At 36.3% G+C, this 144,179-nt stretch overlaps 2 protein-coding genes across 3 annotated transcripts; one reads left to right on the top strand and one right to left on the bottom strand.

Moving 5' to 3' along the window:
* Window positions 1-13,055: 13,055 nt before the first annotated feature.
* On the bottom strand, window positions 13,056-95,484 carry SLC16A7 (solute carrier family 16 member 7). 2 transcript variants are annotated; one of them, XM_064655819.1, is made up of 5 exons: window positions 95,228-95,484; window positions 50,124-50,367; window positions 26,617-26,760; window positions 24,170-24,982; window positions 13,056-21,597 (listed from the first exon to the last, which is right to left on the bottom strand). In XM_064655819.1, exons 2-5 carry the CDS (start codon window positions 50,335-50,337, stop codon window positions 21,326-21,328), a joined length of 1,443 nt encoding a protein of 480 aa, XP_064511889.1. In that variant the 5' UTR covers window positions 50,338-50,367; window positions 95,228-95,484; the 3' UTR covers window positions 13,056-21,325. The 2 variants fall into 2 exon arrangements, with proteins under 2 accessions (XP_064511889.1, XP_064511890.1); XM_064655820.1 differs by lacking the exon at window positions 95,228-95,484 and adding an exon at window positions 77,424-77,491.
* On the top strand, window positions 94,049-121,246 carry LOC135415245 (uncharacterized). Its single transcript, XM_064656905.1, has 6 exons — window positions 94,049-94,168; window positions 94,442-95,213; window positions 96,501-96,605; window positions 101,087-101,305; window positions 111,051-111,142; window positions 120,679-121,246. The coding sequence occupies exons 1-4, from the start codon at window positions 94,049-94,051 to the stop codon at window positions 101,116-101,118; spliced, it is 1,029 nt and encodes a 342-aa protein (XP_064512975.1). The 3' UTR covers window positions 101,119-101,305; window positions 111,051-111,142; window positions 120,679-121,246.
* Window positions 121,247-144,179: the final 22,933 nt, after the last annotated feature.

Genomic DNA, 144,179 nt, shown 5'->3' on the forward strand with positions numbered 1-144,179 from the left:
AATACTAATCATAAACAAAGATCAGCTCTAAAGGGGTTATTTAGAAATACTTGTTTGTTTTTAAATAAGCAGTATAGTACATTCACATGTTATTCTGTAATAATTCCAGATTTACTTCTTTCTTATTATTACAAAGGAAAAGCAAATTCTATTTTGTAAGCACATGTTCCCTTAAGAGATATAAGGAGTAATTTATTTTTTTTTTTTGTTTTGAACTGGATAAATTATGAGGAGTGAATCAAAGACTAGTGATGGGAAAGACATTTTCAACCGTTAACATAGAGATTTGAGTTCAGTACATGGATGGCAGTTATCCTTGCTTTATTTTCTCTAACCCCTCAATCCTTGCCTACTCTACAGTCATTTATATGTCAGTGACAAGTGAGAAAGAATTAGAAACAAGTTAAAATAAAAGCTTTTTTATTCCCTTTAAATCCATAAAACCGGCTTAAGTGAATTCTGTGATTTGTCTCATATGATGCTCCATTCAAAATGGGAAAGAAGCAAACAAAACAAGCAAAAAATAACCTCAGTACCTCTGCACCCTACATCGACTGCTGAGAAAATAATTTCAGTGGGATAGAATATGTAGAAAGAGCTTTGTAGTAGAAGATGTATAAGAATAAACTGAAAAGAAAATTAGTTACTAGCAAAAACCCCCAGAAAATTAAAGACCTTAGGTCTTATTATGATTTGAAGATGTGTATATGAGCTGATTTCTGTATTAGTTTAGATTTGATTATTGACTTATACTTGGTTCAGCAGAATCTTATCCTTATCAATGATCCGGAGGAAACAATAATTACTATTATTGTCCTTTCAACTCTCAGATATTAAAGTATAAAGCAGCACACATTTGTAGAGTTGTGAAGATGAAGTTGAAAAACAAAGAAAAAAAAAGTGACAGGAAAGCACAGCAACAAGACTGGGAGAGGAGGAAGAATATTTGCAAATTGGAAAAGATTGAAATAGTCATACAGATTTCAGTAATTTCTTTAGTGACAAAAAGACTAGATAGGGTGCCAAGACATTTTGGTTTTCTTTCTATTCCTTGTCAAGGCTGACCCAATCTCACCCTTAGTAATTACGCATCTTTTATCACAAAACAAAAGTACATTTTTGAAGTGAGAGCACATGAGCCAATTAGGTAGATTAGTTTCAAAACATACAGGATGCAGCAGTTCTCATTTATTGACCCTTGGATAGCTAATGGTTTTGTCTCTAGATTATCAATGTATTTGCTCAATTACAGCTACTTTAATTTTTAAAAATGTTAGGAACCTGATTAGCATCCCCAGCCTAGCTGGAATATGGGTGCTGACTGTCCAGCTCTATCATCTGTTGCTGAGTTTAAAAAAACATAAAGAGAACAAAACATAGTCAGTGAAGTGAAGTGTCAGCTCAAAGTCCAGGTCTAAATGTTCCTAACTGTGATTGCTTTAATTGGCTTTATCAACAGAAATTGTCTCTGTAAACAATGTATTGTTTATCTAAGATACAGCCAGCAACTCTCAGAAAATGTACATATTTTTCTCTTACTGCATAAGAGTGATGAATGAATTCTATCTTGATTTATTTTTTAGAGTGTTTTTTCTTTCTGCATTTTTGATTTCCATATTGTGTTATTTGTAATAAGGTAAGGACTCTACAGCCGTCCCTTTCTGATAAAGCTATGGGGAATAGTAAGCTTGCTAACAAACAGCAGACTTCAGTTTAATATTTCAACAGGAGTAAAATCATATCATATCATATATCGTATCGTATCTTCCTCTCAGCCTGCTGTATTAGTAATTCTAGTGTTGAATCTAGTTAAGAAGAAAAACGTAACAGTTGAAATATTATGTTCTTCAATAGATACAGTGCAAGGTTACTGCATCATTTCCATTGCTGCTAATGTTATAGGGAAAAATACTCCTAGACTAGACTACTGTTATCACATTGGTGAACATTAGACCGTTCCTGATGGGAGTAAAAATAGTTCACAAAGACTGTTTTTTGGAAAACACCATCAGGATCAGGGTTCTGTGAAAAATAAATTTATGAACCACAGCCTGATCTAGCCCTACTCTAGGGGTAAACTGGGTTTATAATACTAGATTTTACTGCTTTTCAAAAAAATTAGATCTTATGAACTTTTTACTTTGATAATGCTTTAGTTGATTTTTTTTTTTGTTGATGATCAATGAAAACAATTTTTTGTATTTTTTAGTGAAACCTGAACACTGTGAAGAAAAATTAAATTTTGGAGGGAGAAAATTAATCAGGGCAAAGAAGAGAGAGAGGGAGAGGGAGCAGGAGAGGGAGAGGTATTCCCCAACCACAGAGTGCAGGAAGAGATAGGCATCTCGAAAAACTAAGTAATCTTACCTTACTTAGAGCTTTGAGGGCAGAAGAAATCCCCCTCTAGAATTAATGACAACAAAGAGGCAAGTGACTTGATCTGTTAAATGGCTGAGGTATCAAATATAAGCAGTATACCAGTAGAGAGATATTTTCAAGTAGTATGAAACTAGTTCAATAGCACAATACATGCCTAAATATCCATTTATTGTTAATAGGGTTACAACATCAGATCTGTCATGTAGCCAATGCATTTCTAGTGAAAATGTTGGATTTAATAATAGAGCTCATGGAGACTAAGAGCTCCATTTATTTTCTTGGAATGCTTTCTGCTATGACTTATTCAAACTTCATAAAACCTGTGCTGTAACCTTTGCTCTTTTTCTTGCTACTGAATGTAATTATTCTGTAGGAAAAACCCCACTTTTTTAAAAGAAATACATTGTGCTTGTCCTGTGTAAAATTATAGTAATAGTGTTGGTTTATATCAGATAAAGACCTGAGTTCTTAAATACCATTACTTAATCAAGTATTATGAATATAGTTTTACTTGGACCTATTTTTACTTAACACATACGTTCATTTTTTCTATATATATTCAATCACTTCCACAGTTAAGACATGTGACACATCAAATCCTCTCATTTTTCCCCAAATTATTTATGACAAATTCACAGCTCTTAGTACCAGGTTTGGAGTGCTCTATATGATGTATGACTTAAACAGTGAGCTTCTCAAATGGCCAAGTATCAATTGATATAGCTTTTTTATATACCTGTTGAATGTCATTTAATTCTGCGAGGGTAATCCAGTAATAAAAAGTGGTTTTATAACTATATTAATAGTATAAGGCGGGGCAAGGAAAACCTCCATTCATGATTGGATGTGGAGGGGAACATAGTTACCAAAAAGGAGGAAGAGGCTGAGGTACTTAACAACTTTGTGTCTGTTTTCAACAATAAGACAGGTCATCCTCAGGACAACTGGCCTCCTGAGCTAGTAAACAGGAATGGGGAAGAGAATAGCACCCTTGTAATCCAGGAGGAAGCAGTTAGTGACCTGCTGAGCCACTTAGATCCTCACAGATCTATGGGGCCAGATGGAATCTGTCCTAGGGTGATGAGGGAGCTGGCAGAAGAGCTTGTCAAGCCCCTCTCCATCATTTACCAACAGTCCCGACTAACTGGAGAGGTCCCAGATGATTGGAAGTTAGCCAGTGTGATGCCCATCCATATGAAGGCCTGGAAGGAGGATCCGGGAAACTACAGGCCTGTCAGCCTCACCTCAGTGCCTGGTAAGGTTATGGAACAGATCATCTTGAGTAAGATCGTACGGCACCTACAGGACTGCCCAGGGATCAGACCCAAGCCAGCATGGATTTAGGAGGGGCAAGTCCTGCCTTACCAATCTGATCTCTTTTCATGATCAGGTGACCCACCTGGGTGGATGAGGGGAAAGCTGTGCATGTAGTCTACCTGGACTTCAGCAAAGCGTTTGATACTGTCTCCCATGGGAGACTCCCGGAAAAGCTGGCAGCCCAAGGCTTGGACAGGTGCACTCTCCACTGGGGTAAGAACTGGCTGGATGGCTGGGCCCAGAGAGTGGTGGTGAATGGTGTTGCATCCAGTTGGTGGCCAGTCACTAGAAGTGTCCTGCAGAGATCAGTGTTGGGCCCTGTTTAATATCTTTATCGATGATCTGAATGATCATCTGCAAAAATTGCAGATGACACCAAGTTGTGGGGGGACTGCCAATCTGCTGGAGGGTAGGAGGGCTCTGCAGAGGGACCTGGACAGGCTGGATAGATGGGCTGAATCCAATAATATGAGGTTCAACAAGGCCAAGTGCCGGGTCCTGCACTTTGGCCACCATAACCCCATGCAGCACTACAGGCTGGGGACAGAGTGGCTGGAGAGCAGCCAAGCAGAGAGGGACCTGGGGGTTCTGATTGACAGCTGTCTGAACATGAGCCAGTAGTGTGCACAGGTGGCCAACAGGGCCTCTGGCTCCTGTAGGAGCGGCTGGATGGACAACACCAGCCACCCAGATGATAAAAGAAGAAAAAGAAAATACTAAAGCAAAAATATTGTGGTCCTGACCAAGCCAGAGCTAAGATTAGTGCGTGTGTGAAAAGAATAATGAGGTCAAGCTGGAAAGCTGCTTGAAACATAGTTGTTCTCTGTGGCTGGAAGCCGTCACACGGGTATGCGTGGTATGTGGGGAGATAAAGAAACATCTGCCTGGCTGGAGAGCTCAGACCCAGGGTTGGTAGAGACTCTGTATATAGGTATGGAGTAATAAAGTTACAAGAGAGTTTTTCCTGGACAAAAGTCTGTCCCGCTTGAATTCATTCACCGAAAGTATCTTGTCTGTATCAGGAACAGTGTGGCCAGCAGGACCAGGGAAGTGATTCTTCCCCTGTACTCAGCGCTGGTGAGGCCACACCTGGAGTACTGTGTCCAGTTCTGGGCCCCTCAGTTCAGGAAGGATGTCAAGGTGGTGGAGCAGGTCCAGAGAAGAGCAACAAGGCTGGTGAAGGGTATGGAGCACAATTCCTATGAGGAGTGACTGAGGGAGCTGGGGTTGTTTAGCCTGGAGAAGAGGAGGCTCAGGGGAGACCTCATCACTCTACAATTACCTGAAAGGAGGTTGTAGCCAGGTAGGGGTGGTGAAGTTGTACCTGTTGGTGTTTAAGAAAAGACTGGACGTGGCACTTAGTGCCATGGTATGGTTGACACGGTGTTAGGTATTCGGTCCTACGTCAGAGGTTTTTTCCAACCTAGTTGATTCTGTGATTTTTAAACTATTTCTTGCATTCTGTCCACAATTTATTTTTCCCTCACAGTGCTGAATGCAAATATCTAGCAGAAATAATCCACTGGATTGCAAAGAAGTTATTGCTAGATAAGAGTCATGATGGTGACATTTTCCACAATGCTGTGGAAATAAAAGAAAGAGGACTGCTTCCTTTGCACTGGTATTTACTGCAATGTACTTGCCAGCACACCAGAACATCAAGTTAAGAGAAGGGGTCAGAAAGCTGTAGATGGACATAAAATTGAAAATTCTCAGATCATTGCATAAAGAGTTGCTTCACCAAATTAACCTGGCTTTTGATGAACTTTAATTTTTATAATGGGTAGAATTTGTTGTACCTGAGTACAACAAACTATTTTAAAAGACGTAGAGCCCCAACTGGATTTCTTAAAGGTAGACTTGCATCACTCTTTTAAGGGTTAAAACTAAATTTCTATTCTCCTCAGCTCAGTTCTAAGCTACAGGCTTGAAGTTTGAGAAGGCCAAAGATGCCTTTCATTACTTTTGTGGAAGTACAGATTTCATGAACAGAGCAGCAAGTATGCTTTTTGACTTTACATGACTTTGATTGCCAGAACATTTCAGGGCCAATCCTTTAATCTTCTGAGAAGATTCTCTTGATGACTCACATTATAAGGATAGATCTCATTTACTGATCCATGAAAGCAGATGAAGTTTTTGACACTTTCATATATGCTCTTTTTTTTAATAATCTTCCTAACAAAAGAACTTAAGTAGATGAAATATAAAATAGACAGTTAATTATGAATATAGAAAAACTGCCTGAATTAAATGAGGATTGTTCCCTATGAGCAGGAAAACTTTAAAAGTTGAAATATGAAACTTTTTTAATAATTAATATTTTAAAATTGAAATTAATCAAATGGAAATTCAGCTGAAAGTTACCTGGAGAGTTCCACAGAAATTGTATACTTAGTACAGCAGATTCCTATGGAACCTCATGCATACATGCTAGGCAAAATGAAAGTGAAGAGATAAAAGGTGTATTCAGAATGGACATTTCAATTATTTGATTGGGATGAGAATTTTTTCTGTTAGTGCTGAGTGAAAACTTGACTGACTCTTTTTATAACCCTATTTTCATTTAATGTAAAAGAGAGCAAGTAAATAGCTCTGAGAAGTATTTGCTTTCTGAAGCAAATTATTTTTTTCTTTTGTCTTTAGGGACATTTACAAGCTACTGAACATTAAATAAAATGTGTATATAAATGAGATAAAACAATTTTTAAAAATATGTGCATATTTTTTCTGTTTGTATTCATTATATATATATATCTCATATACATACATACTTACATATATATCTTCCTGGGAATTTATTTAAAATTGCAATTCACTGCAATCACAGTCAGTGTCCAGAACTGCAACCTGCATAACAGGTGATAGATTTCAATGGTAAGATTTACCCAATGAAATATATGCCTGGTAGTTTCAAAGCTGCTCCTGACATCTCCAGCTGAGAATCACCAACTCATTTAAATCAGGTTGTAATCAAACAAAAAACCAGTTGGATAAGTCTGAAATTTGTAGAGCTCCATGAAGACTCTGTGTTTTCATATGTATTCAGAAATTAGGTAAATCCAATGATTTAGATGAACATCAGAATAGGCATGGTCATTCTTGTGTTATATTAAAAGGTTAACTGTAGAAGCCCACAGACCTTCTTAAAGATCTGTTCATTTCAACTCTTCTATAATGTAATGGAAATAATATTTTAAATAGAAAGCGCCATTCAGAATTTCATCACAGCAGGCACAAACTATGCAGGCACCTGTAAGTCTCTGTCATGTATTGCAACTGAAGGCAGGAGGCTAAAAGTGATCTTCATTAGTACATAAAAAGTTTCAGAAACACTATTGTTAACTGAAGCAAAGAGAGCAAAGAGACTGCTACACTTTGAACTTCATAAACGAGACATTAACCAAGAAACAAACAGAGCTGATCATGTCCTTTGAGGATTGCACTCATTGTTTCCTTTCTCCCTTCTCCTTTTATTTGTGCTATAGAATCTAAAGCTTACTTCCCTATCCTGAGAGGGCACTGTCTGCCGCGGTCCGAAGGGGGGGATGGGGGGGCCGTGGCACAGCACGGGTCCAGGACACAAGGTAGGGTGCCGATAGAATCCTGTATTCCAACGTGCACACGGGTTTTTATCAGCTCAGGAGGAGAAAGGGCCAGAACATGGGACGGAGCATGAGACAGACAAGCGGGGGGACAAACCAGGATAGGGACGAGGGCAAAAGGGGGAGGAACCGGGGAAGGAAAGGGCGAATGGGGGCTGTCTCCTCTCTGCAGCTTCTCCGGCCAATCAGCAGAGAATCAGGGGAGCAGGGAAGTGAACAAGCTGGGACACGCCCGGGAGATACAAATTCTGGGGAAACATACAATGAGAGAGCATGCCCTATCTGGTGAAATGGACGAAAAGATGGAAAAGGTTTAGCAGCATATGGCCTTCTCTTCAACCATTAGTGACAAAAAGCAGTTGTCTGTGTTTCAGCACAGCAGCTAGGAATGCTCAAGGGAGTAGGAGGCTGCATGGACCTTTCCTTTCCTGCACACCCTCTGCAGGTCCACAAAACTGCATAATTTTAACCAACTGGTTCAATGTAGGGGTAACCAGATGGATTCACAGATACTTGTTTTCATAGTAGAGAAGGACATATGGTGACTGTGAGTCAGATGACAGATTAGATGATGTTCCTGAAACCAGTGCTTGATTTATATTTTTAGCTTCAGAGAGCATAATATGTTCCTTAGCATCTATTCCATTAGCACTGTTAGAAATGTCTGTATCTATTCTTTCCTATGGTAATAAAACTCACTTAGAAAAAAGCAGAGTAATAGAGAAATGCCTGTAAGTTTCTTTGAATTTGGCTGAACTATGAAGTTCTTTCTAGGCCAGAGGTGTTAGAAAGTGAGTAGTGGCGTGGTACTCTTTTCTGAGGGATGCTAACAACCTCGTGCTGAGAACTCATTGCCTGCAATTCTGTATCAGGGGAAGTGGTCCTTCGAGTGCTTGAAAGTGACAAGAAACAGAGTATGTGTTCTGAGAACATAAAAATATGAGTAATCAGTGATATTATCCCTTAAATTCATAGGTTTCACCTTTTTTTACAGAAGTGTCTAGGCACAAGTCCTCATATACTCAAAAATGTAGGAAAACAGAGAGAAATCAGTTCCAGAAAGTTGCTTGGAAATTTCCTAAAATAATCCATACTACAGTTGTGAAACAAAATCCAGTTATCTTGCATTTTCTTTTTGTTTATACTGTGACTCTATTTTAAAGGGACAACTTTCTAAATATTATAAGATTTCCTATAAAATCTATATCAAAAGAGAAAAGTTTTTTAGGAGTAGAATAGAGACATATATGTGTTCTTCTTGAATTTTCTCATATTTAAAGGGTTTTATGTGTTCCTTCAAACCGCCTTAAGGTACTTCCAGCATGTGATTTCTAAGAATTTTCACAGTCACATACTATGGTCAAAAAAATTTGGCCAAGAATGTATTTTTCAATAAAGTAACTGAAAATTTCTTGGCAGACAAACCCTCCTGAGGACAGGCACCCTCAAGTGCAAAAATCTATTCACAAAGCTTTTCGATTAATTCATGTGAGTATCTTCAGGTTTTTGGCGAAATCTATCAGAAAGATAATTCCACAAATTTAAAACCTTTTCCCCATGCATTATGTTCCTGCACACTGAAGCTTACAAATAGAAGAGAAAGAATCACACAAACTGCTCATCCTAAAACTTTTGTCATCAGAACAGATACTGCTTGATGCAACCCAGTGAGACAAGGCACTGACCTGAGCACCTTGCAACACTGACGCAAGGCATTGCTTAGTTGTTGTGTATTGTGGATGCTTAACTGTATTCTGGAGAATGTGCAAAAAGTGTGAAGCAAGCAATTTCCACTCCAGGCTTTACAGTCAGCCGTTTGGTCTGCACTTGGAGGAAGGTGAGAGAAAGGTTATTGAGAAGGCCTCTCAATGACTGTTGCTTTAATAAACAGAAAACACATTGCTGAGTCTGAGGACAGAGATGTGGGAACAAGTTATTAACTGATACACAAAATGGAGTTGTAAATGGTTCCAGGGTGTTTCATGCTTGTTGTTGATGCCCTCCACCAAGTGCAGAACTTAAAGCAGTCCTCTGGCTGCAAACTCCTGTTAATGTCAAATTCTGGGGGGCAATTAGGTATGTCACACTTTTGAGCACCTGGGACTATATACTTAACAGCCCACTTGCAACCCTTTGCCAGATGCACTGACTCTCCAGGTTGTTGCTGCTGGTGTTGCAAATGCAGAATTTAAGAATGAGTTTTTACTATCTTTTCACTTGATTAATTTTAAGAGAAAATCTTGCTTTAATAAACTTGAGTGGAACCTAGAATTAAGATCATTTAATGACACTGTTACTTGTGGGAATAACATTGCCAGAAAGATTAATTCTCTTGGAAAATAATTGCTACTTTGGGGCATTATTTCCCATTTTCAGTTACTTTTTGTATCCAGACCAAACTTTTACCCCTCTGGGTTTGAGGATGAGAAGAAAAATATCAAGTTCTATGAGGAAGTAATTTTCAATCAACTCAGACTGTACCTCAAACAAATACAACAAGTCCAGTGTCAATGTAAACACAGAACAGCTGAGTATGGATTTTATTAATACCCAAAAAACCCCTTTTTATTTGCACTGGACATTAGTAAAATGGACATGAGTAAAAAGAAATTGGAGATTATTAATGCTAATATACTTTTTTTCAGTCTTTCAAAAGCCATGAGTATTGTATCTTTTCAAACCAATGCATTTGTGGTGATATACCCCAAACACAATTCCATAGGATTTTTCTGGTGTGCAGGTATTAGAAATTTCTTTTATTGTTGTTCCTTCAATTTGCATCAAGTATTTGCTGTTCAAAGACATATAGTCCAGGTGGTAGAGTGTCAGCATGAGAACTGGAACAAAGGATTGCTAATCTCTGCAGCAATAAAAATCATCAGCAGGATAGCAACTCTGTCCTGAATCTCCAGCAGCTTTAGAAGAGGGAATCATGGGTTCATTCATGCCAGGTAGAAGAAAGAACAGAATCTGTCTCTATGTCTGATGAATCATGTGATCATTGCCAAATCCTGTTGTTTTATAAATCATATCCAATTCTCTCTTTATTTCCATTTAGAAGGTTCAAAATGAAATCGAAAAGCTTTCTTTTGTAATTAAAGCAAATAAGCACTTTTTCTGTGAAGAGAAAAACCCCCCTGCATTTCAACCTCAACCATTTTCCCCCAATTATTCAGTTCAGTGATTGAACTGAATAATTATAGTGCCTAACTGTTACTCATTTATCATTCAGGCCAAACTGGAATTGCAGTTATTAATCAAAATATATAATGATGGTTGGCAAAATGAATCACTGCTCTTCCAACATAAACTCTTTGTCAGTGAAAACTGATACATCTGTGATATTTCAGAAAATGTTGCCATTTTTTTGGTACCTAGATACAGCTTTAGGGTTCTAGAGGACCATTTCTGAAAATATTTATTTTGTGGAAAATACAAGCACAAACAAGTTAGGGATATCTGAATGAGATCATATAAAACAAATGTTTTCTTTTAGTGTTACTTTTAAACTTATTTTAAAAGAAACTTTTGAGAGTTTTAAGATGTTCAAATAACACATTTTTACTAAATATTTCACATTACTTTTGCGCCGTGAATTCAATGCCATATAAAAGTTTAGTTAAATGCTCATACTGTTTGTAGGTGTCCATGAGCTTTGATGAGGACAACAAAACCAAAACAGATTGTTCTGATGAACTTCTACATTTCTTAAATTAAAAAACAAGGAAAGTGGCATTAGCAAATTTTCCATTCAAAATCCATAGACATTAAAGTGTCGAAATAGATTGCACACATTTCTGGTTTATGAAAAATGATATGAAGGGAAGTAGGAAGAGGAACAGCCATAAGAATTGTTTGGGACTCTAGATAGTCGATGTCGAAAGCACCCAAACTATTCTGCTGTCACAATTTTATAGAGAAAATATATATTGCTTGATTAAATAAAGTTACACAATTTCCAGCTGAAAAAAATATAATTAAATTCGGGAAAAGAAAAGAGACATATCAAAACAAAGAAAATTCATAGTTTTTTGGCGTTTTTTTTTACAAAACAAAAGAAACCCTTGCATAGATACTACTGCTTAAAAGCACTCAAATTAAAATTGACAATTTCCAGATATTAACACCTATTTCTCTCTTTAATTGAAATAATATGTGCAAGATTTTAGGATGATATCTTTAAATGCTGAGCAGTATCTCCTGCAGGCAAGCATTTGGATTAATATTTTCTTTATGGAGACTTTGCCATTTCCAAAAAATTTCTCAGAGATGCTTTTTATCACATAAGGTCTGAGGGGTTTTCTTTTTCCAAATGGTTGGAAAATAATTCTTTTTTTACCTTTTCTGTTGTTGTTTAGGTGTATTTTTTTAGAAGAAGATCCAAGTCTAGTAGCTAAAATATATTATTATACTTGATATGTACTTTTTGTATGATCAGTATCAGTGAAAAAGTTAGGAGGAGAAGAACATATGAAAGAGGGGAAGTAATTACCTTCCAGCCCATTACTCCAAATTTTGACAAAATCCTAAAAAGAAAGTCATCTAGGATTAATATTAGTTTTGAAAAATTATTTTTCATTCTGATATACTAATTTGAAATATTGATTTGAGGTAATTTGCAAATAATATATGAAATCTGCAATTCTAAAATTTTAAACTGAATTTAAGACAGTACAGTTCCAGATGTTTTAAGATCCATCTGTGCTAAAGGACAAAAAGTGGGTAAAATGTCCTTAAAATATCAATCTGTCTCAGTGGTTTTGTATTTTGTCCAGGTGTATGATCTATTTTTATATTTTGTGAGAAAAAATAGTGGAACCGCAGATTAGGTCAAGAGTTCCTTTGTACAGAAAAGACAGCAAGATGGAGGTCTCATGCTAGTAAAGAAAGAACAGAATCATATTTTCACATATGAGTCTTGAGGTGGAACATCATTACATTATACAGTAGGATCCTGTAAGAAGTTTCTATGAGAAAAAAAGTTGTTCAACAGAGTGGATATATTTTAACCAAATATTTGTTATGTTATGGGATGGACTTACATCTTGGTGTCACCAGGCACTGGTAATTAGAAGTCATCCAATGAAAACTGAACTACTTTTTTGACCAGTGAATGACAATCACCAATTATGTGTCTCTTGTTAATGCACTATGTATAGCATTTAATTTTCTTTGATTTATGATTCAGACTTCTATATTTAAAAAAATAAACTTAGCATCTCTGATCTCTAGGGCAATGTCTTATCTCAATATAAGAAAATGAAGAAAAGCATAATATATTATGGCAAATGCAGTTATTTGCCAGCTTCCAGTCAACTGGGTCCTCTTAATATTCCCAAAATGGTTCGAAAATCATTGATAGAGGTTTCATGATGACTTCAGCCAGCTCTTTGAGTATTCTCAGATTACACCCATCAAGTCCCATAGACTTAGAGGGAACCAGTTGGAGCACAGATCCCACACAAGTTAAGGGTCGACTGCATGTTATGGATTAAGAACTTTATTGAATGGTAATGCTTTTAACTCCTGGTCAGAGAAATAAAACTGTTGAAGTTATTTATGTTGAGCTGCAGTGGCAAATGTAACCTCTTTACTGAACACGGGATAACCTGCAGAGCTAAAAGGGCTCATTAGTAGAATAAAATACCATATGTGGGAAAACAGTAACAGCTGATCTTAGAGACAAACTACAGACTGAAGTCTCCACCTGTCTTGCCACTACACTATCAAAATAAAAAACTTCAGGAAGAGGAATGATTTTTCTGAATTCAGTATTTATTTCCTAACAATGTATTTTAGTCATGCGATCAGATTCTGTGAGGCAACATATTCTTACGCATGAAAATGATATCGTCTATGTCTTTGAGCAGGGTTCAATATCATACCTTGTTTGTTGTGCCAAAAGGACAATTTTACCATTATGTATTTTTAACTTTTTCTTTTTGCCCCGGATAATTCCTGAAAATGTATTTTTATGAATATTAAAACACAGAGATATGCATATATTACAAGGGTAATTTAAACAAAATCTAAACATATTCTGGTAGCTGAATCAAAACTTTCATGTCAAGAGGATATAGACATAATTCTTTGAAAATAGATTTTACAGTTACTAGAAATATGAAAATAACAACCATTTGCTCTGATGAAGTTATTTCTTTCTTATTCAATAGCTCATCTGTTACACCTTTGTTTCCTAGTAATTTACTGTGCGTCTGTGTAAAAGGTGTTTAGACAGTATGCAAAGGCAGTATCTCTAATAATGTCTCAAACATCTCCTTCATATCTTAATTTTAAATATCCAATCACCTTCTGTAAATAAATACTTATCTAACTGAGGCAAGCAATTGTAAACTTAAGTCAATTGACAAAAACATAGGAACTTCTAACATTTAGACAGCTGCTACAAAATAGAGTTGTCTACATACAATGTTTCAAGCCATATGGTTAAACTCCTCTGTATCAAAACAAGTATTGGTGATTGGAGAATGATTTTTGCATGTACATGGAATATAGAAAAACATTCCAATTCAAGTAATGAGGAAAAAAATCCTTATTGTAAAGGTGCTTTTGAGTAATGTATGATATTAAATCTTAGTTATGGTGGAATCAGGAATAGCAAGTAGCTGGTAGCATGTTCTGCTACTGGTAGTATCTTTTCTACATAGGAAATCTTGAAGTTCTGCTTCTGTATGCAAGGATAAGGGATTTTTTGCTACATTTGAATAATGAATCAATCAATAAAAGGAATATTGGCACACTCTGAAGGTGTAAGACTATTAAGGAGTCTAAGAAAACACCATTCACATCCTTTCAGAAACTTTACATGGAAATTTTATTTTAATTTTTCTTTTCTCCCCCCCCCCCCCAATTGCTTATTATACACAATTTTTGTTGTAATTTTCCATAAATATATATGGACAAACTCGACATATTACACAGTAGTACAAGTCTGGAATAGAAATTAATGAGCAAAAATGTGTTTAAATACAATGAAATGCAATGCATAAGCATTTTACAGGGTTAATATACACTATGAACAATTAATTTTGTCAGGTCAAGAAAAGAATTTGGCATCTGGAAAGAGAATGCTGTCATTCACTCAGATCTCTTTGGAACATAAATAGCACCTCTAGCTAATAAATGATTGTCAAAAAAAAAAATCTAGCCAATATATTCAAGTAAAAACCATACAGTATTGCAAAATACAAAAAGGAAGAAACAATTTTATTAGACAACAACAATGGCTACTGCATGTTTAATTATTGCATAGCAATACCAAAGTCTGTTGATAAACTGCAGAGACAGTGATCTTTCCTAGTAGGCCATAAATGGAAAATGCAGCTATATCACTCTGCAGGAAGGGTATTTATGTAAGTGATTTATGTACCACTTTTAAAAAACCCATCAATAATTTTAAGGTAGCACTTTTTTAAAGAGTGAGAGCCACATGTAGACTTTTCATGGGCTTGCCCACTTGCAGACAAAATAAAAACACCAAAACCTCTAAAAGGTATGATAAATTATCAGTGTTTTTAGTGACTAGTGTTCTGGAGAGTTTCCCATAATAATTTAACAAGATCTTGTTTGTAGGCCCAAGAGTATTCTCATTTTCCATACTTGTTATAAGAATATCACGTCCATTGATACTTTGTACGAACTGGTCATACATACCACAATAAATGAAAACTCAGCCTATTGCAGTCTGTTCAAAGATCATTTAGTTAAGATTTCCATGGCAAAAACACCCAACAATTAAATTCACCAACAATGTAGGGTTTATCACCTACATCAATGAAAATTCTCAGTGATCTTAGGCTGCTTTGAACTGAATCATGGTTGGAAATCAGTGTTATGTAATACTGCAGCTTTTTGAACAATTTTCTACTATAAATAAATCTAGCAGAAAGTGAAAAATAACACATACTCTTACAGAAAAGCTTTAAATTTTTCTGTCATTTGTAGAAGTATTTTATTTGTTTACAAATATGTTGAATTTATCAGGCACAATATGCAACTTACTCTAAAATATTATATATATTTTATATATATATAATATATATAAATTAGAGTTTTATATATAGGGGAATACATATATACACACATACCACTTCTGCATATATATTCCCTTATATATATATGTCTATATATACATTCACAAAAGACATAAACCATTTTCTCCAGAAGAAAGAAAAAGAATGATTATACACTGCTCAAAGAAGGCTTGAAAGGAAATAGATAATTTCCTTTGGGATTAACAGATATTTATTTGGATATTTATTTAAATATGTCCTCTGTATTTTATAATCTACATTCAGAGTTTATGGTGGGATTCTTAAAATTTATTTATATACACAGACTATTAAAATAATACACATTGTGCGTTAATTTAGGGACTGATTAGTTAGGAATATGCAGGCATAGCAAATTTGCCAGTTATAACAAATTCCACATTTGCTGATACTCCTGAGATTTGGTATGGAGAAAATAAGGCTCAAGCCTCCACTGAAGCCACATCACCCCCAACATCTGATAAAGCTCTTTGATAGGTATTTTATGTCGGCTTCAGTGGACTTTGTACTAGGTCCTAGAAGGCAAGAATGGTTTGAAGAATATCTCTGAAGAAACAATCATCTCTGGTTTTATAAAGAGCGCATGAAGAACAATCATTATTCGTGGCCCCAACCCAGTATGTTGTGATCATCTCCCTCAACTGCCCCATGAAAGGAAAAACAAGCTAAAATTTGATATTATTTCTAAATTTAAAAAAAAAAAAAACACAACCATTTTTTTGAGGGATACAAAATGCAAAGTGTTCTGTAATACTTTTAAAAACTGGATGTATTAACTTTACCAATTTCATTAACTCAGAAATTATAAGAAAACAAACAAAAAAGAAAGGCAGGCCAACATCTCACAGAAAGGTCAGTAGACTCCGGATATCTAAATCACACTTTGAATTTTTATACCATGTCAGTGATGCAAAAACTTCATAAGTATGGGTTAAGTCTTTAGGCTTAATAAAGCTGTGTCAATTGATTCAAAGAATTTGGTCTTAGATATGCACTGCCTTAAAAATAGATCAGTAAGCAGCTTCAAATATTTGTGAGACTTTCTAATAGTCTGTACAGGTTTTACCATTGTGCATTTTGTCAACTCTATTCTTCCAGGATTGTGCAAGTCTCCAAACTTCAACTAAGAGGTAGATGATGAGAAAAATTTGAACTGCAAAATTACGACATGCAAACTATGTTGAAATCACATAGCAATGCTTATGCAAATTGTGATTAAAAAGGTGATAGTACATGCAAGAACTTTCAATGTATACATATGCACAAATATCAGAAGTGCACCCGCCAAAGAAAAATCCAGACAGCCTTGTTAAAACTGATATGCCATCTCTGAAAATAATTATTTTTAAATTCCCTTTATATTCCTCTCTGTGAGTAGAAAAATAGTCATCTATAGAGAAACTAACAAAAGTTGCCTGATTCAGTTTTTTTATAGGCAAAATTGTCAGTGTTGTCAGCATGTTCATCTATAAAAGTGGTCACTGGCTTTGTTTAGTGAAATCCTGATAGCTGCCCCAAATCTGGCTTTATGTGGTATCTGTAGCTTATTCTGTATCTCAGTAATACCTCTCCACTAATACCCACAACCTGACCTGAAAGTAGCAAGTGAAAAACATTGCATTTGGCAGCATGGCAAATGTGGCATTTCAGGAAAAACAACTACAAGAAAGCATTAAAGATAAGTCACTACATTCCTGGTCCAAATTCTCTGTGTTACATCAAAATGAAAAATGTGATGGGTAGTGGAAGTGGGAAACTTTCAAGAGGAACAAGAATTCTCAAAGAGGAAAAATCATGTATATATTGACAAATGTTTTTAAGCACACTAGATGTTGATATGCAAAGTGACCATTAACATTCACACGAATTTTGAATCACAATATCAGTGAAATTCCTGACATTCATTTCAGCAGTAAAAGTTGAAATTCCTCTCATAAGGACAGCATCACTAAAAAATCTGTTTTAAGGTGAAGCAGATTTTCCCTAGCTCTGTCAAAACAGTTCACAAATCACACTCCTGAAATAAAAGCACTGTAATCTGACTATTTATGCACAGGATTTCATACAAAAAGATGCTTTTTTGAACTCATGAATGGAAATACAGAACTGACAACAATTGCAACCACAGTTCAATGCAAAAAGGTGGGAGGGGTGAAATTTTTATATGTTCCTGAAACAGTAGAGAAAATGAATAGTGGGAAGTGGAAAGGGCAATAGAGAACCCTCCAGCTAGTAGAGAGTTCTGTATCAAAAAACCTAAAGAAAGAAAAGTATCTCTATGTGTTCACTAAAACGACTTGAAATTTGACCTTGATGTTAAATGGGAAAAAAATATTCTTGATGTTATCCACTTTCCTACTAATTTTAAAATTTGGCATTATTTTTTCTGGATTGATCAAATAAGAGCAAGAGGATAATTAGGCTTAGTCATATTGTGGCAGAGAAAAGAATGAGCTATACATGAGTATAAATGAGAATAAGACCAATTAAGGATTTGCTTGCACTGATTGAGAGAGACTACAGATTTTTATAGTGCGTAACAGATGCATGTGGTATATTTCTTCATCACTGGACAGGGGAATCTCTTAGTCCTGACCCTGCAGTGGTTCAGACTGAGGGTGAGGTAATTAAAAGAAACCAGGGGAATTTAGAGAGATGGTGTATATACTCAGATCTAATTATAAAAGCGGAAATGTAATGATGAAATGATTTACAGTACAAATTACAGTTCAGTGCAAGTAAGAGTGATATTCAGGGGTTTGAAGGCAAGTTATTCTCATTTTGCTACTTTGTTGCTCAGTATATCATTGATTCAAGACAGTTTATTATTATCATTACTTTTAGAAATATCACCTACCTCTACTATGAGGCAATTGCCCCCTTAGGACATGTTATTTGGAAGACAAAGGTTTTTAATTGAAGGCAGTTTTTGCATAGATATGGTTCCAATTTTCTCCATTAATCTCCGGATTTTAACTTCTTTAATATTCAGTAATATCAAGAGTATGCTGATGGTTTTTATTCTATTGCTAGTATTAAGATGAAAAGTAATGAAAGAGGTGTAAGGAAATGTCTTCCTACTTTATATGCAGTTGTCTGCTGCATCATTTAGCCTTACAGGATTAAAAACTGTACATTGGTCAGTGGTGGTAAAGTAGCTCTTTCATTCCTATTATTTTTTACCACACTTTACCAGAGATGAAAGAGCAGCATCTCCATAGAGGGTTTATAGAAATTTTTATTTCCTCTGAGATAGTAACATAATTTTTGTTACTAGTGGTCAGGTGTGTCTGTGGCTCAAGGAACCTTGTTTTTCCCTTATTTCCTATGCCATTTTGTATTGTATTCTGAGATCCTGCACAGAACAGGCAAATTCCCTGCATATTTCCTGAGAGACTTTTTTATCATCATTTTTACTCAGCAACAGCAACACTTAACAGCCTTCAGTCAAAAGCTGACACTTGCCTTCTACCCCGTATTCTTAATCATGCTGTTTTTTGCAAAGAGATAATAGGCACCTACAATTTTGCCTCAGACATTTTTGTTCAGTCTCTGTATTAATCTCTTTTCAAATAATCTCTGCCTTTTTACCAGTTGCTGTAAGAGCAGACTGATGTTCCTGATGACTACGCTTTAGCTAAAATTTCTGTTCTTCTTTTGCAATCCAGTATTTATAACCGATATTCCTCACTGTATGAAAGCTTAGTGTCTATGAGAGTCCTCTTCACCCTCTGGCTATGGGCACACAGGGTCTCCACAGGTCCTGGAATGCACTCAGTATGTTTGTATAGTCAAAAAAGAGAGCAATGCTTCCATCTCATGGGGTGCTAGCAGATGCAATGTATTTATTTCCTCTCTGAAGCTGGGGGCTGGGAGAAGAACTATACTTTTACTGGGACTAAATCATTCTCCTTTACACAGAACACTGCTCAAATCTGAACATCCAAAACATATTTTCTCCCAAAATTCTGAAATGCATATATTTTGCTGCTGATGCTTCTGTAAAACTACAGAACTCATTGGAGATGTCTGGTTTTCCTGAATATAATTAGGTAAAAAGTAGGTATTAACTTCCGTACCATGCTGAGAGTAGATTCATTATGCTTCTCCCCCAAAACAGTGCTGAGATAATTAAAAAGTTCAGCACTACTGTGGAACATCATAGTATATGAGAGGCTAACCCAGAAAAACTGAAATAAGCACAACCAAAATTTTTAGAAGAAAAATTAAAATAATCATATTGAACATAATAATATTAATAATATTAAGAAATAACTTCCTAAAAGCACTCTGCTAAATTTTACTAATAATTTTTTTCTTTTGCTATTGGCACTTTAAAGTGTGTTTACCACAGCTGTGCACTATATTTCCAACTTTTTGAGATTTAGAAGAGGGCTAAAAGGAATGATATTCTTTTCCTGGAATTCAATGTAAGTTTATCCTGCATAAACAGTGCATAAATGTTTTATCAATCAGATCCTTAATTTTCACAATTTCTGAGGCATTTATATGCATCTCTCCAAAACGAATAGCACTTTTCCTTACCAAGAAATACAACAGAAATATTTTCATTTATTACCTTCAGAAGCTTGCACTTTTATCTTTCAAATGCAATGCTAAATGATTTCTGTAAGGTAAAACTGTAGACTTATGCTTTCTTTTGTCTAAAGGAGGAGGACAATTGTGTACATTTTAATTTATATGAGTGTCTGCGTGAAATTGTACACACAAGACTAAATATTCTGCACAAAACTGATATGTCAAAGCTTCCAGACAAAGCTTCCTGCACAAAACTTCTAGACTGGCATTGTCAAGGTGCCTTGCAGCATTTTTGCTCAAAGTAGCATTACAAAAAAAAAGCAGCAGCTTTTCACTAAATTCATGCGAAAGGGAAGTGAGAACTGGTATGAAGATACCTATCTGCAAAGACCTGAAGTTAGACCTTAAATCTCCTCTCAGGAAATAACCATCAAATAACTAGTGACTTGCCAATAAAGCCAAGCATTTACTTTGAAGTCATTGCAACAAAACTGATTTGGGCCACAAAAGCCAAGGGTTAGTATCCTTTTAACTTCAGCAGATTCTGAATCTAGTCCCTTTAGGAAAAAGGCTTCACAGTCTGATCCAGATCATTCAGCCACATAGGAATGCATAATCAAACTAATTGCCACACTTGTTAGCAATGCAAATCTTGGGTTTAAATCTTTTATGTACAGGCAGATTTTAGCTTAGTTTGAATTAGTGAGATCTGAATGTACTTTGTGTTCAAATGCGTATGTTGAAGTACAATGTAGTCAGCTATCACAGGAGGAAACTACTTCTGGAATATATTATAAATCAGCTGTTTATTGTATTTTAGAGATGGTGCCCACTAGTTGTTCATCTTCTACCCCTAACTTTTACATCCACATTATAATTGTTTATACAGAAATGTATTTTTTATCTAGTGGGAATACAAAATACGAAAAGAGTTTCTGTGTGCTTTCAGTCAGGTACTCTGCCTCTTTTGAAACAAATCTTTGAACTTATATTCTCTTTAGTACTAGTGGTAAGTAGAGTTTGGGCAGATTATTTCAACTGACTTTAACCATACTTTCAGGATGAATGCAAGTACCTTCCCAAATAAGAGTAGAAGATACTTTTGTAGTAGATATACATTTGAAACAAAAATGTTTTTCATTGGAAGGCTTTATAGTCTAGTTTACCTGACTCTTGATTGTCCAGAGTCTAAGTCTGATGGATTCCTTTGCATGGAATCACTACCTCTGTAATCTTAATTTTGTATTGCTGAAATAAATAAACTGTAGATAGAAATTTAACTTAGAGTTTTGCCATAGGGCAAAAATCTGTTCCCATCCAATATTGTGACTGATCATTATTACCACAAAACTTGGCCTGTGTCTTGATTCCTAATGGAAGTCATAAATATTGCCTTCTGAGCTATAATGCAGATTAAATATTGGTTTCTCTTTCTGAGGGATCATCAAGAGCTTTGTCGGCTCTGCTGGAAGCATCTTCATTCTCGTTATTTGTTAATGGTTCCACTTCCTTTGAGTCAGCATTCTTCTGAGCTTTTTGCTTCTCATCTTCTAGTTTCTTTTCTTTTGCCAAAAGCCTGTAGTTGATGGCATTGCCAATGAACAACCAGATACTGGCCACAGTCACAATCACTCCGCAGACAAAATACATGTACTGATATTCACCAGTAACATCTACTAACCAACCTGAAATACAAAGACAAGAAAGAGTATTTAGACTAGGATGCCAAATACAATCCACATCCTTCTCTTGGAGAAATATCTATATATTCCTTGGTTTTGAAGTAGGAGCAGAAAAGTATTTTCAACATGTTAAAATTTTCTAACATAGACAGTGGAACTATAACAAAACCTGTATTAGTGAAGCTAGCAATTGTCATTGGAGTCACTAACAATTATAGAATATTGAAGAACAATGTAAGTAAAGCTTAATGAATAATGACAGACAGTTTTTTAGCTCTTTTATTTTCAGTCTTTCATTTTATTCATGTTCTAATTGTTCTATTGTTTTGGAATGCCTAGTACTCACTGAGGCTGTATACACACAATAGGATGAAGAGGTATGGGCCTTCTTAGGCTGCTGTCTGTGCATCAAATGCCTGCTTTTCAAGTTTACTTTCCTGTGACTGCTGAAAGAGAAAGACTTCTCCCTTCAGCCATCATGCTTAACTGATGAGTTTTAAACTATGAGGCCTGTACATAAAAATTACGCTCACACCTCTGTGATTAACTTGGTCATGGCAAGGAAAATAAATTATAACAGTTCTTTCCATTTGTCAGCCATTCCTTCTAAATTTTCACAATTCCCAAATCAACATTTGTACATATCCAAGTATTTAGCTCTGAACTCTGCTACACTATAACTGAAATTCTCAGGATAACCTTCACACTTCAATTTAGTATGTATTTAGAGGCTTTTACTGTGTTGAAGACATAATGCTAGTCTATTCACCGGATACAAATTTAGAAGTCATTAAATTATTCTAGACTTTTTTTTTTTCCACAAACCTAGTATTAGGAAAAACTCAAAATAGCACTGCAAGTGTACAATTCACTTATTAGTGTAAATAGTGCAATTTGCTGATTTTTATTGATGAGCAGTCTCATAAAACTGACGTTTAAAAATTAAATTATGAATTGGCATTACTTCTGCATAATATTTTAAAGGCTATGAACTAGTCAAAACTGGAACTTAGCCTTTCCATGTGTTCATTCCTTTTGTTGTCTCTATTTAACAAGTTAAATCAATTATTCATAAAACTATAGCACAATCAAATGTTTTTCAAAACTCCTGAAAAGCTAATATACTGAAAAAAATAGTTGTGTAAGCTATTACTCCATAAATATTAGATTTAATATCTTTAGAGTTAACACTGATTTCAGAACCTGACTGAAAAGGCTGCACTCCAGAGGTCACAGGCTCAGACCCCCCACTAGGTGGCATAGGAAGAGTCTGTGTGAGAAAAATGTATTTTGTTCAACTTTTATGAATTTGTATGCTAAATGATGATAAAAATATGGAATGCCTTGAGAAGTATTAAAAATTTACTTGTACAAATATTATTTTACTGAAATGAGTGGAATTGTTTTGGCATATTTACAATTGCACACAACAATGCTATTTTCACAGAAATACTGACAGTAATCTAAAACACTTCGATATGCAGAAATTGTTTTAGGCACACATAATCTTGCTGACTTCTGAGGCAGTGTTTATGTGGGTATAGTATATGTTCACAAAGTTGGCAATCTCACTATCTTTGTATTCTCATATTGTTAGGTTTACACTGCAACACACACACCAAGATACACACCAATGCTTCTCAACAAGATTCAAGCGTCTATTTTTTAGTTTCTTATATCATCAGAGACCTTAAAATTATAAAGCTTACTAGCAGCATTACTAAATACTGACTAAAAAGCTAGCAAATAGAAAATATTTTACATAAGATTTCATCATTTTTGCTGCAAGAAGCCAAGAAGTTATGAATGTAGTCTAAGCTATACACCTAGGCTCTCTCCAAGCTCCCCTTACACTTGAAAGAGAGAAGTTGGTAACATTGCCATCTTTCAGTCAGTTCACATTCTGAATTGCCTTATGCATTGGCTACAGAAACATGTGAAAGAACTGAATGTGAGCAGAGTTGTGGTGTGTAATCATGCTAGGGCGCAACGCTCCATGGCACCATGATGGAATCCCACCATGCATGCACCCTGCCTAGGCTACTGGGGATGCCCCTGTTCTTCTGACACCCCCCTGCTAGTTTCTTCTCTCTGGATTGTCAATCCTCTCTGTGTAGACAAACTAAAATTGTTTAAGCGAGTGTAAGAGATTGCTCCTTGAGCTGTCACTAGGTTGGAGAATTTATAAGCCACTCTGTGAGATCTTCACAAAAACAGAATCAATTCAAGAGAGTAAGAACTTCATTGTCAAAGAGCAAATTTGAGATGAATATATGTAACTCAAGGTTGCAAAACTAGCTCTGTGTGCTACCAGGAAAACATATATTTACCACATGGATTTATGGGCCAGTAGAGATACGGTCTTAATCTATTTTTTGCAAATGCACACAATAAATGCCTTTAGATTCTCATGTGAACCTGCAGCTGCAAAGCCCAAAGATACTGCTGCTACAGTACACTTCTAGTCATAGCAAAAACATTAAACAACGTTAAGAACAATGTTTATATTTATTCAATGTTAAATTGCAAGATTATGCTGTAATGTCTGAAAAAATGGAAAGAAATAGATTCTTACCTCCTAGAGGAGGGCCTATAAGCACAGGACAACATTCCACAATGGTGACAAGTCCAACCGCACTGGAAAATCTGGCAGCCCCAACGAGGTCCATCAATGTCTCAAAAAGAACGCTGCTAACCATTCCAAATGCAAACCCAAAAAATACAGCATATATCACCAAGCCAGTGTAATTTTTTGCCAGAGGGCACAAGATATGACAGACCCCATTGTACAAGACAGCAAAACTAAAAAAATACTGAATCTTTGGCCGGATAAACCTGGAGTTTGCCACGAGTCCCATTGAAGGCCTAGCAAACATGTCTACAAAGGCTAAGATAGATAGCAAAAAAGCAGCAGAATATTCATCAATTCCCTTGTGCTTGGCATAAGGAGCCAAAAACACTATTGGAGCAAAGAAACCAATAAACATAATGACATTTCCTGACAAATAGATCAGAAACCCTCTGTGTTTGAAGAGGGACAGATCTAGATACTTATTCATAGTTTGCCAACAAGACTTCTTGTTGTTTTTGTGCAAGGCAGAATCTCCTGTGCCTTTTTCAACATCTTTTTTCACAGTCGGGACTTTTTTCGGTCCAACAGGTCTCATAAGCGACCCAGCCACGCAGCAGTTCAAAAGAAGTCCTCCCAGAATAAGAAAGCTTCCTTTCCAGCCAAAAGCATTAAAGAGGAATTGATTGAGAGGTGCCAATGTGCTCAGAAACACTGGACTTCCAGCCATGGCCAATCCATTAGCAATGGGACGCTTCTTATAGAAATACTTGCCAATCATGGTTAAGGCAGGCTGTAAGTTGAATGCTAAACCCAGACCTAAATGACACATAAAAGACAATATTATTGCAGGTCATGCATTGAAAAACATATTGCACCTCTTTCAAGTTATTTTTAAAATGACCACTATCTAATCCAGTGATTCTCAATAAAGATAAAAACCAACTAGCATCAGAGGATGAAATACAGTTTCATTGCCGTCTACGTGTGTTAATGTCAAGACTGTGTCATGGTGAAATTTTGTCCATTTTGTCCATTCCCCCCTGTAGCTCTGCATTAAAAGCCAAAATTGATGTGTTTCAGCAATGATAGAGTCAGGGCAATCACACTGAGAGGAATTATGGTTACCAATGCCTTGACTCATCACATTTATATTTGCTAAGCTATAATGCAATACTCTCTTGGCTCATTTTATCAAAGTTATTAAATGTCGCCTCAGCTATAATGAATGCAGGGTGTATTTAAATGCATAAATCTCCTATTTTTTTATTTCCAACCCTAATTAAGATCCAAGTTGTCTACTAAACTGGAGCTTAAAATAGCAAATTATTGTAGAGCATATTCAGCTCCCGTTCCCCATGTCATCACTAATAGTGGAAGAGTTACAGAGGACACACATCGGATCAGATCACCCATCCACATCAGCTGAATGTATAAGCTGAACCCTAAGCTGAACCTCTAGGTCTTCTCTCTCTATAAAGACATCTGGGCAATAAGATATAAGTAGCTTTGCATCTGCTTGATGGCACTGAAGTTTTCTTCTCTGATGGCCCATTCCTGGACTCTGACTTTATTCTTTCAGTGGCCCTGAGTTTAGGATATCAAAAATAAGAAATTTAAGAATTAATCACTAAGTAAAGAAGGACTCTTTTAGTCCTAACATAAAGAAAGATGAGCTTGAATATACAATTCATAACAATACATATTCTTATGTAATATACATTCATTTATTACCTGTCTTTTTTTTGCCTCACCTTCCTTATTCTGTGAAGGGAATTTAAAAAAAACCCACAACTTCTGAAAAGGAGGTTATTTAATTCACTGGCATTGCGATAACTTTAGTTCATTGCTTTAGGCAATATCTAGGCCTCAGATAGATGACTATGAATAATTTCATTATTACACTGGGCAGCTTTTAAACAGAAAAGTATTGCACTGAAAGTTTATACTTTTCTGAAAGACTATATGTATGTACAAACCTAAAGAAAAGTGGTACAAGCTTTCACAATTTTACTAAAATTCTACTAGCATCTCTCAACCTGCTTGCAGTGCAACATGATAGAAAGCTAGAAGAAGGAATGTGAAATTGTACACAAATGACTGTAATAAGTGTTGTCACAAGCTAATCAATTTTTATACCATTATTATAGTGCAGTGTGGAACAGTCCATACATACATCATTGACTGAATAAATTCATGAGTTGCTTCTGAATTATCAAAAGAAATAATTTAACAGCCTACCAGCTAATTTAAAGGATTAGATAGTTCAGGTAGCTGAAATTAACAGATCTTGCTACCTTCTTGGGTTGCCTCTGTACACAGAGGATTCTTGATCAGTAAGGCTCATTGGTAGAAAATTATTAGAAATAATTTTATATAGTAATATATGTAATGTAATATAACAACATATAATATAACAACATATAATATAACCTTTTAAACAGGAGTCTTACCTCCAACCACACCAATACATATATATAGTTCAAGGACACTATTGCAGAAAGAGCTTGCAATCATTCCAAATGAACACAGGATACCACCTGCTATCATCACAGGCCGGCTACCATACTTATTCACCAAAATGCTGCTTATGGGACCTGTTGGTAGAAAGAAAATGCAATGACAGGTAAGAGGTAACTCTGTCATACATGTCTTTGTATTTACAATATGTTGAAATGCTTTCCTCTTCGATCTGGGAAAGCGTTAAGCTGTTTCTATACCAGTCTGTCTTACAAACATACTCTGTGAATTTGCAGATGCATGACCCTGGATGCGGATATATTGTCTCCATGACAATATAAATATTGATTAATTATGGAGACGGACAAAAAGATTAAAGATATCAAACAACCAAGAAGGATTGTTACAGTTAATGAGTAATCAATACTGAGATTGGTCAGTGGAAGTTTTGAAAGTGCAAGGATGGAAGAATTTCAAGTATGAGACAGGTATCAAAACAATTCACAGAGCAGGAGGAATGAATCTCCAGGCACAGCAAACTAAAACCTGCCCTTAATACTGCAGCATGTCCCTACTTAGAACCATACATAAGCTTAAAACTTAAAGCTTGTCAAATCAGAATGTAAATCCCAGGACCCTGCGGCCCATTTTCCCTTACCTCATCAAGAGGGGAGTGTTAACAGGCAGTAAGATGACTATAAGTTGTTTGGGAAAATCTAAAATGTGGTTTAGTATAAAGACCTATAAACTTTGAAAATATTGCTACAGGTCTATTTTTCAGTTTTAATTGCAATTCAGTTTATGGTGTAATTGCATCCATACTAAACAAACATCTACTGTGCAATTTAGCATGACATGCATTATATGTTTTTTAAATGACCATGACTAGAATAGATGGTGTGCTACATATCAAGATTAAGAGGTTGTCAAGGCTCTTAAGGTAAATTTCCATAGCATCTGACAGCACTATATTTGACATAAACCATTACAAATAGTCTTACTTTTGCAATAACTAAACTTACCCAATTCAAAAAAAGGAAAAAAAAATCCAAACCAACCCAATATAAAACCAATGCGTTTCAAACTTAAGATAAAGTAGGCACATGGTATAAAGTGGAATGCCATGCTCTGCAGCTGATTTCACTGCAAATCATGCACTAGCAACAGTACTGCTAACAGTACTATTTTTAAAAAAATATCTAAAGGAATAAATGCCAGAAACTCCATGTTTTGAAAAAGCCAAATCCAGCCAAGTTTAAAAGTGTGCTTTCACAGGCATCATGTTATTATAGACTCCACTCTTTGAATTACCTTAAATGTATTAGAGTATTACCATGGACAGACAGCAAATGTTAAGTACTACCTGAATATCAACAACAGAAGCTTTAAGGATGTGCCAAATGATCAAGTTTTAGCTTACTTCCTTATGCAAAAAAGCTTCTACAATAGAGTTGCCCTGGGCCTGCCAGTGTTTTCTAATAGCTCTGTGAATACAGAGGTCAACTTGAAATTAACTGGATTAGAAAGCAAAGATTTGAGTGATGTTTAGATCTTAGTTTGTGCATTCACTAAATAGCTTGGGTGCCAAGGAGTCGAGGGAAGGTCCTATAGGCTTCCTGTCCAAGCAGCACAGTCACTGGCCAGTACACTCAGCTTGTCACCAGTAAACGCAATCTATTTTCCTGCCCAGTTCAAGGTAAGTGGGGCATAGAGGATAAACAGGGTGTCTATTTTACTGAGAAGGTAAAGTATTCTCAGACTTAAGGCATTAGGACTCATCTCACAGACAGAAGCATAGGAGATGGTCTCAGCTGCTCACTGAACTGCAGCTGAAGCATAACCATATATTGAAATCAACAGACTTAAACATCCTCAGCATGGAATGGACCACCAAATAGACAATACTCCAGGGATTTATTAAAAGACTTTAAAACACGAAGCACTAAAACATGTAACCAACAGCTTATATGATGACATATCTAACATTTCTTTACTTCCATTTGGGGGGAACCACTGAGCACAATGGTGACAAGGTAGGCTTTTCCCTTTGAGGTCATATGGAGAAAGCAGTGAAATATGAAGGACAGAGAAGTTACACTGTAAGCACATCCCAAATGTATCACGTTTACTTCTTCTGTCGTAATAAAATTGTGCTCTCATAACTATGCTAAAGCATAACTTCAGTTACAATTTTTTTTTTTTTATAGAGCTATGTTTGGAAAATCAGTGGTTTGGCTCATGTTTGAATTAGAAAGAAAGCCTGTTTGAAATACATAAACCACATAAATATTTTCCATGAGTCAAAGAAAGACCCTTTTAAGTGGAACTCTTTGCAAAAAGTTTCAACCTAATATCAAACAATATTTATAATTTTGAAAATAAACCTAAGGCAATTAAAAAAAATATTTAATTGTTGTTATTGCTAAACACAATAACAGTATTTCACTTAAAAGATATCAAAATAATGATTTAAAAAATTATTTTAAAAATTATTTCCAAGCTCTTCTTCCTGTGATGATATGGAAATATTTACAAAATTGAAAATGAAACATTTGTTTAATGTTTGTTAACATTCCAACCTTCTCTCGAATTACCGTTGCAATAAATGTTGCCTTGCTGTAGTCTTACTTAAAATGTTCCTTTGATAAGACAGAAAAATGTAGGAAAGTGCGGTGGCAGGAGTTCAGAAACAACGCACAGACAATCAATATGATCAAACGATGTTCAGTTTATTATTTAAATGAGTTAGCTTTTATACAGTCAGCTCCTTCCGAGTACGTGATTACAACAAAGCGATTGGATAGCTCAGTCCGTGCACGCGCTTCATGCCTTTAGTTCATTGGTCCCGATGCCCTGTCCACGCCTCCTGACGTCATTTGCGCCGCCCAAAGTCCCTCCTTCCAATCCGCCTTAGGGACTTTCCAGGGGACTTTCCACCTTTCTCTTTATTGGTCACATACACACAGTTTTCCCATAACTTGCAACTATAAACACACAGTTTCACACAACTTGCAACTATAAACTATTCTTTTAATAACCTCCAAAGTTATGTCAAGTGAGGCCTACTGCTCCTCAGAGCTGGTCATATGGATTGTTCACGAAGTGTCCATTGTCCTGTAAATACTCCACAGGAAAGAGGTATCATAGCAGGGAAATAATTGACCATACTATTTCTAAATTCATTCACTACAGACAGGATTTGGAATTGTACCCGTACACAAATACTTCAGGTATGATGTAGATAGACTTGTTAGCAGTCTGTTTGTTTTCCCATTAAACAAAGACAGCATGAAAAGCCAGAAAGAAAGCTGTGAGAGCAAATGAAAAAGATGATGTAAAACCACACACAGATATCAAGTGTTGAAAAGAGAAGAATGACATTAGAAAAGATTGTTGAGCACTATTGCTATATTTTTAGCATTTTAAATAAAATTATGAATCAAAAAGACAGCATGTACTGACAAAAGTTTTCCAACCATAATCAAAGTTCTTCTCTAATATTCTCTCCAAGGGAGCACTGACTATAACATTAATATATTTTAATACAGTTCCATCAACCCTTCCTTTTTTCTCCTGACTTGCAGGAAAATGAGGCAGTCTTGTTTGTTTAGGGGTTTAGGGAAGAAATTTGTTTTTAGTGTTTGGTTGGTTGCATTTTCTGAGGGTTGTCTAGAAATGTTAAGTTCCCCTCTCCTTTAAGGGAAATAATTGTGCAGACAGTTCCTTATCAGGAACAAGAAAACTGCATCTCTGCCTATCTTCACTGTGGCAGTTAGGCCAGGACCACCAGGCCAGTTACAGATCTTCAGATCAAAGTAGGCAATGTTAGCTTCACCTACAAGACCTGATAGCTGAGTTCAAATATGGATTTATTAATTTAGGTAGGCAGTTGATGAAGCCACAAGAGGAAAGGCAAAGCAGTCTGACTCTGTACTACCAAATGACCTAAATCTGGACTGTATGATGAATTGAAAATTCCTTTAAACATAATACTCTCTTTGAGATGTTTTCCTTAAGTTAGTTATGTGTATTTACCACCACAGCTCCACTTAATTTGAAGTTTTCTTTATGTGTATTCCAGTTTTTTTATTTAAAATTTGTGCATATGGGGAATATTAATTGTTCCATAAGCCATAAAGTTAGTTTAAGGTCCCTAAATTATCTAGGGACCCTTTCAATCTGATAAGTAGGTTGAAAATTTTCTTCTGACATCTGTGCATACACTTGGTTTTGGAATCTTATAAAACACTGCATATTCATACCTTTACATAGACAAATCTACATACATTCCAGCTGTTTGCTTGCCATCATATATTTTATAGCCATGTACAAATTTCATTTCACATGTAATATCTTCTACAATTATTTAAGCAATACTCGCATGCCAACATGGGTCTATATTTCTCTCATATTTTTTCTTCTTAGCTAAAGGAAGATTAAGCTGTTTATATACTCTAACACTGCCAAAATCTTGCTATACATTAATGCATATTAATGTACTGAAGCACTGCTGGATCTTGGAATCTACTTTCCCGAAGCCTGAAGTAACAGATGTTAAGTCAGCAGACCCACAAGAATATTTATTCTGATCTCTCCCTTAACACCTACAAACCATCAGCCACAAAAGATTATACACTCCGTAAACCAAATTTAAGACCATTATCATAATATGTTAACACTCTCCCAGCTGTATTTTTGTTTTATATCTTTCCGTTTCAGGCAAATGACCAGGCTGTGAGAAGGAATAAGACAGCAACTATAATAGAATCTAGGACACTTGAATTCTTGCTGCCTTTTCTTTTTCATCAATGTTTTTCTTACCAAAATGAAAAAAAAAAATACTTTAGACAGTTCTCCCATAAATAGTCAATACTTTCTCTGAGGGATGAAAAAATGTATAATAACTAGTCAGAATGGTTATAATAGCAGCAATTGGATACAAGCAGTATCAAACTGTCATCATTGTCTTTTACATCCATAATGAGGTCATCTTTGGATCTAATTTATACGTATATTCATTGTAGGAATTAAAGTTTCTTTAGAAGCATATAATCTACGTTTTAGTGTTTAATTTACTTCGCAGAATCATAGAATTTCCTAGGTTGGAAGGGATCTCAAGATGATTAGAAGGATGGAGCACCTCTGCTATGAGGAAAGGCTAAAAGAATTGAGATTGTTTGGCCTAGAAAAGAGAAGGCTTTGGGATGACCTAATTATGGCCTTACAGTACCTGGAAGGAGCCTACAAGAAAGATGGGGAAAAAGTTTTTGCAAGGGCCTGTAGCGATAGGACAAGGGGGAATGGCTTCAAACTGAGAGACAGAAGGTTTAGATTAGATACCAGGAAGAAAATCGTCCTTGTGAGGGTGGTGAGGCACTGGAAAGAGTTGCCCAGAGAAGCTGTGTATGCCCCATCCTGCGAGTGTTCAAGGCCAGGCTGGATGGGGCTTTGAGCAACCTGGTCTAGTGGGAGGTGTCCCTGTCTATGGCAGTGGGGTTGGAACTAGATCAAACAATCATAGAGTCATAGAATGGCACGGGTTGGAAGGGACCTTAAACATCACCTAGCCCATCATGACTCTGAGCCATTGACCACTACCCTCTGGATGTGACTGTCCAACCACTTTCTTATCCATCTAACAGTCCAGTCATCAAGTCCATCTCTCTCCAATTTAGAGAGAAGGATGTTGGAGGGTACCAAGTCAAAGGCTTTACAGAAGTCCAGATAAACTACATCTGTAACCCTTCCCTTGTCCACTGATATGGTCACTCCATAATAGAAGGCCAACAGATTAGTCAGGCAGGCCTTGCCCTTGGCAAAGCCATGATGGCTGTCTCAAATAACCTCCCTGTCCTTCATGTACCTTAGCACAGCTTCCAAGAGGATCTGTTCCATTTGTCCTAGTATGATTTCTCATTGCTGTAATGCAGTGATATAATTAAAGATCATTCTGTAATTTGTTTCGCATATTGCAAGTGCATTTATGGGTTTTATTTTTACACCTGCATTAATTTTAGTATAGAACTAGAGATGAACTTTCATGATAAAACGCTAATTTTTTAAATATATATTGACAATGTCATTACAGTGTTCACAGCGTCATCGAGCCAAAGCAACATGACTCAGTCTGAACAATACGACATTTATTTAAATGGAGTAGCTGAAAGAAGTTGAAAATAAATGCAATATACTATTTCAAATCGCACTAATGCTACATTGTAGATTCCATCCTGTCAAGTCAAGTGATTTAAACACATTTTCAGACATCTGCTTTGCAAAGTCAATGCAGATATCTTTCCATCCCAGTTCTATTTTTTATTTCTGTTTCCTACAAGCCTGGAAAAACCCAAGGTGCTCCAAGAATTAATATTAGTATCAGCTATTTACTAAGATCAGTTCAACTTTCTCTTTCTTTTTCTCTTTCCCTTTTTTTTCTTTTTTTCTTATTTTTTATTTACAAAATATGAAGTCCACTTGCAAAAACTCATTCAACTGCAACGGCTTTAAGTAAATACTTAGTACTGCTATTGGACTGCTATCTTTGGCATTCAGAGGAAAGGCAACTCAAAATTGATTCTGAACATGTTTAAAACCTGTTCATTAAGCTGGAAAAAACCTTCAAAACATGCTGTTTTTCTCAAGCAGGACTAAGTCAAATTACTAAGCATTCCATGACAGTCTTATCTCTAGTTCAAAAACCTTTGGCTAAATTCTTTCAGTACTCTTGGGCAGGCTTTAGAGAAGGCAGACAGAAAAAAATTATAAAAATAATATCAATAAATTTGAAAATTTTAAAATGTCATGCACCTATTTTTATGTTAGATTATTTATCATGTTTCTGGGAATGGTAACTTGCATTTCTGACATATCCTATGTGTTTGTGTAACATCAATGAAAGTAACATAGTTCAACAATTGTTGGAAAGCTTTCTCTGTAGTTCCTCTGTGCATTTGGCAGAATTTTTTTTTTCCATTTCATATAACATTTACAACTAGCTGCTCTGATTCCATAAACCTGGATAATATAATAACCTTGACAGAAAGCAAAGAGAAAGAAAATGCTCTTGCAATAAATACCACCAAACAGAAATGGGTTCCTACACTATGAGTTAGGATAGCTCAGCAGCTGAAAGTACAACCTGCCAGGGAGGACGCAGTTACATCCATCACATTTTGCTCACCACTTCTTAACTACATTTCCTCAGTGTCATTACCCTGAATGCTCACATTCTCACTTGTGTCCTGAAGGAGCCTTGAAGTCTTTCAAGTTTTTATGCTTGATCTCTAATGAAGATTAATTTGACCTTCAGCTAGTCCTTAGGACGTTTATATGAAACATAGTAATTCTTCATGGTTCCTCCTCCCAAAAAAGTTACCTTTGATAATTTTGAACTGATGTGTTTAAGTCAGAAAAACATATGTCTGACTGCAGATATAAGCTGTCTTTTTCCTGAAATGTTCAGAAGAAACAAAATGAGCAATCAGTGGTGTTGGAACTTGCTCTAAATGTATTGCTTTTATGGAGGAACTACAGATCTCTGATCTGCCTTGGTATTTTATGTTTGTTTTCCAGTGATACCTCAGAGACATGAACCAAGGGTAGTACGTATTTTGATTAAAGCTGTTGTTTAGCTTACAGGTTTTTTTCCTTGTTTGCTAGGGTGCGAATGTGTATGGAATTATGGGCCATGTAATTTAGAAAACATCTTCAAGTTAGCAAATTACTCTATATCTATGAATTTTAAAAAGTTGGAAAAATGCCCAGTTTTTAATCAAGGAGTAGCCAAGCTGATTATTATTTTCATGGATACGTATCAATGCTTTGTATTAATTATGTTTTGCATGCTCTGCTGCAGAATTTTTTTCATGAAAGGCTAAAACACTTGATCACAACACAGAAGACTTTAAGGAAATTACGACCTTTCTTTTGAAATGAGCAATATCAAACTTCATCATATTTAATAGGAAATTTGTCTAGTTCTATGAGCTGCTGAAAACTCAGCAGATTTCAGAAGCATATATGATCACCGACTAAAAAAGCTGTGAATGGGAATTAGATGCAGCAAAATATTTCAGCATTTTTTAACTCTCCTTTTATTCATTTTCCTGTTACCTTCAGTATTACCGAGTAAAGTGATGCCTGTGCATAGATATTTGCAAAAAGTAGTCTTTCAATCTAGAAAAAGGTGACAAACAAGAAAGAAGAAAGGAGGGAACAAGCTAGTGATGAGATGGAACTAAAGCACTTATAAGAGAGTTGTATATAAATAGATATATTGTAACACCAGGCACATATTTTTCAAAAAAAGATCTGCAAGCCTCTGTAATTGGGATAGATGAAAATAGCATCAGCACATGATATTTCATTGCAAATTATCTTCTCACAAAAATGTTCTTTTCTTCACAGAAAACCAAAGCAATCAGCTTGTAACTTGAGCATGTAGTATATCAATATAAACATTAGAAAATTCAGTAGCAAATATGAAGTGCTGGGAAGAATGAATGAAATTTTTCTTCAGAATAAAAACCAATTAATTTTAAAGCTTAGTATTTAACAGCAATTAACTCCTCAGGACTTCACAGGCTTGCAGGAATCAAAAACCTCAAAAAATGTGCTTGGGATTTCACTTAAGTAATATTACTGTGGAATTCACAACCTGCGCCATTAAAAGTTACTTCTTCAAATGGAAGACCAAACAAGGACTTCCTGACTTTTCTCCCTTAGAAATACAGTAAAGATAATAATACTGATATATAAATATTAATAAATGTAATTACCTATAGCAGTATAGAATATACAAGGTATTAATAATAAATTAAATTTGCATCCCTTTCAGGGATTCAGCAGGAATTTAATGACGCATAACTCAAATTGCTCATGAAAATGTGTAGTGATTTTCTTTCACAGGTCTCATCTCTGAAGTGTTATCCATTCATCAGTGGCTGCTCCTTCTTTCTCTGTGAATGGTTGCAAGGGAAAGGTTTAGCTCCATTTGGTAATATCTGTGTTTTAGCACATGTATTGAAAGAAGCATCACATTTCTGAAAATATTAAAATAAATCCTAGTATGTCTACTTTCAGGGAACAATGAGAAATTAGTACTAATCAGAAACCTGAGGTTCACTCATAGCTATCCAATATTTCTATCTAATAGTTTTTCTGTCTCAAAAATAATCTTACTAAAAAACTGCTTTACCCAGACATGGAGGCTACATATTCACACAAACACATCCATAAAAATAAAAAAAACCCCAACACTTTTCCTCGTTTGGTTGTTGGGCTCCTAATGACAAAAATGAGAGGGTTTTTTTTCTGGGATAATAGAAGGTACTTATCCCATTTGTAAGTATTTTTCACCTGAAACCTTCTGAACTAACTCTTTCAGTTCCGAGGAACTTGAAAAATTGTAACTGAACACTTCGTGTTTAGTACTTTGTGCCTTGCCATAGCAGATTACAATTTTTAGCTATCAAATTTGTCTTTACATTGCTAAATATGTATGAACTAGACTGCTAAACACGTTCTGTATATTCCGCTCTTACAAAGGGGACACAATTTTCTGCAGATCATAAAACTGAAAAGAAAGAGAGATTACAGTATCTACTGTCACAATTACCATTATAGTAACTTGAAAATAAGGGATATGTTGTTAATCTCAGAGATAATTGTTGGGAACTAAAAAAAAACAAAACAAAAAAAACCCCAACCAAACAAAAAAAGGGCAAAACAACCCCCTCCCAAAAACCCTACAAAAAAAACCCAAACAGTTTTTTTTAATTCTTCATAGACATTTTCCTTGACTATGTTATTAGATAGTTACAAAGGTTTTCCTTCTTAATTTCTTTCTCTTTGAGGAATGATTGTCTTTTCTGAAAATCCGTGTATACATATGTGAACACAATATTCATAAATGTTCGTTACTCACCACTTCCTATTTATTATTCCCTATTCTCATTCACTATTTGTATACCCCTACTTAAAATTATCTCTAGATACTTTTCCTGGAAGCAGAATAATACTTTGTCATTTGGAAGCCTAGCAGAATTGTAGAGAGCAAAAAAGTCACAGAAAATACTTCGGAAGACCTTGCTCAGGCTATTTAGCAGTTCTTATGAATGTTGGGTATATTCTCTGCAACTCAAATCAGTACATTTTTTAGATAATGCATTCGCTGTGAAAAATTCAGCCAATTTCAGTTAAGATTAGTACTGTCATTTGGATTTCTCTGTCTTCTACAAATTGCCCATCACATTAATGTTCATACAATATCCCATTTTCATCCTGCACATCATCCTACAGTGTATTTGTTTTCTTCCAGAATAATATTATAACTAACTCAGCTTAGAAATTATTCCTTATATATTGTTACAGCCAATAATATGTAATTTCAGAGAAAGTACAAGATACTTGCTTCTTCCCAGTTGCTCCTTTATCATGTTCTTTTCTGGTCTCAATTTTGCACTGTATAATTAAACTTCAAGTTGAAAATACTCAGTCTACTACCCACGATGTTTTCACGGACCACTTACTGTGAATTATGGATCGTGAGTGGATCATTAAATCTCATCTACATATTTAGAATATATGTGATGAGAAGTATAAATCTAGATGAATTTATAACTTGGAAGCGTCCTGAGAAGTCATCATATTTAGGTCATTGTCAATAACAAGATTATTTCTGAATGCATTTAACACATTAGTATCATTAAGCTTAAATTCTATTTTATAGAAAAAATGCTAAAACATAATTTTATAATTTTAATTATAATTTTATATTTGTACTATCCAATCAAATACATATGGTGGTTTTCACATATGGCTAAATCTTTCTAAGATTTAGAAGCTTAAGTGTAGGAATTTCCCAAATTCCCTTACAACCCCAAAATTAGATCATTTATAAAGAACTGTGTAAGGTAAATATTTAATAATATTAATATTTAATCATCATGTCTAGGCTTCGCGAATGAAGATTTGAGAAGGGCTCTACCCACATTTGCTACAAGCACGCTGTTGGCTACAAAGGCCAATGTGAGACAGACAAGTCCAGTTGCAAAAAGCACAGTGGAAAGACTCCTTAGGTGGTATCAACAAGACACGGTTCTTTTTAACAATATAATAAATGCTGAGGGAATGGGAAGAAAGAGGGAAAGGGGAAGAGGAAGGAGCAAGAAGAAGAAAAAGGGTAAAGGAACCAGAAGGGTGAAGGGAATTTATTTATGTTTCAAAGAATATCATATAAAATGGGAACTAAGCATTCTCATTAGTTTTTGGCACCTATTTAGAGTATAAATGCAGACAATGGTAGCATATTAATGGGATAATACCAGACACAGAATTTGCCTTTTCCCAGTATTTTCCAAACTACATTTAGTTTTCAACTAAAACTGAGAATCTTTGTGGAAGTTCATTTGTGGGCTTTTTTCCTGTTTTCAGATAAGTTAAAAAATAGTATGTATTTATATTGAGAAAAATCTGTTAAATTATAGAATGATATGTAAAGTAACATTGTCTTCCAGGTCAAAAAGACTAAAAGCAATATAAACTGTTAAATGGCTAGAAACATGAAGAAAAAGTCAAAACTAGAATAGTGAACAGCCCAAAGTTATCAAAATATTATACTCTTGATCAAAAATAGTAACAAGACTTACGTTACGCTTTCCATTTTTCACTGCATTTTTTATTGTAACTGTGCCTAAAGCAGTAGCCTTTGTTACACCCTTAAAGAAGCGGAAACTTTGGGGACAACTTAGTGAAAATGTACAAATTCTGAAAGTGTCTCACAAGTTCACAGTATAACATCAGGGCCATGAAGACGATTAGAGGGATGGAACTTTTTCTGTATCAGGAAAGGCTGAGAGAGTTGGCATTTTTCAGCCTGGAGAAGAGAAGGCTCCAGGGTGACCTTTCAGTACCTGAAGGGAGCCTACATGAAAGATGGAAACAGACTTTTTACAAGGGCATGTAGTTGTACGACATGGGCTAATGGTTTCACACTGAAAGAGAGTAGGTTTAGATTAGATATTAGGAAGAAAATCTTCCCTGTGAGGATGGTGAGACACTGGCACAGGTTGCCCAGAGAAATAGATGCCCCATCCCCAGAAGTGTTCAAGGCCAGGTTAGACGGGGCTTTGAGCAACCTGGTATAGTGGAAGGTGTCCCTTCCTGTCTCGGGGGGGTTGGAACTAAATGACCTTTAAGGTCCCTTCTAACCCAAACCGCTCTATGACTCTGAGTCTATGACTTTCCAGTTTACTTAAACTTAAGACAACCCACATTTAACTGCCTTTTAAAAACAATAATATTCAGGAAAATATTTACTGATTAATCAATAATTTAATAGCGAGTTCTAATTTCTTCTCTCCTCATTATATTTTCCTTGTTTCTCTCTAGCCTTATACAGCAAAATTCATGTCTCCGAATAACTCTATCCAATCAATCTGAAAGAGAAATCAGGTACCTATTTTTAATCTATATATCAGAGTAGATGCCAGTTTATCTTTGCCTGTTCCCATATCCAACTCACATACTTTTTTGTCATCAGAGTTGAATTTGCCATTGAACTGTCATTTTTAGATTTCCATCTACAATAGAAAGAGCTGTACTCGACAAGTCTTTCACATTTTCAGATATTCTCTATGTAGAGTCACATGGCATTTATTCTGTGGACTCAACAAAAATTATCATAAATTATGACCCAGTGAGGAGTGAAAGAGTCATGAAAAATTAGTATAAGAAGCCTGGGACTTAAGCAGTGGAAAAGAAATATATTATGAAGGATTTGGGAAAAGGTCTTTATGGCCTTTGTGTTTCGCCTGGACTAGAGAGGAAACAACGTTTATCCTGTTCTCTACACAGTCCTCTCCCTTGTACCAGTAGAGGATACACCTCCATAGACAAGATCTTCTGAAAATGTGGGGGCGTAGGATGTCTAGATCAGGTCTGCTTGCATGAACAAGGAATATCTGAGCTCTCCTGCAAAAAGCAACATGAAGTGGCTTGGTAACCTAGTCCCATCTTTTTGCTTGAAGATAGTATTTGTGTGGCTTTTGAACAAGGTGGGGGTTTTTACCTGTTGTGTTAAAAAGCAGGTTTATCTGCGTGCTGTTTCTGCCACTGGTAAAAACCTTAATCTCCCCCTAGTAATGTCAAGCAGGTTCCTTCTAATGATTGTGATGCATCATAAATTCACAACAATAAATTAGTGCCCATTAAAATATAGGCTTCTCATTATTTGTATTACAGATTGTGCCTAAATATCATGCATTCCTAAAGCCACCTTTCATCTGAAGAGTTACGTTGACATTCTTCAGCAAGAACATATTAAAATAATCCAGTGAAACATACCTGCTTCTGCAAGGATTTAAAATCTGTGCCTGTGAGGAGAATATTACTTAGGTTTACTGAGGAAAGGATTACTTTCTTCCTACAGGAAGACCTATGTTTCTTTAGTAAGTGATAATACATCTTACTGGAAAGCAATTGGTTAGAACTTTGACTGATCTAGGCAATATGTATATCTGAATACCTTGTCAGGTAAATTTTTTGTAATATCAAGTGAAATAGTCTAGAAGAAATTCCATGATACAAATTTGTTCTTGTCTTAATTCCATTTGCCACATCAGCTCTGCTTCTCTGAGCATAGGGTCAAGTGCTTTGCACTCAGGCTACTGTTTACATTTGAGTAAGTAAATATAAAGTGCTTCTAAATCACAATGGCAAACGTTACCTTGCACACTTTTTGCACAGGTATAAACTATGGTGCTGTGTGAAAGACAAGAGAACTACTCCCATATGTATTATGTGACATGCTATTTGATTTTTAAGGAACAATACAGAAAATTAGAACTAGCACTGCATGAACCAATTTTGTGGGTTTTATTCCCAAGTTGAAATAAAATTTTCAAGTCTCAGAATTTTCAGTTAAATTAAAACTCTTCAAAAAAGTCACTCTGGAATATCTCAAACATCTTCTGCCATACAAATAAACAAATTAGAAATATAACTATGTGGCATTACCATAAACTAATTCTTCCTCTTAGCTTTTCAAAATATTTACAAACATTTTGTTTAAGGCTATTAGGTACCATATTGCATTTCGTAACCAAAGCATCTTGGAAAAACACGTTAGTCACCTAACACACATTGAACCTTATTCTGAGATGAATTGCCACATCACATTCTAGGAGGTGTAGTCCTTCTGCAAGTCTAGTCCACAGAAGACAGTGGTTTCTGGTTTGGTTTTGTTGTGTCTTTTTTGAGATTTGCTATACCTTTCTATGACAATAAAAACGTGTTAAACCAATGTGATTATTCATGTAAGGGGCCACAAGCCTCTTACAACCACCTCTAATATTGATTATATTCTCTTCTCATGTGAGAATCATACAATTTCAGGTCACACCTGAAAGTGTTTCATTACAGAGTCTGTTGCTTCAATGAAAAATCAGAACAATCCTTACAGTCACAGTGCCTGATTCTCCACTCCTCAGTGCACTTTGGGGCACTGAGACTCTATGGAATCCAATAAATTAAAATTGAAGTTAGGGGACTCATATTTAAGGTCAAATTGTACTGTGTCCTTAGATTTTATTTTCTGTTTATGAAGCAGAGATAAGCTTACTAACAAAGAAGTCAAAAGTTTAATCAAATGAGTACTTCAATAAATTGAATACCATTAGTTTTGCTTAACTGTTGTAAATCTTCAAAGCTCGTATCCGATTTTTTGGGGGGGAAAAATACATGAATCATTAATGGATCATGTCTTTTTAAGGTGAATATAAATAAAAACGAGATTTTAATGAGTGCCTCTGGGAGCACTTAAGTCATTGAAGGTACACTGTCAAGAGATCTTGACGTTACAAACACCTAAGGATAAACATATTTGCATAAATACATAAATGTTTATATGTTGACTTTAGGTAAGGGAAAAAATTTAATTTAATTTTGAACCTTATAAGATCACTAAGGTATTCAAAATTAAGCATTTATTGCAGGATTAGCACCAGTGCTCATACTTGGAATGCAGTCCCAGGCAGTTATTTTACAAGTCTCTGATAAGAGCATAACATCATCAGTGAAAATGTTCATTCTCTGCTGTTTTAAAACCTTAAGTTCCTTAATTAAATGTTTCATGGTAACAGTTATGGAGTTTTGGTTTCTTATGGACTGAATAGTTTCTGAAAAGACAGTCCAGAAGTAAAACCACTTGCACTTTATTTACTTGCTGTTCTGGAAATTACAACTATTCTGATGAGGCAAGTAACAGGAGATTCAGCAATTTAATTAAACACACTTAAAGCTTAGAAATGCCACAATAAGGGGGGATTAATTCTGCCATTTGAGTATATGACAATAATTCAATTTAGAACAGAACTCCTCTAGAAGCTTTTCTGAGTGAAATTTTTCTTCCAAGGACCTAAGATTACTCCTCCTTCTAAGGAAGGCCAAATAGGACAGCTGCTGCCTTCTCTTGTGCCAGTCCTATCCAGAAAGCCGTTGCAGAAGTCCTGTAAATCTGGAAGCAGCATGTGTAGGACAGAAAAGCTCATCCTTTCAAAAGAACTAAAAATTTCAGACAAGTAAGCTCTGTTCCAGGAAAAGGAAAGGATTCCTCCATAGGAGAGCAGTGAGTAAGGTTTGTATCATGACAAAATTGGTGCTGCAAGCTTGTACTGATAGAGAAGTATTTGGAGATCTTGTTATAAAAGAGATGGAACTATATTCAACTTTCAAATCATTGACAGAATAGAAGAAAATACAACAGATCCATAGATTTCTATCAGCTTAAAATCAGCTACAAATGAATGTAAACCTGGCCAACTATTAGACAAACTAGTTATTCTCCCAGTTGTGTTTTTTTTCTTAGCTGGTGAAGGAAGAAAAGGAATTGTGAGTATGAGGAAAGTCATTTCAAGATGAGAGAAGATTTACTAGCTAAAAAGTAATCTTAAAATAACCAAATATTTTTAATAGTATTAAAAGTAGCACAACTGAGTCAGTGTCACTGAAACAGGGGAGAATTATAACCCACGCAACATACAAAAAGTTTAAAGACATAACAAGCTGAAAATCACTAACCATGGGTGCATGTCTCTAACAAGAACATTCTTATATTTTAAGGTCTCTAGGTAGCAAAATATAATGTATTAGTATAGGGCAACAATCATGTAAGGTGTCATCATCTCAGATGTGTGCAAAATGGACATTAGAACTTTTCCTCTGGATTCCTTTAGCACTCGAAAGACAAGAGAAGTCTTTCAAACATGATTCATTTGATCTGTTTTGGACATTTAACTTAGGAAGGGATGAATTAGAAATTCCCATTTTTACTGACTGACAACAGAAGATGTCTAGACAACTGAATCAGATGTAGGTGCTTATGCTGAGGAAGACTATAACACATAAATCCTCTTCATATAATCTCCAGCTACTATTGCTAAAAAGCTGTAGTAATACCACTAATTCCTTCAAAGTTTTCTAAAAGTTAAAGCACTTAATGGCAACTGTTTCAAAGCATTACACATAGAAAAGCAAACAGGGCACAAGTTCCTGTCATCAGTGGGAAAGTGTTACAAGAAGTGTTTGAACTGTATGAGGAAATCAATGTCTTATTTCACAGTACAATCTCCTGTTTTAATCACATTCTTTCATTTGGATGTCTAGTCATAGTAGATATTCACCCAAACAAAAACCAGGTAGAACTGCAGTGAAAATACTTAACTGTTTCTTGACAATGAAAAAAAACACATATCAAAATTTGTGGAAAAGAAAGTTAAGTTTTTCTTTTGCTTGTATGCACCAACAAAACATATATTAGCTAGTAAAGCCGCATTTGTTTGTGCTCTTTGACAATGCAGAATCTTAATAGAATTACACTCTTAGATGAAAAGGTTCTGACTCTTCAAAAACTCTTCATATGGTATATACATTGAAATACGTGCCATTTGATCTCTGCAAAAATCTTCAAAATCAGTTAATCAGTTAAAAGAATGTTTAACATAATCATAAAAGACATTCTAAAACTACCTAATTCTTTGATTTCTGTTGTTCCTCTGCCATCAGCATAAACCTGTCACTAAGTTCCTGGCCCACTTACCTCTGTTAATGACTACAGAACTACATATCTTTATGAATCACAGTAAGTCTCAGCTGTTGCCATTTGATACTGGCTTAGAATACCTTCTAAACATATCAGTACAGTTTTGTTTCCCTTGAATATACCCTTCAAAATAAACAAGGGAATAGTTCTTAGACATTCCAAAACAATGGACCACTGAAATTCTATAATAAGTTCTTTGTAAAGTGCTGGGTTTATTATTTCATTTGAAGTGCTGGGTGACTACAATGGTATACACAGACTTTTCCTTCCCCGCAGTTCTTCTCTGGTATCTGCTTAAATATCTCATGATTCCCAGTTGCACTACACTATTGTTTCATTACCTTTGAATTGCCCGACACACATTATGAACACAATCATTGTATGATCCAGTGGAAAACTATATGGGAACTCATCCAATATTAGTAGTACACACAAAATAAGCATTCTTTCGTCTAAGTTTTACAAGCCCAATGAACATATCAAAGGCGTAAGTTTGTCCCTTGATACCTTTCTTAAACAAACTGAAAGTTTTAGCCCCTTAGATGCACATTATTTATTATTGTTAGACTTTGACCTATTACTTGAAACTCAGAGGGAGTTAAAAAAGAATAATTTTTGCAAATAAAAAAATCTGTCAAAATTGGTTACTTACAGAAATCCCTGGCTATAAAACCAAATTAAGATCAAGACAAATACAAAGCCTTACAAAGGAAAAGTGTGAGTAATTATTGTTTATTATGTAATCCACATTGCCTACTTGTTGTAAATGAGACCTGTTTTAGTAAAGAGCTCAAGTTAATTAAATATTTCTATAGAATCATAGAATCATAGAATCGTTAAGGTTGGAAAAGACCTCTAAGATCATTGAATACAACCACTAACTAAGCACCACTGTGTTCACCACTAAACCACGTCCCCCAAGTCATTATATGCATCAAACCATTACTAATAACCTATGGTTAGAATACCAAAAGATGTTGGTAGAAGCACTGTGGGAACTCTATGTCATATAATGTCTTTCTGACAATTACTCAAAATTAACATAAGCATACAATAAAAGACAAAAACCCCCTTATTTCTCTCAGTGTAAGCATGTCTTTAACTTTGAGACTGGCTTCCTGAGTATGTCTCAGTAGATTCCAGCAAAACCTGTGTTTCATGAAAACTTGACAAAATAGGATCCCCAAAAGGCACTGGGTATTTAGCAATTAGACCTTAACTGTTCAGCCAAATGTAACAAGTTGTAGACTGAAAAACCAGTTTGTTCCAGTACGTAGGATAACAAATCTGTTTGAAAAAAAATGTTTAAAACCATCTACAACAGATCTGTTTGGTTTTTTTTTCATTTTTCTTACCCTGATCATTTTTGACAGTGTTTTCTAAACATCCAGGAAGGCGTCTGTTTAAAACAGCCATTGCTACTGCAGAACACTGCCCTACAAGGTCCAGTTTTACTGAAACTCAAAGCCTTTCAAGAAATATGAGACCTATCTGTATTACCCTTCAGAGGCTTTAGCATTCAGATCTTATTTTTTAAAAACTGAACTAATATAAATTTATAATATTTTTGTTAGTCTTGGTACCTCTTTTTTGTACTCATCTCCATTTGCTAGTAAGTTTCAAAATGCTCTATTCTTGTGAAACCTCATTATGACTCCTTTTTCTTTATCTGTGAGTCTGAAATTAACTTGACATCAATGTTTTACATATATTTTAGGCTAAATGTGAAGTATTCCCTTATACCCATGAGGCATTCAGAAAGTTGGTAAGTTCTCCTTTCAAGGACACTCTAAAGGAGGTTATTAAAATTCAACACTTTGCATATTCTGATGGGAAAAACATTTGTCTGACAACAAAGGAGATAAGTTGATTCAAGAAAGCTTCTCAACCTCCTTATCCATGGACACTGAATTCCTCTTGCCAGTATTTGTAAAACCAAAATTAGAAAACGTTACCAGGGAGGAAGAAAAGTGTAGGAAACCAGGTCCTGTCCAAAAGTAAAAATCCATAACCATCTGTTGTTTGTGTTACATGGATTTCACAACTGTCATCTCCACTGTGCGCACCATTTCATCTTCGCAGCAATATCACCAAAACACCCACTGAGATAAAATCACAAATATTTTGAACATACCATATGATATGTTATTTTCCAAATTAACATTTGACAAAGTCAAAATGAGGACTTGTCTATAGGTTGCTTTTGTGCTGCCACATGAAAAAATCCTTTAAGGGTTTGCTACTGCTTGGAAATACTTGACTTCAAACTTGAGTAACTTAAGCAATACAGAAGAAAGAAAAAGAGAATAAATGATTCAATTTTTAATTATGTGTTTTGAAAAATTGTAATGCCTACTACATACACTTAGCATCTTTCTTCAAAAGGGGTCTAAAGATGCTTTTTAAATTATTTACTTAGAAATATCATCCAGAATTTAAATGAATCTTTTTTGTTTTCTGAACTTTAGACCAGCAAAACTGTCCCACATTTCACAGCTGAGTATGGCTTGAAGAATTTATCAGCTCTCAAGCTGATCTTAACCCAGTGTCATACCCAAAAAGTTCTTTTTGGGGAAAAAACCACAACCAAACAAAAGAAACAAAACCCCCAAACTTGGGAGTTGTCCTTGGAAATTGTCCTTGAAAAAATGACAGAAAAAGAGTTAAAGCCTAGTGAGTAAACAAACTGCTTTTTCCCTGAGGAAATCTAAAACTCAAGGTCAGCTCTGTCTGAAATCACCAGACTTGTCACATGGCTTTCATAGCTGCCACTATGGCTCCCATCAAATCTACACTGAAAACAATGAAAACATTTTTACTGGAAACAGATAGAGCTCTGATAAGAGGCTCCCTAATCACCTTTGGTTGTTAATGCTGCACAAAGCGAGAGGTAAAGTTTTGAAAAAGAGAAGAATGAACTAAGAAAATTTGAGGTCAAATGTATTTATCTTTTTCTTTAGTTCCTTGCTGTTTGCATGTGTTAGAGCAGAAATATGGCTCTATAAGTATATGGATACATATATAGTTCATATATATGTGAATACATACATGGACATGCATTTTATAAACGTATGTGCTTGCACACGTACAGAAATACAGCCTGTCCTGTCAGTATAACTCAGCTAATTCCATTTTATCCCAGCTTCTGTCCTCCAGTAACAAAAGTCTGGTGGTCTCAATCTCAGTCCCTTGGGTGTAGGAATCCATCACAAAACATCACCCTTAATTTAATGCAATTGACAGTCTCTGCTCAAGAGAGGCAGAAGGAGGAGTTACCATGGAGACTGAACTACTGCTCTTCTCCAGAGGATGCTTTTATCAAGCACGGGCTGAACAGTAGAGGATTGTAACCTTGATCATATCACATCTTGCTTTTTGGGATGGCTTTTTAGTAAACTCTAAAAAAGATTCAGGAGATGGGTTTGAGGGGTGGGGGAAGGAGGAAGAGAGAGCTTTAAGAAAACAAACAAACCAACCCCTCAAAACACAACAAAAAACAGGATGTAGGTGCATATTGTGCCAGACTGAGAGGGAAAAGGAGTTTCATATCGTTTTGATTTATCAGAATTGTCACCTCTGCCTAGTGCTTTCCTAACAGGGTGAATGCTGTGCTTGACCTATTTGCTGGAATTAACCAGAACTGCAGGAGACCATATGGATTGCCAGATGGTCTGCTATAATTTAATGCCATTTATTCTAAGCATGAAGTAAGTGATAAACATAATTAACATTCTTTTAGCTCCTTACTGGATGCCTTTTATTGGTTTCTTTTTTTTTTTTTTTTCTCAGGCATCGAAAGGTAAGTTAATATTTTGTTGCTGAAACACAGATGCCAGCTAATTACTGTAAGAGGCTGCAGCCTCTAAAGCAAAAAGTGTCTGCACAGACTCTAACTTATTCACTGACCCCAATGGGGTGATTAATAGGTTGAATGCTAAGCTCTAATGAGGATGGCAGATCTTAGATGTTTTCAGGTTACCTTAATTAGTAGTATGATAAACAGTGTTCATTGCAGATGTACATATCACACTTCACAGTAAACAATATACCTTGTACTCATGGCCTGAACAAGTATTTCACATTGCAGAACATCAAATATGAAGGAAGAATCAAACCACTTTCAGACAATAAAAACAATGAAGTGACTTCCTTCAGAAATGTTTTTCCTGATAGCTATTTCATATTCTGCCAGTGATTGTCTAAATGGCCTATTTTTTAGGAAGTAGTCCTAGAGAAGGTATGGCTTCAAAGAGTGTTTATATCAGGCAGGGTCGTCATTCTCAGCATTTTAAAATCACGAGTCCGTAACTAGATGTCCAAACAACTTTGCCTACTGTTCCTGTGCTGATAATCTTCATAGTGACTTGGGTAGGTGTTATCAGAATGAATAGCAAATAATTTTGTAATTTTTAATTTCGATGTAGAGATGAAGTTAGTAAACTGGTACTCAGAACAGTAAAAGAAGTATTAAAAAAAAAGGCAGGAGTACTAAATCCTTTGTATTTTATATAAAAAGTTGTGCACATTGAAACTCACAGATAAAAATGACCACAGCTAAATGTCCTGAGATTTGCCTCTGTACTGTTAAAAAAACCTGGGTGAACTTTGACCCGACAGAAACAGCATAAATTAAATGCTATTCAAAGAACATAACAAAACAGCACCTGCGCTGTGAAGCAAACCTGCTTCACATGATTAAAAGAGCCCAGGTCAGCAAGTCACAGCATAGCAAAAGAAGAAAAAAACTCCAGCCTTTCAACACTTGTTTTTCCCATGTTCCAGATGGGTTCAGCACTTGTTCAGGGGCCTCCACAGTTACAAGTTACCGTCTAAGGTGCACGTGCTGATGCACCCTTAAGAAACAGATACATTAAAGGGGACCTGAATGTGATAAGACATACCTGGTCTTTTACTTCAGTCTTATTTGTACCGAGTTACTTCTTCACCTGGTGAATCACTTGCCTATTGTTGCCAGTCCTATAAAATCCTTTATATTTCTCTACTAGTATATGAATAACTTATGATTCTCTACTAGTATATGAATAAAAATAGATCAAAATATCTGAACAGGAAGCTTTTGTTGATATTGATTCTTCTTGTCAAGATGTGTCTCTGTGACTTCCAGCATTTGAGAAAAGATCCATTTTTCCATCTCATCAACTGAAAAATACTTACCTGAGGTGCTTAAGCTAATGCTATGCTGGCTTCAGCTTCACTATTATAGTTAGAGGGGAAAAAGAGGTACTTAGAGAGAGCAACTCAGGTAGCCTGAATTCCTCTCTGTAGGAACATTCCTCCCTTCCCTGACTGCTAAATGAGTTGGGGCCATTCCTGTGTCAAAACTTAGGTAGGCTGAAATCAGTGATAAAAATTACCATGCTATGAGGCTTTATTCACCCTTCAACAGATCATTTGTAGGACCTGATAATACTTTGCTGCTACACAGATATCAGTTCTGAAAAATACTGGAGTATGCTCTTTAGTGATTAAAGCGTTTCAATCTCAATATGCTATTGGGACAATGTTTTCAGTTTCTATGTATATAGATTTATACATATACACACATTTATAAATCTATGCATTTAATTGCTCCATCATTGCAAATAGTCTGAGATGTTTCAGGTGGTTACCTTATAACATCAAAAGAAAGGGAAATGCCAGATCTATTGCTCGAATTAATCTCTTATTCAGACCTCTGGACTGCCCGAATAAGTGTTTTGCCTAAGCAGCAGCTAGCTCTCAACAATACTTAAAAAAAGAAAGCAATTCTGAAAAAATGAAGAAACCAAGCAGAATTTAACAAGTTAGTCTTTGGGGCTGATAGACACAAAACCTGTCAAAGCAGGTTTGACAGTTCTTAAACATAGCTTTATACTTTAAAATTCTTTTTCATCTGTCTTGTTCTTTATTTGCTTATTCACAATAAAAAAGATATCAGCGAATTTATGTTCACTGTTCAGTCCCAAAAATAAGATTGTCTGCATCTTAGCTGTCATAGAGATGGTTTGTTTAAAACATCACTCTTGGCCTAAGTGGAAAGTAGGATTTTAGGACAAATAAGGACAAGATGTAAAATCCCTGACTACACAGGAATACCTGTGCCTGAATAACGAACCCTATAAAAATAAATTTCTATGATTAAGCTCCATCATCAGATATACTGAGAGATCTCACCAAGGCAGTGAAAACTGATTAAATGTACCCCCAGACCCAGATGAAGTTACTTGGGCATTGATTTGTTGGAAAAATGATTTTCTCAGAAATTGTGAATTTAGGAAAAAATTGCAAAATAGAGTTAGGTAGAAGATCAAAGAAAAGGCCCTAAGGGGAAAAAACACTTTAAGAGCATACGAAAAAACCCCAAACAAACAATGGTATTTACAAATTTCACAAATCTCTTACCTCCTGCATACATGACAGCCAACATTATCGATGATATCCAAGCTATCTCACTATAAGATGTGTGGAAGATTTCTTGTATTTCTTTGAAGAACACCGTGATGGCTTTGGGGAATGCATAGGAAAATCCAATGGAAATAAAAGCCCCAAAGACCACAACCCATCCCCAGCCTCCATCAGGAGGCGGGTAATCTGGCGCTCCTGTTGCTGGTGGCATTTTTTGGTCTCTATCTCTTCACCAACTAGGCTGGAAAAGAAGAAAAGAAACAGGGGTTTAGTTTTCTCTCTTTTCCATATCAAACTATAGTATTCAATCATCATCTGCAGGGATTATAATCAGTCCTTAGAGCAAAGACCAATTTCCAGCTTTCATGGAATCACAGAACGCAAGTACCTGTTTTTAGAAGCAAAACCTGTTCTGCAAAAAGGCTTTTGCCAAGAATATTTCCAATAGCCTATTCAACATGTGGCAACTGTTACAAATCACTGATTTCAGTCACTAAAGTTGCATTTGCAATTATTCACTTATTGGAAAATGATAAATTTGTGTGGGTTAATTTACATAGTTCTACCATCTACAGTATGGATGAGAAACAATGGAAAAAAGTTACATTAAATTATAACTAAATGCCATTGTGTTAGCAAGATTTATTGGTACCACAGCAAAATCATCAGCAACAGCAGAAAGGAACGAATTGCAAACAACTGAACAGCAAGTTCTAAGCAGAGATTTAAAATTCCCTGTGTACCCATAAGTAAATACAAAATATTAAAATTCCACTTTGTACTTCTGTTTTTCAAGATTTTCATCTTCATATTAGTTATGTTGATATTATTTGCAGGATCAAAGTGGAGTTTGATGGAGTTAATTTTGTTGTTTCCACATGTCAGAAGACATCAGGAAACCTTTCCCTAATAAACCTCACAAGCTTTCCACAGCTATTCTCTAACTTAGAATTGACCATAGAGATGCCAACAGAGCCATATCTTATAGAGGTTCTGAGATGTGTAGTCGATGCATTCACGCAGCTCAAGAAATCATAGGTAATCCACATAAAACTCATAAGGCCTGAAATAAATGTCACCCTATTAATGTCATCTTCATATCTAAAACCTTAAGTTTTCTACATTCTGCATTTCCTTTAGCAAACATGTTTAGAAAACATGTAGCAGTGATAATCCATTTTTTAATTCTGAGATTTTTCCACTATCAAATCTCTTTATTATTAAACACAGTCCTGGAGTACACTGTGTTTTCTTCTGTGTAATCCAGCCTACACAGACAGTATGAACTGCAAATTCCTCCTTCCTCTCTGTTTCTTTCTCAGGCATTTAGACAATTTATTATTCTTCACTCTCTCCTGCTGTACCAGTATCGAAAGCTGTGGATGATAACAGTGTTTAAGTTGCTGTTATGCTTATGATTACCAGTAAGTCTCTACGTGATTTCTTCTGTGCCACTTACAGCATATTCCAATTTCTCGCAGTAAACTGCATTAGCAGTGGGAGTGATATGATTACCTTAACAAAAACTGAAAAACTAACTGCGTCAGCTTATATTAATCTCTTGGGATAGTGCCGGGAGTATTTCAGGCTAAATGCCATGTAGTATATGCCACAAAACAAGCAAAGTGTTGCTTTTAAGATTACCTATCACTAGGTGATAGAAACCCAGTGTACTTCTGATTCTCCTCTTTACTTAAGCGACTGTAGATATCAGCTACAATCTGATGTAGCTGGCAGACCTTTTGGGGAAAGCTAAATCAAGGACTAAAACATCTGGCTTTTATGAAAGATAAAAAAAGCCCAGGTAGTTTGACTTCTGTACCATATAACTGAGATTTGCTGCTGGCAGCAATAGGTATCTATTTCTCTGTACACAGAACATATAAATCTTTTTATGTGCTTGTCCAGAAAGAACCTCTGTTTCTGCTTATCCTAGTTACAGCTTAATATTAGTTCACCAACATACATCAGAGAGGAAAACCCGGGCCTGCCACCAGGAAAAGTTGGACAAGTAGAAACAATTCTGGTTGCTAAGACTTAACTTCGGCAAAGCAGTTAAACACTAGTTTGTTTTTGCTAATCAGGACACAAGAAGGAAGAGTATCTCAGAAAGTCTACTGTAATTTAGAGCACACATAATAATGATTGATTGCATTCAAAAGCACAAACCTCAAACTGGCATGAAAAGCAAAACTGTTTTTAAGTGACAGTAAACAACAAGACTGCTATCTATCTCAGAAAGCAGTTGTTCTGCTCATCTAAGAAAACTTTTGGTTATTTCATGAAAAAAAGTTCAACTATTGTTTTCTACACTTCAAGGGCTTGAGCATATTTGTTTTCATATTTACTATTCAGATGTCAACACTTCTATTGCTATTACAAATTTTTGTAATGGCACACAACATCAACACATTGCTCTTCACAAAAATGGAAAGGATTTATCAATTTATTAAGGAAGCACTCCTTCTCCTAAAAATAATATACAACCACTTTGAAAAATCACAGCCACCATATTAGTCAGAAAAATGTTGGAGGTTCCTGAATGTCACTAATGAATCAATGCTTTAGTTGGTTCACTATGCCCCTTAGGGCATAAGAACAGGCTCTGACAGTTCAGTGCTTTCCTCCCTTCAGATGCTTCACAGTAAATTAAGAAGGCATTAAGGAGCCAAGCAAAGGGGCATTGGCTGCTCCTGTTCCTCAGCCTAGAGGCTAACTGCTTCAAAGCCCACTGAAATGGCCCTGCCTGCCAACCTGCACTGGGCATTACGCTGTCACGAAGAAGAGCCTGGATCATTGTATCTCACACCTCCTGTTTATTCCACAAAGTAGAGTTAATAATAGCTTCCCTGATATTCCTTTATGATCGTCCTGGCCAATTTTAGCTCCAGTTAATAAAAGGTGAACAGGAAAAAAATTATGTTTGCAGCCAGAGGGAAAAAAGTATTCATTTTGTCAGAAACATCAAATCCAGCATCTCAAACATTCCATATCTGCTCAGGAGCTAAAGCTATATTCTGTTGTAAAATCTGCACTTAAAATCCCTGAAACTGAATCCTTCCTGAAGAAGTCTAGTCCATTAATATACCTAGCTCTAACCTAAGCCTAACTAGTAAGATTTGAGTAGTATAGGTAGTATTCAGAAAAGTGCAAAATCCATCACCAACCAAATCAAAACAGGATTTTACACGAGTGGATACAAAAGTTAATAAAGGAAGAGGCACAAAATGAAGGAATGAAGCAGTGACAAGCAAAATGCCTTTTCAGAACTCTTAGTTTATTATGAGCTGGGGAGAATAAAAAGATATGGTAGAAATCATAAAACCAGCATGTGTGATGATGTTAATGTGAAGGACATAGTGCCAGCGCAAAAGAAAAAAAGTTAAAAGCAGCACTTGAGTAAATGAGGGTCACCACCACTGTTTTTAGTCAGTCATATGAATTCCATCATGTGCTTAAAGCTAGCAAGCGAGCACTGCTCATACCTATGCCTTTATAGGCAAGCAGTGGGTGAGGAATGCTCCCTGCCCTCTGCCCAGAAAAGCAGCGGGGGAATAGTGACTGAAGTGTGTCCTGAGCGAGGCCATCAATCTCCCTTCTCTCTGTCAGATACACAGATTGCTCAGCCCTTACATACTGAGTCAGACTGTGCAGAAGGATTTTCTCCTAAGCTCTTTCTAGTTCCCCTGTATAAATCCCATTTACGTAAGCAGTGAACAAGAACATAGCTTACTGTAGTAAGACCTGTGTGCTTCTACTAAGAAACAATAGGAGAGAGACAAGAGGGCACTTTTAAAACATCTGATATTCAATATTTTCATTGTGTAGTTTTCAGCACATTTGAACTTAATTAGGCATATGAAAACTAGTGAATGAAAGAGAGAATGAGAATGGGAGGGAAGGGGAAAGGGAGGGAAGGAGGGAGGAAGGAAGGAAGAGAAAGGAAAAGAAGGAAAATGAGGAGGAAAAGAAAAAAAAGGAAAAAAGCACCAAGCAAACAACAAGGTCAAAACAAACTAAGAGCAAATGCTACAGACAAATAATGTACCTTGATATCATGCACTGTGTACTTCAGTTAGTTACAATCAACCTTTTCAAACTGCTCTTGTACCCATGCTTCATTAATATTCTGCAGTTGCCAGCTGCCAGAATCAGATATCAATAAAACAGCTTGTCAGAGACCCTTCTAAGAAGGGGTTATGTTGCTCTCTTGTTTACAGAGACTCTGATTTTACTGGGAGATTTAGTTTTGTTTTTCTGCAATATTAGAGTAACTGTTTGCTTTCCAGCTTGGATTTTGTCTGCCTTGTCCTGAATGTGCCCCATCACCACTTGACTCAGCAGCCATTTGTCCTAAAGTAAAAGAGCTGGTATGTGAAAAATCTGTCCCCAATTGCTGTAGGATAGTGGGAATACTTGGCTTGAGTGCACTGCACACAGTGCACAGTTCCACACAGTAAGTCAAGAACCACAAACAATTGCAATTTTGACCAATATCAGTCATGTAACATCCCTGTGGGCTGACTAAGTATTATCATCCACTTTTAGACATGGGACACAAATGTAATAACAGGCTAAGTAACATAAGTCCTGTCCCAGATCAGTGGCAGAGCTGGGATATGGAGTAATGCCCAAATAAGCTGTGAGTTATGACTAAAATTTTTAAGTATATGTGTGTTTTAGAATCTCATTAATTCAGATTAATTGTACTGCTTATACTAGAGTTAGGAGCACAGGTAGGGTACAACATTTGCTTTACACGTTTGAATAGTTTGCTGCTCCAACTTACCTTTAACAACTGTTAATTACACTGCTGTATTTGAAATAAGTTAATTTGCTTTAGCATTAGTAAAATAATGAGTTATATATGAATGATACTCCTATAAAAGATCCTTGCTTAAAAGCTGCAAAATTTCCAATTTTCTTATTTTTATTAACAACTCTAATGAATTTCAAGATGGCAGAATAGCAGGTATCATCTCATCCAATGGTATTGCCTCAACAAGTCCTACAAGTTATTGTCATTATCTTGGAAACAATATTCAGTTTTTGAAGAAAAACATACCTTGTTAGTTTTGTGAGATGGTTTTGTTCTTACTCGTTTGGGTTTTTTTCCTGGAGAGAGGGAGGATGTGAAAACACACTGACTACAAGGTATCAAGAGAGCCTGTTCTCTGCTTTTAGCTCTAACTATTCAGATCTGAAGGCAAAGTAGCTCCTAATGAGCTCTGGTACCTAGCCTTAAAGAATGGGCTAATTTTCCTGAATGAGGAAAATAGTCTCCATTTTGTCTGTATTTAGAGATTAAGGGGTATGTGATGAATGAAACCCAGGCAGACGATACACGCAGAGTTTGACTTCACTGCCTTTTTTCCACTAGGGTCTAGCCTGCAGGACAAATATACCAAAACTGCTAAAAGTGTGCCTAGGCTACCTAGCATTTTAGAAAGATCCTGGGGTTTATAAAGTTTCTCCAGCAGGCTTCAATCAAAGGATTATGTCTATGAATGCTTTCCAGACTTCTATGTGACAATAACATAAATTATATATATTATATTATATTAAAATATATTTATGAGGATTATGTTAGGATTTTATATTTTTGCTAAAAGTTTTGCTAAACCCCAAAACAACAAAATCACCTGCTTTATTTAATTTTAAAGTCTTTTTCACTTCAGTCTTTAATAGCACAATATCCACTAATATTAAAAATATTACTACAAGTATTTTAAGTCTAAAGCTACATCTTATTGAGAAAAAAAAAATAAACTTTTCTTTTCCTGAGGAGGAGATGAAGGAATACGGAGTTATTTACAGTTAAGAATAGGAATCAGTATTGCGATATACTTTGTAACCCACTGAACCAGTAACAACACAACTTCTTGAAGACAGTGTGGGAAAGTAAGAGCCCCTCATACATCCAAAGCAAACATTTATATCACTTTTCCAACTGTCTAGGAGGTTAGCAGAGGTAGGCTCTGTGGAGGGAAGCAGAAGGGAGGGAAAGGCATATGCTGTAAGACAAAAATAAATAACCAATCCAAATAACTTTCTTTCTTCTTAGGGTCTGGCATTTTAGTAGGCTGATTCTTAGTAACACCATCAACTGGGCAGATAATTAGATGTAAAAGCAAAAACTGTTTGCTAAACAAGGATGATTACAGATGTGAGCTCCTGATGGCTGTGGGAATACGGGAACGTCTAATTCACTTTTATCAACAAGACTGGAATAAAGGCACATCATGTAATTCCTTCTTCCTGTTTGAGGACTCAAAATAGGACTACTGACACAGAAGTGATCCCTGTTAAGATATTGCCCTATAAATAGCAAAAACATATAAATTATGCTGTTATTGTAATTAAAATTGCATTTGCACTAAGGCACTACTTCATCATGGTTTAAACAGAAGCTGAAGCCAAAACCTATTACTGTCAGTCAGTGAGGCTTTTACAATACTAGAACCCCCATCTGAAAAAATTATATTGAAAATATATTGGAATTGTTACAACATTTAAATCAGATTTTGAGCACTGCTGAGTCAGTAGTGAGATGACAAATGTAATATGTCAAAACTAATATTAGTGTAGCATTTATAATTAATTTGATTTTTGTTGGGGTTTTGTTCGTTTGGGTTTTGATTTTGGTTTTTTTGTTTGTTTTTTTTTTTTTTAACTTCATATGTTGTGCTGCCACACATTCTCCTAGGGAACCATTACCTGTATTCACAGTCACAGTCATGACTTGGACTTCCATTTATCATGTCTTCTGTTATTACCTTTTTTCACCCATTTTAAGGGAAACCTAAATGATTGGCTTACTCTGGATGACAAAATACCTACATGACTACAGTTAAGTGAAATGAATTCTGACCAAAGTGACTGCAATTCTGTTTTAATTACTTAAAAAAAACCAGTCAATACAATATCTAGCCCAAAGAGGTTGGCACTCTGCCCAAATTGAAGTGCACTGAAATTAAATGTTGATGGCTAAATTGAGAATGTCACTGATTCAGTCTGAAGAATTAATCAGTTTTAACAATAAGTTGATTGAAGTTGATGAAAAATTCTGCAGAACTGAAAAAAAAATAAACAACCAAACTAATCAGTCTTTCAAAAAAAGCCAAACCAAAACTTTGTTCTGCTATTAAAGGAATAGTTTTAATAAGCTCAGCTAAACACATCCTCTGCAAGTCAAAGTCTTAGCTCTCTGTACTGCAAGAACATTGATCCACTTACTAATTAATTTCTAACCACTTGTATCATCTTTTAAATTCTAGCACTACTCCCTCATATTTAACTATGGTAGTTACCAGCTTTACAACTTGTAGATGCTTCATATTTTAACTCTTTATAGACCAATTTTTAACCATTTTTGATAATATTTGCCTTTCCACTACTTCCACATCTCTAAAATTCACATTGAATAAATGTTATAAAAAAAAGAATTCTGTAAACTTTATCAAAGTTACTATAGGCTCTTGAGATTAGAATCCAGCCCCTGGCTATCTTCTCTGCTCCAGTGTTATGGCCCAGTGCACTTTTTGTATATGTCCTACCACTTGTCTAAATCCTGGCTTGGAAGCACCATCTCACACATACTGGGAAAATATTTTTCTTCTGTTCTTGTGCAAACACATGATTCTCATGGGTGGAAATAGTTACTAATGCTTAAGTCTCAGTGACAACTTAGATTATGTAATAGGAAGTAAACTGATCTGGATTCTGTTCCTAAAAGCATATGACAGGGAATATATGGCAGGCCAAGGCTGGAAAATAACTCCAGACGGCAAAAGTTTACACAGGGTTCACATTTCATTTATTCCTGCCAGTTTGGAAACTGTTACTAGTTTAAGAATTTTTTCTATATTATTAATAAAATGGAAAAACTTAGGGATGCTTCTGATGACATAGTCTTTCAGAATTGTGAACTGGGAAAGTAATGAACTATAAATCATCTGTTAGCAAAGCTACAGTTAGCTTAGGTACTATATAGAAAATTATATAAAAAAGGCAAAAAGGAAAAGGGCAGAGCTACCAAAAATTACAATGAGGTAAATAGCTTTTAAAAGAAATTACTTGGTGATTATGACATCTCGGAAAAAACAGTTTCTGCAATTGTGGGTATCCAGTCTAAAAACTCCCCAGGATCTAGGTCATAAGTAAGACACCATTCAACCAATGTAGATTTTAAAAACTGTGTGACAGTAGAGAAGTAAGCCATCTATTTGTATGAAATAAAATTAAAAACATACAGATAATTTGAACTGAAAAATCCATCTGATTCAGCTGTGCCTTTAAAGGTTTGATGTGCGAGCTCTTTCTGTCAGTAAAAGTTAAAATGTGAGCCATTGATTCCAAGCACAATATAGCCAAAAAAATAAATTAATCCAGAAATCCTTCTAGAATTACTAAAACATACTAGGTTAGGAGCAAGAAAGAAAGAAAGAAAGAAAGAAAGAAAGAAAGAAAGAAAGAAAGAAAGAAAACTTCATCCAACTTAACAGAATTTAGCAGACATAAATTTTTTATACATTTATAAAAGCATTTTTAGAACTGAATCAATGTTAGCTTTATAAAACAAAGTGGAATAATTTTAAAAATGGCAACACTTTTATCACAGACATATCTGAGAATTTTCTCAAGTTAGAGACATTAATTTTCATTTGATTAATCTCATGACCACTGATATCCATGGCTCTGAAAAAGCAAAAATGACAGCAAGGTTTGCTCCTCTCTCCAACTGTCTCCAGTTCCAGGCAGATAGATATGGTAACACAGTGCTCATGTTTGAGTCCAACCAGGGGCCATCCTTGAACATGCACTTGCCATTTCTTAAGTGCAGAAATCAGATGTTAACGGTTCCTTGAGAGCTGTGCAAAGGAATGTAACATTTCTAACCACCTATCATTAAAGTTGACAGCTATGTCTACAACACTCAACTTGCAGTCTTTCTCATGTTGACATTTATGCTGGTAAAAGATTATAAAAGAAGGTCTATTCCTATTTGACAATCCATAACTTTGAGCAGACACTAAACAAATGGGGAGGCATACATTTACAGAGGACAGTGTAGTACTACAGAGGTACACTAGTCATCTCTTGATGACTAAACATGGCTAAAAGGAACAGATTAGCTATGTTAGCCCAGTATCTCTTTGAGGAGACTTATCTCTAATTGAGTATCATGGCACTGTGCTACGTAAAATAAGTACACATATGTTTATTTACCCAATCTGGAACACGATGATAAAAAATTCATTTGAAGTATGTACCAAAACTAATAAAATTTAGGCAATGGCAATGTTCTAGCACAAACAAATAGAGGGAAGGAAGAAGTTATGATTGCATTTGATTTCCATAGGAAGGAAGAGGATGTTTAATTACAAACTTACTATGTACTTTGTCCAAGTGTTAATGAGATGACCTGCTGATATATATACAAAACAACTTTAAAGATCAAGATGGTTTAATCAAATTCTGACATGTATTCCTCCACCCATTGTAAGAAATTGAACATGGGGAGATCAAAAACCCTCTCTTGACTATTACAGAGGACACTTTTTCCTAACACAGTAAGTACACAACACCCAAAGAGTACAACACACTGCTGTACCTCTCAGAATGGAGTTCTACAATGCTACAGCAAAAAATAACCTTCAACTTATTTCCAACAAGCTTTAGAATTTATCAAGAGTTCAATATAAATAATATTGTTTGTACATGTATCATTTGCAATTTTTTACTCTGCCATTTACTAAACCCTCATAGAACACCCAAATATATACACAGAGCTTGTGGTTCTGCTCTGGTGCAGTGGCACTGAAAAGTTGTTTAGTGCTTGTCAATACACTCAGAAGAGATGACCAACCACTGCAGGATGCACAAGAAGTGCTAGATAATTCTCAAATCCCTCCTTTCTCATGCTGACCTCAACAATTTCTGAAGAATCTAGAAACCAATTTTTTTTAACATTTTTGGTCATATTTTTCATATTTGAATCTCCCATTACAAATTTTCCACTTACTGCCAGCATTATGCATTTAACTTAATAATATCCGTTTCTTCCCTTTGCAGTGGGAAACATAAGCCTTCTGGAACATAGGCCTTTTGACATTAACTTACCAGCTATCTCAGCCTGGTGTGAAAGCGCTCCTTTCAAACATTAAGACAAGAGGAACTCCTTTTCTTACTACGGACAAACCAAATGCACCACTGTCTGTGTTGCAGACCCAAAAAGCAGACCTGAAAACTGAAGCCCTGAAGTGCAACAGTCTGCTAATTACAGGATATAAAATTGCTATTGCATTAGTTTTGTTTTAGCTGGCAAATTTGTAATTTTGCTTGACAAAGAATACAGGGTAGCATTGTTTCATTTTTCAAAAGCAACCTGATAAATCCAATACAAAAATTTGTTTTTGTTGATTTATGTTGGACTCTAATTGTAAAACTTCTCCCATGTACCAAAGTGCTTTGCTCTAAATAACCCTTCTTTGCCAAAGCCATGCCAATGTAAACAGATTCACAAGCATCAGCTTTTACATTTCTGTATCACACACATAGAATCACACAAAATATGCTGTTGAAAGGGATCCACAAGGATCATCAAGTCCAGCTCTTAGTCCTGCACAGAACCACCCCCAAAAATCACACCACGTGCCTGAGAGTATTGTTCAAATGCTTCTTGATAACATAATACTCATTATTCTCATTAGATCAAAAGAATTCAAATCCTCAAAATTTCACTATAATAGCTACATAGAAACAGCAATACAGTTTACAAAAGTATATAGTAAATGAAACAAGTAATACAAATATCTCTGTGGCATTTGCAAGCTTCCAATTAGCAAAAGGGCACAGTAAAAATATTCACAGAAGAGACTAGCTAAATCATATTTATCTAGAAGCTTAATAAATCAACAGTAAGGCATATCGAATGTAGGGCAATGAGTACATCAATCTAAGAAAAGAGTCTGTTGTCCCTTTCAGGACAAAAGTTTAATCAGTTTAAAAACTCAAAACAGAGTTGTGGTTTTCCTAGTAGAAAGCAGGTATATGCACACATTTCATTGTTCATATGATTTCTATTAAAGGCCAAACTTTCTATATATAAATTTGTTCATAATGTGTAAAAACATGTACAGTACACTCCACATACCTATTCATTTTGTCTAGGAAGTGGCAGCGGAGTTTTGTAAATCTCAAGGTTTTTCCTTGAGAATGCAATAAAATGCTGGGATTCACAGTCTAAGCATTATACTCCACTGAAGATTACTCTTTCAATCTTCAAGACAGTAATCTTCTTTGAGTACAGAACACTGAACTCTGGAGTTTATATGCTTTTCTAAAACCTTTGAAGACCCCTCTTTTACTCATTTCCATTGAAGTCTCAAACTATTATCCTACCTATGCATAGGTATGCGTAGACTATGCATAGACTTTCTATACATAGACTTTTACGTACAGCCCAACTGACTTCAAAGCACAGTAGAGGGACTTAAATTCCAAATCCAGGTTTCTAATTGTTGTTTATCTAGATCCTTTCTCAGTCTGCAGAGGAAACAACAACCACCTTCTGGAATGACTGGGCTTAAGTATGTTTCTTTTTCTTTGCAGATTCTTCTCCAAACACACTTTTCAATATTTCTCTTACTTCTCAGAATATTACTAGACACCCTGTGAGCTGTTACCAAGAGGAAGTTGTACTTGTTGTAGTCTGATTCAAGCATAAAATCTGTTCAACCTTAGCATTATTATTCCCTTTTCATGACATTTTGCAATTTGAATATTAAACATGGAATTTCGGGTTTGCTCTTTTTTTTTTCTTCCCAGTAAGTTATGCATGATGAGATTCATTAGTCAACAAAATGTTTTTACTAAAACAGAACAGTTGGGTAAAATGAACACTGCCCTGATGAGCTCCAAATAAATCTGTATGGCTTTTATGTGTAGAAAAAGCATGGATTGTTTCTTTCTCTTCTGCCTAGTTATAGTTTACTCATTCAAAAACTATGTCTGTAAAATGCCACTTATATACTTATTTCATTGTTTACATGATAAAAGAAGCATATGATGGAAAAACATACCTAACTTGTGGTTTTGTGCCTGTGCATCTCGGAACATATACTTATGAAATGAAATTTGAATGCACGGAATTTTTCATTTGCCCTTTGTGGGAAAAAGTGTGATTGGCCCCTGCAGAATAGAGGTGACTGTTAAAAGATGCAGCACAGATAAGTCTTAAATTTTTAGGAAGTAAGAAAGGACAGTGATAGAATGTACCTGCTCAGATTTCCTGAGTAAGTATCCGAGAGTAGGATAAAGCAAATAGTGTTGTTTTCATCTTCAAAATGTGAGTAAAGCTGTAACTAATTTTCTTTGCAAAACAAAGACCTTTCCTTTAGAAAAGGGTTTTGGGGTGGAGTACCTGAGATATCATCCAGATCTGACTATTTATGATTTTTTCAATCTGCTCTAGCTTCTATCTGTTACACATTTGACCTAAACCTGCTATGAAGGGTTAGCTGCATTCTTGCACACATTTGTGGTACATATACATTACAAAATAGATATTATTATTACCTATGATGCTGTGCATATTTTAAATGGTAAATTAGCACTGAGCACTGTTTAATTTTTCATTAATCAAGAGAAAATATTTTTCTAGCATCATCCCTAAATAAGACTATTTTAGGATTTTTTCATATGTCGGTTCATAGATTTTTTTTACAACTATTTAAAAGAAAACAACATAGACATGCAACGATGATGCACAAATTCTGTACATAAATGAATAAAAAAATATTTTTTAATATACACTTCTTCAGTCATATTTCTGGAAGAGACAGAGCGGTGATTCCATACACCAATTCAATAAAAGAGCAGGAAAACAATGGCATATAATGCAAAAGTCTGCTTTTGCATGATAACAAACTTTTACATATTTTTGTCACTTCTCACGTCACATTTGAACATGCAGGTGGTGGTTTCTAACAAATGCATGTTTACGTATCTATGTCCTGCAAAATAAAATGAATGCTCACTGAAATTAAAAGAAAAAGCTCCCCTGAACTTCATTTGGATTTGACAATTACCTCTGAGATGGAAAGCTGTCCCAAAAAAATAAAAGATTAAACCTTTTTTAAATAGAACAGATACTGTAATAATTGAATTGCTCTTAGATATAAAATGAACAGATTGAAGCTCTGCATTTAGAATACTTGTTCTGTTATACTTAATTTGTATTATTAAAGAAGTCAAACACAGAGCTACAATATAGTTCTAAATAAGAGAATTTGACCAAAATTGTGTCCAGAAGCACTATAAAAAAGAAAACATAAATAAATAAACCAACCAACCATCACTGCTGTCATGTAAAGCTGCATCACTTCTGTGATCCAGAAAAAACACATAAAACAAAGCGCTCATCTCCTTTGAGGCACATAGGATAAAATTACATGTAAAACAGATACTAAAGCAATGCTTTGTTAGATTCAAGGATAAGACTGAGTAATTACTCATTATTTAATGCATAGTAGATGTATTTCAGACCAGTGGCTGGATCACCTGATATAAATTGTGCTGTTATAAATGCTTCTGTTTATCCAGATATCAAAAATATCAAGAACCCCTTCCCCACATATTACAACTATCTGCATATTTCATTGCTATGGGTTGCTCTTATGTTGCTCATATGTTAATGCAAATACTATGGAATTATTTAGTTGATTTGGTTTCTTTTAGTTACAATAAAAACATTTAAAAGTTAACATTTTGAAAGAAAATCTTTACAAACAGTATATTTCTCTAAAAACATAAGAAAGTGAAATAGGACAATAACCTCTGTCAATAATGATTATATAATGTCAAAAATTATTCAAAATTGTGAAAATTACATAGACATAGTAATGATGTTAACATAAGCTAGACAAAAAAATTGTACTTGGGCCTCTGTCCTATTCACATAAGGAAAAAATAACTTACATACTTCAGATACATTATATCTCTACATGTCTTTTTGATGAAGCTATGTATAGTTTCACCTTCCTTGAAGAAAATTATTTTTTTGTCAGTTAACAAAGTAAAATGATGATTTATTTAATATATCCTACATACCTGCTCCGATGTGAAATAATGTAATATTACTCTGCCATTTGCTGTCAAGTAACTACAAAATCATTGGTAATTGCCAATAAAGCATTTGAAATAAAGTGCTTATTTAAGAAATGCAAAGATGGCTCTACTGCATATTTTCACCATGGGACTGACATAAAATGTCTTCTTTACAATTTGAAATGGAGTCTTTATCCTTATTGATTACAAATAAAGATATATTTTATTAACAAACCACTATCCAAAACAGTATTATTATCTGCATTCCAGGATATTATGCTTCACAGAAGAATTTAACATACAGATAAATTTAAATATAATTGGCTGCAGATTTTTTTTCTTCTGGATATGAATGCTGAGTAGCTGAATGTGAAAAATGATGTTTATTTTTTAAATAGGTTGATGCACTCAGCACAAGAAACATGGAACAAAGAGATATTTAAAGTCTTCCAAGCTGAAAGAGCTAATGTACACCTTGAAACATAATTCCATCCCAGTATGAGTTGATTGGTTTGTATCAAGTTGATTGACACATTTAATTCCTCCTTTTTTGAAGCTTCTTGCTTTTCCATAGATTCCATTGTATTTATTCTTTCATCTTAATGATGAATTTTTCATCATCTGTATTTGTCTATGAGTGTACAAATAATATAAAGTATATACCTGACTATTTTAACTATATGCCTGACACAGAAGCACTGTCTTCTAATCAAAGGCAATGACTTAGGTTTCATGTGACCTGGACCCATTCTCTCATTCTGCATCAAACTTTTCTTCTAATTTTAGGCAAGCCTTTCATGTCTCAGTTCAACAAAGAGCTTAATAATGTGCACACATCCATTTGTATTTCAAACAAAACATTTAGGCTCAAGACCTTCACAAGGTGGTTGTTGGTTACAGGTGTCTAATGTCTGTAGTGGAAAGACAATCACTTCAGGAAAATCTGAAGTGTACATAGCCATCTCCAAAGCAGCAATTTCTCCTGCTTAGGCTAGGAGTTAGTACTTGCATTTTGTTAGTACTTGCATTTTCAACAGCCAAGGAATATGTGAGTATTTTCTCCAAAATAGAGCAATTTTATCAAGATGAACTGACAACGGCGTCCTGAATAGTCTCACAACTGAAGTACTCTCCTGAAATGGAAAAGATGTTGGCTAGAATCTTCTTCCATAGAAAGCAAACTTGAACCTTAGGAAATGTTCTGATCGTTGTGCAAGTGTCCAAAAAGGAAGTACCAATGTCACTTAACACAACCAACAGTGTGACTACCTATTGATCAGGTAACCTTTTGAAATGTAGAACAGACCAGACCTACCAAATGACCTCATGTTATTTACTTAATAGATCCCAATGGAAGTAAGACATCCATCATAATAAAGGCTGGGGCATTTCTGAATGTGCTAGATATGCAGAACTTTATCCCTCTGAATCAATTAGAAAAAAGAAATTTAAGGGCCTTCACTATCATGCAGCAGTTCTTTGAGGTTTTGATTAGTGAAGTTTATATGTATGCTTATTTTTATTATCATGTATGTATGAAACTTAAATACCAAGCTTACATATGAAGCCTATACTCCTTTTTGTATCAGATTTTATTGTAGTAAATTAAGGGATGATGAGAACTGGCCCAATACATGTCTCTAATGCAAACAGAAACCAAGACAATTATTCTCCAGTCATGAAAAGCTCTCCATTTATATATATATATATATATAGTCGGTGTTGTCATCTCTGTTTTGGACATTATGGGAATACAGTGATGAGTGGGACTGTTATAAGGGATATTGCCTATCAGCTGCTTCTTTCCTCACTCAAGTCTTTAGTGTGAGACCACATGTATTCTATTCAAAGCAAGGTCTTCAACACTGTATTATTTTTGCCCTTTAAAGCTGCCTTTTGCACAGATCAATGTCAAATCTTATTTAATCTATCTGCATTTTTAAAGCATTTATCACTGTTGCACTGCCACTAGAGTAGTGTACATAGATTAAAACCCAACAGGTAAGCTGTCTGCAGGTAGGCAGTAGAATATATGTGTTCAGAGTACTGTGATACCATGAAGTTTCTCTTGAACAATCAAGGGAAACATAAAAAAAATTAGGCTCTGCGTAAAACTTTCCAAAATGAGAATGGTAGTGGGGAATCCCAAATTTCACATTTTTTAATATATTTATTTGCCCATATTCATGGAAAACCACCAATGGTTTATTTATACAAATAACCTTAATCAATGGGAAAAAGGTTATTTCAGAAACATTCTTTCTCACTCTCTCTTCCAAAGTAAATAAAATAAAATAAAATAAACCAAACCAAAATAAAATAAAACAACAGCAACAAAAAGCATGCAAAAATTCATAAAATGCCCAGACTTTTGAATGTAACTTTCTTATTTGGTCTAGCACACTCATTTAAGATTTATAGATATATTTTGCAGGGTGAACAAGTTTTAGCTGAAAAAGAGATAAAATGCATTAAAGTCAGTATTTCGAATGAGGGGAATTTTTAGTGATATGTGAAACCATTAAAGATTAAAGGCAATTTTTCAGTCTTTGCAAAAATATTTCCCTTTGTCTTTAGTACAAACTTGCCAATCACATTTTTAATTGTCAGTGAATGAAGCCTAGTAGCAGTGTAAATTTGTTGATTACATTCTAGTAACAGTCTCTTGGCAGTTCATCCCACGTTTTTCTTTCTCCTAGGCAAAGAAATACATATTTTTGATTATCCTGAATACAATGGATTCCATCTTCATTGGGCCAAGTGGAAATCCAACATCCGAGTTCTTCTACTGGAAACATATGACATCTTGATTTTGAAAATCTGAAATCATAAAGTAGCAATAACTTCTTCCTTTTACTTATTGCAAATGAAAGAAGCAACCCATAACAGACTTGTCATTCATCCCAAAATATAAGGGTTTACTGGGAAAATTGAAATCAATGCTGGCTTTGGTGTTATACATCACTGAGCTGAAACCATACATGCAAAATCTACGCATTCAGCCTAGTCAAGTTATTGCCTGTTTGCATTTTGCAGCAAGAACAGGTCCTTGTTTAAAAGACACACACAGAGGAGCAGATTAGCATGTTTTCTGTGCCAAAGTAGAATTAACTCATAAAAAAGACAAAGTTGCCATAAACAAAACAGGAAAGCATTCTGGGGGATTAGCATTGCATGCATAACATTTTTTGAAGGCTTGATTTCATTTTGCCTTCTGTATAATCACATTTATCTTTTATTTCTCCAATATTATAGTATCTGTGCTCATATTCAAGGATCTCTCAGAAGGCATCAGCTGATATTTGACATCACAGCAGAATAAGGTCACCTTTTAGCTCCATGACTCGAGCTTTTGGATCACCCTCACAGACCTTGCCTCTACACCATATTCTGAGTTACACCATGTAAGGAGATGGGAAGGATTATGCAAGAAAATGTGGGCAGGCTCAGTAATGTGTATAACCTTATACACTTCTTAGAAAAGAAGCATTTGACTCTCCGCTCTCAGTAAGGTTTGTATCTCTCTGTGGTCTTCATTTATCTCTTTCTTTCTGGGCTCTTTTAGTCAAGCCAGAGAAAAAGTCTGTCTTTCACACAAGAACAAAGGTACACTATGGCACAATCATAGGTATTTTAGAAAACTATTTGTGGCTTCCTAACACCCTGCAGCACTTTTTCCAACAGCTATTCTCACCTCAGCTGACCAGCACAGAATGCCATGGTATTTCTGGAGAAGAACTGCCACATCAAGCAGCTTTCAACTGTGAAGTCATTCAACAGATTTAGGAAACAATATAACCAACTGGGCCAAACTGCTGGGTTTTATTTGAAAGAATTTAACAACATAGAATTTCAGGGATAGTTAACTGTTGATGCTTTCTTCATCAAGTGGTCTGATTAAACATTAATTTTACGAGCAAATATAAAATAATTTCTATTCTCTGTAACTGCTTTCTTAATCTTCAGCTTGTTTCCTGGCATCCAGCATACACGCAATTCTTTCTTTGCAATGATCAGATTCATAATCTCCTGCAAGAAATGCAGATGCATGGGCTTGATCCTGATTTCCAAAATACTGCTGGCCAACAGAGCAGTACAAGCACAGCCAAAGATCAGCTACAATGAAGAAAATACAGCAGTAAAGATGTTTTTTACCTTGAACAATCAGATCCTGAACCAAATTGGAGAGGAACAACAGTGGAGTTAATAACTAGGGTCAGAGGATAGGAATATCTAGCATAAACCATTTTTTTCCTTCCTTAATTTCAGAGGTCTTACACACAAGGGAAGGGGGGCAAAGAGGGTAAAAACAACCAGCTTTTGTTATTGGAGCAAAATTATGTAAAACTTTTCAAAGATTCCTTTAATAGCAGTTTCCAAAAATTAAACCTATATGGAACTGGGGCTTTGGGGTTGTTTTTTACCCAACACATCTGAGACAAAAGTAATATGAAATGTTAATGTTGATGCCAAAGTAGTTGAAGAAAAAATATTGATTGAAATAGGTAAACAAACGAAATCAATACGATTTTAAACCCCTTTGAATTAATTCTCCAGATTCATTCTGTTTGAAGCATGCCTGTCTTACCAGTGCATGGAAATTTAAAAAGAAGCTTCTCTAGAAAAAAAGCAAACGCTTTCAACAGTTTAGCTTTCAATGAGACACAGAAATTATTATTTTTTAAAATGATCATTTTTTAATGAATCTCAATTTCTGAGTATTCAACTCACAACAAAGAAAAGATTTATTTTCAGAAACTGTAGAGTTCATTTTCATACACACTGTAAAGTAACATGGTATAGTTAGGGTGTAAGGCTAGAGAAACCTCATTCCATATATGCAAGGCACTGACCAAATGTATTTAGAAATTACCTATTAAATCAAAATTCATTAAGTAGCAATGCTGTTCGTTTCACTTTCCAAATGCAAAACTAAAATTTTCTTTCTAAGGAAATATATGAAACTTCAAGTTGATAATGTAAATGAAGAATAGGATCAGAATATTTCATATCCAAGACACTGACTTATATGTAGCAAAACCAATTTAAGCTGTCACACATGATATGTAGTATTTTATGAAACACAAGCAACAAGACAACTAAAGTACAGTGAGAAACACTTGAAATTATGTCAAAAGGTATAAGACCAAACCAAAACCAGCCTTACTTTAGTTCTTTTCCACATAAGGTCAGCAGTAACCCTACATTCTACTAAACTTGTTGCAAGACTTAAACTATAAAATCCTTTGCTGCTACTTGACAAGGGTAATTAATGATCCATCAAAAATGACAAGGAAGTAAATTTTATATTAACAGAAAACGTGCTGAACCACCGTCAGCTGACCAAACCCAGACAAATGAACCAAGTCATGCCGTACCACAGCACAGCTTAAGTACAATTTTCCTAGTTGCATGGTATGCCTGTGACAAATACAGCCTGAGGTTTCCAACAACAGACATGCTGTTATTATGGCAACTGCACAGGGTAATAAAAGAAAATTTGTGAAAACCTCATGCAATAAAACTTGAAAGTCACCGTAAATAATTGCTTCCCTGAAGCTGGGCCTACTGCTATTCTCTTAATTATTAACATGACTGTTATTCTGTAGATTACAATAATTCTGCAATAAAATGATTTTTACTAGCATTACAGGTATGTGCATCATATTAAACAATGAAATGAGAAATTTGTAAAGCAAGCTTTAGGCTAGAAGAATGTATTGACATTTAATTATGATATCATGATACCATCAATTCATTATCTTTAATGGACTTCATCCTCATTTACAGGGCATAGAAAAGAAATAGAACCTTGGTTCTCTATTCATAAAGATGTTAAGATGATCAGAAACTGAAAAAGTTGAATGTGCCTTTCAGATTTCCATGAAACATTTTATCCTAATACCTGTTTAAATAGGTAAGGCATTTCTGGCTATTAATATATATGTGTGCAAATGATGAAAAAGAAATCAAGGTGAAAATAAATAAAGAACAGATTAAAAGATTAAAATAAGCACAAAAAATTTTGAGGAAATGTGCTGATATAACAACAGGTAGCTTTGAGGCAAAACATGCAAGAAAGAAAAAGAGAGAGAAAGAAAGATGGATAAAGAGATACCTGAGAGAGAAAAAGAATTAACTGGTTTTCATAACCCCGCAATTAGCTCAGTTGGTTGGAGCATGGTGCTGATAACATCGAGCCACAGATTCAATCCCTGCACAGGCCATTCACTTAGGAGTTGGACTCCATGGTCCTTGTGGGTCCCTTCCATCTCAGAATATGGCAGAAAAGGAGAAACATTTTCAACTTCTTCAACATAATGGTTAGCAGGGAAAGAAAGATGAGGAATTTATATTTAGCTAAAAAACTACATTTCCCCTAGTGTTTTAAGAAACTTAAATGCATACCTACATTTCTATCAACTTAAGCTTAAATTGCCTTTCAGACGCCTTTCTGTTAGAAATTAAACGCTCTTCAAGAATAGATATAAACTGTTACCCCAGTTTTTAGAAGCAATTTGGTGACTCAGCTGATAGAACAGTTGCAATAACTAATGAAGCTGCATTTGTGTCATTCTATTTTATTGTGACATGTATAATGCTTCTATTTGTGAAGGACTTGCTGCTGCAATTTCACTTCAAGTCTTCTGTTTCAACTCTACAACAACCACCAAATCATCAGCCTTACAGTATGATTTGATTGCACACAGGGCTAGCACTGTTTTCCTGAGTTTACATCTAATGGTTGAATTTTAATAACTTTTATTTTGGAACTAATTATATTTTCCCATATTAACACTGTCTCTGCTGTGTCAGTCTGTTTAATAAGCATTGCACAAGAATACTGGACCCTTGAGCATAAAATTATGTATATTTGCATGCCATTTTCTTCTCTTACTGTTATCACATGACTAATTCAGATGTGGCCAGATGTTAGTACATACTGTCGATCTATATCATTCTTGCCAAGTCAAAAATTAATAACACGGCATCACTTTCAACCAAGAAAATACTTACTGAGGGACAGAAAAAAAATGTATCTTATGAGAAAGATGCAATGCATCTCACAATGGTTTTTTATAGACTGTAGTTAATGCTTTAATATTTTCATACATTTCCTCTCTCTTTTCCATTTTTCTTTATTTCTCTATCCAGTGTGTATCCACTATCTTTAAGTGCCAGTTTTGTGGGGATGAAGGTGCATAAAACAGAAAGTTGCTTCCTCCTCACACTATGCCTAGTCTTCTGATTTGCAGAAGGTGTAATCTTGCTCTCATCCAAATAAATCTTTTCAAGTGTTGACTTCCACTCTTAAGATTGTAATAAAACTATAGGGAGAGAAGGGGGATGGCTTTTCCTCTTGCAGCTTTAAGATTTCCGCATTTGAGTAGATAAGCCCCAAAACTTATATAAACTGTGCCCCAAAACAGCTGATTTTCTTTCTTGTAGCCCCATTCCATTGTCCTAATCCAGCAAACACCAAAAGAAAAGGGGGTTTTGGCTGCTTCTCATGGAGCCTTCTTCATGATATATATCACACACGCTCTCTTCATCCCAGATACCTCCTCAGTCCTTTCGCCTTTCTACTGCATGTTTCAAGATTTCACCTCACTTCACATCTGCCATCATTCCCTTTATGCAAAATGACAAATATTAAGGGGCTCAAAAAGACTTTCTTTCCCACAGGTCACCTGTTCTAGTTTTGCTTTTCAACCTCCTTCTCTGGACCTAATGCATCCCCAGAGTCATTCCCTGCATTGCACACCACCATCAGGCTGTCAGCTGAAGTTATAATGACCTCAGGCTGAAGTTATATGAACCTGCCATAATATAGATTCAGTTTCTCTTCTCCTGGCACCCAAATTCAGATGTCTTCAGGCAAGGCTTAGCCAGCAGCTTAGGCACGTGCGCAAGTTACCTCCTAACTCCTCGGAGCGCTGGCTTCAGTGTGCACCCTGCCTTCCCTCCCACCACAAATCTGGGCAGCCAGGCTGAACCAGCCTGTCTCCATCTCTGCATTCCCAAGGAAGTGCACGCTACAAGCAAACACACCAGCCAAAACATGGTTATCTAATGAGGGGGTTTTGCCATATCCATTTCTATCATACTCTTCTTTCACAAATACCTGAGGTTTACTATCAACCAGGGAAAGTGCTTCAGCCTTAATGAATCTGACAGCAGTGAGGGAGAATGGAAAAATGAATTAATACTTCATAAAGCCACCACAGATAGCCACCCAGAATAAAGTGAAATACATCAGAAGGCTCTTTACAATCAATTCAAAGATGATGTAATTACATCAATCACATATTCTTACTGCTCTGTGTCTGTGACACAGTGAAATCACATGACATAGAGAAGGATAGTAGCTAACAACTATGTGCTATTTCTCATAATAACGAGCTACTCAAATAAATGATAAAGCAGATTCTTTAATGTTGCATGTTTTTAAGGCAAATCCACAAAGAGTGAATTGTATTTCATTCTACTTCCCTAAATAAACTTTGCACCTTGCCTGAAACCTAAGGAGAAAAAAACCAATCAAAACCTCACTACGCTTCCCTTAGAAATCCTACTCCTCAAATATTCCTAAAAGCCACATACTCATCCCTTTCTCTCTGAACAAACATTAAAGTGGTGTTTTCTTGGTATTTTATCCTTCTGCCTCAGGTCAAGATTTCAGAAAACACTGTGTAAATTGCCATATTTGCAGCCACTGTTAGAGTTATTTCCTCAACATGTTGCAAAGTTAACCATTTCGAAAAATGGAAAAGCAATTCTTATTTGTAAATGTGGAAATCCTAAACTGTCTATCAACTCCTTAAGCAATTCAGTCATTTATAGTCCGGATCTGTTGTTTGTGCTGAGAATTAATTAGTTCCTTAAATTCTTTTTTTTGTTTCTTTGAGATAAGGTGAAAGGTTTTATGAACAGAAACTGATATACCTGATGACAGTTTGAGATTTTTTGTCCTTGAAGAAGAAAATTATTTTATTTTCTAATGACATGATAGATGCAAAAAGGTCATCATCAGTTTCCAGTCACCACAAGGATGATAGCTTTCAGTCATTCTGCTTTATGGCAACATTGGCTTTGACTATCAATTGACTTCTAAAACAGTTAAGCTGCATTAAAATTAGACTGTTGCTATTGAAATTTGCAATGAACTGGATTTATCTTTTATTCATTCTCTTAACTTTGTACAGACACCAAGAGTTTAATTTTGTTCTTTTGATATTTCAAATTAAATATTGCTTGAAAGCGAAAAAGTAAAGCTCATTTGAAAACTTAAAGAAACAGAAATGAAGATACCAGTTCATTTTGACCTTCTGAGTGGAAAGAAATGAATAAATGAAACATTCATGACACTTCTTATTATCAAGGTGTCTGGATATAACTGTAGGGAGCTCATTCCACTATGCAAACTCACCCTGACCCAACTAGTCATTGTGTGTCAATATAAAGAATTATCATCTCATCTCCTTAAAATAGAGATACTGTCTGCTATGATAAAGTTAACTATACCATGTAAGACAGTATTCATTTGTAGTGCTGATTCATACCAGGGTTTAAATTACAAGGCACTAATATAAATTAATGAAAAAGCAGGTTAAAGGGGATTACAAAATAGGATTTGGCTGAGAAATATTTCTTTTTTGTACTGTGTACAAAAAGTGTTATAACTTCACAGGGTACAACAAGAGACCTTAAGTTCATACTTGGCAGATAATTAGAATTTCTATGCAAAAGACGCCTTTATGATTCTATTCAGATACAGAAGTGTTCAATGGGATAATTTTTTTCTGTGTTTTTTCTCTTTTCAAAAGGCTTTCAAGTAAAAAAGATGGTATATTAACCGTGATGTATAAACACAACTCTGCAGTAAAGCCTTTTTAAGCACACAAATTACAAATTTAGAAAAAGGGATATGGTCTAATAGTCATTAAATGCCATTTTTTTATTATGTATTTCCTTTCTTTTTAAACTGAAGGATTTATTTATAGAAATACGTATACAGTCTGAATTTCTGAAATAGCTCCTGACTTCAAAGAAATCTGTTTTCTCTTTTTCTGCAACCTCAGAACCCCAACCTTTTCCATTTTCATAGTCTTTCTGTTCTTAAATTTGAGGCCTACAGCGCATCATCACCTTATAAACTGTCAAATATTTTTTAACTTATTATTAAAAGAGAATTATTTTAAGCTATTATTTTCTCTAGTTTCTTCATACATCACATATTATTGATACTCTTTTACACACTTCTGTAATATTCATGTAAATGACAAATCATGTATCAAAGTTCAAAATCTAATCTAAATGGACAAATATAACTATAAATGTATATAATTTTCATAATTCATATAATTGGGTATATATGGTATAAAGCTCTTGTATCAGCAGATATCATATACACTGACAGTTTTGTGATTACTGAAATGCATTAGTTATGATCTACTGCTGCTAAACATATGATATTAATTTGCTGCAGTACAATGAAAGAATAGAATTTTAAATGGAAATCTGACGATGGAGATAGTCAAATATTTTGTCAGTTTTAAGGATCTTCAGAACCTAACATCACATATGGCAATTTATTTGAGGCTGATGACCAGTTCTATTTGTAAACTACAAGAAATTGATTCCTTGAGTTTTGTATTGTTTTGAATCACCAGATGGTACTTCTCCCTGTTCTAAAGACTTACCATCTGAGCATGTAGGAGTAAGATCTGGGAGAAACATTTCCATCTGAACTGAGATGCTGTATGGATGTTGAGACCCTTACCACTAATGAAGCACTTATCTTTTTTCAATCCCTCTCCTTAGCTGAAAATATTCTTTCTCAAATTAGTTGCTGTAGACAAGCTACGTCTACAGAAGTGAAAAAAAAAAAGTATTAGAAATCCCCTCACTTTTGTCAACACATATGCACTGCCCAGAGACATTTTTTAAAGGCATTCTTTCACATTCTCCACAAGACTATACTTAAAGCTGCACTTCTAACTTGAATAAAATAATATTGACAAAACAAAATAAAACCGCATTGAAAAGTTTGCCCATTTCTAAGCAGTATTATAATTTTACGGCTTTTATTCTGGTTATATTCTTCAAATAATTTCTCTCCCCTGTTTCCCTGTGCAATCCACAGGTAGAAAAAAAACCCAGAAGTGTAAGCAGTGAGGTACTACCATGATTCATTTTCATCACATACTAATGGAACATCTCAGTGGAAACACCATAAAGCAGTGTTTAAACATCATGTAGTGATTGTTTTATAATGTCTGTAAACAACCTTGCATACACATCTTTCACTCTCCTGCTTTCCTCTGTTACGTGGATCAAACATGGTGCTTCCTTTTCTCTGTGACTTTGGGGAGAAGAGACAGGCTGATTTGTTGGGGGTTTTTTTCCTGCCTCAATTTCTTTCTTTCTTGTAGCTGCTTAAGGGAATAGGGAGTTGTACTGATTAATCAATTTTGTGTGACAGTTGAAAAAAACAGGTTTTTCAGGAGGTAAGTTCAAACATAAGGAATTTTCCTCATATTGAAACCTCACTAAGGTTGCATGCAGCACTATGAAAAATCATTTGTTCAAGCATGACTCCTTACCTAAGTACCCCGGGACCTCTCTACCATTACTTTGTAGGAATACCTTTCTGTTATCACCTGTTTTTACTAGCAGGCAAGTGAATATTTTTAGTGTTGAAGAGTTCCAATATATCAGTTCTACACAAGAGTGGGACTTCATGCATATACATCAAGGTCTCAGTCACTGGTGAGAAAAAAAAATATTACCTATTTTTTGACCTCCCCAATATTTTATTTTTAAAAACAATTTATGAATAATGTTTCATGTAGATTTATTGAGAATCATAAAATGAGCAAATACAAATAAAAATATATAAAAGAAAGGTATAAAATATCCATTGAAAATAAGTGTGAAAACTGTCACCATTGAGGTGTTTTGTCTTTTGGGTTTTTTTACAGTATGACCCACTTAAGTCCACAATCTTTTTGTCTGATAAGCCTCTACAGTGCTTCTGACACCAGAAGAGTCATGAAGACGACAGCCAAAACTCTGGCCTCTAAGCAATCAGCCTACCCCAGTAAAATCAAAGACAGCTTAGCACTCAGTTTTGAGCTCAGTAAACAAAGAATTAGACCTTGAGGCTTCAAACTTTGATAACAGGGATAACAAAAACAGCACCAAAAATCACCAGGTTATCTCCATGAAATAAACTCAGCAAACTTCTCTCCAAAATTATGTATAATGGTTCATTGTAAAACTCCTAGTGGACTAACAATTGGCAAAACCTGTTTAGGTTGGCTGGAGATTTTAGAGGGGCTGTTATATATGAAAAAACAGAATTGGAAATTACTTTTGCACTTGATTCTCAGGAATCTAATAATTTTTAAGTGTCTACAGCTGAAAAGAGGAATAGGACACTGAGTCAGGAAATTGCAAAAGACCGAAACAGAGTTACTTGTGTCAGTAAAATACACCCCCATGTTGTCATGTTGTTTGCTTTAAAGCAACCTTTCATCCTTTACTATAAAAATCTCTGGTGTTGCAGAAGAACTGTCTGTGTAAGTCCTCAGCAAGGCTGAATAGCATTCATTCCATCCCTTGGTTTCATGTAAGGGGATTATGTTATTGATGCCCTCCTAAATTCTTATGAAAATAAGATGTTTATCATGAAGTCTTGTGAGTAAAATTGATGCCGCATTTATAAATGATGTTACTTCAAAACACGTGGGATTAACTCTCCCTGTCTGATCTGAGATATACTGAAGCTTCCCTTTCTTTTAAGTTTGTCTTTAGAAGACTCTTCTTTGAAGTCTTTATTTTCTCAGAAATGTTGGCAACATATATGAACAAAAAATGTCCATCAAATCTATAAAGCCTGGCAAGACCGGGAATTGTCACCATTCAGTCCTTAATCCTTGTTAGAACTTTTTAGGAGTAGACAGAGTATAAGAATATTTCTTCTTTAAAGTGCTTCAGACTCTTTCATCAATACATGTTAGATAAGCATTAAAACCCAACAGCAAATATTGTGTAACGCGCTGGTGCATTGAACTTGTCTTGCATTTAATTAGTCAATCAGTTTTGCATGAATTACCACAGTAATCTAAAACTACCTATTGCTACTAAATAAAGCTAAAAGGGAATAGAAAAACAGCACATTACCTGGCAGAGAGCTGCTGTCCAAGACAATAATCTGAATTTGACAGATACAGAGCCGTTGTTCACTTTGAACATTTAAAGACTCTTTGGAGACCTGATTGGCTGATTACCACACATGATGTTTGGATGGTTTATTTTGTGTGACCAATTGCCAAACCAACAAGCATCTCAAATTACTGAGGCACAAGAGGTTATGGTGAAGCTCACCATTCAGAACACAATTGCACAGAAGGGTATCCTTGTTCTATAAATGCTACATTGTCTGTTTAGGGTTTTTTTCACAGTTTCTTTGGCTGACATGAAGGATTTTTCCTTATCATCCTCAGTGCAGATTCAAAATTTTTTTTAGATGCTATAGCCTTTAAAATGAGTGCTAATATCTGGGGACCTTGAACATAGTTTGTGTCTAATGCTACGGGAACTCAGCATGTATGGTGATGCTGGTTGTGAACCTGCCTTTTAAAACCTACAGTAATTTAAGATCAGCATTAATACTATTTTGTTCAACAAATTAAAAATGTAATAAAAATGCTCTAAAGACCATGAGAAAAAGTTTAAAAGTAAAATTAGAGGCCTTCACCGCAACTAACATGTTGCAAAAGTCCAATTTTTTTCCCATTTAAACAAAATTGTCCAGCAAATAACAGTAAACAAGCAATTAACTTAAACTTTTTTAGGTTGCTCCTTTAACAGTCATAGTACAACATACTGCACTAGGCTTTATAGAGTAATTAGAAACTTTGTATTAATAAGCAATGCTAATCAGGACAGTATTAAAAAAGCTGTATTTTGCTGGAGATAATGCAGAATTTGCTGCAGAGCTCCAAAAATTATTTTCCATTATTTCTTCAATTTTACAAAGACTCATTATTTTTGTATAGAAGAGAAAATGGAATAATCTGCAAAACTGATAAAATAAATGCATATTTAGAAGGCAGGTTGTACCTTATACCAGATCATACATTCATTCAATAATTATGAGCAAAATGCTTTTTAAAGTTCACATCAAAAGCCTTTCCTTTTTAATTACAAAAGTGACCTTAACTATTTTGTTAACAAGGTATATATGTCCTGACAACTGTTATTTTTCATCAGTCTCACACACCATACTGGCTTTGTCCCAAGAAATGCTGGAAAGGATGAAACTGCCTGGCCAAAGGAAACAGAAAAACATTTTGATGACTTAGGTTGGAAAAAATTAAACTTTTTCTTGTCCTAGATATTCACTGAACAACTGATATTAAAGCCTCAAAGCTCTTAGACATGCTTTGTTGGAGAATTTTGGCAGTGTCTGGGAGAGATTTTATGTAACAGAAAACTGCTGTTACTTTCACTGCCCACCACTTTGAATGTTCACAGAGAAAAAAAAAGCAATTCTCACAATATATTTCTTAGTTTATCTGAAAATAATGATGCTAATGATGATCTGCATTTCTAAGGGCTGTGGCAGTCTCACATTAAAAGTGAGATGAGGTCTTGAATTCCTGGAAGCTCACCCAAAAGAAAGTTGCTTAAAGAGAGACCAGCCTTATCATGAGAAAGCATTATCATTTAATTGATCTCTGTACTGTCTAAAACTTTAATTTGAATCTGAAACGGTTCCTTCAGAAAGGATGAAATATACTGGAGATAATGCATGGGAGTGATAGGTGAGCCTCTAATGCCAAACTATGGGGAGGACTACTTGCAAGGGGTGTTCATCTCAGCACTGAGGACAACCGCAGGAAGGGAACGTGTTTGCTGACACAAGTACATAAGAAGAGAACTACAAAGAAAGTAAACATGGGTTGCTGAATTCTGACAGAGACCCTGTGGTGACAACAATACCATGTTTCCTATTATTGGAGAGAAGTAGGAAGGGAGGCATTGTTATTGCTGGACACCTTCCGTTAGATTTTGACAACTTGTGTTTAGTCCCAGGTACAGCTTCTCACTCGTGTCAGCAAAGCTGCTCTCCCCTGCTGTGCCCTTCAGTAGTAGGCCCTTCCTTCCACAGGATCCCCATCCCACCCCAGGAAGGGGAACAGAAAATCATCTCTGGCCTCAGGATTTATGAATCTGTGAGAAAGAACCACAGAAAGAGGGATAACTAACTGATACCATGGCAGCATCCCTGGACAAGTGAGCCTGCAGATGTCTTCTAGGGATGCTGACCACATGGTCCACATGAACAAGCACAGCACAGCACCAGCTTGGCATCATGGTGAGGGACTATAGCTGTCTTTTGTCCATCCACTTCGGAAAGCAATGAGAAGGGCTAAAATCTGTGCCTACACCAAAGCTGAGCTTCTAAATTCAGGGAACTGAGCATGAGGTAGAAGGTCAGAACTAATGCTAAAGTCTGCTTCTGAGTGACAGTGCTAATTGGCACAGGGCATGCCAGTGGCAGGCAGCTGGCTTGCAGTTCACTGTCAGTTTGAACTTGACAAAAACAAAAGTTAATACTGTCTTGGACCATTGTCTATAAAAATGTATCAATACCAAGAGGGCTATTACTTAACTCACCATATCATATGAGACTAAAATTGCAGTGTATTTGTGAATAATAATGGCAGTGGAGTTTTACATATAATACAAATCCAGCTACTCAAGAGCTCCTCTGAGAAAGGTGCCTAGAGGTAGCTGGTTTACTGAAGCATAGGCACATATTAAAGGTACCTATTCCTTCCTGGAAGGAGACTGAGATTTTCTTCCAGGATCATGAGATTTAAGTGGTACAATTGAAGTAAGCTCATCATAACCATTTAGTCTGGATGCTGATCTGAACTTCAGCTCAGGTTTTCTCCTGACTAATATCTGTTTAAGTACAATGTCTGTTTACTAATAGACACTTTAAAATAAATAATGTTTTTTGCATAAAGTCAAGTGATACTGTTAATATTGCAGTACAATTTTTATTTCAGCTACAATCCAAGGATGTTGGTCTTCTTGAAAGAATGCTTTACGTTCACAGTGGCAACAGTACCTAAAGCTATACAGAGTTTTGTTCTAATAATGGAGGTTTGATTGCAAACTGTTTTCTGTTGGTGTGAATTTCTAAATGTTTTTTTGGTCTAATCTCCTGCGAGACCTCAATTATTGGGTGATAATCTCCATTTCTCCTGTTTCTCCTACCAGTATATATATACTCTAGCTTTACACAATTTAGGGAAGATTTTAGCTTGTAATACAGCTCTGCAAGATATTCTTTGGTTTACACACAATTTGTTACTTTGTCTGATTTAAGGGTGGGATTCATCACAGCCATATTTTGACACTGACAGTGCTGACATCTGCATGTGATCTGGATACCTAGATTCCACTTATAGTCAATGGACAGAAGTGAAGTTCTGGGACACCTCTCACTAACCTGTTAAAGACATCTAATCTATAATGAAATGATATGTGGCCTCCAAGTGCCTATATCTCTCCATTATATAAAGTATACCTAGATAAATTGCTCAAGTATAGATACACATGATACTGAACTCTGTATTCAGATGAACCCAGCCCTATATGTTCATAGTACAGTTTCTCAGTATTGCAGTGGACTGAAAATAGTGACCCAGTTCCTTCTTTCATTTCAATGCTTTTAAATCTTAAGTGTTTTGGGCAGGACAAGGGTCACTCTGTTTGTTTATTTAGCTCTTACGAAACAAGACAGTGAAAAAAAATGTATGTTCTGGATTCTAAAAATGTTCTTTTCATTTTCTTTCGAACAGATCCACAGCTTAACAGCATACTGTTGAAATCTGAAACTTTGCAATCTTTTCTGTATTGCTGAGAAAAATACATTCAGTTTAGCTGAGTAATGAGTCTCTGAAAAGCATGTGCTGCAATATCTGTATTTTGTCTCTGTGTTTGCAAAATGTGCAACTCAGGAATGTTACATCACAAGCATTTTTGTAGCTATCATGGCTGCACAGAAGAAAATTTATGGAAGGTGCAGATAAACTGCTTTATTTACATACCATAGACAGCTAATACTACCTTTTTTGAAAGTAAATATTCAAGTCAAATCTTATGTAAAAAAGCATAAGAAAGCAAATCTATGTCTTGTAAGACAAAAAGTGACAAATTTCATATGTGCAATTTTAATTCACAATTTAGTCAACTACTTCACTGCATAAACCATCCAATTAAAACTTGAAATAACATTCAATGCCTTACAGAACAACATAGAGGGCAGCTTATCTTATGTAAAGGCTGGACAGTTGCCCAGAGCTTTAGAAGTGGAGAGGCAGCATTTTTAGAGCCAATTTGTGGCAGTACTGTGATTAAATTGTTAAAAAGACATTAATTTTCATAATGATAAAATGATAAATACTACTAATGTCTCATATTTTTATGGAATTTTGTGAAACTGTATTTTATAGTATCTGAATATGTGGCATTCCAAAGTTCTATAAAAGTACCTGGTATGAAATACAATTTATTTTTGACAGACGTGGAAAAGAGGCAGCAGAATATATTTTATTCAGGCAACAAAATAGCTAGGGCTGTCTCTGATGATGTAGATACCAAATATGCATCAGAGACAGCTCAAAACTTACCAAAAAAACCAGTAACTGCTTGCCCAAGATACTGCCACATCTTTTTGAATAAGCTCAAGTATTCCATAGAAGATCCATTTGCAGAAGAAAGGGGGGGGGGGGAGCAATATTAATTTAAAACCTATTCTCTGTGAATTATTTGAAAAGTATTATCATGCAGGTCTGAAGTTTTGTTGACTTAGATAACTGCAGATACGTAAGAGCTTGAGTAATAAGATATGCCGTAGGGTGTGATAGTGTGTGTTAAGTATGAAGGAAATTCAAATCAGAAAAGTATGTTGCATGTCACATTGCCCAACATGCCAGCTTTTGGGCTGTTTCTTATCTGTTTCTGTGTAAGCATTCTTTTTCAGTGGGTAGACTCGAGATAGTAAATGTGAATGGAGAAAACCATAAGGAACCATGAATGTAGAACAGCAGACCAGACTTGCTGTACCTGGGCAATGTGAAATACAGATTTTCTCATCAGTACCCAAAATGGCAATAACTCCCCTATTGTATACCACCCTTCAGAATTATCCAAATACACTGATGGGTTAACAAGTTGCAAATATAGAGGTTAAAGAGCAATATCAGTAGTTTCCTTCTCACCATCTATACATTAGCTCTCATTGCAATGGTACTGTAATGAAAATGCATGCTTCCCCACCAGTTCCTTAGTCTGCCAGCCCTCCCCAATGGCAGACACTGCTTCAGCCTGCTCCACGGAACACCCACGGCCCTTCCTCCCCCCCTTCTCCCTAATCCCCCAACCTAAAAGGCTGGTGGTCTCAACCCTCCTTGCTCTGACAGCTGTAGTAACTCAAAAACACACCAGCATACAAAGTCCAAGGCAAGGAAAAACTAATCCATAAATGACTTATGGCTTATTCATCACAAAACTGGTATTTCAGGTTTCCCCTGGTTCCTTGATTTCCCTTCAGCTGTCCTCACTATCTTGTATTTAAATGTACATATATGAATACATAGATAATCGTACATAAAATAAAAGAATGCAATACCTTAAAAGTAACTTTTAAGGCTACTCTACCAGGGCAGAGTATAGCTGTGCTTATTTGAATATCACCTAAAGCTTTAAATAAAGAAGTATAAACTTGGCCACTAACATTCTCAGTTCTTTAAAACACTGAAATAGTTCATGAAGACCAAATATGTCCAAGTCACTAATATATGACTGTAAGTTTTCTGTTTTCCTCAGATCACTTCAGATGCTTGTACCAAATCCATTCCCTTGTCTTTTACAAGTTATCTGTGGGAAAGCATTCTGTGAGAATACTCATAGTATTTTTTTTTTTGAGTAGAAAAATATCTTTTTCTAGTCAGATCAAATAATGTATGTGAGCCTAGTTCAGTGAAACTGAGTGCACTCTTGAGACTTACTGAGTATTAGAAACTAAACTGTGTTCTTCAGAGGGGAGAGGATGCTATGAGGACATTGCAAAATACAAGTGAAAAGGATAATGAACCTGAATGCAGTGGTACTACTGCCTTTGTTGGCATATTGATTTTTAATGGTAAAAATTGTGGAAGCCTGTAACTCTTACCTTCAACTTAGCACTCTTTGTTGTTGCACAGTTACTATGTTAACCAAAACTACTTGTTTCCCACCTGCAAGAAAATGTTCTCTAACTTGAAAGTTTATGATTTATGTACAGATATGTAAGTTGCTAATTATGTGGTATATTTGTTGGAGGTACACTCAGCTTTTAATCTAGATTTGGATCATGATTAAGAGAGGCATTTAAAAAAAGTAAGCAATAAGTGTAGGTCTGTGTTATAGTGGGAAAATGACTAGGGTATATGTTACTTAAACATATAAACATAGTGATAAAAATACTGAGCAATTGATGAAATAATTTTGTTTAACGACAAGAAGGAGATATAAACCCTAGTGGTTAAAGAGTGTAGTATAATGTCTTTCTAGTTGGCCTAGAGAGGCAGCTGTTTTGGCAGAAGCTTTCACCCCTGAGGGATCAATCCTTTACTGTAGTATCTACAAGGGTAAAGCAGGCTTCTTTTTATGGGCAGAAATCCACACAAATCCTGCCAACTGAGGCTCCTCAGGAGACAGATACAGGCCTCAATACTGCAACAGCAGCACCTTTCCCTTACAGCTCACTTTTTTTTTTTTCTCTCTGGACTAATCAGCTTCTTTCAAGCCACTCTAAGTATGCCTATTTGAGACAAATACAACACTTTAAGCTGCCACAGCTAAAAGAAGCAGACCAACATACAGTTTCACTGTAGCTCTACAGCAGCTATTTTGTGCATGAGGTTATTTTAAAGATAGTGACCCTAGCACTAACACAAACCGTCTCTCAAAAGTCAGCCCAACGTCCACAACAGAACTGTTCAATCTATTCTAATTATCCTGTTGAATTTTAGGATTGAAATTAAATGCAGTCCTTTGACAGCCTCCATGTTGAGGCACAGAGGGTTTTTTAGGTAGCTTATGCTGCTATGGCTCTCCTAAAAAGCAGGGCAGAAAATGAGTCAGTATATTGCTGGACTATCTTGAGGATTAAAGCCCAGCAGTCTGAAACCTTATATCACCTTTCTTCTTCCTCTACCTTCAAGACCTTGTGTCTTCTCACTGCTGTCACCAGCCTTCCCTACTGCTGCTTAAAAAAATCACTGCTACATGCTCTAAGACAGGAAATTACCAGTTCTCTGAAGGGAAAGAAAAATAATCAAAAAAACACCTTGTATATGCCCTTCTTTAGGACGAGCGACAGGCTCTCATGGTTCTCATGCAGCAGCAAGTAGGCAGCCCATTTCTGTACTCAGAAGGGCCCAGATAAACAGTTCTATCAAACAAAGAAACAAACAGGGATTCCCTCTGACAAGGTCACAGGAGCAGATGTAAATGAGCCTGGGAGCACGAGTTCAACCAAATACAAAAGGTTCTGTGCTCAGTGGGGTTTGGTTAAATAATTCAGGTCCGATCTCTTACGAAGACAAACAAAACCGATTCCCTTCTCAGTGGGGTAACAGAAGCAAACACACTTAAGTTAATGAACACAGCAGGGATTGACCAAACAGTTCAAACTCCCCTTTTGGAGCAGCATGAATTCCTATGAAGCAAATAACCTTAGCCACTTGACACATGAAAACAGAACCTGCTCTGCTTTGGTTGGATGAATGAAAACTTCCTTGATTACAGAAGTCCTTCAATATTTAGGGGGGCTAAATTTACTATTAAATGCTGATTAAAGAATCATTCTTTTGTTTCTGACGATTCACATGCTAAGTCAAAGTAATGGCACTGAAACGTCCTCTTCAAGCATTCAATCCCACTGTTTCTTGTACTGCCATCACCCATCTGTATCCACTATTCTTTCTAGGCAGCTGGTCATAGAACTGTTCCTAAGAGGTCAAAAGGATCATATGGAAAATACATACACATGTATATATGGTACCCCTGGCAGATCACTATAGGATGTAAATACCATACTGCAATACTAGAACCTCCCAAAACATCAAAGCAATATACAGGCACTATCTCTTCCAGTGCTTTCCTCATTTCCCCACTTCACCTCCCAGTATGCACCATGTTGCACATAGTTCTTCCTATTTTCATATCACCTTGTGTACTTGTATATAGGTATACACAATTATTACTATTAGAAAACTACTCACTTTTGTATATTCAGATGCCATAATGAGAAGGAAGTAGATGTTTTCTTGAGACAACAGCAGAATGTAAGATTCTCTGCTAATAAAACAACTCTAACTGCTGTTCAAAGTACTTACAAAATAGGCTGTTCAGCATACAGTTATAACTTCTGGTTTCATCCAGTACATGTTGGTTAGTAGAGAGGATTGATTTAAAAGTAGGATTTAAGCTTCAGTTATTAAGAGATAACAACCTACTTACCCAGGATACAGTAACACAGAAATTAGAGATCCTAATTTAGGTGGCTAATTTAGGTATCACAAGACTGTAGTCCTGCCTGTAAAAATTACTGTAGCTATACATTAGGGATAAAACTCCTAAATGGGGGGGAAACAAAAAATAGTAAGGAAAAAAATTGTAACTACCTTATTTAAGTTAAAAACTTAATATATCCTAGATCCTTAATAAAACATATCATTCAGTGCAATTAAACTATCAATATAAGTATAATAATTTCAAAGTAAGTTTGGATATGTCAACCTACAGTAGCTTTGCTAATTTTTCAGAAAACAGATACAAGAAAATAAAATCATAGTCTTAAAGCTAAAATACATTCGCATTGAGAACAATATTACTTAAGTCACCATTTTACATATACGATATTTCAGCAATGCCAAAGTGTATCCAGAAATGCAAGCTTATTATCTAGTAAAGCAACATCTTGTTTCATTAACCCCTTTCTATGCTATTCCATTTAGAAGAAGAATCTACTTTAATTGTGGAAATAACAGGCTTTTGTATCCTATTACAACACAACTATTCATCAGCAACAAAAACCTTGCTATGGCCTACAATTAGCATACAGAAGTCATAACAGCAAAGGCCAGCATTCTCTCTGTTCCTTTCTCAAAAACAAACAAACAAAAAAATTAAAAAATCTGAAGACAACTAAAACCCACTCTGAAAATATAACACATCATTTCACTTCTGCTGGCTTGAAGATATATGCCTCTGTGAAATTCTTCAAAATAATATTTCCTTAGGTTAATGTCTCTCCCTTCTACTCTGTTTTCACCTTCTACATTTGTCATTATTCTAAGGCTACATTTTTTTTATAGCTTAATAATGACAACTGAGAGGCAGAATTAAAAACCAGAAGGATAAAGAATGCAAACATTTATAACTCAAAATATAAAAATAGCATGGTAAAATATAAATATTGGTTACTATGGATGAGCATCAGTTGTGCCATATAAAAGCTGTCCTACAATTGAACATGTCTCAGAGTTTCCAGTTCTAGTGTGGAAAAGCCAGCAGAATAGTAACTTGCTACTTTACCTTGAGTTTTTTTATTCTAATAAATGGGGAGGACAAATCTCTCACAGAAATAAAGACAGGAAGGGCAGAGAAGATGGACACATTAAAGCATTTATTTCAAACAGAGAAATCATTTTGATAATCATTATGAAAAATAATTCCCATTTAACCTAATCAGGCAAGTCAAAGCAAGTGACCCAAAAGACTAACTAACTAAGTCTTGAGAAGCAGTCAAAAGAATCTCTTCAGCCATTACTGAGTGTAAACCATGAGTTACCCCTTTCAACCCAGTGGAACTGCACCAGAGGAAGCATGCTCAAGCATGGACCTGGAGTCACAGAAACAGAGGAAATGCCAATCAAGCAACACTGACATATTAAGTGACTGAGAGAAAACACCACAGTGCTTTTAGATGTCAGTTATAAATGCCCTTCCTGGATTTCTCTACCTTATGTGAGCTTGGCCCTTATATTCATTAGCTTTGCTTATCAACCCCTTTCATTATACTACTATAGCTAAAACTGAAACAGACCACAGTCTATGCATGGGACTAATAATGCTCTAGTGTTGTTATGTATGAATGAGGAAATAAGTTAAGTTGAAATAATGCACCCCCATATCCAGCATAACTACATTAAAACATCTCATTTTGAATAACTACATCAGAAAAACATAAAAACAAAAAACTACCTTATGACCTTAGCCAGCATAATTATATCTGCATAAGAACAAGAAAACAGAATCTCTTTTTTCCTTATTCTTCACAAATAAAAAGCATACTCGTGTTTTGTAAATACAGGGTATTACGGCATATTCTTTTCTACCTATTTTCCTTAAATATATAACCCAGAGGTAAAAAAAAATACACAAGCTTTTTTCATTCCTTGCTAAAATATGATGTTGTGGTTTCTAATAATTGAGTCCCCTGATTCACCTTCTGTAGTGTTGGTGAGAAGGGAAAGAGGCTGTCTAATGGAAGATGGGGAGTTAGTGTGATACAATGAGTAGAGATCTTAAAAAGTCCTCAGGGTAGAAAGGAATCCTTTAGTTTAATATTATGTACAAATTATTATAAAGATGTACATTCTAAAAATGGGTTGGTGATAGAATGATAGGCCCATTGTCTTCTTCAGCATCCAGCACCAATTTCCCTCCATAGTCTATTTTCTTCTCTCCACCTGCTCCCAACTGCAACCCCCTTGCTCATCCAGCTTGAGTCTCTGCCCTATGTACACTTTTTTCTGCCTCTGAAACAAGTCTTCAGTTTCAGGTTGCAGTTTATCTCACCAATTTTCACTTCTAAGATCAGCAGGAAGGACTGCTGAGAACACAGGGTCCAGTACCCAGATTCAGACCCAAATCCATCCATGGCAGAGCATGCAAAAGCAGTTAAATTCTAGAAAAGATTTGTTCAGTGGACAGTATAATCAGCAAAGGCAGAATTGTCAAGGAATTTAGCAATTCCAATTGCTAAGAAATCAGACACCTACATTACTTGGGGAGCTTATTTGCATCATTAAGTGGTTCTTTTTTTTCTTTGTTTCATGAACTTGCCCTGAGGGCCGTATTAAGAAGGCAAACTATAGGAGCTCAATTTAGTTATCACAACTCCTATGGCATTTTAATTCAACAGCATGGCAAACTGTTGAAACATCCTACATAAAATGTTTCAAATTTCCATCTCTCAATAAAGTCAGCAAAGAAAAGCAGCTATGTCTCTCAGAAGCCAGGTTCTTACAGCTGGTAGTTTGAACATAGCCTTGTGTCACTACAAAAATTCTAATCCTCACTGCCAAATACTTACATTGTTATGCCAGAGATTTTAAAGGAATGTCACAAAGCATCTAATTTCTAATGTTTAAAAAAACACTCGTTAGAGCATGCTGAAAGTAGGCACATTTCTCTATCTGCAACACTAATCAAATACGTTGCAGTAGAAATGATTAAGCTTTTAAAAAAATCAAATATGCATTTTGCTTGTATGCTTTTGCCATTTTTGTCAGCACAGAAATGGTGAGGGGTTTTTGAATTTTTCCTTTGTGTTTTTAATACTTTAAAATAAATATTTGCCCTTGGTATTTCTTGATTTCAGAAAACAAGCAGTGAGAAGTACAATTCTGAAGCTGACACTATGAGTTTGAAACTAACACAAGCGACAAATTCAGATTTTGTCTTTTTTTGTCTCCTTTTTGCTTGTACCGTAAACTGCAAGAATGTCTAACTGCTGAGTGGCAAGCATGAATGCTAAAATCTTCATTAATCTATTTGTCTGAAAAAAATATCTATTTTTTGGGATATTGTACTGCTGTTCTGTGACTGATTTTACTAATTTCTATTAGTAAAACTGCAGAACACATGCAGAAGGCAATGTATATCATTGCACTGTCAATACCACCACTGCAGTGACAGCAAACCATAGAATCATAGAATCAGCCATGTTGGAAAAGACCTCTGAGATCATCAAGTCCAACCCTTGATCCAACACCAGCGCAGTTACTAGACCATGGCACAAAGTGCCACATCCAGTCTCATCCTAGAAACCTCCGGGACGGAGAATTCACCACCTCCCTGGGCAGCCCATTCCAATGTCTGGTTACTCTCTCCATAAAAGTTTCTTCCTAACATCCAACCTAAACCTCTCCTCCCACAGCTTAAGATCATGCCCTCTTGTCTTACTGATAGTTGCTGGGAGAAGAGACAGACTCCCACCCCGCTACAACCTCCTTTCACGGAGTTTGTCTCCCTTGAGCCTCCTCTTCTCCAGGCTAAACAACTCCAGCTCCCTCAGCCTCTCCTCAGAGGACTTGTGCTCGAGTCCATTCACCAGCCTTGTTGCTCTTCTCTGGACCTGTTCCACCACCTCGACATCCTTCCTGAACTGAGGGGCCCAGAACTGGACACAGTACTCCAGGTGTGGCCTCATCAGGGCTGAGTACAGGGGAAGAATCACTTCCCTGGACCTGTTGGCCACACTGTTCCTGATCCAGGCCAGGATGCCACTGGCCTTCTTGGCCACCTGGGCACACTGCTGGCTCATGTTCAGCTTCCTGTCAGTCCAAACTCCCAGGTCCTTTTCTTCCTGGCTACTCTCCAACCACTCTGAGCCTGTAGCTCTGCATGGGGTTGACCAAAGTGCAGGACCTGGCACCTGGCCTTGCTGAACCTCATCCCGTTGGAATCAGACCACCTCTCCTGCTTGTTCAGGTCCCTGTGAAGAGCCCTCCTGCCTTCCAGCAGGATCAACCCTCCCCATCAGCAGGGTGTCATCTGCAAATTTTCTAATGGTATACTCAATCCCCTCATCCAGATCATCAGTAAAGATATTAAACAGAACTGGGCCCAACACTGATCCCTGGGGGACACCACTAGTGACCGGCCACCAACTGGATGCAGCACCACTCACCACCACTCTCTGGGCCCAGCCCTCCAGCCAGTTCTTAGCCCAGCACAGAGTGCCCCTGTCCAAGCCGTGGGCTGCCAGCTTTTTCAGGAGTCTGCTATGGGAGACGGTGTCAAAGGCTTTGCTGAAGTCCAGATAGACCACATCCACAGCCTTCCCCTCATCCACCAGGCAGGTCACCTGATCATAAAAAGAGATCAGGATGGTTAGACAGGACCGGCCCCTTCTCAACTCGTGCTGTCTGGGTCTGCTCCATAGTTCTAAAGTTCTTTGTAGCTAAAGTTCTTTGACTCCAAGCACATTTTGAATCCCATTACAACTCTTTGTTATATGTGCTATCTATCCCTAGGTGCCAAACTTGGGAGTACAGCCAACAGTTTGCTAATACTGAGGCCACATAACTGAAGGACACTACGCAATGGTCATGCTTGAAGCAGGAGTCTGCCAGAAGGTGTAGGAAGATGAGCTATTTACTCTAAAGGACCAAAATTTAAAAAAATATATCAAAATAAGAAAAGCCATGAAATACAGTTATTTTGTGCAACATACATTCTTAATGTTCCCACAACACTTCGTTCATCACCTACAGCTGAGTCTTCCACTGGAAAACCTTAAAGAGGGACAAAAGTGAAATAACTACCAAGCTTGCTGTTAAAACAACTGGAAGTCTTTTGGGGGCTACAAATTTTCATGCTGAAAGAAAACAAACACTGTTAAAACAATCTTGCATGTTTGGACAACTCCAGTTGCAGAGTTTCATGCTTTGACCATTTTATGTGGTTTGATGCTGTCTTTATCTTTCATAGTAACCATATGAAAAGAAAGTCAAATCCACCTATTCTGAAATATTTGAACTTCTACAATGTTTAGGTATTCTGCAGTTTGTTGATAGCTGACTTAAAGTACAAGTTTCCTTACAGTCTAAAGTTATTAGGCAATTTATATGATTTACACTATTATTCAGAGCACTGCTTTCTTGTTGGGTGGAACTGAAATATATTTAATAATTTACATTCAATATTCATGACGCCAAGCTGAAAGAAAATGTAACAGCACCAAATGAAAAAAAAAATAATCTGACTTAAGTTTGTTCTCTAGTGCTTCCTGATTTTATGAATTAACATTAATTCCATTTCTTAAGATCTTAAGTCTTACAACCACAAAGGAAAAGAGTATATTATGATAAGGCTCCATTCTTTTCCTCCTTCATTTCTGGAAATTTTTGAAAGTGCTCTACCTACATTAATATACTTTTGGAAATGCTTATTCATTTTTTATCAGCAAATGCTCTTCATTCACCCCTCTGATGACACATTATTGTAAGCGTCATGAAACAGGAAAGCACCATGTCCTGAAAATAAAAAAATATTAGCACAGAACTGGAAGCTTGACCTTGAAGAGATACGAATAAAGAAACTACCTAAATACAGTGCATAAACTAAAACTAAAGATAAAATCTTCAAAAAAAGGAGCTGAACATGATCAATCTCCACTCCCTCTTCCTGACACAAATATTACGAATTAAAAATCTTAAGATTGCAAAGATAAAACCAAAATGTGACTCCTTCTAGTTTGCCAGCCACTGTGACCTCCTTAGGTAGCCCTTTGCTCTTCAATAGGAGTTTAACACTATTTTGATTGTTTGATCATTAGACTAACAGCTACAAAAAACATTAGATAGATTGTAAAGCCAAATAGAGCTCCACAGTCATTTTGTCCAACATCCTCTACTCCTTAAGTCATGGAATATTATCTCTTTACTCCTATAACCCAATTACTTTTGTTTGAATACTGCAAACTTTTCTTCAAATGTCCCAAGATTCAAAATAAAATTACAAAAGTTGGCCTAACAGCTCACAAATACATTCAAGTCAAGGAATGTAGGTTTGGACTGAGATGCACATATGGAACTCAGCCAGTTTCTCATTTTCATTTGACACATAAAACAGGTGGTCAGTGACCTCCTATTTTCCTATCTAACCTCCTCCTTGGTTCTGGGCAAATATTATGCCACATATATTACACAAACAAACACAGAAACTGGTAACATTCTCTATCAATGATTTATAGCTATGACCTAACCCTTTTTTAATAAAAAACAAAATATAATTACATTTTTCTAATTATTTCAACTTTGGAACAAAATTCATTTAGCAGCACAGATTATTAGCATGGCCCAAGAACATTATTCTTGATCCTCACAGAAGAAAACTGACAGCTTTAATTCTGGTAAATGGTGTTAAGGAATATAATTAATAGAGAATTCTATTCAGACACCATCCTTGCTAAAGCAAAATCCTCCTCAAGAAAAATGAATCTCTACAAAAGCATCATGTGATGTTGCAACAGGAGATAAAATCAGGTGACTGCAGTCCCTTTCCTTGAACTGAAATGGGTCCAATAATAGCCAGAGTAACTGAAAACAAAACAACCTGCCCATTGTAAAAAGAGGACAAGATAATTTAATTAAGAAACAAAGGTTACTAAAGAGGACTTTTTCTAAAATGAAGAAAAACAATGAGTGTCAGAAAAATATACTAGAAAAGAAGCATGGTGTAGTGAACCAAATCCAACACAGAAAAGTGATGAAAGAAAAACAATTTTAAAAAACACCAGCTCGTGATTCAACAATTGCTCTTTTCTCTCCTTTAACTTGCCTGTCCATAAATTTAGGCTGCCCAAAGGATCTCCTGCCTCCATAAAATCTGGATTCTAAATGAGGATTTTGCCATAGTAAGAGCTGAGTGAGCTTAAGTCCTATATATACTACAGAGAAGTGACAGATGGAATTAAGTTAAGGAGCTGGAAGGAGACTTTTTTAATATACTATTAATGATGCATTCATTTACAGTGGAAATTGCTGAAACGGAATTCCTTCACTTTTTACTGCAGCTGCACAGTCTCAATATTTAACTACATTGCGGGGTTGTTTGTTTTTTTTTTTTTAAATTTCCCTTTGTAATATTTCAAAGTCTCCTCCTTTACATGTAAAATACCTGTTCAGATTAGTGTATCACTACACAATCTGAAGAGTTTGCCTACCTGTGCTAATTTGGTTTTCCACCATCCATGAAGACCTTCCATGAAGGCCACAGTTAGTATTTAAGCTATTCCACATCTCCATCATATAAATAATATAAGGCAGTCTTCATTAACCTAAATTATTTAGAACTGCCATAAAAGAAAATCCATTAATACCCAGCCTCCCTCTGCCTATTCAAAATGATCGGCTGTTTTGCACTGTAGACACATTGTAAACACTGTGTTGCAAACTAAGCTAGCTGGGCCCTTACAGATACATGGAGTTACAGCTCTGTAATAAATTGCACAAATAATAGAAACATCTGGAGTATAATCTCTTCTCTGATATTTTTCCACCATGTAGAAGGAGTAGATATTCAGCACTCATGCTCAAGTACAATATTCAGAGTTAGCAGACAATAATGGAAGGAGAAAGGAGAGAGCTGATTTAAAAATAAGAAGAGAATCACTTGTGCATTATTCCTATATTTAATACTGGTACATAAAAGAATATGCAGAATATCCTCCAATGGAATCTGCAAGCACCTATTTCATTACTATTCGATTAGTAATTTGAGAGTCACAGATGGAATTCACTATGGAAACAGGAGTGATTATTATGGAGACCAACCAAAGAACAAGGGACATCTTCATGAGGCATCAGCTTCCTTCAGTTTCTCTCTTTTTCCCAAAACACCTTTCAATAACACTTTCAGTAAAACTCTTTTACTGAAAGAGTAGGATGGCACCTGAAAGTCCAGCTATTTGCAAATGTTACTCTGTTTTGTTTTGTTATCCTATTCATCTCACTGGAAAAGCAGTGAAGAACCTGTGCCAGTTCTGTGACCCTGCAGGACTGCAGGTAACGTGTCATTCTAGGCACACCTGGGGACACTCTGGTCTCTGGAATATGAACAGGGCAACTTCTCACTCTTTTCTAAAACTCATTGCCTTTTAGAGGTCACTTCAGCAAGCACGAACCTGGGACAATTGCTCCTCACCAAGGAGACTCTTCAGACCATTCCCTTCAAGGACTGTGTGCTAGCAGAGATCGAGTAAAGAGAATGATGGAGGAGTATTTTCCTGGCTCTGGTACCAGTTACACCAGGAGCTCTGTACAAACCATTAACTAAAGCCAGCAGTGTTTCGAGATAATAATGCTAGAGTTGTGGGGCTCAGAGCAGCCCAGAGTAGGGAAACCAGCTCTGCAGTTGCATGGAGCAACAGTAGCTCCATCCAGATCCACCTCCTCCAAGGTCACCTCGACCACAGAGCTTCTTGCAGGCCCGTCTCTGATGACGGCAAACGCGGCAGCACGTTTTTTGCTGCTCCCCGCCCATATTTCCCAGCGGAGCTCCCCGGGGCGGAGGGACCCCGGACCACGGCTCCGCTCGGGGTGGGCGCTGCCGAAGGGCGCGGGGATGCGGCGAAAGGCGGCCCCGGCACTGTGCTCTCCGCCCCGCGGGGATGCGCGCAGCGGCGCGGGGGAGGGATCGCGCCTTGCTCCCCCCAGAGCTGCGGCCCCGGCCCGGCCCCGCCGCCCGCCTCCCTCCCTGCCCCGCTGTCAGAGCCGGCCGCCCGCGGGGCAGCGGGGCACGGCGGGTGTGCGGCGTCTCCCTGCGGTGGCTGCTTTGGTACCGAGGGCGGCGGCTGCGCCCCATGCGGGGTCCGTCCGTCTGTCCATCCATCCATCCATCCATCCGTCCATCCCTGCGTGGGCGGCGGCTCGTGTGTGTGTGTGACTGACAGTGCGGCGCGCACAGCGCGGGGCAGCCGCCCCTCGCAGCCTGCCGGGGCCACGGCGGCGCGCCGCGGCTGCGGCAGCCCCTTCTCCGTCCCCCGGAGCCCTCCCCAGTGGGGGCGACCTCAGCGGCCTCGCTGCTCGTCCTCCTCCTCCCTCCTGGCGGGTAGGTTACGTTACCTGGTCTCTAGCTCGGGCTGGATCTAATCTCGCGGCCGCCGCCGGCTCCTCTCCCTGCCGCGTGTGCGAGTGGGGGAATTAATTTATTTATTTTCCATGAGGTGCCCTCGGCAGCGGGAGAGCCCGGGCCGGGCGGCAGGGAGGGAGGCCTGGGTGCTGCTGTGGGGCCGACGGGGCGCCCCTGTCCCGGGAGTGCTGCCGGGGAGCGGCCGAGACGCTTCAGCACCGGCGCGGGGGGGCGGGGGCTGCGGAGGAGACGCCTCTCGGGCTGCCCAACCCGGCTCCGCGGGGCCGGCGGGGGCGCGGCGCCCGGCCCGTGGAGAAGGGGATGGAGCCAGCGCCAGCGGGAGGTGGGGTGGGACGAGACGGGACGGGATGTACCGCGCTGTAGCGCGCTGGTGCGGCCGGGCGGGCAGGGCCGGGCCCCCGCGCCACCTGGAGCCAGGCGTGAGCCCTCCCCGCCCACCTGCCCGCCCCGCGGCACCCAGAGCCGCTACATTCTCCAGAAATTCTGTCCTTAAGGCTAAAATCCTGTAGTGAAAGAGATCAACATAATCATATAATTGCACTATTAAAACCTTTACCATCATGTCTATTCTTATGCATAAAGGTTGCACATTATGTACAATATTTAAAGTAGTGTAAGGAGGCTGGAATAATTGTGGTCATTGATATTGTGTTGCAAAATGTACAAAAGGAAATGTGATTATCATAGTATATATTTAAAAAAAAACTTTATTGCATGCACTGTGTTAGTGAGAGCTTAATGAATAGGATCTTTACAGGCATGTAAAGGAACTGAGGCTGCCTGTGTATGGATAAGAGGAGAGAGAACTTGGGTATGTTCTAGTTTGCTGAGCTGCTAGTGAAGGAAGGAAAGACTTGAACTTGTGCAGTTTATTTTTGTCTGTTTATTTTCCATTAATAACATTTGAATCCCTTAGCTAGCACCAGCCACAAAATCTTTAGAAAAATAATCTGGAAAGGAGCATGTCACCCTTCAAAAAAGTGGCAGCATGAATGGCAATGGTAATGGTACACATTCAAGAATCCATCCACAGAGGACTGCCATCCGAAGCATGAGTTAACAGAAATCAGGTTTCTTTGGCTCCTTTTCTTATGAATCTGTTTCCTTTTATGTGAGAAGTGTTATTAATTATTCTCTGTTTTAAACTATAATCATTAAACCTGTAGATACCAGTAATGCAACATTTTATCATTCCTTCATTCTTTAGAATGTTATTGTTATAATTTATGTATTGTCTCTTTCCAGGGCAAGTTTTTCAGATTCAGGAGAGAATACTTTGTCACGTGTTTGTAAAGCAGCCAGGTCTCTACAGTCTCTGGGCAGATTCTGGCACTGTAGTCATAAGGAGCAGTAAGTAGTTCACTGGTAGAGACAGCAAACACTGTTCTTCCTGAAACAAACTGAACAGTTTGGAATAATTTTTGTGACATTGCATAAACTAAGTAATACTTGAGTTACATATCTGAGTCCAGGGACATTTTTAGAAACAAACATGGTGACTGACAGGGCAGCTTGTCTAAGTCACAGTTACATTAATTTGGGTAGCAGTATCAGTCATCTCTTACGCAAGTGTGTGAAAGGAGCCTGTGCCCAGCATCCTCACAGTGGATGTGAGGAGCCTGTGCCCAGCATCTGTCCGGGCAGCAGGTTGCACTACAGGCTTTGGGGTCCACTGAGGGGCCCACTAAGACCCACAAGGGGCCCACTAAACCAGTTGGAGGAAAGAACAAATGCTAAGACGTGACTCTTGGGCATGCAAGCAAAGAAAACTTGGGTACCAATGCCCGTGGCCAAACTCTTCTAGGCAGGCCCACAATTACAGGATTAAAAGTGTGTAAATTATGATGAAATCTGATGAAAAGTCTTTCATAGAAAAGCTACTAGTGCTGAAATCCCCCCCAAGATGGGGGGAAGTGTTGGTCTGCTAGAAGGCAGGAGGGCTCTTCACAGGGACCTGAACAAGCTGGAGAAATGGTCTGATTCCAAAGGGATGAGGTTCAATAAGGCCAAGCACTCTAGCCACAACAACCCCTGCCTGCTACAGGCAGGAGAGCAGCCAGGTAGAAAGGGACCTGGGAGTTTGGATTGACAGGAAGCTGAACATGAGCCAGCAGTGTGCCCAGGTGGCCAGGAAGGCCTATGGCATCCTGGCCTGGATCAGGAACAGTGTGGCCAACAGGTCCAGGGAAGTGATTCTTCCCCTGTACTCAGCCCAGATGAGGCCACACCTGGAGTACTGTGTCCAGTTCTGGGCCCCTCAGTTCAGGAAGGATGTCGAGGTGGTGGAGCAGGTCCAGAGAAGAGCAACGAGGCTGATGAATGGACTCGAGCACAAGTCCTCTGAGGAGAGGCTGAGAGAACTGGGGTTGTTTAGCCTGAAGAAGAGGAGGCTCAGGGGAGATCTCATCACTCTACAACTACCTGAAAGGAGATTGTAGCGGGGTGGGAGTCTGTCTCTTCTCCCAGGCAACCAGCAGTAGGACAAGACGGCACGATCTTAAGCTTTGGGAGGAGAGGTTTAGGTTGGATATTAGGAAGAAATTTTTTATAGAGAGAGTAACCAGACATTGGAATGGGCTGCCCAGGGAGGTGGTGAATCCTCCATCCCTGGAGGATTTTAAGATGAGACTGGATGTGGCACTTTGTGCCATGGTCTAGTAACTGCGCTGGTGTTGGATCAAGGGTTGGACTTGATGATCTCAGAGGTCTTTTCTAACGGGGCTGATTCTATGATTTCCTCCACTGGTATGCCTTAACTATTATAAATATATACTTATATAGATATAAATGTATAGTTTTTTAAATTTATAAATTTGTACTATGTATGTTATAGACAATAAATTTTACACAGTGACATCTCTGAGAAGGTAAATCACGTACACAGTATTTGCTGTACTACATAGTACATGCTGCATGCTATGTAAAACAGTGCTACATACAATACAAATTAATGTATGCTGTACTTACAAATAAATTTTGATTTATTATACTGCATATATTAACATCTATATAGATTATATTAGTGTATGTTAATGATTACTTTGACATATACATTTTCTGTATATACATATGTGCCTCGTAGCTTCTTTCAATACCTCTTTTCAGAACACCCTCTTTAGGAAAGGTGTATTGTGGTGGTTTGAAAAACCTTTTCTCTGAGGTAGTAATGGTTTGCCCCACTGATAATACTGGACCAATCAAAAATCCACATGCACCCTACGGAAATTACATACCCACAGAAACGGAAGAGAAGGTGGTGAAGATAGTTTAGAAGGTGGGTAGCCATGATCTGAGCCAGGAGGAAGCAGGGGGCCAGTGAGCCCCTCTGGGGGCCAAGGGCCCCCAGCCCCCAGCTGAGGCTACAGGAGACCCGGTATAGTGTCAAAGCTGGACAGGGTCTCGTAATCAAGAGCTGGAAGAGTTTCCTTACTGTCAGCAGCAGCAGAAGACATTGAAAGCGGCAGTGGAGCAGTCCTGAACAGAGACAACAGTGGCTAAAAGCCAAAAAGATAGCCAGTAGCAGTAAGATAACGTGAAGCTGGCTGAAAGATGCAGAGATGTTCCTGCAGGAGGGAGAGCTGGCAACAAAACAGAGGAAAACTCAACAGGGCTGTTTTGGGGTAAGACTGGATCACTTTCCCAAAACCCAGAGACATCCTGAAGAGGAGGGGTGGACTTCCAAACCCTTGGGGAGTCCCAAAATGCAGCAGCAGCTAGAGAGAGGGAGAAAGGAGCTGAAAAACTCGGAGTTATCCTGAGAGATGAACCAGAACGGAATGCAGAGGAGGTGGCCTTGCCCTCCGCTGCTGCTGCTGCTGCTGCTGCTACCATGCTGGCAAGCTGAGACAGAGCAGAGGAGCTCTGGTAAGACTGAACTGAGAGCTGCCTTAAATGCTCTAATCTAAGAGAAGTGAAGGTCTCCAAGGAAAATCCCCCGAAGGCTCGGGGTTGGAATTTCCACAAAGTAAGAACAAAAATCCTGACTGCCATACTTAAATCTGCTGCCTTAGAAAAATAAAAGACACTAATCAGTGCCACAAAAAACTGAAATGAAAGAACTGTGGCCTGAGGAGTGACAGAAAGAGTTTTCTCTTTTCTTCTTAGACTTTTATTGAAGGAAAAGAGGAATTTAATTTAATGTAAATATATATATATATGTATGTAAATAAACATTTGTAAATATTTTCCCCTTACTCCAATAGTGAATAGTTGTGTTTTGTCTGAAAACTCTCCACATGAGGTGAGGAAGATATCAAGTCCATGCTATCACTAAACCCTCTCAACAGGGGCAAATTGTGGGAAGGGGCTTGAACTTAGAAATTGGATTCTTGAGAGTTTCAAACCACCACATGTATGCATCTTAATTTCCTTACTGTTGCAGTTTTGTGTTTTCTAGTCCAGGGCAGAGTCTGAACATAAGCTGGATGCATTTATAACTATGTTATTCTAGCCTACAGTCTACATTAAGTTCAGATACAGCTTAGTGCCTGCAACTGCTTAAGGTCATAAAAATTACCATGAGCCCTCAGACTACAAGTTAGTGTATGAATTTATTTTTTATTCTGACTTTGATTGCAGTGACATCAGGTTTTTAAAGTGAATACAGTCCTCGGTGAGTGCCTGTAGAATGAGGGCTCTGAAGTAATTTGATTCCCTGTTGCAGACTGAAAAAAAACCTGTTGTCATTCTGCATCTTTCCAGTGTTGGTGCACCTTTGCTGTAGGAAACCCATTATTCAAAGTAAAAATGTTCATGGCTACCCTCTTAGGGTAAGAATTAAAAATGTTTGAGTGATAGCAATTAATAATTTCTGAGTGAATTTCTGGAAGCTACCAAAAGTTCAGAGCTGGTACCTGTGTATATGTGTCTCTGTATGGGAGCGTAGCATTATGTATTTTTCAGTGAAATAATTGTAAAGAAGAAATTAAACCACTTATCATATACATGTGTGTCTATGAAAAGAGTCATACATCTAGTTATTCATTTTGTCCATTCAATAGTGTGATAGATTTCTGTGAGGCTGCATGTTAAACACTCTCTTGTTTTGGTTGATAACAGCTTGAGGTCTTTTTAGTGATATTAACATAAAAGATTTGTGTTAGTTTTCACTAGAGAAAAAAAAAATGCTGCAAGCATTGAATATGTGATGGTATTTTCTGTAAGTCTATCCACTTATTGTTTGGGTAAGTCCTCTACTAGAATAGTCCATTTTCCCCACATGCCACTCATTTTAGTTGAAGCAAGAATTTTACAGGTCATCCACTGAGCTTAGATTCCTCTGCTACATCTCAGGTTATGTCTTTCTTGTTACAGAGTTTGAATCTAAAGGATGCATGTTTATGGTTGTGTGTTGTTCTGGCCTGCAGAGGATTACATTCTGATTATGTTCTGGTTTTTTCTGGATTGGTTTTGGTTCCATATATACCCAACTCAAACTTCTCTCATGTCCATAAGCAGGTTGGTGTGGTGCGCATTCTTTTCATTTCTATCTGATACACAGGACAGTATCATGAATATTATATTGGTGAATCATATAGGCCACCTTCTGTGAGCTTTATATTAACAACTAAGAGTCATCAACCTGTGTCTCGCTCCACCCCCATTCATACACACAAATAGCTCTCTCATTACCATAAAACTTAATCCTAGTCCTGTTAGTGAATGAGATACATATACTTTAAGTTTTGTGATAAGATTCATTTAACTATGATTAGAGTGTAGAATTCTAATGACAATATATAGCCAAAGTATGTCTTTCTATTGAGGTCAGTTTTCTCTATAACCATCAACCATGTCTATTCTAGGCCCAATAAAATTCTTCTCTTTTACAGCTCACGGTGACAGAGAACACAGCACATTGTAACTACAGGACTTTCACTCGACTGTGAAAGATCTCTATCAAGCCTCACAGAGAATTTGAGGCAGCTGGCAGTTATCAGCTGAAGCAGGTAGTCAGTAGAAGTGTAGAAGATAAATAGATAATTGAAAGCCAATCTGGAAACCTGGGAGAGATAATAAGCCTCTCTTCTAGAAGGGAGCCAACAACTCATGTAGGTCACTGATGAAATCAACTCCCAGATCAGGTTGTGTCTAATACTACTGAAAATACAGTGGCAGTTCATGCCTATCATGACTGAAGTAGTAGTCAAGTTGTTGGAAATGTGGTTTGGCGTATTCAGTTATACAAATCAGTATTGCACTAGAATGAAGAAGGATCATACTGCTGAAAGACAGGTGACCAAAATCCTAGGAGCACCATGGCCCTCTGCTAAATTACAGTTGCCAAAATAGAAAAGTAGTTCTACCCCCTTCTTACCCTCCATGCTGCTTTATCTGCCATGCAACCATTACATAGTATTCCTGCCATACTGACCGTAGTCCTCTGTGGGGCAAGTGATTACTTTTTCATGTGATTTCTATTTATATTGAGATAATGGAACTATTCTGTTCTCTCTACCATGAGCACAGAGAATAGAGGGGGAGGCTCATGTCTACGAGTAAAAGAATGTGTTGATCTTAGTCGCTCCATTTTAAAAGTCTTAAAAGCAATCTTTCTCTTCAAGTCACTCTTATGATTCTCAAATTCCTGTCTGCAGAAAAGTGTGAAATCTTGCATGAACGTGCAAGGAAACTGGTACCATTTGGTAACTCTTCTTGCTGGGTTCTGAGTTCTTGTAGAACTATATTGGTGGTAGGGAGATAGCACAGGGAGATATTTTTGTGAGAGCAGGTACAGAGAAGAAGTCTTTGGCATATTGCCAAAAAGAAAGTAGCATTTTTCCACCAGAGAAGTGTTTGAATTGTTCTGCTGACATGTCTTTATTTTGTTAAACAACTCAGGTGGACCACAGGAAATAGCTGATGACAATGTAATATTAATTCTTGTGGAGGTGAACAGAACAACAAAAAACCAAAAAAACAACCAACCAAAAAAAGACTTCTGCTGCTCTTTGCTTTAAAAGGTGCTTTTTAAAAGTTTTTCTGCAAGACACATTTAAAAATCTGTCTACAAGAACTATAAATAATTCTGTGCATTTACACTGGAAGAGCATAAAGCAAAACACATGCATCAAATATTTCTAGAATGTTAGTTGCTACAGTTACAGTACTAGCTAAGAAAGCAATATATTAGATTCAAAAAATCCATTAACAAAATTTACATGTGTCCATGTTGCTGGTTGCAGAAATAATGAGTCATTTGAGCAGTCTATGTAATTCTTAAAAAGTAATGGATGTACATGTTTTTATTTTTTATGTATTGTTTTAATATTTGTTTTACTATGATACTGGACATTAATTACTTGTGTACTTCTGTAAATTCTGCTTCTAAGTAGTGATTGTTGAGGATATTTTTCATATCTCATTCTGTGACTGCTAAAACAAAAAAAGATCAAAGTTTTAAAGCTTAAAAATGCATCAAAAGTTTAAAATTATCATTTGCTATTTTGAGGCCTAATTCATCTTTCCATTATAATCCTAGTGATAGGCTTCAGGCCAGTCTATCAGTTTCTCAGTTTCGATGCAACTGTACAACTGTAAATTACCATTGTGTTATAAGACATGCCTAACTTCATTATATTACAAAACTTCTTAGGTAGCAGGAGAATTTGCTTTCTGATGTACATATTTTTATTTGCTTTTAAAAGAAGATGGAATGAAATAGCAAAAAAAATTGCTTTTTAGATAAAATTTCAGAATTTGCCTAAATATTTCTTATATTAGAGTCCAGTATATCAATAATTGTAATCTAAGAAGATGTCGACAACATGTTGTTATAAACAGTCCAAATAATACCTAGGACAGTATATAAAGCCAGAACTAAGAAAGCATCACTCTCAGGGAAGCATCCTTATAACTAGGATAGAAGCAGATCTATTTTACTTTTTTCTCTCTCTTATGAATCCTTGGAATATTTCAGTCTTTTTCTGTGTTGGGATCCAGATTCAACAGGAAAAGCAGAGAATAAATAGTTCAGCTCAGGCTATGTAACTCTCTGAGGTTTAGGTACTACTATAGGACATCTCAACAGTGGAAGGTCTTAGCATTTCTTTCTGGTCAAGGTCTCTAATTGTATGTAAAAGGAGACATCCTTCATTATCTGGTTGTGCTCAAAAATTTATTCAGTGCTCTAAATCTCAGGAAATGAAGGTGTCTGTTCTATGTAGGTACATGAGTTGGATTAACTGTTCAGACAAACATCATGCTTGACTGTTCCCTAAGCTATTTGCTTTACCATCAGGGCAAAGAAAAAGGCTTCCCTCTTAAGGAACTCCTCATGGACGCACTTAAACCACTGCTTGTATGAAAGTAGGGCTGCCTAAGGAACTACATATGACTCATCCTGCAGCAATAATAGTCTGAATAAGATTAGATGGGTTTGCAGAAACATTAAATGGCAGCGTGTATACTCTCAGATAGGATCACATTCTGCACTCAAGGTAACATGAAAGCCCAACTCATCAGCTGGTTTACAGAATATAATGAACATCTTGAATACCATGAGCATATTGAACTAAACTTCAGTACTTAATTTGTTATTCATTGTGTTGAAAATACTGGACTATATGATCAAAATCATACATGAAGACCTTTCACTCCATGCCTTTATGTCTTATTAAAATCATGGTTTACTTTGCAGCTCTCTTCTGGGATAGTCACATTTTCACAAAGTGGGTAAAACCTAAGAAATAAAAGTATGGTTGGAATACTAGTGTTCTGCATGCTTCAGAACTGTAAAAATCATCTGTATATCATGTATTTACTTTCTTTACTGATGAGGTCCAAAATGTAGTTTTGCAAGATAAAGGTATTATACCTTTACTGAAATATATAATATTTCAGCTGTAGTGAAATGTTTATGTTTTGGGGGTGGTTCTAAAGTGAATTACGAGGAAGCAGAAGTCAACTTTTTGGGGAGGAAGGTCTCAGACTGCTAATCCAAACCCTATTTTCCCCAACAAACACATAGCATAACAGCTTTGTGTTTGCACACGTTCACATATGTCTTCTTACTTTTTGGTGATGTTCTTATTCTGTAACAATTAGGCCTGATGGAGCTTCTGCTGAGGTTTTTTTCTACAGATTCAGTAATGATAATTTCTTTTTTCACATTTCCATTTTATTGCCAGTCATTTTCTCATTGTCAGTAATATCTTTGCATGAACAAGTCCAATACTGACTTGGTATTGAAATATTCACTTCTTGTCAAATGGCTTGAATTCTGCTAAAATTTATTGTGGTCTAGGGTGAGGCTTTAGTGGAGATTAAGATGCCTTAGACACCTATATGGAAGGGCTCAAGTGTTAGCTATATGTATAAACTCTTGTTCTGGACAACAGTCAGTGCGATCTGTGCACCCTATCAGTGCCTTGTCGGCTGACAAACTGCTTTGTATATTTTTCAGAGTGAGATGGGTTGTTCTCTAGTCTCCATCTGAATACAGAGAAAAAATATAGCATCGTGTGAAATGTAGTCAGTTTCTGTCTTGCAGTTCTCTACAGGATGAAATTCCCAGAAACTGGAAAAATACTATACTGTAATCATTAGATTCCTGACAAAAATAGTGAAAAGAACTTTCTTGAGTTTCTCCCAAAGATAAATTAGGATTATGTAAAATTGTCATTTGCTATGACTCATGCACATCATACAACTCTGTACTCTAAGCTGGTAACACATATTTAGCCAATTAACAGCAATCTTGGATACCTTCATATGCCTTTTCTGAAAATGACTATCACTGTAATGATGTCAGTTCTTGGATCTCTTGGGCTTATTCAATACATTTAAGATTATTTGAATTGGTAGCCTGTGATAATGGGAGACTGCATTTGTGGATGCAGAAGGTTATTCTGAATTTGGTGTCCAAGTGTCTTATTTACCTGTTCCATGTGAATAAAATACTTGCTGTAAACATAGTTTTTTGTTTCTTTTATAGTGATTTTATCTATCGGGGGAAAGGAAATCATCTCTCCCTTATCCTAGAAATATTTGCTTCTCATAGCACTGGGTTAATCTGAAGATCAGCAGCTAATATACCACAGAACAGGTTTGAATCCAACCATCAAATAAGATCAGAAAGCAATTGCAAAGGACACCATTAAAAGTATGGTCGAACTAAGGTTACACAGGGTGGCTACTGACCCAGCTACAGAGACAGAGCCTAGACAGCTGCAGAGCAGTGGCAGCCAGCCAGCGTGCCTGAACAGATGAAGATGAGGCCAAAAGGAGGAGGACTTAAGATATTAGCTGCTCTAATATAGAACCAACAAGCTATATAAGATCCTTACATACTCGGACAAGAATTACAACACCTACTTGGAAACAAAGTCCTTGAAGCTTCTTGTGCAAGTTTTCAAATAGAATTTCTCATAGCCAAAGTATTTAAAAAATATTAGCTTTTGAGACATATTTAATTCTAAAAATTGTTTACATTAGGTACATCATAAACAATCTTTACCCTCAAATACATCATATACTGAGTCATTAAAGAGAGGCCATGACTTCACAGGCACATTTCAGTCTATGCAAAGATAATCCAGATTTTCCTTCTTTGATTGGCAATTATGATCTCTGAACCCATGTATACTGTTTCTAGTATCCCAACTAGCCCACTCTTCATGATGGTATACAATGTCTTGTGTACTTTAATTGTTCTTTGAACAAACAAAAAGTTTGAAAGCCCCATTTCTCTCTGAAAGTGCATTTTTCAGATATAACGTATAAACTGTGTGCATCTCCACTGGATGAAAAGATTATTTTTCCTATTCTATTTATAAAGCTTATTAATGATTTACGGAATAGTTGCAGACTGATGCAAAGGCCTGACAATTGAAAACCAAGCAATTAAACAGCTCAAAAAGGAAGAAAAGAGATGCAATACAGAAAGATATATGCAGAGAACCTGTAGGTGTCTGCAACCCTCCCCATTATTCTCTGTAGGAAGTACTCAGGATTAGCTGTGGATATAGGTGATGTCAGAACCAGTCCTCTAAACCTTTTCAATTTTCCAACATGAAAATCTGTTTTAGAACTGTGGTACTAGATATGAAACAAGCTCTTCTTTTTTTTTATTTCAATAGATTTTTTTCATTAAATTTTAGCTCGTCTGCACTATATAGTGTGTATATTTTTTCTTATTAAGCAAAAAAATCTTTCCTGATAAGGGCATCTTTTCTGTGAAAGCACCTCTTAAAATAGACTAGCTTGATGCTCTGGATAGCGCTTTGACATTGAAAAAAAACAGAAAGATGCAAACAAATCCTGGCAAGTGTGGAAGTGATGCCTGCATAGTTCAGAAATGATTTGACTCATTAGTAGATTAATAGGCTGCACAGAGACCTGGATCTTTGAAGGAAGTCAGTGAATTAAGGGCAGACTTACCCTGTAGCTCCCATTAGCCTGCATATGTGGATTAGCTAGATCTACAGATATTTCTGTCCCATACAAATCAGTGGAACAATGGATATAGGTTTTATATAAAATCATCACAGCCATAAAATGGAATGTAGGAACATTTTACAATTACTGTAGTTAGAATGGTCAAAGCATTTAAATACAGCTTTGTCAGGATTTTTATTCTCAAGGGCCTACCTATTCAAAAATCTGAGGTAACTGAATATCACAGAGTTAGGTTTCCTAGTATGGTTAATTTTTTTCCTCAGTAATAATTCATAAAATCATTTAACAACTTTTGTGCAAAAATATGGTTTGATGTATCTGATAGAAGCTATACCTGCTCTTGGTTGAGGGCAAAGGAATGGGTAAGATGACCTGTTATCTATGACTGCAATCCACTGTTCCTACCCTTTATCTTTCCAACAGTGATGAGTTCTGATGACAGACAAAGTGAAATACAGCAGTCCCTTCCAAAGGGCTTATAGTGTTCTCTGTGTGCAGGAAGGTCAGCAAGATTCCAAACACTCCACATTAAAGAGTTCAATTGCAGGGAGGAGCCTTTGCCAGTCATGTTTTGAATTTCAGTTACTTTACATGAGATATATAACACACCAAAAGAAACTTTTGCAATGTGGTAGCTACACCAGACCTAAGCATCTAGGCTACCCTTATTCTCAGTGGTTAGAAGTAGGCATCTGAAGGACACAATTTCATCAAAATGTTCTAAAAGGGGTCAGTGAAATTGTGTTCTGTAACCATTTCTTGCTATTGGCTACAAAGACAAGCCAAGGTGTTAGTACAAGTATAAACAGCTGCAGTTTAAAAATCTAAAGGTAAATGAAATTACTTAATTCCTAACTTTTCCCTTGTTTGCATATTGCCATCCTTTTTCATGGAAAAAGTGGTTAGTGGACTCAAACCAAATTTATCATACTGCCTTTAGCTGATTTTTGACTGCTTAATAGTTCATTATATCCTCTCTGTCTCCTATATACAATGACTTATCACAGAATTTTTGCTGATACTTCTGCCCTAGGTAAGCATAATATTACTTAAGCTGAAGAAGCCATTGAGTTGCACATGTGAACAGACTTTCTCCTACAACCTTCAACACGGAACAATGACAAGGATGGAGAAGATGTGGATTGTGATGTCTTCACTGATTTTATTTTAGATGTAGTAAGAGACATTTCAACCTGGTTCTGCCTGCCCATCAACATATGCACCTCAACATAAGGACTTAAAACTCTGTTGGTCAGTTGTTCACTATACTTAAACCACAGGTTGCTAAAGTACTCCATTTGAAAGCTACTAATGTGCTCCATTTCAAAAGTATACTTTGAAAAGATCCTGTAATATGGATGTATTATCCAACAGAAGTGAAAAACTGTGACAATTTTGCTGAACTCGTATTTTGTGTAAGTTACAATGAATCTTCCTCCAGACGGCTTGAACACCCATAAAGCTCTGCAGAAATGGGAGTTATTTACTGACAAGTCCAAAGCTATGGCTAATGAGCCCAGACCATCAATGCAGCTACCATAGACCTGCCAGTAGCTGGCAGCTGATCTATGACATTCATGGAGAAGATATTTTTCTCCTGTGTGAAATATCTCTTTGCCAACTGTGTTCAAACTTGGCACAGATAGAAATACTCAATGCTAAGCTATATTCTGCTATGATAGGAAATACTGTGTTTGGTAAGTTCTTTCTTCCCCATATGAGAGCTATATTCTCTGTTTCTTACAGCCCTCATCAAATACTTAGCTAACCGTAGTTACAAAAATACAGTAAAAGAAGTAATATTCATTCAAAATCCTAGCTACCAGTCATCTTGTAGTGATCGTTTAGAATTATCAAATAAAATAAGGCATGACACTCAAAGAGGAGCAGATTGGATGTATATATAATGAATTCAATTTCCATTCATCTCTCAGTGAGAGTTTTTGAAGAAGAGAAAGTTGGAAAAATTACAGTCGTGTTTTCAGTGAGCACAATGAGACTGTTGTTTATAAACCAGCGCTCATGTTTTGTTATCCATATATGACTATACAGTTAATTTTTCATCTTAAAGAACTGTGTTTCTTTAGTGCTTTTGTCATACATTTCTGTCACTATCCTGAACAAAAAGAGTGAAGATAGAGTGGTTTAAAAAGGTTTAAAAAAGCCCCAAATGGCTCCCCATCCAAAAAGAACCCAAACCAAAACAGAAGTTCCAATGGGGAACTCTTTATATTGGCATAATATTTGGGGTAATTTATTGGTGGTTTTCTGAGTATTTCGTTTTGATGATATTATGGTAATTATTTTTATTGTGAATGAACTCAGAAGTGCTCAGATTAGCAAATGAGTGCTTTTCTAAATCTTAATAATGAAAGATCAATACATGATTCTAAAATTACTTGTGACAAATCCCAGCAATAATAGAGGAATATAGCTTTCAATTCACTTGTGTACTTCAGTGCATTTATGTCAATGAGACTATGTTCAATTCTTCTGTGCAAAGAATTGATTTTTCAATTTACCTTCTAAATTAAGTGATAGAAATAATTTCTGGGGTTTTTTTTTAGTTTGAGATCAAAGTATTTTGTGGCCCTGTATAAACAATTTTCTTGGAAGACAGATAAGAAAAGAAGAAAATGGACCAGATCCAGACAAAGCTGCTGGAGAAAGCCACGTATTTCTTTCTGTTGGAGTTTTAGAACACCTACACTGTGCATCTTGGGTTTAGTTTTCAGGTCAGCTTAGGGGAATTAACTCCTAAACTTCTTTAATCCTGAATTCCAAGCTGTGAATGGTTTTGAAAAGAGGCCAATTCGAACAAAAGTAAGAGAAGTCTTCTCTCTTCTCTGGGTTACTGTCAGAATATCCATAGCCTTGGGAGAAAGTATTAATTTAACCTATGAAATAAACTGTTTCAGATTCCTACCCTCAATCAGAAAGAGAAAAATCAGAAAGAGTTCAGACAAGCACCATAAGAGGTGGGATGTGGAGCATGTGAAGACTGGGAAATATATGTTGGGGAAACTTCATTTTATGTAAGACATCATCACTGACTCTGAGAGAGCAATAGCTTGATAGTGCAGGGTTCAAAAAACTGTTCAAGAACCATTGGATTTAAAAGCACTAATACAAAACATCACAGTAAAAGGTAAACATGCTCTCCCATTTCTTCTTTGTACTCTGATGTTAGGATGCTAACCTAGGATCTGGGAGAAAGCTGGGAATTTAATCACAGACTGTCAAATTTTGTATGGATGTCAGGAGCACTAGATTAAACTGGCATAATGATAGTTCTATGCTTGTATGTATGAATGAAATTTTCAGAATTCTGGTAATGAGCACATTTGGCTTGTGCTCACATAATTTGGAAGTGACTGAAAATGCATTTTTGGAGAAATTCATGCTTTGTCAAATCATCATCAACATCGCCATCATCTCTACTCATCTCTCCTCATCTGACATCAGCCTTAGCTGCAGTCCTTCAATGAATGAAGATGGAGCAGAATTAAAAGATACCATTAAGAACACTTAGCACAATACGGGTGTTTGATATGGAGCTACATTTCATTTTGCATCATACAAAATGATTGCAGTTTCAGGAAAGGGGAGAAGAACTATCTAGTTTGTCAAATGCACCAAGTGTTGGAGTTACAAAATAAAATTGTTTGACTTAAGGAATTGAAAAGCATAAATGAAGATTAAGGAAAAAAAATTAAATTGCTGATGCATTGCAAATTTGGAACGTGACTGTATGAACAAAGGCAATTTGCAAACACAGCAGTCACTCCCTCTATTCCTCTGCTTATGGCATTTAATGACTTCCTTGACTATTTTTGACGGCTTTTCTTTTCTTTGTTATGTGTCTCAGTGTATTTTATAGACTGAACAAAGGTACGTCAATCAGAATTACAAACCATCCTATTTCATGCCATGTTAGAACCTCCTTAAAATCTTATTTCTCTCTGTCCCACCTTCACATACACACATACAGGAAATTAAGAATACGTGAGTTTGCATAACCTGATAGTTTAAAAGTTTGTAGATAGAATTAAATCCAAATTAGTAAGAGAAAATTAGGTCATTTTAACTTATAGTGTTATATAAGGTGGTTTTTGAAAGAAGAAACATGAATGATGTAAATTATATTTGTTTAAACTAAAATAATTCTTGATTATGCAGTTTCAGAGTTTCTAGGGAAGTCATTGAAGTGTCTTGCTGAGAACCTAAAATTTTTTTGAGAAGTGTGCATGCACAGTGTTATACAAGGTTTGTTTTTTATAGATCTCAGCAACAGGATTTCAAAGGCAATCAAATTCAACCTTCTGCTATTGCTGACTATGTTGTTACAATACTTTTTAAGATTTGGACATCTATATTAAAATAAACATTTCTTCACAGAAAATATTTTCCTCCCGAAGTTCCTCACTTCAAATGGATGCATTTTAGAGCTTCTCTTATCTGATGTCATGATCTTTTTCTACTGAAATGGGGTACAGTATCAACCACATCCAAGGTTTCCGTTCACTCTCCTTATTCACATATATATCTTTACCTTATTTTGACAATGTTTTTTAATTAAGCTCTGACTTACCTTTTTGAAGATACTTCTTTTTTTTTAAAGCTTCAAGTTGCTCCCTGTAATTAATGACATATGAGCTATGTATTGACTAAAGAAAGGATAAAACTTACTCACTCAAAGAATTCATGATGTAAATTTATGAGTGAAATATTTCCTTCACTGCACTATGTCATTAAATATATCCACTAAGAAGTATAAGCATTTTCATTAATTTATGGAGTTTACCCTGGTTCTTGATTGAGACCATTCACAACAGTAGGCAACCACTGATTTAACAATAGTTTTGGGGTGAGTCATTCACAGAACTATATTTGAAGCACATCATAAAAATTATACCAAAAACAAGTAGTTATTCCCTCCAAAGTTGATAATCTTTTACTGCATCTGCACAGGCTTGGCAAATTTTCTCCCAGCACTTTCTTTTCCCTTCAACTTCCTACACAAACTGAGAATCTAATTAACTCCTTCAGCACTGAATTCCCTATTCCCTGCAGCTATTCTAATTCAGATAGTAGCCTTTATATTATTTTTATGGAGCGATGTCTTTCGCTAAGACCTTTAAAAGTGATTTTCCATGATGCACTTAGATTAAATTTTTGGTTCTCTTCTTTCCATACCTGAAACAGATCAAAATATCTATATCTCAGAAAGCATATACTCTTCTGCTACTTCTGAACCTGGAGATGTCTGTATGTAGTTAGCCCCTCTTTGTCTATCTAAAGCTTTGTAGGAACATATACGATTGCAGAATTATTTTGTCCTGAAAAGCATTGCCTGCTCTAAATCTGAACTCCATTATGATTTAGAAACCGAAAGACTGTTTCCCAAAGGATCCAATCTAGTAACTTCTTGTTGGATGGTGTCAGGAACTGTCAACAGAGTGTTCAATCTATGGCAAGCTACAACTGCTTCCTTCAGAAGCCATGGCTTGGAAAAGAGATGAGATTACTAGGGTGCATGCTGATGGAAGGCAATATACATGGGTTTAATCATCACTCCCTAGATAATTTATGTATATTAAACTTTGCTTAGGATTGAAACAAAATAATAATGGTAACGACAACGTTATTCACCCAATATGGAGCCCATCTGAAACTAATATTTCTAGCTGAGTGCTTTGAGTATCACTGTCAGCCCCAACCTAAGCAACAGCCTTATTGTGAGGAAATTTGCTTGAGATATGAAAACTATGGATTTAAGCTTGTTGGAGTTGAAGGAAAAGAAGTAATTCTCTGCAACGTATTTATATAGTGAGCTACATTCTAAGGGTAGGTAGCATCAGATGTGCCTTAAAAAAGTTGAGCCATCTTTGTTTACATGTTTATCCTGAGGAAATGATTTAGCACGAGTCCAAAATTTTCAATGCAGTCTCTTTAGAGTAGAACAAAAAAATAAAAAACAACCACCCCCCCCCACACACACACAAACCCCCCCCCCCAAAAACCAAAACAAACCAAGAAAAAAACCCCAAAACCCAAACTAAACAAAAAACAAACAAACGAACAAAAAATCCCTGATTGGTCAAACCCTTCCTATAAACTCTTTATTTTCTTCCATGCTCAGAATGTGTGACCCATAAATTGCTAAACCTTGAAATATTCAATGACTTTCGGTGTCACCAGTAGCATTGACCTGCATCTTCACCCTGCAACAACTGGTGACACCTGTACTTGTAAACAGGGAGCACACTTCAGCTGACACAGACTGGCCACAGCCACATAATATTATTGGCCTTGGGACTGTGCCTGGGAGAGTCTACTTTGATCCAGAGATACAGTAATGTCTTGTAATTTTCTTTATTTTTCAGTTAATGTGTTTGAAATAATGAAAGAATGTTGCAGCCCAGAATGTTGTTTTCAGATCATGTTACTGAGGGCATTTGTTGAAGGTTCTGGGTTGACATAGATAGGGCTTATGGGTGTATTCAAAGTGCAAGACTTGCTTTCCAGCTGGAGTTGGTAATAGGTTAGTAAGCGATAGCAGGGTAGAGAAAGCTCTGGGTAGGGGAGTGGCTCTTGGTTCTTGCAGTGCCATGCATTTTCCAGGAGAGTGTTAGATGGTAGAGGTGAAAACCACGCCAGAGAGTATGTTAATTATTAAGCAGTATGAATAGTTGAGTTCAGGATTTGAGCTTACTCTCTAGTCCTATTTTACTTAGCACTGTAGACAGACAAATGAGATAAGGTTTTACTGCTGGGGACATTTTCCCCTAATCTAAAAAATGTTTGAACATGAGTAGACAAGGAGACAGAAGTAGATAACATCAGGCATCATGCTGGTTTCAATAACAAGGATTGGACAAAGGTAGCACAAAATTCTTGGTTTTCCCCTTCACAGCTGACGTAAACTCTGCTTTTACCCTCTGCTACATACATGTTTAATGGATTTTGTTAGAAGGGAAATGATGCAGGGACACAGAGCAGAAATGGAAAGTAAAAGAGGAAACCAGATCACAGAGGAACTATGAATATGTTATAAAGAAAGAACTATGAATGTGTCATAAAACCATAACTATGGAAATGGGTAAAGAGGAGTCTTAAACAGGACTTTCATAACTGCAACAGATTGCAATGACACCTTCATCCTAGTCCCACAATAGATCTTTGGAAGGACTATTGACTTCATTCCTGTGGTATCACATTTTATTCAGTTGTTTGTTTTAAATAGAAGATCCAAGTAATAGATTAGTCTGGAGATATGTCAGTAAAACAGAAAGGCATCTTGATTTTTAAAAAGGAAATTATACATCTTTGGCCAACCCTGGTATCCAAATCAATTAGTCTTAAAAATTATTAAAGTATTTTTAAGTATTAGTATTATTAAGTATTAGCATTATTAAACCTTTGAAACATCTTAAGACAGTATGTCCATAAAGTATAATAAAATAAGAACTATGCAGGGCCATCCAAAATATAAACTGGAAATATGACACACTTGCTCCTTTATGGATTTTTATATTATTACTTATTCTAAGTGATGATTTTGTAGATTTTCAAATTATTCTTATTCTTAACGTTACTATAATTTGTGTATCTTTGGTTGAAAATTGTTGTAGTGAATTCATTAACAGCAACCAAAATGAAAAGATACATTGCAGCTGGCAAACTTATGAAACAAATAATGTGATACAAAAGAAAAATAAAATAATTCTATTGTGTTAATTGCACTTAATTATAATTATATTACAATTCAGTTGTAATAGTGTTATTAAAAAGCAGAACACTTGTTGCTTCTTGAAAAAAAATCTCTTTTCATATAATTTTCCTCACAACACTCCATGCTGTTGGTTTTGTTTGTTATTTGTTTAAAGGAATGTTAAATCACTTTTAAAAACATTATAGGTGATCATCAGTTGCATGCTTATACTATTTATTTCAATAAGACAAATTTATTGCTGAGACTACACCCTCAAGCATGTGCATTGACTACAGTAGAAATGTGGATCTGTAAAGGGCTGAACTGGCAGATCACTCTCCACACAGTGCTTTTACCTTTCAGTTCCAGTACGATTTTGGAGAGTTAGTGTGAGAGGTCTTCACAGAATAATGGCCTGAAGTGAAGAAGTGCTGATCAAGCCTTTTGTCATTGAAAAGTAAATCATCACCCTGCTGTTTTTAAAATCTCATGGACATGGGTTTATGGTGTGACTCTGAGAAATATTATTTCTAATTTTTCAAGGGGATAAGCAAATCTGTGAGAAGTGTTTGCTGAGAAATCAAGAACCCAAGGTGGGAAGGAGGGATATGATATAATTTTAACACATTTTATTCCTTTGACTATCCCCACACTATAACTCTCTCTCACTTCTGGCAGGAGCACTAGCCTGTTATTTTTTAGTGCATTGACAGCCATATAAAGATGCAGAGGTACTGAATTAACTACATTATTAACTAGCAAAGATGACAGTGGGAAAAGCTTGAATGACATCTTTATGCTCTGCAGTACCATCTAAAGATGAAGATCTGAGAACAAATCTATCACAAAGGCTTCGTACCATAAGGACAGCTCTTTCAAAATAAAGCCCAAAGGACTGCAGTCATATACTGATGAACCTGAGAAATCCAGGTCTCCTTCATGAGTAGGAGAAAAGATGCTGTACTTCTTCTTCCAACAGCAAATTACAAGCACAAATCCCAATAAACTTGACTTTATAGTGTCTTGCTTAAGAAGATCTCTGAAATTCACAGATAAGATGATGATGATCAACCTTAGCCACCCAGTCAAGTAATTTATTGAAAACATGGATTTTGTGTTACTGTCTTGTGAGTTGCTGCCTTGGAGACCCTAAATCCTGAGGAAACATAATATATATTAATTTCCTCACCCTTGTGCAGTTCTCCATTCAACAGAGACAAATATTGGCCCTACGTGACTATAGAACAACCTTTTTACTCTTATATGAGAGAAATTCATCTTGAAATTAAACAACTTACTGCCAAAATTGTTTGGTTTTTTTTATTTTTTGCTGGGCTTGTGTGATATTTTCAGATAGCAAGAGAGACTAGTTTGTACTGTAATCAGGCATTCTCCACAGGTGGCATTATTTGCCACTTAAGCTGGGAAAACCTTCCTCTGTCCTTGCCTCTTTAAAGAGAGGGAGGATATTCAGATGAAATATACAGATATCGTTGTGAGTGAAGCAAGAAGGCCAAAATGCACTCACAAGGACTGGAAGGGATTGCTGTAAGACTTGGTGCTGACATTTGCTTTGCATTAATCCTCTTCATCAAGAAAAGAATACTCTTCACACAACAGATATATTGAAGGTGTTGGTGAGACTATGAATCTTTTGTCAGAAGTGTGAATCATTTTTTAGAGGAGAGAGAAAAAGCAGATTAATAAAATGGAAAGAAACAGCTGAACATCAGAGAGATGTTTCTCTGAGTGGCAGAGAGCCACATTCAAACTCTGGCTCTGTCTGATTCAAAGCAGAAATTAAAACACTGGTCTCATTCTGCATTTAAGAGCAGAAATCCCATTTTTGAGAAACATCAATGAAGAGAAATTGTTATTTTGTGTAATTGTGTAAACAAAACTAATTATGCTGTGGACTAGTTATGCTGTAGCTGAATTTGTCCCAGAGTTTTATTTAAGTAACTGCCACATTTCCAAGTAACTAGGAATGAATATCTGACTGCAGATATTTTCCTTGATGATGTGTCTCATTCTGAATTTGCAAGTAATTGTGGAAAAATTACTGTCATTTTTCCTATTGATGTGTATACCCACAGTATTCATTTGATAGCTAATATATCACCTGAACTATCTATGACACATCATAGGGTTTTTTATGGTCATACCCAAGGAGAACATTTGAATGGATGACTCTCAGTAAAAAAAGTAGTGGCCCTCTTCAGAAGTTTAAGGCAAAACTTTTATTTGTTTCCTGGGTAAGAAAACTACAATCTACAAATAGTCTTTATCTTTCTCCTCTTGGATAATAAATTTACCACTATCTTCTAGAATCTCATTATTTTTTAATTTAAATTTGAATTTCATCTTAAAGGAAAAAATGTACAGGTTCAGTAACAAATGAACCCACATTTATGAAATAAATTTTGAAAACTACAGAAACAGTAATTTATAAAAAAAGGGCCTAGTTTTTCTGATTGACAAGTTAACAATATCTATTAGCAATATATTATAAATTATATATTATAAAAGTGGTGAATGCAAAGCTTCATACTAAGCAGTATATTTTATGACACCGCTTTTTGTTAGTAAATTTTTAGCATGGTAATGGAGCTTGTAATAATAAAAATTATTATACCAGATGAATAATTAAAGAAATAAAAATACCAAGGAATGGGTCCTTGGCTAGACAAATCTATGAACTAATTGTTTCCATAGTGCTGAATTTGAATAAGCAATTCCATAACCATTTTTTTCTTTCTGTTTGTGAATTATTTCTGCACTCTAAAAACTCAGAGGAACATCATGTAAAAAGAAAAAAACTCAGACAAAATGCCTCTCAAGCTTATTCTGAGCACCTGCAGAATGACGTAGGTGAATGAATGTTAAAAACTACAGATCAAACTCGACACTGATAGTTGCACATAAATGCACATAGAAAGAAAACCAGTCTAAGCTATAGATGCAGTGACATGCATCAGTGTAACTGTTTCCACTTGAAAACAGATCTTGGGAGTCTTTTTCGTTAATTCTCTGACAATCTCAGTTTGAGTAGAGCAAAGAAGAAAATATAAATATCCCAATTTGTAAAATATTTCATTAATTTCTGAAAATGCAAGCACATAAAATCCTCCAAACCTGTAAAAAAATGGAGAATGGTGAGGTAAAAAATTGCTTAGGATAAGTGAAAAATAAAATAAAGATTTTTGGTGTTTCAAATTCCAGTTATTTCCCTTCAGATATATAATTTCTAGACCATGTGCTTGTCACATTTCTTTGTCAAAAGGACAAATAATTTAATTTATTCCATTACCCTCTTTAGGATTTTATGTGGTTTTTCCTAAATTAAGTGTTTGAAAACTAGGCACTGAAGTCTTAGTTATCCAGCTGTCTAATCAACAGAGGAAAATAGACACTACAGAAAAGTTTCAGCTTACCTTAACATAGTAATCCAAAATTGTTCCAATGAATTACCCTTGAGGCGTCTAGTTCCATCGATCAATTCCAAAGGTGGTTTGACGTGTCCAATTCACCTACAGTAATGTGCTACTGGTATTTCTGCCATATATATTTCTGCCTCCTCTTTGGTCTCCAACACTATCATGAAGAAATCCTCTATAAGGATGAAAGGTTGATCAGTTTTCACTTTACTTCTCAGATGGCTAACTTGTCACCAACTGTTGGGCATTATTTTATTATACAAACCTTTAACAGACAAGAAATCAACTAGTTAGCAGTTTATACATTAAAAACCTGGGAAAAAAAATCAGTAGGGGTTGCAAAACTACCTCTAGAACTCATTTGCACTAGCAATGGAGAGAAGAGAGTTTGCGTATTGTATCCACTGGTTTCCTCTCCACAATGTATGCTTATTTCAAAGCTTCTGTTGTTTCAAGAGATGTTAATAATTACAAGGGAAAAGACATTTTCAGTAGAATATGATGATTTGCCTGGAATGGGAGGACATGAAGTAGTAATAATGTCTAACAGGTCATGAGTTAATGAAATAGTTTTTCAGTTTCCTACCTTTGAAAAAATCAGAGTGCTTAAATCTGAGTGAAAAGATTTAGTTGTGAAGATTGTAGCGAAAATATCGCACTGCATATGTGCATAGGATTTTGCTGCATGATCTTATGAGTTTAAGGTTGTAGTATTTTCGGTTTTATTGTTACCTGAGAAATCAATTTATAGCACAGTTTGTTCTTGACACTACTAACCCATTTTAAGCACATCAGATTTGTCCTTCAGACACTGCATAACCTTTCTGTCATTTTCTGGGATGATTTAATAAAATTGTTGTTGACTTTCGCATGCTTAATAGTCTGGAACATTTTTGTATTAACAGTTTGCATATTCCTAATAAAAACACTGTGAGGTATTTCACTTTCAGCTATTTGCCAGTTATAAATATCAACTCACAACATTTGGACAGAAAAGCATTTTTTTCCATGTACCCTTATCACAAGTTTTTACTTCTTGCCATTTTTAGCTTAGCATTGAAGTTGATGTGAAATGAGGTACATAAATATATGTTTTATTGTATATTTGTGCACAAGGCAGTAAGGTTGCAAACATGAACCTTCTACTTTTAGTAGGATAATTTCAACTTAAAAATGCAGGAGTTTGATCAGGTCCAGTGAAAGTACAGTCTTATGTTAAAGGAGAAAAACAAAAGTATCAGAACTAAGTGCAGATTTGGATATAGAAGAATATTCAGTAGATTTAGTGAACATTATCCTTTTTATTCATAAGCAGTGAATGTAAAACTCATTTTATATTAAGCCATTATTATTATCTATATCTAGCGTGAACTGTGGAAAATGTATAGTGATTTGTAGTTTACAGAAATTATGTTTGTGTTAGAATTAGAAATATGAAATATGTAGTAATTTCACTCTTGGGACTGTCCCTCTTTTTATGGCAACTATTATATTTGTGTTTTATTATGTTAGAAATATTATCTTTCATCTTAACAACTGTCTTGCATTTTTACTTTCTAATGAGACAAAATGCCTTCCACAGCAAATTTGGTTGTGAATTTTGTCAGTAGAAACCTGCCATATTTAATATTGTTCTTTTCTGGACTTCTCTGTGTTGTGGTTATTACAGCATGTAACTTTTTCTGTGATACTATTGGTACAGTGTCAGTATATACATATGACATCAACACTGGAGTGTTGATGTTTCTCTCTTCCAAGAAGTTAGTGAACTGTTATGAACTCAGAACTAAATTTCTGGGTGGTAAGTGGAACAGAAGAGTATCCTTCTGAGAGAATAGTTTATTGAGTTCAAATCAATCAAAAATAATTCAAAATAGCATACGTTCCAGATATTCCCCCATGAAAATATTTTCCTTTTCTGAAATGAGACCTGTTTATGCTCCATTTACTCATATTTTTTAAACTTTACTTTTTTTTTTAAACCTACTATTCTCTCAAATTAATACCCCAAACATGCGACAGCTGTACAGTCAGAAAGTCATGTGTCCATGTCTCCCATTGCAATTAATTTTTCCACATACATATATATATAAATAGTAACTGAAGAAGAGATTTCAGCCTTACTAGGATCCTCTACAGAAGCAAATTGTAGTTTCAGAACAGTTAGTTTCCTTGCCTCAACCAAGAATATTTACTCATTTATATGAAGAGAGGCATCTGCACAGAGATATTATTGTTTAAGACAATCACCTGGCATGCACAAAGGGCAGATGGGTTTGGAAAACTCTCCACATATTTGAAAAATTACAGACTTCTGTATGATCCCTTTCAGGCTGATTAGCCACAATCTCCCAGTGTTCAATACTTTGTCAAGAGGCTATATCATGGCTGGGTGCAGCCAAAGTCATGCTGAAAGCATGGAAAATAACCTATGTATCTTACAAATGTACAATGTTACTGAATACTGAAAAATGTGGTAAATGGTTGAGGAGGAGGTAATAATTTAGTTCTAGTTAGAAGAACAAATTAACTGAGAGTTGGCACATAACTTATTAAGAAAGATTGATAAGATTTCATTAGATTGGACCTATCAAGGTCAAGTAAGACTGTTGTACTGAACATAAAATGAAGGGTGGCATAGCTTATGCTGTGTTTCCTCATATTATACGTTCAGACTGCTTAAACCTTTTCTTTTCACACCCATGTGACCTATGCATGGTCACCATTCTTCAACTTCCTTTCATGCAAATTAGCTTAACATCCCCAAGAAAAAAACAACCAAACCAAACCAAACCAGTTTTCTCCCTAGTCCTTTGTTAAACAGACAATTATCCTTAAAAATTGAATTATAATAATTTTTTTCTATCCCCGACAGATTGCTCCATCTCTACAACATAACAATGGCCATGAACAAAGACTGGTTCATAGGTGTTCTTTTCTGCTTCCAAGGAAAAAGATGGGCAAAGGAGGAGCATAATTTGCATTGCCTCTCTTCAGAAGGGAGTTTACAGCTCTAGTCTTGAGTTAAACAGCCATTTATGCTGAAGAACATGTAGCCCAGAGCTCTGCCTGTCATCTTTGTGTATGTGTGTATCTGTGTATGTGTGTATGCCTGTGTGCCTGTGCGTGCCAAAAGAATAGTGCCTGCTTTGAAAACCTTTGCTTCTGTCACATATTTCCTAAATTGGACACACAGGTAGTCTCAATAAAAAATAACAGCTGTCTTAGAAATATTCAGTTGCCTAGATTTTGATAAAGTACAATATCAATTCAAGAATTTTTCTTCTGTTCTTCTGAAAAACTATTATTAACAAAATTGAAAGTGAAAAATGAGTCTGTGAGGTCAGACTTGCTCCTAAATACAATTTGCTCTTACCATTCGGGTATTACTGTTATGGCTATTATGACATTTCTATGAATAAAAAATTTATATTATAAGAAGATCTATTTTCATTCCAAGTGATGCTTTTTCATTTTTCCCTAGAAATATTCAATAGAATGTTATTTACAATAATTACCTGGTTTTTATGTTGCAATGTTTTTTTTTTCTGTTAGACACTCTCATACACACATTCATACATATATAAGCATACATATATATTCATATATATTTTTATATTGTTTTGAATCTGCAAATGTGAATTAGGAAATCATATAACTGCTGCAAACAGAGCAAGCAATTCTTGTTGCATCAAAAAAGACTCAATATACAAACTATGATAATTATAATAACATTTCTTTACAGTGAAAAGATTAACATTTCAAATATTATGTTATGGTGACAAGATCCCCTTTGCAATGTGCCTTTATATACTTCTTCTCTCTTTCAGAACCTCACTTTTCTGTAAAAATGCTGTCAAAGAAACGAATGCAGTATGTTTTCAAGTAACCCTGCAATCATTATGTGTGGAGCTCAGAAGCAGATCAGAGAACTATAGAAGTAAAAGAGAAAGGAAATCCTTATGTTCTTTCCACATATGAGGCTCTAGGAAGCATATGATTGAATAAAGAATCGAGCTGCAGTGATTAGACGTCAATGAGTTACTGCAGATGAGCAGAATTTCTGTAAACCAACAAGACAGTCAATCAGTTTCAGCTTGCAGGTGTAATCTCAGAGGACAAACTGTACCTCATAGAAGATTTAACCTTCTGCCATCATGAAAGTAATTCACTGGTTTATAGTTCTAGATGGTGAATGCCATAAGCTTATGAAGATTACATGGAATTGCAAAATTTCACAGCAACTGGGTTTGGTTTTCTTTCTCTCTCTCTCTCTCTCTTTCTTTCTTTCTTTTTCTTCCCCATAGGAAAACATTGGATTTTACAGGACAAACATTAAGTGCTTACGTAGTCTAATAAATAGTTTACAGGGAAAATATTAAATCAGTTTTACATTGAGATGGTCTGGGATAGTTAGAAGACATTTATACTTGTAGCATCCTCTTTCTTTGGTGAGTGGAAACGACTTCATTAGATACAATGTCTGAAGAAAAACTATAGAGATGTCATTAGATACAGTATCTGGAGAAAAACAGTATCTGGTATCTAGAGGAATGTCACAGTAGGGAAAGATTTGAGGAATGCAATGATCAAGGCAATCAGGATTAGCAGGATAGCGGGCTGCATAGAGCAATGCATTTTGCTGAGGTTTTTCTCAGTTGAAGAACTCCCTCAAGAAACTCAAAGTATGGCTATAAGTCATTCATGAATCAATATTTACAATCAATACCCTTACCTGAGGCAAGGGTGCAAACCAGAAAACAAGACTGTCCAAAATGTGTGCATCATAGTAATTGAAGGAGGTGGCCAATGGTTTTGTTTGAACCCTACACTTCGAACTGGAAGATTCCTTGATTCTGGCTAGTAGAACCTGGATTAATAACAACGAAATATTGATGGCATGTCTGCCATTATAATCCAACATGATAAAAATAGGGGAAATATTGTTAAAGTTTGTGACTTGACAGTTTCCAATTAACAGTTGATTATTTTGTTTTAAAAAAAAATCTGGGGAATAAAAAAGCTAAGCTTGCAAGCTTTTGAAATGCATTTAAAAGCGCTACATCATGTTGCAGGATGCTCCGGGCTACCTTTACTTACAGAGAAAAGTGTGATTAATTGTCCAGAGAGAGAGTGAAAGTTATTACAGTGGTGGTTTGTGTGAGCAGTTTCCATCATTCTCCAACTATGTCTTGGTCCAAGTTGAATTTCAGCAATATGAAGTTTGGATTAAGTTTCGTCCCAAGGTGTTGGAAACTAAACCCTTGTTTACTTGATAGTACAGTTGTCATTAGAGAGACTGAAACCATCCTCGTGGAGTGATGAACCGTTCAGGAATGTTGTGCATCCCAGATGGAAAGGTGGAATTGACCAACCAGAGGCCTCCTCTCAATACCCCTTCTTAGGGGATTTGTAGTTGTCTGATAGTCTTGTGGAATTTAGCTCTGCAAATACCAGGTGATGCATCTGTAGACATATAATGCAACTTCTGTTATATGATGAGGTGCATCAGTAAAAGGAAGGACTATGAGAATGTCAATCAGTCATCAAGTCAACAAAATTATACTGAGTGAGGGGTGGGGAGCACCACAAACTAATAGGAGAAATCAAAGATCTTTTCTGTGGAGGTAGAGAGTACTAAAGACTCTACAACTGATGTATTTTCTTGACTACTAAGTTGATACCTTAGATGATCAAGACAGCTGAGCTGCATAAATGTGTAAATTACTAGAATGAGTGGAGAATAAGGGTCAATATTAACAGCAGATATTCCAAGAGCAAAAGAATACCTCTGAAAGAATATTTTTGTGTTTTATAAATATATAAAAAGAATAAAAGCTAAAAACAAGGAAGTATTAAGTATTAATCTTAAAGGATAGTGTTGTCATAAGATCAAATTATTATATATTTACCATGAATATATTTAGGCTGGAAAATTAGAAGCTGTGTTTATAAAGAAGAAAGAAACTTCATTAGACTGGTAAGTTGACTGTAGTTAAAAGTTTATTTGTATTCTTTGTATCTTTCACTAGTTTTCAGTGATGCTTCCAACAAATGCCCCATGTATAAGAAGACTTTTGATATTTATTGCAAAGACTAGGTTTTGAAAAAGAAAAAAGGAAATATGATGATACTTTCCCTTTGATGGGCCATGAAGTGTTGCCTCCTAGAGCATGTGCACATTGTCAAACAGTAAATCTACTGCAATAATTTTAGAATATTTAGTCTGTAACTACTTAATTCAGTAGCGATCATACTAGGTCAACATAGTACAAGAGACTGGGTTGACAAGATAGGACTGAAAGAGAAACTGGACAAAGGTTGCATGTGGATTTGAGTGGCAAGAGTAATAGAAGCTTTGAGTTTTTGTCAGGTCAGAACCTTTGACAGCATGAAACTTACTTATCCCTTCAGTATTGCACTACCTGCATCTTGTTAATCACTTGCAGTTCCTGTAAATCAGTGTTTTTCATACATCTATATGAAAAAAACCAGATAATGGATAAGTAGAAACATTGTGAATAAAGTAAGGATGTTTGCCAAGCCTACTTTCATAGTTTTCCCTGGGTTCTTTGCTCAGTTTAATTACTAGAAGCACAATTCATCTGATATTTTAGGAGAAACTTAATATAATATTTTGCACTTTTTTTTCCTGTTTTTACATCTAAATGTAATCAGACATGACTGATGACCCGTTTGCTAGCGCCACTGGAAACATGTCGTAGAGCCTCCATAAAGATGCTTTCTCCCCTGAAGATACTTTGATAGATTTATATGCATGATGCAATGTCATGAAGGGATAGCCAAGTGTGTTGTGAAAGACCTCGTTTGGTTACTTGCTTATCTTGCTGCTTGCACGTCAATGCACCTGCCATCGCAGCACAAGGTTTCACATGTTGTATTTTTCTGTTGTATTTTGACCAAAAAATTCAGGTGGGGGCATTGTAACACTGAGGTCCACAATTTAGGAAAATACTGTTCTGCTAGGGTCTCAGGTAGTATTTTTTGACTATTTTTGGAGATTTTGATTTATGCAAAAAATGCACTTGTAACACCTTAAAAATTAAAAGGCAACTCCTGAAACACAGATAAAAGCTGACTCTGAGGTAGAAGATCTAGACAATGAGACTGTAAAATACTTCCAAGAGTTCTGTTCTGATATCTATATCAAAAATCCCTTGACTTCAAGCAAAAAGAACATTCTACAAGTGAGGTCTATTGGACGAACTGCGGAGTCCCATATTTTTTCCATCTGATCTTTGTAGTGCAAAACATAAGTTAGTGTTATTTGGGAATTTAGATAAAGGTTATATATTGAAAGTTAATCCTCTTGCATATTTTTCCTGAATCTGTTAACAAATGTCTATATAATCTATGCCACTGGAATAAAGGTAATTTCTATGACACATCCCTTCAGATACTATTCTCCAAATTTCCCATTACTGTACATCAGTATCTTGTAAGTATCCAGATGTAATAGAAAGATGAGCATAAATTATTATGAAATTTATCAATAGGAGTATTGGGCAATGACTAGAAATCTGAAATCTACTCACAGTTCTGCTCATAGCTTTTTACAGCTCTCTACCCCATCTTCCTTTCTTCATAAAGTTAAAATAACAATCTATTTCTATTGTAAAGCTGTGGTGAGATTTCCCTATGGAGAGCTTTATCTGAATAATGGGAAGAATGGCAATGGTTACCTAACCACATTTCTGTTGCAGACACATTTATATGCAGGTACAACTTCAATTATTTGCAATAGGTGCCATATTTGTCTTCTGAAAAGACATTGCTTTTTTAATTCAGTGCACATATTCTCTGACAAAAGAACGTTTCATTAAATCTGAGTTAAGGTTGTCCATAGGTTTGTGCCCTACCTACGGATTAGGGTCAGTGAAATGTAACATTTTAAAATCAGAATATTCTGAATCATAGGACACGAAATTGTTAATCTGCCACCTTTGAGCAATGTCCTTAAAAGTCCACAATATACAGATTCACACTTAGTCTTTGCCAACAAGGTCATGTTTGAGAGGAAAGAGAATGATATCTAACACTTTTTTTTACCTTTTCAAAGGTAAAGGTTGACTAAATGAACTACTGTGAGTTGAAGGTATCCCCATGTGGGTTACAGCTAGGAAGTAACTCCAAATATACAATGATTTACAATCGCTTTATATATTTCTGTAAATTAAGTTGACTTTTTTTCTGCAGGATTTTTGCTTTCACAGCACTGAAAAATCTATTACAAAAGATGGCTTGAATTTCTTTGCACTGGTATTGGATTAAGACACATATGCATATCTCTTTCCTTGAATAAACTCAGTAGACACTCAGATCCAGCTCTCCTTACACTGCCAAGCTTCTTTGACTAATCCTTTCACCATTCAATATCACTGCACTTAGCACAGTGAATCCAGTTGAAATGAATGTGGATTTTTGCCAACAGGGGAGGAAGAGTAGAGTCAATACTTCACTCTCTTATTTTAGCATTCTTTTTGATTTTCACGAGTTTAAGTTATACACGCATCAACTTGTTGTTTCCTGGTTTGCGGATATATGAAAGTCACCAGATAAAACATTCTGGAAAGGAACACGACTGTACTGATATTTTAAATCCTGGTAAAAGACATTTTTTTCAGATATTTATTGTGTACCACATGCTTCAGACCCAAACAAGGTAAGTTGCCAAGAAATGTTTTACACAAAGTGTGGAGAAACAGGGAGAGGGATTATGTGGCTGTTAGGAGCTGCTGTACATACTTGAGGTCATGCAAAAGTTTGTCAAATAGAGCAAAGTAAGAAGAATGTTCAGGATTCAGTAAGAAAAACAAGGTAGTCACAAGATGTTTTCATGATTTAAAGCTCTGGAGTTGGGATCTGAAGTATACGACAGATACAAAGGGTTTCTCTGTAATGCTTGCTGCTGGCAGTGATTTTAGGTGTCCTGGGACTAAGCAGTAGGAAACAGAGACATTGTGAATACCAGAGAGAACAAGATCAAGAACAGAATCTGCAAGAATTTCAGCAGACAGTTTGCCCAAAAACAAAATACAGTTTTATGGATTTCTTTTGAACATGGGGATGTCTATGGCATTGTTTTATATGGGAAAAGTGAATAATTTAGTTTTCTGTTTGTCCTAAGAGAGAAGTTTGGGACTTGGGAGAGCAAAATATTGTCAAACCACCAGTCATTCAGAAAAATATGAAAAAACACTATGATAACTTATCAAGGATCTGGCAGAGCCTTCTGGTGGAAGCAAAAATAGAATAAATGTTAGAGAAAATACATCATTCATCTCTGGTGTGGCTACACTCATGCAATGACATTGTACAAGAGGTGATTACTGATGAGGTGATAACAGGCAGTAGGGAGCCATGAATAAAGATATCCAAAGAAAGTCATAACCACACGATTCATAAAAAAGGAGTACCTTTAGAAACATTTCACTTTTCAAACTGTTATGCAAGGCTTCCTTGAAGAATAACGTTTCTAAGCATGAAATCAAATAAATTTCTTCTTTGCTTTTGTTAACAAAATTGATACTCCAATTTTTACCTTGGAAAGAGACTCCATAGTGAAAAAAAAAAACAAACACAAAACCCAAAATCAGACAATAAACAAACTCTTTTTGAAAAAAATTAATCGATGACTTTGCTAAAGTTTTCAAACTTTACAAAATTATGCAGATGAAATGCCAGATTGCCACACAGTTTGGATCATAACATACAAGGTAGGTGTTTTCATGCTGCAGGATAATCACAAATAAATCTTCAGTTTCTACCTGCAGGAACAGCTACTAAAACTGCATAACTATAAATAACAGAATGACTCTAGCTGGTACAACTTCTGGCTGTAAGGAGAAGAAAAAAAGGGAAAATCAAAGGAGAAAACAAAAAATACAGATGCCTTTTACACATTAATTTGATTGTGCACAAAAGCTTCAGAGCTCTGGATTTTACCCAATAACCCTCTAAAGAACATTTTGTCTCAACAGAATTTTATAAGGATATGGTGGATAAAAGTGTGAATCTGAAAAAGTAGTAAAAATATACCAGTACAGATTTTTTAATAGTGTCTTTATTACTGTAACACAGAGCCTGCATGTGAATACAATACTTCTGTATCTGTTTTTAGGGAGCTGACTGTAGAGCTATGTTGGTGTTATCAGCATTTAACTCTGTGATTGGAATAGTGGTGCTACACAGAAAAATTATTATGAACTCCCAGTGTCTGTTGATATTGAGGATTTCTGGATAATTACATTATTTCAGATCTGGATAATACTGCATTTATACCACAACATATAGTCCACTGTCCCAGATGAGCTCACGAAGTTCGGATCCTCAACAACATATGGCTTTGGAAAAGTTTTCATAACATAGTCTATGTGTTTATTCTTTTTCATGTAAAATATCCTTTCCATACTATAATTCATTATTTAGTAGGACATATCAACATCACGATTCAAATAACACCTTCCTCACTCACAAGAAAAGGACATCAGGTTAATCCTAATATTGAGATCTTTTTTTTTGTCTTAGAGAATGACTACTCATCAAATGTACTTTACCCAAAATGTAAAAAATATTTTATGCTTTTCTTGTTTGTAACATCTCTAACTTAGACATCTCCTCTCATTTAAATTCTGAGTGAAGCAAAGTCACACTCCGAGGAACATGCACAACTCAAAATTTTGAACTCCTGAGTTCACAGCATCCATTGCTAATGTGGATGGATACTTTGTGCTGATACTTTGTGTTGCATATTGAACTTGAAGTTTTATTTGTTCTTTACTTTTGTCTAATCTGAGATAACTCCTTAATGGTTTTTCAGTGTTGATAACAAAGAAAAATCTGTTCTGTTTATTTTTAGATAACATGGACATATTCAAAGTTTCCTATAGCAATAAATAGTCTGAGTTCGTATTGCTTATATTATCTTTGGTTATTGTTCCATTTAGGAATTTCAGCCAATGCTTAAGATTCATTAAAGTGTATAGCAGATATGACTTACTATAAAGTAATTAATAACTAATTTTTCTAACCATTAGCAAGTACGAGCAGAAGGAAGTGTTTTTTTACTTCATACATTTTATGAAACATTTCTGTCAGGTTCTAAATTATGCAAACAACTGCTTAAAAATATGTACTTTTTTCCATTAACATCTTTGTTTACATTTCATAAATATTATAATAGCACCTAAGGAACAAAAACATAATAATAAAACTAGTGACTATTCTTAAACTCTGAAATAAGAAATTTTTTAACTTTTTTTTAAAGAAACTTTGCAGAAGGAAACATTTATTGGTTGGAATTCAAAAATCTTTTAAGACGACAAATATTATTCATGATTCATGCCAAAGAAAAATAATTCTAAAGGTCCTAAATCATGTAAAAAGAAACAGAAACTAAAATCCAGGCACCTGCTGAGCTTAGATTGCTTTTCACGATTACCCACAGACTAGCAGTCTTCAGAATTGAGTATATCATCACCGGCAATAGGTGATAACAGCCGCTAAAGTAAAATGGATCATGGTTGTATAGGGATTTGTAAATAATCAAGAGTACTATAAAGAGAGTTAGTCTCAGCAAACTGAGACCTCCAGGGAAAGAGTGAATGCTGAGAGAATGTGCAAGATGTTCCTTTGAATTAGTTTTAGCTTGTGTAGTGTAAGAGTTATTTCTAGAGGTTATCAAAGATTAGACAATCTGTGGTCATACATCATGTGTGATCAGAGTCAAATAATCAAAATAAAATGCAACCAGCAGTGCATTAAAGAGGTGAATAGAAAGTCCAGTCTATGTGGCAAATCTGTTTATCTGTTTTGAACAATGAAGGCTTTCTACTGAGAAGCCTTTTCAGGAAATGAAGGACTTGACAAAGTCAGTGATCTATGTTTTAGCACTTATCTACATTAGTGCAAACTCTTAATCAAGATATGCTACACCATTATTAAACTTAGCTTGCATACACAGACTGTAGTTCAGTCAGCCTCTCCATATTGAATGAACTCAGCCTTTGCAGGCAAAATGGTCTGGCAAAATGCTCTGGAAATTTCATCTTGTGAACTGGCCTCTTCAAAAGAATACTCAAGTTTTTAAAAGTAATGTATTTCAGGACCCCCCAGTCTTTCCTTCTGTTCTGTGAATTTTTGCATTGCACTTTGAATTCTTGCATATGACTGCATCTATTTATCCTTCGGGCAAGCATCAGTAAGGGGAAGAGAGAAACATGGGCCATACTGACTCTTCTCCCACACTGCTTTTTATACCCTGAAAGAAAAAACAACATGTGTTCCAGATTCTAATTCATTATCTAAATAGCAGTTTGTGCACATGTACTAATTTAGGCAAATTTTCCAGCTGATTCCAGCTATTTTAGCCTGGTGAGGGATGGTATGGATAACTCATTCACAGAATCATACAATAACCTAGGTTGGAAGGGACTCACAATGATCATTGAAATCGAACTCCTGGCCCTGCACAGGACCATTCCAAGAATCAAACCATGTGTCTAAGGGTGTTATCCAAATGCTTCTTGACCTTTGGCAACCTTAGTGCTGTGACCACTTCCCTGGGGAGCCTGTTCCAGTGCCCAACCACCCTCTGGGTTAAGAACCTTTTCCAAATGTCTAACCTAACTACCACTCCCACCATCATCACCCTCCCCAACACAACTTCAAGCCATTCCCTTGTGTCCTATGACTGGTCAGCAAAGAGAAGATTAGCAGTGTCTAATACATTAGCAGTATCTAATCCCCCTTGAGAGGGATGTTCATGGCTACAATGCAAATTACTCTTCAGTGGTTTGATGAGGCAAATGTAGGAAGATGCGAGAGAAGATGTCAGAAACAGAAGTGGTAGGGGAACAAAAACCAAGACTTTATAATGAACATGAAAAGAAATAGCCATATTGGTTTTATTCAAAATGACAAATTGATCTATTAACATGTAAACTTTCTAGATTCAAGATCTCTGTCCACTCACTAGTATACTAAAAGAGTCTTCTTTTCTCTGCAGTGCTCTTTGAGGCAATTTTACTTACATTTTAACTAAATCAAATAAGTAACAGGCATTTTAAACATCTATAACAGCCCACAATAATTTTATTTATCTTCTCATTTTTGAAATAACTTACTTCAAAGTTCCTGGAGAGATTTCAGCCATGTCTATTCATTTATTACAGATTGATAATTACTGAAGAGAACCTTTTGAAGATTGTAAAGATGGCCACTCAAAAACTGATGAATATCAGTTCTGTTTGCCTATTTAACATTATTTAGATTGTATATGGATTTTGAGATAGTCTTCAGTGATAAAATTGCTATCAAATTTTTTTCCTTCCCAGTAAAACAGCACACTGTGTAAAAGCTCCATACAGATATAGTGATAAAGAAACAATTTAAATTTGATGTTAAGTTAAGGAAGGGAGAAACACATCTGCAAAAAAAGATCTAGTTTAGTGAGGGTGGGGTCTAATATTGTATATTAGCTGATATAACTCCTGCTTCCTGATTTTAGACTATGTGTCCTATCTCTATCATGATGCTAGCTTATTGGCTTTTGTTTGTTTGTTTCTTGATTTTGTGAGAAAGATTTTTACATTTTTGTAGATTAGGTTACTTTTTTCCTGCTATTTTTCGTAATTGAATAGGGCCCTCAAAACTGTGTCATGGGCATACAGCAGAATTGGGAGTTCCATGATGGAAGCTATGAAATTAGTTTATCTTCAGACATGCTTTGAATTTTCTTTTTTTTTCTGTTTGTTCCTCTATCAAGTATAGAAAATTTAGCCTTCCCAGAGAAGGGTTCAATCCTAAACTAGACACCTACCCCTCTTTTTAAGGAGGAAAGGAAAAATAGGAAATAGTACTAGGAAACAATAGGAAGTGCTTCTATTCCCTTGGTATTTATTCCACCTAAGGAAATAATTATTGATGTCCATACAAGATGAAACACAGGGCATATCACCTTCATAATAGATTCTAAGACCTCCTGTGTGAATAGGCTCTTCATCCCTTTTCTTAAAATTGAGCCATTCTCATTTTACCTGTGGACATAAAAAAGAGAAGAGAAAGACGGACTGTACTGGATTATTAGGACACTCAGCTGGGAGTGAGACACATAATTCTAGTTCTGCCTATTAAGCATCATAGACAACTGGAGTACCAGCTGACATATACCTAAGTATCTACAAGTATATACCACATATCTACAAGGTAGTGAAATGCTCCTTTTCTGTACAATTTTGTTGGGTTTCTTTTAAAAAGCCAGTATACTGTAGGGCAGAATTCCTTGGTTATATAAAGTATCCTTCCAAGACATCATTAACAGAAGAGGTAATATATATCAGCAGAATATAAAACAGAGAAGAGAACCTAATTATCCTGGAACACATGTAGTAAAAAAGTCCTACCATGCTCAAAAGATACCTCTCAATAATAATTTAGGTAGGTTGGTGACATTTAGTATTCTAGAAAGTTCAAGAGCGTGCTGAATGGATTCTTTCTTCAGTAGTTAGATTTCACTGGGTGGAGATGATCACAAAGAATTTGTACAACTATGGTAAAAAAAATATCATCCCCTAGCTACTAAAGAAGAAATTTTGTGGCAAAAAAAAAAAAAAAAGTGTTCAATATTCTGTATTGCTTGTAATAATATTTTTTCTTTAAAAAGAAGTTCGTTTTGTTTGGAGAACTGTGCCTCTGCTGGCTTACATTTAGACTTAGTTTTATACTTGAAGTACAGTCCCAAATAATATAAATGGTTGAAGCTGTTCAGACTATTAGTGTGTAACAAAGAGGATAGTCTAAGGTAAGCTGAAACAATGTAGGAACATAACTAGACATCGAGATAAGTTCTGAAGTTGGTTCATACAGCAAATTTAAAACACAACAACAAATTCAATGCTAAAGAAAGCATATAATTAGGAAAAGTGTGTGGCTGTGGGATGTGCCAATATGATCAAGGTGATTTCTTGACCTATAGAAAGAAAATTATGAACCAAAATTTGTGGAAAGTTATGTTTTGGGGAAAGTTTTTACCTATCCGGTTGCTTTCTTAAGGGCCTTTCTTAATAAATGAAAGTTCAGAACAGGGAAGAGATACCATCCAAAGAGGGAGTTTGAAATTCTTACACAATTCCAAGAGAAGACAATGTCCTGACATTCAAGCACAATAAGTGCCAGACAAAGCTGTCACCTGACGCTTGTAAGCAGGGCCTTGGGCACATACTTGTACAAAGACAGTGATCACTTGAGACTCAAGCATATGCTTCCAAAGCATGAATTGACTAAGTGTTGGTGTGCAAAAGCAGAAAAAGAATCTCAAGGTTTACTGCATGCAAGGAAGGAAATATGTTGCTTCTTTTACCTGAGGGAGATCAGATTTGGTAGAAAAAGGTTATGAGTTTTGAAAGATGACCACAAAAAAAGAAGTCAGAAAAGGCTTCTGATTTTCAGAAACTTTTCTTTTTCAGTTTTAATTGTATAATTTACAAGCAGAGGTGGAAGAGGGAAAGTTTTTTGGGAACAGGAAGCTTTTTTTAAGCTTGGGGTAGAAGTGAAATAGGAAGACATATGAGTCTGATACTGGAGCTAGGCAAGTTTGTTCAGAAGAAGTGCTTCACAAGGTGTGACAGTCCTCTCTCAGAGGATATGATCTGTCACTGCAGAAGCTGCAACATAAAATCAAACTGCCAAAGATAGTGATGGCTGTTAATATCTTGCCCTTATAACAACTTTGAAACAGATCTTTGTGACACTGTGGATTATACTGTTTTTAAGAACAACAGGCTTTATTCTGTGTTGATTTCAGATTGTTGGTTGCTATTTTCTACATATGTTAGAACCAGAAATATACATGTTAAACATAAAACTACATCAACTAAGTTTGTGGTTAAATTAGAGTAGTATCCTTGAATCTGATCCTTTCACTGGTTCCAGTGTCGTTCAAGTGAAATCAGATCATTAAAATATTTAGCCAAAAATAATGTCATTATATACTGTTTTAAATACTATAAGAGCTTGGTGAGTGGATTTGTGCTATATACATATCTATATACATATATATGGAGGGTGAATAAAGATGGACAGAGACAGCTAGGCCCAATGTATAAATTCAGTTAACACCACAGAATTGGGTTTATATGTATGTTACTAAAATTCAAATAAAATGTAACAATATGGGTAAAGAAACTAGGGATCTTTGAGGAACTTTGCCTTATTCTGAGGAAGTGACAGCTAAGAAAAGTATAAAGAATAGGAAACGTACTTTAGAGCCTTCATGAAGAGAAGAGAAGAAAGAGGTGGACCTGTATGCCTGTCTTCTAAAAAATAAAAAGCTGGAGAGCAAAAGAATCAGAGGAGGTGCTGAGCAACAAAACACAGAGCAAATATGTAGTGGTATGCATTGCCTCTCTGTAGAGGATTGTTGAAGGGCAAGTAATGTGTAACTTCCTGTTGCAAGGCAACACCTCTGGAACACTCTCGTCAAACTGGTTTGATGTCTGTACACAAGGAGAGCCAATTTTGATACAAGCACAGCTTCAGACCTTTCTTCTTCCTTCTCAGATCTTAGAAAAATATTTGCAGCTTTCTTGATAAATAACAGAGGTTTGCCTTAGAAATTAGTCCAGGACAGAAATTTCACAGCCTGTGGGACAGGTGCAAGTTCAGGGCTGGTTCCCGGATCCGTGAAGGCTGTGGGAAGCTGTTGTGCCCACTGCAGCTCTTTTGCCCTGCTGAGATGACTGGCTTTCCTGTCAGGGAAGGCTAGGTGTATTTAGTGTTTGGCCAGGTCTTGTTCTGGATATGTATTGGGGAAAATAGAAACTTGGAATGAGCAATGGGGCACACCAGCCCCTTGAGGGCCAGTGCTTAGTTCTGAGACATTAACAGCCACCTAGCAGTGTTAAGGCTACTCAGTTTCTGACTGCTTAGCCTGATCCTTAATTTTTGATCTAGTTCTAGTGAATCTAATCTGACAGCACCTATATTATTTCTTCTGTTTCATTACCAAATGTAATGAAACCTCAGCTCAGCAGCTCCACTCCCTGAAGCCCTGCTAATTGCCAGTCTTTTTCTCCTTGTTTTGTTTTTTCCTTTTGGGATATTTTTCAGTCCTATTTTCTTCTCTGCAAGTTCTGTACCACGATCTGCTCTATCATCCTTCTATTTGTTCCCATTTTAACTCGATAAGCCTTAGATTTGGATCTTGTTTCCTCTTTAGGTCAATACTTAGACTTCTTCTTTCATATTTCTTGCAGGCTGGAAAAGCAGAGTGTACCACAGACAGCCAAGAAGGGATAGACTCCTTTTTATTTTTTTCCAGTTCTAGCATCTGTGCAGTCCCACTCCTACTTTCCTTAATGCGAAAACTGTTAAATGAAAAGTCTGACTTTTCATATAGTGACTTCATAACTGTAGTGTACCTTTGGGTTATACAAGCCCATTGCCAAGCCTGTGACTCACTGCAGAAGATATGAAAGAACATATGGTCTAGAAGCACTCTGAAGGTATGAAGGGACTGAGCAGAGCAATCTGCCCCACAGATCTGGTGCCTGCACTGGCTGGTCTGAAGTTGTGATAAATGTGCTAGGAATCTTTGTTTCTTCTGGCAAGTTGTTGTTAAGCTTCTGTAGGTGCTGTCAGGCCCCTGAGAGCACTAAGAGGTTTTAAATGCCCTAGTCAACCTCACCTGGAGCCCCTCATCCACACCCTGCCCATTGCTCCAGGACTCTCATTTAAGCTCAGGCTGGCAATCCTGGTTTAAGATACAACATAGTTGTACCTGTGTTAAGACCTTCTTCTGCCCTTGTCTCCTGGCTGGATCTCTCATACAGATCCCAGCCTTAGTTCATCACTCGCTTTGTCTGTGTCTGTTTGGAGACCTATTAGAAATCCAGCCTAATACACAGCAACCACTGGGACCAATGCCACTCATAGCTTCTCAGCCCTGAGGGAGCAGCTATCCATTGCTGAGCCCTGACACCCATTTGGCTAGTCTGAAGACCAAAAAAAAATGTCTATATCCTTTTCCATATATTTATATGCCAGTGATAAAACAGAGCAATGATACTAAAGGAGTACAGAATTATCTTCAGTTATCCTTTCTTCTGACAGAGCTTCACAGCGTGCAGCTCCATGGCAGCTTTAACATCACGAGGAAGTTATTTATGGAAGGCACTGTAGGTGGGAAAAAGAAAATTCCATCCCTTCGAAGAGCTGGCTGCTTATGCAGTTCCTTTCTGTGCTAGATATCTCTGGTAGGTGTTTGTCTTCACGGCAGATTTCTGTTTAATGTTGTACTACTTCCTGCAGTGCACCGACTCTTTCAGCCCTGCACTTTACTTTTCTGACCTTGATTATACACTTCTTTTTATTGATAATAAGTTCAGGCTTCAAAAAACCCCCATATCATTGTACTTCCTATTCCCTGGCCAGTTCAAGATCCTTTCTCTCACAGAAAGTATTTGAGATCAGTATGTGACTTTTGGGTTTGCCTGAAAAAGTAATGAAGCATTTGGACCTTTGGCTTGTGGGCCTTTTTAACTGCATTCCTCCCTTACAGCTTGGATCATGGAGCTGGAGCTGAGGGAGCAGGCAGGCATGCCTTCAAATTGTAATTTGTCTTCAGCTGCAGCTTTTCTTGGCACTTGAATGCAGTCCCTGAGTGTCACTGCTGGAGTGCTCCCATTCATGCTGTGTCTGTAAGTGAGCACTTATGGTGTACTGATATAGGCACCTCTCTTTGTTTAGGAATATATTTCTGTACAAAAGCCATTCCACTGGGTAACTATGGATTGTCTGGGGCTGGATGAGGTCATATATAAAGACACTTTTCTTCTTTCTTACTGCAAAATTTTCATTCCTTCCGCTTCTTACTCTTTCTGATTCTTGTCATCTTCCTCTCTTCCCTGATTGTCATTTTGCCTGCTTATTATGGGTAGGAAGTTGTTAGTATATTGTTTTTAAATGATGAATTTTCAAAGAAGGAAAGTCTGGCTTTTTATTTTTAATTCTTCTGTAGTTTACCTAATTTACTAATTATATCAGCTAATCTTTCCAATCATATGATTCTACTGCATGTCAGAACATATGACTGAATTAGTTTACAAATCTGTGATCCTTTTCTCCTTAAACATAAGAAGGGTAGTGTCCAACATTTAGTTGTAATCTAGTGAATAAGACATACTTAAAAACTGGGGTTTTTTTTCCTTTTGACTTGCTTTTATTCCCTCCAAGCTTTCAAGCTGAAATAGCAACAGCTGTTGAAGCATAACTTCTCTTTCCACATTGTTTATCTCGATAATTAAGCATGCAGTATTTATATCTGAATTTCACTTTCCAGGGTGGGATTACACCTCAGCATGATCTCAGGTGGAAGACTACATCAAGATCTCACCCAGTATAAAACATACTTTATATATATTAAGAGGGAGTGGGGTTAGCAGATCACAGTGAAATACTTCCAGACAATAAGATGCGCCCTTGCTAATGACTGCTTATGAATTATTACATTGGGTTCCAGGGAAGAAGAAGCCTTATAAATTTGGTGAAGGGGAGTTACAGATATTGTTGAATATCTTCATTTTCTTAGTTTACATTTTATTTCATTTACAGTCAGTTTACTTACGAGAATGATAGAAGAGTCAGTAAGCCATTAAAATTAGAAATTCCAGTGATTAACAAAGGTTTCTTCCCTCTGTGAATGGAGTCCTACTCCACATTCTTGCTGTCCATAAATTCAGGAGTACCTGATTTTTGGGATAGGAGTGTTGAATACATCTGAATGCAGTGATAGCTACATCAGTTCTTTACAATCTGTTGGGTATGAAACTCAAATATGCTTTCATCACACTGGCCTATTGCAACATCTTTAGTATGACAGGTAGCACGTTGTACAACGTTATTCACCCTCCTTCCCTGTTAATTCTGTTCAACCCAGTGCATCAGATCACATAGACTAGGAAACAATGTGATAATGGTGCCTCAATGAAGAATCTCAAAAGATTCTAGGGATGGTAGCTTTTAGAGAGATTGGGAACGTCATACTTCACTAGATTACTGGAATAAAGCCAGTTACTAGCATTGACATCTGACCTCCCAAAGTGTGTATTTCAAACTTTACTTTCATTTCTCACATTTCTGAATCACCTGGTTTCTTATAGTGGCAGCTGTATCAAGTAACTGGAAAGGTTTAAGCTATCTACATTATAGATGAGTGACTCCGAGCTTTTATCTTTGCAGAGGAGAAAAGATTTAAAATTAGTTGCCTCCATCCAGTTTCCTAGTTGCTTTTCCAATATTTGTTCACATACCATTACCTCCTGCTGTTTCTATTTACACTGCCAGTTCCGGTAATTTCTGTTTCTCTGTAAAACTCCTGTAAGCTTGGCCCATGTCTTTGCCATGTAAATCGAGCATTTATGAAGCTGAATGGTGACTGTGGTAGTAGCTATTTGTATTTGATTTTGTCTGAGTATCAGAGTCACACTGAGCAAGGTGGGAGGGTGAATCTACCCTGTGTATTTGTAATGGTTTGCAAATACAGTCACATTCTCTTTCATTTACTGAGCTGTTTTTTTGGGTATGGAAAGCAGAAGAGAAGCTGCTGTTCCTAAAACACACAGAAACAGCAACACAAACTCAAAGAACTAATTTATGCCCTATTTTCACTAAGTCGTGCAAATTGGAAAGTTTCAAAAGCCATAGCAATCTGATGCAAATGGTAAGATTATTGTTGGAAGCTGATTTTCATGTGTATATGATGTATGTATGCTTTCAGACTGTGTACAAACATCTATCAGCAAAAGGAAGTTGTATGCATTTATTAGTGACTAAGGACAACCTTGTTTTCAGAGAGAAAGCTGAAATAATTTTGCCATGAACAGGCATGGGTGAGGGTAAAAAGAAGAAAACATTAATTGAACATTTACTGTATGATGTATTCATGGATTTTCAGAAAGGAATCAAAAGAACATATCTAACAAACCCTGCATACAAAGCAGGATTTAAACTGACTGTCATGATTTAACACCAGTCAACAACTAAGCACCAGCAGCTGTTCGGAATGGGGAGAGAGTTAGAACAGTCAAAGTGAAAAAACTCATGGGTTGAGATAAAGACAGTTTAACAGATAAAGCAAAAGCCATGAACACAAGCAAGGCAAAACAAATAATTCATCCACCATAGGCAAGCAGGTTTTCAGGGATCTCTGGGAAAGCAGAGATCCATCACTCCATCACTCATAATAGTTACTTGGAAAGACAAACGTCATCACTGAATGTCACCCCCTTCCTCCTTCTTTTCCAAGCTTTATATGCTAAGCATGACACCACACGGAATGGAATATCCCTGGGGTCAGTTGGGGTAAGCAGTCCCAGCTGTGTCCCTTCCCCCCTTCTTGTGCATCCCCAGCTCCCTGATGGTTGGAGTGAAGTGAGAGTCAGAAAAGGCCTTGACTCTGTGTAAGCACTGCTCAGCAATAACAAAGGCATCTGTGTTACAAGCATTTTCCAGCTTAAATCCAAGACACAGCCCCATACCAGCTGCTATGAAGAAAAGTAGTTCTATCCCAGCTAAAACCAGCACAGTGACCTAGAAATTAATATTCAAAATGCATATTATGTGGCTGAGAGAGCTGGGGTTGTTTAGTTTGGAAAAGAGAAGGCTCAAAGGGGGGATGTTATTGCTCTCTACTATTGAGGGGTACACTCAGTGCAGGTAGATCAGTGTGCAGCTGCGGGATGAGCTGCAGGTTGAGCTCTGGGGGCAGGGGCTGGACCCCAAAGCAAGAGTGTGTGAGCTGCTTAGAGACACAGCAGGAGCCAATGACTCAAAACCTGTGCTTAGATTGTAAGGATATAAACCCCTAGGGTTTCCTTTGATTGATCCGGATCTTGTTTCTTGCTCTAGCAGACTGCACACTGTTATTCTTTCCCTTGCCCCATGTAATATCTTACATATAACTGTTTTAAACATCAGCTATTCACATACACTACACACAGTGCAATCCCTACTTTAACATAATGTTGTGAAATCAGCAAACACAACTACATTGCAGAACTACTCTTACTACTACAACTAATTATGTTTATAGTCAAGACTAAAGTGCACTAGAAAGAACACTGCTTTCCAAGCAGGGTCATCTGTTGAATCAAGGTAAGAGGAAAAGCCTGTTTTGGAAAGCTAGTCACTAATTCACAGAGGGTGAAGTGCCCTTCAGATGGATATGCAGATGGAAATCAGAAAGGATAAGCAGTTAGGCTTTAAGAGTAAGACTTCACTTTGCTTAGAGGCTTTGCTCACACCGGTAGATAAAACAGAATTACTTTGTGGAATCAAGCACTAGTGTGTGACTGTTTGTATAATTTATTTGTTAGTACAATAATTAATTGGCAAGATTTTGAATCAATAGATATATTTCAGAGATTTGGTAAATTTGTTTCTCTCTCCTTTTTAAAGGAGAGTGTTTAAGCAGATAAATATGAACTAGAGCATAGTGGCACATAGGGTCTCAGGGTTAGAAAATTGCCACAGTCTCAGAAAGGGGTCAGAGCATAGATAATCCTAGGACAAGATCATTGTACTGAGAAATGGGTAGTAAAAAGTGTAGTCAGTCAAGGTAAAGTGTTGATTAAAGATCTGATTCCAAGCTTATTCTGCATGTTCATCACTCCTATGAAATTCCCAGGGGACATTAGATGTGTCTTTCTATGCAGTCCCTATGGGGAACAAACAGCTGCTTTCCCTTATAGTGCATCGCTTCTAAGGACTAATGGGATTTGCTGACAGGAAAAAAATAATTTGCACCTGACGTTGCCATCTTCAGAGCATCTGGTCAATTTAAACTAATGTACATCAATATTCAAAAAGTGCGAATATTGATGTAATATTACACTTCATTATTTATAATGGATGTTACTATGTGTCAGTTTCTTTTTGGACTGGCTAGACAGAGGGTTACTTGTTTCTTTTTACCAAGAGTAGTGTGAAAATTCTAGATTTTGCTACAAACATGCATGAAGAACACAGTTCAGAAAAAAGAAAAGCTGCTGATACATGGATCAAACAAAAAATTCTGATTCCAAATTACTTTTGTGTCTACAATTTTTTATTAGGACACAAATAGTCTGGAAATATTTTATGAAGTTAAGTTTCACAAGTATTTCAATAGCTTGTCTTCAATTTCTCACGCCTTTGCCAGGTTCTAAGAATTTGGAAGGAAAATTTCCATCTGAGAGACTTGTCTTAACCTAAATTCCAGTGGAAACCATAAGTAAACAGTGCATGGCCATTTCCTAGAGTAGTGCTGAAGAAAACTACATTATTCTTTCAAGTTAAAAAACAAGTAAAAGAATTGCAAAGGCTCTGCTGTCAGGCTCTAGTAACTCAGTGTGGAGCAGGTGACTCAATATTTGGCACCAGAGCAGGACTCTACGTTTTGAGTGTATTCCAAAAAATAATCCAGGCATTAAGAGACTCAAAAATATCCAAAAGAGAGAGAAGCTAACTAAAACTTTTATTTGAATAAAAGGAAGAGTTCATTAGACAATCTCCAATAAGATCTCTTAACTTGATAGAGGTTGCAGCCTTTTTTATCCCTTCTGCCCAAAACACAGGTCCCTCCCCGTTTCTCCATTGGCTGATATACTGTGACGTTACAGACTTCCTCATACATCTACTACATGTCCCCCATTACTTGTTCATTAGAGGCTTTGAGGGTCCCCAACATTTTCAAAATGGAGGTTACTGCATATTGGTCTCCATGTTCTGGGCACTGTATTATCTTATGCTGGACAACTACATAGCTAGTAACTTTTTTATCCCCTACTACTAAGCTAACTGTGACTACTACAAATTTTACAAGAACATTCTACTTATTTCTAATAAGCGTGTCATTTGCTGACAAGAATCTGTGAAACCTACTGGCATAACTTGACTGTAGGGTAGATCAATGTGCTGGATCAAAAGTTGGTGATACTTTTTACGAAGTATGTATTATGTACAAGAGCAGCAGGCTGTGCCATGGGTGAGTTGCGAATCTTTTCTTCAATGCTTTTGAACATCAGGAGTATATTTAATGGTTCTTTGATTTTTGTTTTGGTTTGTTTTTTTCTAAATCACAAGACATGTTTCTCAGTAAGACAGCAAAGTCACTTGTTGAAAAGTTAGGAAATGATAGGGTTTGTGTTTATTTGCAGCCTTAACCAAATGCAAGAAAAAGTCTGAGCTTGCATTGAGGCCCACAGAGATCTGTGAGATCTTCTTCCAACATCCTTATCACTTCCTGGAAATTTCACAGACAAAACTGCTGACAATGAACTTCAAGTCTTGACTTACTCAATATTTGGTTGCTTAGCTGCTTGCCTAATTTAAACCAAGAGTAGGAAGCCATACACTGAAGAATGAAGCACTGCTCCCTCAGAGGGGTCTTGTCTTAGGTGGGTTCATTACGTGGAAGAGTCTGCAATGTAATATACTTCCAGTAGGAGACTGACTCTGACATTTCCTGGCTTGCCAGGGCTTAATTTTGCAACTGTTGAATTTTATCAGCATTTTGAAACTAAGAAGTAGTCTGGAGCTTTATAATGAAAGGGTAAAACATACTCAAGTGAATAATTTTATAATAATGTATATTTTATACAGTGGAGCTTTCTTCATTTTTTTTGTAGAGGTTTTTTTACAAAAGCAGGAGAATACTTTCTTTTTGTTTATCTACTTTTATCTCTTTTCTCATCTAAGCTTGGACACCATGTGGGATAACCTTTTTTTTTAATTTGTTTGGTGCCATTCACATTTGGTTGTTCTGACCCTTTCTCCCTTCAAACTTTTCAACTACCCAACAGTTGCAATATTCCTTTTCTGATTGAGATAGCACAGCTTCTGCTCCACAGTGTTGAGCAATCTCATTGCAGAAGAATATCAAGAGAACACCTGCAAAGAGAAGGTGAAAATAGTGAAGGAAAGAAGACACAGGAAGATGAGGCAACTGGTGTGTGCCACAGAGTGGGTCCTTCTCAGTGTGCTTGGAAGCTAAGGCGACAATGCCAGGCAGTGAAATACTGCAGTTTTAGGCAGGCCCCCCACTCCCTAATGATTGTTGACTCTGTAAAAACAAAGGCTTAGCTTCAGGTGCACTGGCCTTGCTAGCTGCTGACCTTGTCTCTCTTTGTCTGAACAACTGATTTGTGGTTTGATATTTATCTGCATTTCAACTGATTCTCAAATTGCTTTGAATTTTTCACATCACTAATTATAAAGTGTATGCACTGAAGCATAAGGTGAAAATCTCATCTTTAGCAGTTACTTGGAGACTTTCAGTAGTTCTCTTTAGTAGCTCTCTGTATGAGCATGATCATCCCATTATAAAGAGCCCTGGCAGGTTACAGTAGCTACTGTCTCTAATTCATGCCTGCCAAGCCTGTTCACTTAGCAGCAGGTGACTTTTCAATGAGAGTTTTAACAAGTCTCACTATTAGGCAGCATCTTACTGGTTCCTTCATTATAGCAAGACCTGATTTCCTTCATTAGCTAGAAGATGTCTGCTTGCGGTACAAATATTCAAGAACTAGCAATGACTTCAGACTTTCTAAACTGGCTTTCAAGCCCAATTAGAGTTGGTTGGGTTGCTTACAGGGAGAAAAAAAATAAGAAAAAATTTCAAAAATCCCCAAACAATGAAAAAAACAACCAAACAAATTCCTCCTCCAACTAATTTAAATCCAGGACTTGCTTTTTTCATTTACTGTTGTGGTTTCTACATGTTATCCCATCAGTGTAGCAAATGTAAAGAAAGTATTTGATGAGAGTCCTTTTATCCTGACAAGGTTTTGTACAAAAATCTTATTTGTAGGTAGAAAAAAAAAGCCACAAATTTTCTACTTATGTATGGCAAGTTGATTCCTATTGTATTGATCCAAAGAAAATATAACTAGGTTGCTGTTCCACGTTGTGTTTTCTTGTGGTGCTTTTTGCAGATATGACAAGGCAAGCATTGCAGATTCTGAGTTTTGGTCCTTGGTTTATTTTATAAGCTGCTGTTTTATACACAAATGAACACGAAGTAGACCAGAAATAACATGTTCAATAGAAGATGATTTTTCAAGGACAATCTGTTCTGGACTGGGATCCTATTCTAGAATTTAGTATAGGATGTCAGCTGTGGGCTTAGGACTTCCTTATGATGAAAGAAACAAAAATAGAGAAATGAAGAGTTTAATTAAGCATTTAAATAACACATAATAAGTTTACTAATGGATTATCATCTTTAGGAAATCGCTGTTTGCAACCAGCTTTAGACATGCTGGCATTCAATGACAGAATCCATGTGAACAAAGAGTACTGTTGAAAGGATGCCCAAGGCCC

This window comes from Pseudopipra pipra, chromosome 5 (assembly GCF_036250125.1).
Source record: "Pseudopipra pipra isolate bDixPip1 chromosome 5, bDixPip1.hap1, whole genome shotgun sequence".
Lineage (NCBI taxonomy): Eukaryota > Metazoa > Chordata > Aves > Passeriformes > Pipridae > Pseudopipra > Pseudopipra pipra.

Coding starts and splice junctions, on each gene's coding strand:
- SLC16A7 (XM_064655819.1), bottom strand. CDS start 50,337: ATGCCACCAGCAACAGGAGCGCCAGATTACCCGCCTCCTGATGGAGGC. Junction 26,761..50,123: donor GGCTGTCATGTATGCAGGAG/GTAAGAGATTTG, acceptor TTCTACCAACAG/GTCCCATAAGCAGCATTTTG. Junction 21,598..24,169: donor TATAGGCCCTCCTCTAGGAG/GTAAGAATCTAT, acceptor TTTGTATTTCAG/GTTGGTTAGTAGATGTTACT.
- LOC135415245 (XM_064656905.1), top strand. CDS start 94,049: ATGGCACCTGAAAGTCCAGCTATTTGCAAATGTTACTCTGTTTTGTTT. Junction 94,169..94,441: donor GTGACCCTGCAGGACTGCAG/GTAACGTGTCAT, acceptor CATTAACTAAAG/CCAGCAGTGTTTCGAGATAA. Junction 95,214..96,500: donor CTCCTCCTCCCTCCTGGCGG/GTAGGTTACGTT, acceptor GTCTCTTTCCAG/GGCAAGTTTTTCAGATTCAG.